Source organism: Topomyia yanbarensis, chromosome 3, assembly GCF_030247195.1.
Source record: "Topomyia yanbarensis strain Yona2022 chromosome 3, ASM3024719v1, whole genome shotgun sequence".
NCBI classification, from domain to species: domain Eukaryota; kingdom Metazoa; phylum Arthropoda; class Insecta; order Diptera; family Culicidae; genus Topomyia; species Topomyia yanbarensis.
Window position 1 is genome coordinate 318,214,871 of NC_080672.1, and position 144,179 is coordinate 318,359,049.

The following is a 144,179-nucleotide window of genomic DNA, read 5'->3' on the forward strand; positions in this document are numbered from 1 at the left end:
GAGGCTGCTGACCAACGCAGTTCCCAGTTCCGTCCACGCTGTAGTGCAACAAGTTGTACACATCGTCGCAGGCTATCAAGATATCGTTGAACCTGGCTAATCTTATCAGTTGTTTGTTGATTTCTGCCGACAAATAGAGATACAGAGACCGAAGTGAGATTGATATTTGATAATGGTACTGTTGAATAGCCTTTTGATAAAGAATATACCTTCTGTAAACAGTATTCCGGTGGGGTTGTGGAACGTAGGCATGGTATAGTAAACACCCCAGAATAGTTTTCCGCCAGACGGTTTAAATTTGTGTTGATTGATTAGCAACGACAAACTCTCCATATCAGGACCGTCAGCATTCAGAGGAACTGGAATCGCACAAGACAATTCAAATTAAAGATAGATAATTGACTATTTTCTTATCTCACACCTGGGACAATCTTCATCGTATCGAACTGGCTGAACGCCTCAAGAGCAATCATGTAGGTGACTTCATCCACGAAGATAACGCCAGACAAATCAATCAATGTTGATAGAATCAAGTGAAGCCCATGCGTGGCGCCTGACGTAAGGACTAAATCTGATCTGAAAGATATAAGAAGCACATTCAGGGTGGTTTGTTGATACAGAACCATACAAGTACCTACTTATTAACTTCACAAGCATATCCTTTTGAAAGGAATGTTGCTAATGTTTCGCGAAATTCAGTAGTTCCAATTGCCGGACCGTATTGGAAGAGATAAGAATTGTTCTCGCGCTCGAATTTCTGCAACACACAATTAAATGAAAATGAATATAATGCAGCGATTTGATAAATAAGTTATGCAAGTTGCATTTCGATTTCGTCTCATCAGAATCCGACACTAACTTAGTGACAGGACTAAGCTAGCGCCGGATTGATGCTAGCTACAAAAAAACGTAGACACAGTTCAGGTTCCTTAACAAGCCACTAATCTAGCGTGATGTCCCGCAAGAAAAGGAGCTCATTTTAAACTGATGAGAACTAATGATATCGAAAAAAAAGCAAACCACTGCAAGATTCACTACGCTATATTTCTCCTAAGTGGATAAAAATTTAAGCAAAAACAATTTTTTCTCCATTACGTTTAAAACCACCCTTGTGCGTGAAGAGCACAAAACCTATTACTAAATTAGTTCTGGAATTGGCATTTCAACTTCGTCTCAACAGAATTCGACACTAACTTAGTAACAGAACTAAGTTCAGGAACACAAATTGTGTCTTCATTTTTTGCAGCAAGTGTCCATCCGGCGCTAGTCCTGTCCCAAGATAGTGCCGGATTCCGATAAGATGAAATCGAAACGCAAATTCCAGTTTTTGTGCTGTTCGAGACAAGACAGTAAACGGCTGTTCAGTTCACTCGGAAGAATTTCAGCATCGGTTAAATGTTGTATCCACCCACGCTGTAACCCACGGAGGACAGCCCCTTGTAATTTGTCATTAAAATAGAGGAGAAATAATATTGGTACGAGATGACTTCCTTGCGGACTACCGAATGTAGATGAACAGTTCTTAATTTGGAGTTGCATTGCATCGAGATAGGAACGAAACCAATGAAGAAGTTATCCAAATTGGTACAAAAAGCGCGTTAATATAGTTTTTGAATGAAATTCGTAGAAATCCATTACTTGCCAGACACTTCCTCAAACCAGGCAACTTAAAGTCACCCAGATGTACATCGACCTGGTTTGAATTTCGAATTAGATTAGGTGGGAAATACACGACATACAGCAATAGAGTGCGATCGGCATCTTTCACTGATACCCACACTTACCCAAAACTCGTCCACCATCGTCATCGTTAATCACTCCCCAGGTAACCAACAAGCATTAGTGTATGCATTAAAGTAGCATAAAAGTTGCATTTCAGATGCTTCTTGCAGTGTATTAGCATTCGTTATGCATAACTGTTGTTAATCAGCATTCAAAAAACTTCTTGCCAGAAAGCAGCTTTCTCAATGCAAAACAGCCGTAAAAAGCATTTTCATGACACAGCAGTAATGTAGCCGTATATTTTTCCAAAAGCTCCTTTTTAAAGCATTTAAAACGACCTAAGTGCTTATCAACTAGCCATTAAGTCACATTCAGCTTGCTTATTGATTACCTGGGTCGTGCTTTTATACAATGATTAAGGTTGCACAGAGAATGCGCAAAATTCGCAAACGAAAAAAGCAGTTTTTTTTCCACACCGTATGTCAGATCTTCATAAAAATCAATCAGCAGTACTGTAACAACATTCTACATAAGCTGATTGATTTTTATGAAAATCTGACATACGGTGTGGAAAAAAACTGCTTTCTTCGTTTGCGAATTTTGCGCATTCTCTGTGCAACCACAGATAACAGACGTTTAGGCTAGAACAAAATTTCTTCAAAAACCTCTGTAAACTTTCAAATTGATATACGTTGAAAATCCGTGTTTCACTATTGCCATCTGCGCAACTGTTTGCTACACGTGTTTGACAGCTGCACTCTAACTGCATTGTAGTGATCACTGCGCCATCTGCAAACGTTTGCCAAACATGTTTCAAATGTCTGATTTATTCGGAATTTCAGCAGCGGGTATTTACACACGATTCAAATCGAGCCTAAACGTCTGTTATCTGTGGTGCAACCTTAATATCGATAAGCACACCACCATGTCATATGGCTGTTGAGGACGTTGCGGTCACATTATTTGGCTGTGAACCCGAATAGAAATGTACAGTAACAAAACCACAATTTTCACTGTGACAGTACAGTAATTTTACAATCATTTACAGTAAGTTCTGATGCTATGCTACAATACAAAAACAATAAACTTTAATGTTTCTACAGTAAGTTTCAATGTGAAATCAACTTTACAGTGAAAAAGGAGGGTGGTTATGTATCTTAACATTAAAAAAATCGATTTTTCTCCATCCATTTTTTTTTAGAAACAGTAATATTTAATGTAAATTTACTGTATCTGTTTTTTGCTGAACAGTAAAATTGATTGTTGCATAAAACTTTATTGTAAATCTACAGCGAGAACTCTGCTACGAACAATGTTGAAACAGTAATAACTAATAATAATAATATCTCGACAAACGTATGCTCAAGGCTCGGAAAATGGCAACCACAGGCGAAATATTTTTATCAAATTTTGCGTCAAACTGTTTGATTTCCGTATGTATATAACATCTAATATTAAAAAAATATAAATGGTGATCCCAGAAAAAAATTTCATGTCTGTCATTTATAAAAGTTTGTTCATGCTACTTGCATGACCTGAAAATGACTAAAAGACCGCAAGGAGATAAAAAGGTAAACAAAATCCATATTTTCAACTTTTTGCCTGGAGCCACATTTTTTCATCGTAGTCTAATTTAAACTATGAAGATATTGCTTGAAACATTGAGATGAATATGGATTATTGCTTATTTTCAGTTGTGAAGTAATGGAAACCAAATAACTTGTAACGTGACAGGTCAAAAATTCGAAAGTTTCGAGGAATGCACCAACAGCATGCATACAATGCTGTTCTAATCTGCATTTTTTTCTTACTATTTTGAGTGCACTTTTTGAAACTGTATTGTGAAAACCTTAAAGTTTTATTCATTTTTAAGAAAACACAGTTGATCTTTTGTAACGTGACAGATGTTTTCTGCTGTAAAGCAATTCAAATAATTTTGTTTCAATTACGCCAAGAATGGTGACCATCTTTGATTTTGATGAATCCTTTTGCGTTAGCGTATGAGATCTTGAATGAACTACTTTTAAAATATTTGTTCGAAAATCTCCACTTGTGCAGCAAAACTATATAGAAGCGAGTTCTAGGGAATTAATACTTCTGTGTGAATATTTGTTGGTGCAATTTTTCAAAAAAAAATCAAAAAAATGTTAAAAACTACTACAAAAATGTTAAAAACAAAAATACATTGTTAAAAAACAGAAAAATATATATACAATTACAGAAAAACGATGATTTTTTTTGTTAACGAAAGCCTGAAAATTGAAGAAACTGTAATTGCACTATTAGGAAGTTATTAGTAAGAAAGCATTTTTAACTTCAAGTATTCTTCTAAATTTCTTAGTATTTGCCAGTCATAAATATAATTTTCTTATACAAAATTGATAATAAATATCATTTCGAAGCAAAATGTTCTTAAGAAAAATTTACCGAAACATTTTGATTTTTTTTTTTTCAACAAAAATATCTAGTAGTGAAAATACACCCTTTTAATAAATTAATCCCAAATACCAAACGCAAAAACATAACACGTTTAAAATTTATTTGCATCGTAAAGGAAATAACAATAAAAAGTTTTAACATATTTCAAAAATTCTTTTAATTTTTATTTTTTATTTATTTTTTTCTTTACATAATTTAGTTTTAGAATGTAATTCAAAATGGTTTTTCAATTCAAAATGGTCGTGAAAAATTGTCCTTCAAAATGCAGATGTTTACAAGTTATTTTAGATTTTCTTTCGACACACTGTTACTTCGTTAAATTACGATTTTTTCAAAAGTTATTCACGTTTGTTCATCAAAACCAATATGTTTTTCAAAATAAACATGAAATTTCCCGTTAATACTCAGTTCTTAGATCAAGGATGATTTGTGTACGACTGTCTTAATATCCTTGCTTCAATAAAAATGCAGAACTGTAACGTGACAGATTCTGGTTGTAACGTGACAGATCATTGAGAATACTCCATAAAAACGAAAATAAAGTTTTTCTTCAGGAAAACTACCCAGGTAATCAACAAGCATTAGTGTATGCAGCAAAATAGCATATAATTTGCATTTTAGATGCTACTTGCAGTATTTTAGCATTATTTATGCATAACTGTTGTTAATCAGCATTCAAAAAACTGCTTAAAAACTTCTTGCCAGTAAGCAGCATTTAAACAGCATTTAAAATGACTTAAACAGCATTTAAAATTACTTAAATGCTTATCAGGTAGCCGGTTAGACGCATTCTGCATGCTTATTTGTTACCTGCGTATATTTCAAACTCTTCCTTGTTTTCCAAGCTTCAACTTAAAACTGTGTTCATTCAAGTTTGGGGGCCAACGGAACAGACTTTTTCAACTTAGTCGGGCAACCTCCAAACTAACTGCGAAAATTGTGTAACGTGACAGACGTATCAAAATGACAATAAAGTGAAAACGGTTCATGATAGAATTTTTTTTTGAGGAAAGAACGTGCGGTTTAGTGACCTTAATAATGTGCAGTTGTGATAGAATCTGGTTTTATCGTTTTTGCTGACTTATCATATGAAATATGCGTAAAAATGTAACGTGACAGACAGAAGCCTTGACCATATGGTTACGGCTTAAAAGCCAACTGTCAAAACTATTTGAAAGGAAATTCCAAACAAATCGTTACTCGCCAATCACAGATGTTGGAAGTTACCAAAAGAGAAAAGTTTTCTCTTTCGTTAACTTCTATGAACTGTGTTTAGCCAGTAACGGTTTGTCCGGCATTTCCTTTCAAAGAGAGTTTTGACAGTAGGCTTTTTAGTCGTAATCATATGTTTGTCGAGATATTTATTGTTTTATGATTGTTTATAGGGTAAATGCTATTGTAAAATTCTATTCGGGAATGTATCGAAGTAAGAAATGCACAACAGTATACTGACATAAAGATGGCGCAAACTTGATTTTTCCTGCTGAATTTTTGCAAGGTTATATTATATTGAATTTACAGTGTACTTCAAAACTGACAGCATTTCTGATTTTCACATTAGTCTACTGTCAAACTCTTGAGAAACGTATTCATTTGCAGCTTGTGATTGTTTACTGCTGAAGGTATTGCTAAATTAATTTAACTTTCAATAATTGTATCGTTTTCTTCATCTTTTACATTGTCTTGAACCTTTGTAGTAATGTGGGATGAACCGGAGCAAAGGACGACCGCCTTTGTGTGGCAGAAAAAACTCGAGAAGCAAGGGTTGAAGAACCTTTCCCGGAAAGAGCTGGAATTGCTGAATCGTAAAAAGCAGCAGGAAAATGTAATCGAACTGGAGAAACTGAAAAAGCGACGTCAGGAACGGGAGCACCAACAACAGCAGCGGGAGGATGATATGTACCTGATGCAGCGCTCAAAAGAAGCTGCTCAGTTTGATGAATGGCAGCGGCAGGAGGAAAATTTTCACCTGGAGCAAGCGAAGCTGAGAAGCAAGATACGCATTCAGGATGGGCGGGCGAAGCCGATTGATTTGCTAGCGCAGTACATATCTGAGCAAAATCTAGAAGAATCGATCGAGATGCAGATGCACGAACCATACACGTACCTGAACGGGTTAGGTTTGGACGATTTGGAGGACTTGCTGGCAGATATTAAAGTCTATAACGATTTAGAGAAGAGTCAGAATGCAGACTACTGGTGTGACTTGACGATTATTGTAGAAGATGAGCTGCAAAAGTTGCGTAAGGTTGAAGCCGAAAAGCACCGAATGGCTACAGGGCGACGTGAGGGTATTCACCAAAGCGTAGCTAAAGATGTGACGCAGATTTTTAAAGGTAAGAGTTCATCGCAGTTGGAGGAACTCAAGAAGAAAATTGAGGATAAAATAAATAGCCAACAGGATGGTTTAGATATTGGATACTGGGAAAGTTTACTTTCTCAATTGAAGGCTCACATGGCAAGAGCACGACTAAGAGATCGCCACCAGGAGAATTTGAGAAACAAGTTGGAAATGCTGAAACAAGAGCAAGAGTTGAATGTTAAAAAAGAAGAAGACATTGATCCAGAGGCTGGACCCAGTAGAGCAGGTCCAGCCGAATCTACAAAAATAGAACCGACAGACGAAGACTCCCAAGACAGTAGTAGTCAATCTGGTGCCGAGCAAGCGAAGGATGAGGAGAATGTCGAGAACGATCTTCTAAATGAGTGCTTTGAGCTTTATAAAAAAGGAGGCTACGAACCAAAGTACATTTCGGAAAAAGATCTAGAATCTGGAATTGTTATTATTTCGGAAGAGAAAGACGAAGAGGACGTGGATCTTTTGCGACAGAAAGTACTTGGAATTAATCAAGAAGATGAAACGTTTTCCAAAGACGAAATAATATTGCGAAAAGAGGCAAAACGAGGCATGAATGAGGACGAAGCTGAATTTTCCGTGGAATCTCGGGTAGACAATCAAATTTATCTCTGGTCGGATAAATATCGTCCAAGAAAACCACGCTATTTCAATCGGGTTCATACGGGCTTTGAGTGGAACAAATACAACCAGACTCACTACGATATGGACAATCCTCCGCCAAAAATAGTCCAAGGCTACAAGTTCAATATTTTCTATCCTGATTTGATCAACAAAAACACCACGCCGCAGTATTTCCTGACGCCTTGTTCGGACAATCCGGACTTTGCGACGCTGCGTTTCCACGCCGGTCCACCGTACGAAGACATCGCATTCAAAATCGTTAACCGCGAGTGGGAGTTTAGCTACAAACGAGGATTCCGCTGTCAGTTTCACAATAACATATTTCAGCTTTGGTTCCATTTCAAACGGTACCGCTACAGGCGGTAGAGTTATTTTTTACCATATTACGATAAGTCCACAATTGTGGAGTTTATATTCAGATTTAAAGTTACTAGAATGCGCTGATAAACGTAATGTACCACTTGATAGCTTTTTTTCGTCTGGTTGATGACACACTGAGGGTAATGAAAAAGTTGAGACAATAGTTCGCGATCTAAAAATTTTGAACTCATGTCTATTTAAAACGAGGTTTCGAAATGTACGATGGGCCCTATTCTCACAGTCACGTCATTTGGTGACTAGAAATTTCCGTCTAGTCACTAGGTGACGTGACTGAGAATAGGGTCCTGACTCCTGACTTCGTGCTTGCTTGGCAATTTATGATACTCTAAATAATGCACGTCCTGAACATGGAGCCGTTACACAGATCTAGTAGTTACAGAAAATTCACGCTACTAGGATATAAGCATAACAATAGATATAGAATTTCCTACGTTAGAACGTATCGCTAGAGCGAACTTCCAATAAGTAATACAATACAACGTATTGCAGGATGTTGTAGAATTTTTGAATGGGCTAAATCTAAAATTTATATAGTAATACAAATTACCTACTCCGCCGCAAACGGAGTGAACCTGATACCGAAACTGTTTAAATGGATTGGTAAATATTGGCTCTTAGTTTAAATTTGAAGCTCACCATTCTGTGCTCTGTTGCAATGCGGAATATCTCACAACATTCGATCAGCAGATCCGGCCCTGGTGCACCAGCTGACAAGTTTGCGATGTTCTGATCGTATACGTTGAGATCGCTACCATCGAAAAGGTGGCGCATCGGCACTTCCCGGCGTGTATTCATCCCTCTTAAGTAGCAGAAACTCACGTTTTAATTGTAATAAGTAGTACGGTTTGGTTTACTATACTTTATTTTGCACTAACCTTGAACAGATAGGAGATACTGAATCTACTTGCGACGACAGATAGCGACTAGTAATGTTGTTTACAATAGCGGTAAACGTCACAACACACACAACTACTAATCCAATGACTACACTTGATCGAGAGCGTTATACGAAGTTGAGAGTGCGTTGATAAGAAACAGCGCAAGAGTGTAGAGTGGGTTTGATACATGTGATCATTCAGAAAAGATGCGATGGAAATGGTTGGCGAATTCATTCGTTAGTCTTACTAATGTCAAAGAGAATAGTGAAAGAGACGAAGAGTGAAAATCAGTCAAAACGGCAACACTCCCTTTATGATGATTTCAACACTAGAATTTTGGCAACCGCTTCTACAGGCAGCACTTTAAATGACTCCTATTATATTTTGAAAACAAACCGTATGTCGATCGATGAATTTGTTTATCAAACGATGTGCATTTCGAAACAAAGAGATGAAATAATTCTAAAGCTTATTTTTACTCATACATATACTCTAGAATGCACCTTACAATCACGATTGAGCTAAATTCTAACGAAAATTCAAATTTCTTTTTTGATAGAAGTACAATACTTATCTCCTTCAACTCAGGCATGAGTAATGTTTATTTACATTGCACGATTGGTCTGCTCAATAAGGTATTTTTGGCTTCACACTATTCGTCTCTTTCCCTATTCTCTTTGACTAATGTGTGCTTAATGTTAGGGTGACTATATCACGCGACCCCTCTCCGTTACCTCTCACCAGAAGGTGCCTGGAATATCCCCAGATTCCCGGCAGTCGTTAAAAATTTGTGGGTCTGGCAGGCAGAGCTCTGCCAGAATGTTCTACATTTCTTATAAAAGAAATGTATAGAATTCGCTAAAGCTCTCAAGACTTTTTTCCGAGGATCGTAAGGCCGAGTATTATATACCAATCGTCTCAGCTCGACGATATGTGTCAATGTCTGCGTGTGTGTATGTAACGGACAAACTCTCATTCGTGTTTCTCAGCAACGGCTACACCGACCTTATTCAAACCAATTTCAAATGAAAGACTTAACACCAAGACAGAATGCAATGAATTTATTTTTGATTCTGATATTTAGTTTCCAAGATATGAATGCTTGAATGTGTGAAAAAAGTTTTTGCAGTTTTTTTTAATCAACTGTCCAAACTAACATAGAGAAACAATTTTGGGATTTACGATTGATGTTCACCGGTGTAGTGGAGTGCACTGGTTTTGCACTTTCTAGCAGAAGTGTTAATGGAACATACCCAGTTTTATTCACTTCTGCTAGAAAGTGCAAAAGTGTTGCAGTTCCAGTTCACTCCACTACACCGGTGTCATTAAATCGAAAATCCCATTTGTATATCTTCAGATAGCTTATACCCACCCTCTAAGAACGGTTGGTTACAAAATCGTCCAATGAAGGACGTTCGTTGGATCAATTTGGACAACGTCCAAATAACCGTTCAACCAACGTCCATCGTTAGACTCGTGTTGAACGATTTTGAAACAATTTTTTGGACGTCTCAGTGGGCAGTTAAACTCATTCCGGAACCGGTTCGGATTTCTGAAGGGAGCCATTATGGATTCCAAATCAAATGCATCAACCGATTCCGACTCAGAATCGGTTGTTGCATTTGATTTGGAATCCATACTGACTCCATTCAGAATTCCGAATCAAATTCCGAATGGTTTGACCGGGTACGAATACCTTTCGAACGAGCTATTGCGAATCTTTTCTAAAATCCACATTTCAGCCATGCGCCACCAAGCCGTGCGCCGAATTACGCGCATGTTCTCTTTGTATTAGTGCAAGCGAAAAAATTGTTTAGTTTATTTTTGTTTCATTCGCACTCATTTGTGTCACACATAGCAACAAATCGACGAAACGCTAGTTTATTTCGGGAAAGGCAATATAAGCTGTGTTCCAGTACATGGAAGTTACTCCCTGTTGCTCCGGAGCAAAAAATTCTTGCTCCTTTTCACTCCGGTTTGCCACCAGAAGAAGAAAAAAGAGAAGAAGATAGTACGGGAACGATTTTCTCCCTGTTTGCTCCGGAGTACTTCCAGTTTCTCCTGGTACTGGAACAAACCTATAGTTTGTCGAAAGTACATATACTATATCACAAACTTCCGGAGAGAAAAACAGTAAAACGTAAACAGTAAACCATGAATGTAAACTGGTATCACGGAAGCTTCCACCCAGTTAAATTCATTCCGGAACCGGTTCGGATTTCTGAAAGGACCCTCTAAGAACGGTTGGTTTCAAAATCGTCCAATGAAGGACGTTCGTTGGACCAATTTGGACAACGTCCAAATAACCGTTCAACAAACGTCCATCGTTGGACCCGTGCTGAACGGTTTTGCAACAATTTTTTGGACGTCTTAGTGGGGAGTCAGTATGGATTCCAAATCAAATGCAACAACCGATTCCGAATCAATCGGTTTAAGAATCGGTTGTTGCATTTGATTTGCAATCCATACTGACTCCATTCAGGATTCCGAATGGTTTGACCGGGCATAAGCTTTTCATGGGCTTCCTTTTATACTTCTTCTCTCAAAACCCTAACCCTAACGAAGCTTGTAAACACGTAGTAAAAATAAGTATGGCGTCCGGGATCGCAAAAGAGCAAATGTTTACATCACTAACCAATCAAAATGAAGTATGGGACCACGTGCTTCTGTTTTCTTCTTCATTTCTTCTTGTTTGTCCGAAAAAAGTGACAGTTGATGCACACATAGAAAAAAATGTGTACACCTGTATACACTTCGGAGTTATACGTTCACCGTCGAGTTGCTTTCGACTACAAACAATTGCACGTCCAATACTGCCATACGGATGCCTTGCGTGGTGGCAGAGGGCTAAACGATCTGCAAAGAATGGCACCCATGGCGTTGACTGGTGCTTTCACCACGACTCCGACTGCTGCTCTTGACGCACTTCTAAATATCAAACCACTACACATACACCTTAAACAAGAAACACTATCATGTGCATACAGACTGCAGGTTACTAGGCTTTGGAACAGTAAACATGTTGTCTTGCTACCAGTCATAAGCGATTGTGGTCACAGTTGGGGTGAAGATATTCTTGCTTCCAGCGATATTACGCTCACATGCAGTTTTCCTTACAGGACATTCCATGTGAAGATTCCCTCTCGCGAGGAGTGGTTGTCTGGTTATAATGGAAAGACAACAACAAACACAAGTAGTCTGTTACACTGACGGTTCTTTGATGGAGGGACGTGCTGGTGCTGGTGTCTACCGTCGTGAAATGAGATTGGAACTATCTCACTCACTAGGTAGATACTGTACTGTATTCCAAGCAGAAATCATTGCGATTATGTGCGAGGTACAATCGGCCCTTCAACTGAGTTTGTCCGGCAAACTTATGCTCTGGTAGTCAGTCTGCAATCAAGGCCCTTAGTTCAGACAAATCACGGTACAAGCTAGTGATCGCGTGCCGAACCCAAATCGAAGAACTAAGCATTGTCAACACTATCTACCTTGTCTGGGTTCCCGGATATTCTGGTATTACTGGAAATTAATGGGCTGACGAATTGACCAGGGCAGGTTCAGCGATTGACTTCGTTGGTCCTGAGCCCGCCCTGCCAATTTCGACAGGTTGGATGAGTGAAAAAATACGGTCCTGGGCTTCGTTCGAGCACCGTAATTATTGGAGAAATGTACAAACGCGTCGCCAAACAAAGGCGTTTCTAGAACAACCGTGCCCAGTGATTTAGAAAAATCTCCTACATTTTTCGAAGCTCCTCTGCGGCATGCCGACCAAAGCTTTAACCGGCCACTGCAAACTCAATTATCATATGGCAACTATTCAGCGCGCTGAGTCTTTTTCATGTGATCCTTGTGAATCTGCCTACTGATCCTCATATCATCTGATATGCTCAGCAGTAGCGCAATGGCGATTTCGAGTTTTCGGCCGTCCTTACATAGACGACACCATGTTTGGACGACTGAAACTCAGAAACATACTAAAGTTTCTTATCAAATATGGTACAGAGCTTTACGTTTACTCGCAGGCTAGTTGAACTACTTGTGAGATTAACTTACCTGCTGTTTGTTTTTGTGCTATTATTTGTCCCACCCTTCCAATTCTACTTCCCCACAACCTTCTTCTCCTTTCCTTCTGCTCAGGAAATGATGAAAACACACGGCAAGGCACAAATCCCCGACTACATCCGGGGAACGTGCCATTTGAGCCAATATATTGTGATTCCTGAAGCATAACGTCACGCAACATAGCATCCATCGTTGTTGCAGCCAGCCTCCTGGCAACCCTATACCATCATATGGAGTTTGACAGCGACCAACATATATGGGGCGTTATAGCTATAAAGCCCCAAACAAAGAATTATGTTCGGTACTATACACGATATTCAAGCGTTCCACACGACGTTTTGTATCTAGTGGGATGATTTAATACCATATTATTCAGAAAATCAACATTTAGTAACTAATTACAGCTTTTAATCATTCGATTCAAAATTAATGTTTTGATTTTCATGGCAGTGATGCTGGCTGTACAGAGACGCCATCCTTGACTGGAGGCTGGTTGCAGCCGTTGAAAGGGCTGCCAAGGTTTTCACAATGTCAGTTCGGATAAGGGACCATCCATAAATGACGTAGCATTTTTTGAACCATTTTTAACACCCCCTCCCCCATCGTAGCATTTCGTCACAAACTTCTAAATACCCCCTGTTAATTACGTAGCTTGACGGTAACTCTCCCTCCCCCTCTTGTCCCCGTAATTTAAAAAAAATATGAAAAACGATGTTAGTTATTCCCCTTTAAAAAATCACAAAATACAAAACTCCCCCCCCCATATAATGCTACGTCATTTATGGATGGTCCCTAATATCGCAGCTTTTTCCGTATCATCCGAGCAGAGTCAGGCTCAGCGACTGCCAAGAATGATCTTTCGGTTCCAATATCCGAGGAAGTCAGTAGTGCGCTCGATTTTTTCCTGTATATAATTGTAATTTTTTGTGAATGATGTATTGTACTAATAATGTTCTTGTACTAAAATAGAAGGTAAAAATTAATAAGATGATTAGTAAAATAGTGTTAACGTATTGTCCTAGTAGTTAAAATGAAATGTCTATTCTTAAAAGTGCCACCAACGAACTTGAAAAACACGAAACACCTGCCTGCAACATCATTCTACGAACAAGAGATATATGTCAAGCTACGCGGTATTAATAGTTCGAAAGGACCGGGTTCGAACAGACTTCAACCATCGCTTATCAAGGAATGCTTGCTCTGCCGGCCTCTATACTTTTCAATCGTTCCCTCGCTGAAAATAGTTTTCCCACTAAGTGGAAAGAGGCTGTGATTAGCCCTATCCACAAAACCGCTAATGTACACGATGTCACAAATTACAGAGGGATTTCAATTCTAAGCTGCCTCCCAAAAATCTTCGAGATCATGTTGTTAGATGTTGTCTATCCCGCAGTAAAACACGTCATCAGTTCTGATCAGCATGGTTTTGTGAGAAAACGCTCTACAACTACTAACCTCATGAGCTATGTGTCGTCGCTGATTGATAAGGTGGAAAAACGACAACAGTTCGACGCGGTGTATGTTGATTTTTCGAAAGCTTTCAATCGTGTTCCTCATCAACTTGCTGTAGAAATACTAAGGCGCAATGGATTTCCGGACTGGCTGATAAATTGGATCTCATCGTACCTTTCAAATCGCAGTGCTTCTGTGCGACTTGGAACTACACTCTCAGATCCATTCCATATGACAATGGGCGTTCCTCAAGGAAGTCATCTTGGACCTCTTCTTTTTGTACTCTTCGTGAACAACCTCTGCAGTGAATTGTCGTCATCTAAAGTCATGTTTGCAGATGATTTGAAAATGTATCGTGTTATATGGACCTCGAAAGGGTTATGGATTGGTGTGACAGAAACGGCATGAGTGAGAACATTCAGAAATACAGCATAACTACTTTCGCACGAGTTCGATCGCCCATTGTTTTCGAATACCTGATGTGTTCTGCTCCTGTACAACGAGTCGCATCAGTCAATGATCTAGGTATCACTCTCGACTGTAAACTACGGTTCACCGCACATGTTTCTTCTATCATAGCTATATCCTATGCTGCACTTGGACTCATCAAGCGCAACACTCGTGATTTCAATGATGTTTACTGTCTGAAATCTCTATACATCGCATGGCGATTTAACAACATCGCGATTTAGCTATATGGGTTTTCGAAAGGGCTCATGTCTAAGTCCCCTGCTCTACAATTTTTACGTGAATGACATTGACGATTGTCTTGCCAATTCATGCACGCTAAGGCAACTTGCAGACGACGGCGTGGTCTCTGTTACAGGGCCCAAAGCTGCCGACTTGCAAGGACCATTACAAAATACCTTGGACAATTTGTCTGCTTGGGCTCTTCAGCTGGGTATTGAGTTCTCCACGGAGAAAACTGAGTTGGTTGTTTTTTCTAGGAAGCGTGAGCCGGCGCAACTCCAGCTTTTATTAATGGGTGCAACGATCAACCAGGTTTTCACATTTAAATATCTCGGGATCTGGTTCGACTCTAAAGGTACCTGGGGATGTCACATTAGGTATCTGAAACAGAAATGCCAACAAAGGATCAATTTTCTCCGAACAATAACTGGAACATGGTGGAGTGCTCACCCAGGAGACCTGATCAGGTTGTACCAAACAACGATATTGTCGGTCATGGAGTACGGGTGTTTCTGTTTCCGCTCCGCTGCGAACATACACTTCATCAAACTGGAAAGAATCCAGTATCGTTGCTTGCGCATTGCCTTGGTTACTCCCAACCGTGTTCGTTTCCTAGATACTTCTGATTCTACTGTATTCTTCGACACATCCATGAAGGAAGAGATTCGTGGAATCCCGGACCATATACGCCCGCAAGTGATCCCCAATATATTTTATAATAAATTCCGAGAAGTCGACTGTGACGAAATGTTCTACATTGACGGATCAAATCTCGATGGGTCCACTGGTTTCGGTATCTTCAATGATAATGTCCCCGGTTCATTCAAGCTCAATGATCCTGCTTCAGTTTACGTCGCCGAATTAGCTGCTATTCAGTATACCCTTGGGATCATCGACACTTTGCCAACAGATCACTGCTTCATCATTTCGGACAATCTTAGCTCTATCGAGGCGCTTCGTGTGGTGAAGTCTAAAAAGCAATTCTCGTATTTTCTGGGAAGATACGGGAGTTTCTGCGCAAGTTATCTGAAAAATCTTACCAGATTACTTTTGTTTGGGTCCCCTCTCATTGTTCTATCCCGGGCAATGAAAAGTCCGACTCTTTAGCAATGGTGGGCGTATTGGATGGTGACATATACGAAAGACCAATCTGCTTCGACGAACTTTTAGTATATGTCATCAGAGGACACACGACAGCAAACCTCGTGGAGCAATGGCGAACTTGGACGATGGCTACATTCGATTATCCCAAAGGTATCAACGAAGCCTTGGTTCAGGGGGATGGATGTGGGTCGAGATTTCGTACATGTAATGTCCCGACTTATGTCCAACCACTACACATTGGATGCGCATTTGCAGCGTATTGGGCTTGCAGAGAGTAGACCGTCCAATGTCCCAGTTCGTAATATTTTGGCAAATTTTTATCGAAACGATAATATCCTAATTTAACCCATCTCCTTTATTCTCGTTTTTAGAAGTTCCCTGTCTTGCCTTGTGGAGCCGACCATCACCAGAATTCCACTAATGATACTGCCGTCGCCCTTACCATGCCAGCATAAAAAGAATTGAAAGCGAGAGCAGGTCGATGGTCTGGAAGCATTCCCCGCGGGTCCGACGAATTCCTCCCGTCAACCCGTTACTTGACATCTTAGTAACCTGAGGCTCAAACTCATGCCGCTGATCTCCCGTTAGCAAGTTTTGTTCCCCCTGCCATCGTATCCGCCTATTCTCCCCTGTCCCTGATACAACTGCTGCTGCTGTTACAATAAAACAAACTTGTATTATATTCCTAGTTTTAAGATAGCTTCAAACTTTTTCATAAAAAAACAATTCATCCCCATCTTGTAAGATAGCTGTTTCTCATAAAAACTTGTTCCTCTTCTTCTATATTAATATGTATTCCTAGTCTTAAGATAGTTGTAATTTTTTTCTTAAAAAAATTATTGTTAAATCTTGTGTATCGAATCGTATTTTATTATTAAGAAAGTAGTAAAAAAATGTTCCTTTTAATATTGAAAAAAATGTTCATTATAACCTCTTAGTTTTAAGATATTCAAAATGTTAAAAAGGAAATCGGCCCCGCCAAGCTAACGCATTTGTGCCTATTAAATAAACAAACTGAATAAAAAAGCCATGTATGTAGACCAGTGTAGTGAGCATAATGCCCCTCCAATTACCTACTGAGCTAGTCTAGAGGTTACAAAGGAGCGATAGGGATTCTGACATGTCCGACAGTTTCCTTTTGCCTCGGCCTGACGACACTTGCACCAACTGTCCTCGTTGGGTGAACACTTTGAGTGTTGGGGATTGTCGATCGATGACGAGCAGTGTTCGAGGGAAGCCCAGATTTCATTTCGCATATGTTCTACAAGATTTTGAGGTTCTCCGAATCGCCAGCCCATAAAATTTTGTTAGCTCGCCGATTAATTTGTCCGTCAACGTCCCTTTCCTTTCCCAGCGATACCTTTGTTTTCTTTCTTCAGTTTTCATAATCTCGTTCTCATAAGCTTCTAAACATATCCGACGCATCCTTTCTTCCGTACGATTTTATCGTCCAAAAACAAAACAAGAAACCATTCACAGACACACACATAAACCGGCAAGAATGGACCGGATTCTTTAAACAATTATTTTTCTATAGACAAGCGCCATCGTGCTGCTTCGCGCTTGTATCTCAGAAATGGTAGTAGATGAGTAGGGTAGACTGAGGAGACTTGATCCCCTTTTTCATTTTTCAGACCAACTCCGTGGAATGATAAAAAACTATGTATTTTCTTGTCGTTTTATATTGTTTCTAGGGATGACTAATAATCATAAAAAAATTACATGGAAATATTATACTGGACATGAGCTATGAGCATTTCTGGAAAACAACAAAAAAATGGAAAATTCTTAGATTAGTGGAGACTCGATCCCTAATTTGGGGACACTTGATTCCTTTATGAAAACGTGTTTAAAAGAGCATGTAGGGTAATAAGCCTATTTTTGCCCTGTTTCTACTATCATCCTACCCATCTGAAGCCTTTGGTTAGAGCAGCGTCTGCCATCTTTGCTCAACGCATTGACTCAAATGGTATTGCGATAATGGGGGTACTCGATTAGAGATTTTGCTGCGCTCAAACAGAAGATTTTCACCATTCTCAAGACAATTCTGTTATTATATTGGCTCTTAATAAGAGGCGAATGACCTTAACGTTAAAACCTCTATAATCGAAATAAAAAATGGACCTTAATAACAAATCAAAGAAGCTGAAATAATAAAATTATTGTAGTAATAATGTGGTACCCTTCTTAATAGGGCAAAAACTGGTACATTACCCCATTCAATTTTATAAATGGATTGTAGTATTGATTAAATTGTTATGATTAGAGATTGTTATTTTTGTTACTACATATTACGCATCTCTCACCTGATTTTTGTACTAATTCCCCAAATCTCCGTGCAATTATTTGAAAGCTGTCTTTATTATGGTTGAGGAACGTCAAATGTGGAATGAATGGTTGCAACGTACACTGTAGTAAACAATTACAGTTATGTTTCTTTACGATGAAGCGTTCATTTTTGACATTTTTTTATGACAACAATGACTTCAATTGTTCTGGTGTGAATTTGGTTATTTTCAGTGGTGTGTATGAAGTATGGCGAAGGGGATCAAATCTCCACGAATTTGAAGGGATCAAGTGAACCCATAGCATCTATTTCAGCAAACTTTAGTAAAAATATATTTGAACAAAAGAATCAGCTCAATCATAACGTATTCATAATATTGACATTCTTCTGTAATTCTGTATGCAAAAGTAGAGCATGTAGTGGGTGATTTTATCAATTTAATAAAAGTTTGAAAATTTGAAAAATAAATCTTCTTCAGTTCTTCTGAGACTTTTTTTTTAAATCGGTAAAAATTCGGTTACACGAAAGTCCAATTTCTTTTTTCTGTGTTAATGAAATTTATGTTTAGATAAAACTACGCAACTTTATAGTATATTCGATTAATGTATTCTGATCCGCCTTTGAGTTACAATGATGGGATCAAGTCTCCCCGGGGATCAAGTCTCCTCAGTCTCCCCTACCGTTCGGTTCCTAGAAACAGGCCAAGGAATATGATTTTTACCAAATCATTTCTGTAGTGTATTCGCAAATAGGGTGATGAGCCTATTTTCACCATACTAAGCAAGGTGCCTCCCTAATTCGGTAATTGCTTGCCTTACAATAAATGGAATGCGTAAAAATTGACATCAACCGCTTTGCTTCTTTGTTAAGAACCAATATAATAACACAAATGCGTTGAAAATAGTAAAATTCTCGTGTTTGAGCACAATGAAAACTCGAATCGAGTGGCCCCATTGTTGCGCTACCATTTGACTCAATGCGTTGAACAAAGATGGCAGACACTGCTTTAACCAACGGCTTCAAATGGGTAGGGTGATAATAGAAACATGGCGCAAATAGGCTCATCACCCTACATATAGATTGAAATTAAACAAAGAAAAAGAAATCGGTTTTTTGAAACCATGATAGTAGAAGACAATCTTAAGTAGTTTTTGAATGCCACACACCTAGAAAAAATAGTGTAAATTTACGTCTCCTGACCCTGACATACACGAGCATCAAAAATGCCTTAGTTTTACGTTTGATTTTAATTTTAAACGACGTTTAATTTCGTAAATCATGTAATTTTACTCCACATACAGCGTTTGTTCTGAATGGTAGGAAGTGTAATTTTATGTTATTGGGCATGTAAAGTAAATGTTTCATGTAAAGTTAAACGGAACACGGCAATGTTCCGTCATTTCGTAAATTACGGTTTGTTGAATTGTGTCATGTTTGCAATTACGTCAACGATAAAATTCAGATTTTTTTGGTGTGCAGTTAACACCGCAAATCGTGTTTTTTCCTGAGACGATCAGCAAAAAGGTTCGTCACCGGTTTGTCGATAATTTTGCATGGAAAAATTTACAGAATGTTATTTAAATGATACATTATAATATACAAAAGTTTTGATCAATTCGTTTTTTTCATGCGAAAACCCTTCCCTCTTTCCCCTCTTCTCTCCCACATAACATTGGAAATAAATTACCTTGTAACATTCTTGCAAATTTTATTTGCATTTATTTTCGTGGAAATTAAACTACACCTAATTTGTAATAGTAAACGAATCGATATCAACAAATTACTGGGCACATAAATACTTTTTTGATGATAGAGCTTTGTTATCTATTTTTAGACCTAATGAATAACTTAGTCAACCTGTTTTAAAAGATAAACGAAACTGATTTAGAAACTAATGCAAAATTGTAGACACACTTTGGTTCAACATCGGCACTGACCACTCCTCTCTGCATTTATATTTCGCTTTGCATACAATGAATAGCTGAATCCTCCGATAGTTCATCTAGCGACGATTCTGTAAGTACAATAGAGAAAATAACATAATAAATGAATGCACTATCAGAAATGATTCCAAATTTTTACTATCAAAGTTGAAAAGCCTTAACTTGATCCTAATCCGGGAATTTTAAAATTGGAAATTTCGAACTCGATCCGAACCTGAAAATTTAAGAAACCTGACTAATCCCGAAATTTTTAATATTGAAACCAACCAAACTTCTGTGGATTTTAGATTTTAGGAGAGCTCGACCTCAGGGTCATACTACGATAGCTTAAAACACCAATAATATATACATTTAGCGCAACATAAGAAGTTACTTTATGCTGATCTCTGTTCATATTGGACAGTTTGCACTCGCGCATTAGGGACCATTCTTAAATGACGTAGCCCTACATGGAGGAGGGGGGAGTTTTGTATTTTGTGATGATGTGTGACGACAGGGGGTAGGAGGTCATGCTACGTAGCTTTTTTAAAGAGGAATAGGGGTTGAACTGATGTGTTGACAATCTTAACCGTTTCATCTAACTAACATCGTTTTTTTATTTTTTGTGGGGTCAAGGGGGAGGAAGGGTTACCGTCAAGCCACGTATTTTCCAGAGGAGGTATTTAGAATGCTACGAAGGGGGAGGGGGGTGTTAAAAATCATTCAAAAAATGCTACGTCATTTATGGATGGTCCCTTTCGCGGATAACGGAAAAACTGATGTCGAAAGCGACAGCTAAAGTTGTCTGATGTGTTTTAAAAGTGTGAGCGTTCATTTCAAAAATAAAAGTATTAACTCTTGTTCAAGCAGTGTGCATTACCAACTAAATGCAATTTTAAAAGTCAATTCAGAAATACTATATAGAACAAGAAAATATGATAAATTCATGCGATTGAAAATAATAAAAAATTGTGATAAAAAATTATGTTACATGCAACATAATTTTTTATCACGAGCTGAAGTTGATTGCCTCCACTGTACAATAGGGAATGGATGTAAACAACAACTTTTTATATATTGTTTTAACAAGATATTTTACTGAAACTGCAAAACATGTTTTGCTAAATTTTATCAATTTTGAATTGGCGAGATTTCAGCGATATAGTAGCGTTGAAACTTTTGCTGTTATTCCAGCTCGGCAAAATTCAGCAAAATGTTGCTGATATTCGGCTAACAAAATTTAGAGTGCATAGACGTAAACACCGGCAAAAAGGTTCTTCAGGTAGATTTGTCTGAATAACACGGAGAACGTGCAATAGAGCGAAATTATTCTCATTCCTAGATCAGTTCGAAACCCAAGCCCAAATAATTATAATCTAAAAGCATCTAAACCCGAGAACTCAAAATTAGAAATCTGAACCCGGTCGGTAACCGAGAATTTTAAATTTGAACACAACCTCACAACCACTTACCATGTCTACTGTACGGCGACGATTTTGACGAGCTTATTAAGTTATTATTTACATTACTATAACATGGTCCCACATTACCGGTTACATTATTGTTTATACTACCGGCCGGACCAACTGGTGCCATATGCATTGGACTGTGCTGGAATGTGTACGACAGCTGAAGGTTGATATGTCTGGCGAATGGATTCAGGTCGCCATCCCTAGGAACTGGTGGTAATAAAAAAAACTTATCAAATAAATGCCTCAATGTTTAAAAACACGAAAACGGATACCTTGGACGTGCTTCTTCTGACGAGCACGTGAGTTTTGGAACCACACCTGGGTGACTCGCTTGCTGAGACCAGTTACCGACGCTATCCGTTCGAGATCTTGCCCGTCTGGGTTGCTGTCAATGTTGAAGTTTGCCTGCAGGATCTGCAGCTGCTCCTCCGTGAATGTGGTCCGAACTCGCTTAGTTTTGCTGCTTTTCTGGCTACCATCGGCTTCGCATCCATCTGCAAAATGTAAAAATGTAAATTAAAATTAGAGAAACAATTAGAGCTCCAAATACACCACTACCATCGCTGGAGGTTCCACAGTCAAATATCTCCGAGTAGTGCGTTTTGCAGAGCACTTTTTCGTCGACTAGGGCAAACTGTTCTCCGGTGGACAATTGGCGTCCACAGCTATCACAGGCAAAGCAGGCCAGATGAAAGATCAGCTCACGAGCGCGGCGGATCCAATCGGAGGCGGCGATGATTCTATTGCAGCGAGCACACTTGGCACCAAACGTTCTGAAAAATATTAGTAAGAAATGTAATCTTCAAATGTGACTTGTGAACTAGTTTCGGATGAGAAACTCCAGACTGTTCCAGAGCAAGATGATATATCAAGTGTGTTGAAACGGAAACCTCTGCTAATGGATATAGTCTCAGTCAGTCAGTCCTGCATGAATTCAATTGTCACCACAATGGTGGTCGAAAAAAGACTTGTTTGGATTACGACGGTTTTCGCTCCGCCACAAAGACGGCTGAGAGTTCATAACCGACGTTATGTTCTTCGGCTCGTCGCTAGTGAGAAACATGAACTGGAGAGCTAGTGAGGAGTAAAGACGCTGAATTCCTCTGGATAAAAACTCGCCAACTCTATCTTATTCTTATTTTGTATCAGTAAGTGTCATTCCAATCAAGCACGAGACCTGTCAAAAGCCCTCAATCCCAAAAAAATGGCTTCGAATCCTTCTGGAAGGAGGGCCATTGACAGGTCTCGTGCTCGATTGGAATGACACATGGTAAACAAACGATTGACGTGTCGAGTCTTTATCCAGAGGGATTCAGTGTCGTTAGTGAGGAATACACCATTGGATAACGGAACCCTACGGCAAGATTTCGACAAGGAACTTTTCGTCGAAACTATTTGAATAGACCGTGTTGCTCCGAACGAGGATGCAAACAAGCTGGACACGTTAACGAGGGCATGTGATACAACAAAGACTAGAAAGAATATGCCAAGGAACAGTTGACGTCCAGTATACTGGTAGAGACACGAAGTGCTCTCCACATGTCTTAGAACTAGAAGACATGCTCAGCGAGCTAGAACCGAAACAAATAAAGAGCCGCGCAGCATCCGTACGTCCAGAAACGTTTCCCAACGGGAAATAAGGGTAAACAACTAAAACTGTTACAAAGAGCAATTAATCCAGATACCCGCATACGGGCGCCAGTTCGTAGCTGAAGTCACCAGGACGGAGCAAACCAGAGAGATGTACAATGCTCTCAGGTAGTATGGGTCAGTAAATCTTTGACTACCTTAATTCGTCGACAACAAGCATTCAGCAGTACACCAAGGTCACTGACAACTGACACTCTTTCAAGAGATTTCCAAAGATAGTGTAACACCACGAAATTGGTTTTTTCTGCATGTGAAAGAAATTACTGTGAAAGAAATTACATTTGGATACACTAAGAGTCAGATGATTTCGTGATCACCAATTACAGAACTCCTCTAGTGACCGTGTAGTGCAATGCAGTCCAATCCTGATCGCGCCATTAGAAACAGTTCAAGATCATCTACATAAATAAGATTGCATCCTGGTAGAAGGACATTACAAACGTCATTGAAGAGCAAAGAGAACAACAAGGGTCAGTGATTGCTACCTTGCGATACACCCGATGAATTAATGAAGTTATGTGATTCGCTATTTCCCAGTTTGACAGATAGGATGCGGCCAACAAGGTATGACTTAAGCCACTTAGTGAGGCTGGCAATTTCTCTACGTTACCTTACATTATACCTCGGTAATTTGCTACGTTCTGCTTGTAGCGTTTTTTAAAGACGAGAAACATAACCAACTTTTTCCAATGTAGAGGGAACATCGCTTTCGATAACGATGGATTTAAGATCAGCGTTAGAGCAGTATATAGAGCGCTTGTGCATTTTTTTTAAGATTTCATTATGTTTTATTTTTTTTCATATCTTTATGTAAAAATTATTTTTTCTCCATTTAAAAGAAAATTGTTGAAAAAAGCATCTTTACGCGTGTAGAGCACAATCCTATAACTAAATTAATTATGGAAGTTGTGATTCGATTTCGTCTCATCAGAATCCAACACTAACTTAGTGACAGGACTAAGTTAGCGCCGAATCCCGTTTTTTCGCTTATAGGTAAGAATAGAAAGTTTTGCAGACTTGACAAGGCGTAACGGTCAAAACGAGCTTAGAATGACGTTCTTTGCAGAATTAACACACACAGAAATTTTAACCATTTTTCTCAATTTCGACATTTATTTAAAAAAAAATACGGAAACAATTTTTTCGAAAATATTTCAAAGGCGACGCAAATTTTCCAGCCTACTTCGGGTAAAGCTACCAATTAGGAGAAGCAATAGAACACTATAGTTTTGTTAAATTTTAAATATAAGTCAACTGCAGATTTTTTTGTAATATCATTCGAAGTCAGGTGTTTGAAGTTTAGGGACGAACCATTTTTTCGAGAGGTATTTGAAAGTGATGAATAATGGATTGTTCCGGAAGATCATGCCGAGCTAACGATTTATTGGAGAATTCCACCCTCCTCTATCACACAATAATAGAAAGAAAAATTACAAATCGGTGCTGAGATGTACTGATGTAGGGTGATGAGCCTATTTTGGCACCATTATGGAGAGGGTCGCACTATTTTTTGAATAACTTAATAAGAAGCCATATTACCTATAACCTTTTTCAGAATAAAGTATCAGTGTACTGTTTCTTAAACATCTGTATAATGCTTATTTGGCAGAATTGTCTCAATTTTCAGCATAAATGAAAATAAATGTTCTATTCTGTGCATCTATTCCCACCTGAACGTTCCAATTATCGCCTCATGGGTGTGCCGATTTCCACCTCATCGAAAAACAATCTAGTTGAAACGCAATGCCTCATATTTCATTTGCGTCGTTCTAACTAGGTATCCAGATCATGGACGCCAACGCGTGATTTGTAAAACGAATTATTCTGCTTTTTTCAGCCGATCAAAACAAACGTAAACATTACGCACACGAAAGAAACTCATCAGCTGTTAGTAGAAGAGCGCCCAGAACTGCGCATGCAGGAAATAACCATGCGAAAGTTAACAACTGGAATATAAAGTTCACATCACACATTACTTCCTCCCGATCCAAATTGTATGTGCAGATGAAAATAAAATATCTGCGATCAACAATTAGTTGAATAACTTGAAATAATTGATTACTTATACCTGAAATTGCATAACATTATGTTTTCAAGTTCATGTTTTGGTTTGGCCGCACTGGTGATTCTTTTCTGTATGATGGATGCAAAAAGTTGGTTTTGATTGTGGTAGTGTATCAGCAAAACATGCCAATAATAGGAACCCCCGTATTTAGTTTTATCCTATTATAACACTAGGCCTATTCTGGTGTTTGACGAGTGCTTTTAAAGCGAAATAATCGTAAAAAGGTTCTCCAGCTAAAATAAAGGTATGTATCAGTGCAATATTTAATATATTTGTGCCGGAATAACGAGATATGAGGCGGTAAATGCTGGCTCGAAAGTGTTTATTTTGCTAAGCGCCGTTGCGTCCTGTTTCGGTTCACTACGCGAGTGAGGCGGATCAGCAGATATTTCAATAAGGTGATTTTGTTTTAATTAAAAGCTGGATTTAGTGGATAGTTCTAAATACGTATGTGCACAAAAAATAAAGAATATAACTTGAGCTTTTTTTGCACACCTGTTTTAGCCAAATCGATATTGTCATTATCTCATATGCTTGGTTCGAAACCAAGGGGTACGAAATAGGGTCACAATAGGCTCTACTGCCATAATAGGCACATCACCCTAGTGTCGACAAGCAGAAAACGACGCTTCGTTGATGATTGATTCAAACACTTTAGATTCAACTCCTAGTGAAGTGATTCCGCGGCTATTCTCAATATTGCATTTTTCACCCTTTTTTGAATACCGGAAACATTACTGAGAATTTCCAATCGTCAGGAAACGTTTGTTGCTGATGCGGAGATTAAAAATATAGGGGAATTATGGGTAAAATGAATAGGGGGTTTATGAACAGGTAGCCAAATGAAGTCAATGGTGGTTAAATTTAGAACAAACTTCATAGAAACGTGACCTGCCAAGTATTCAAAGGATATTGAAATCATTTCTTTTGATAAAAAGCTGTCGAAAGTGAAATAAATATGATGAAAACCAAAATCGGCATTCATGTTTGTCGCTGATGTTAAACTCGGCATGTAGAATATAAGGTCTTTGGTGGTGAAATTTTGATTTTATCATGAAAATGGTGTTACATGACAGTAATTGAACCACTTGCAGATATTTCACGGTAATAAGTAGGGATCAGGACAAATTGGCTCAATCAGAACGGCTGTTTGAAAGTAAAATGTCTTGGGGGCGGGGGTGTAAAATGAACAGGTTTTAGTGGGGGTAATATGAACCATCATGCTGCTCGAGGTACCAAGCTGCAAAATTAATCGTTAAGTTCAAGTTGCTATATTTTCAATGTTCTTAAACAGATCCTTTAATTCTTAACACCTATGGATAACCCCAAGTTTGTAGATGTGTTTCGATGTCCCAGAATTGTAAATTGGCTATTATTACATGAAAATTTAATTTTTCCGTGACAAGATGTTTTTGTCTACAAAATGCCCTGTGTGTTTGCAATTGCTCGGAAAATGCTTTTCAACGCTAAGCATGTATGTATGCACATACAGAACATTTTGCAGTGCACTAGAAAGTGCTCATTTTACCACCAGCACATGTTCGTTTTACCCACACGCTATAAACATGTCTCTTTTTTGGAGATGTTTTGAAATCAAGAATAATGTTTGAAAACTTGTGTTTATGTCGAAGTATTTTCACCAAATATGTACAAAACATTTCTAACTAGAAACATATAAGGTGATTGTAGTATCTCAATCACTTATTAGTTAGAAAATAATGACTTTGCTTAACGTGTTCATTTTACGACCAGTTCCCCTATGCAAGTGGGGTTGCTAGGAGGTCCGAACATTGTTTTAAATATAGCTGAAGGTATAGCACTGAGGCCGGGTGCATAAGATGGCTTGTTTTTCCGGATTGCAGATATAACCATTTCTTTTATTCAGTTCATTTGGTCGATGTTAGGCCAGACCGGACTAAGTGACAGTGCATTGAATTCGAGAAAAACGCGTTTAAAGTTTGAATCGCAGCATCCTTTACATTATAATAGGAAAATAATTTTTACCATAATTCTTGTTTATTGTTTCATATTTCAAATCTGGTTAAAGTAGAATGTAAACGAAGCAGTGCTATTATTACTTCATTTTTTTATGTTTTGCGACTTGGTCCGGTCTGACTTAACACCGACCATTTATTTGATAGGCACAACAGGGTTAGCTTGGCGGTGCCAAATTAATTTTTTTTTACATTTTGGATATCTTAAAACTAGGAGGTTACAATTTTGAAATATTTGTTTACAACATCAAGGGGGATTTTTTACAGCTATCTTTAAACTAGAAAGGTAATGCTATATACAACAGTGGGATACAATAGTTTTTTTTAGAAAAAAATGTTGCAACTATCTTAAAATTAGGAATCGAGTTTGATGTACAAAAGGGAGAACATAAGTTTTTTCTTACGAAAAATTTTACAGCTATCTTAAAACTAGGAATGAAGTTCGATATACAAGATGGGAAAGAATTTTTTTATGACAAAAACACAGCTATCTTAAAACTAGGAATACAGAATGCAAATGTGGTTTATTTCCGTCATCGGTATTGTAGCAGTTATATCAGGGACAAAAGAGAGTTGGCGGATATGGGGACAGATATGAAGATCAAACTTTCCACTTTCAGGCAAACAGGAGATCAGGGGCATGACTTAGACTTTATGAAAATATAAACAAGGGACACATAGGGGAGGACGCGATTTGCCAGCATATCCAAGACTGGGACGTTGGGTGGTCTACCTCGGGCCCGAAGGGAATCTTTTAACGGTGACCTGGCGTCACAGACAATTGTTAACGTGCTCGATTTCGTGATAGCCTTCGTCACAAGCGCACAGACTACTCTCCGCAAACCCAATACGCAGCAAATGTGCATCCAAGGTGTAGTGGTTGGACATAAGCCGGGACATTACACGAATGAAATTCCGACCCACACCCATCCCCCTGAACCAAGGTTTCGTTGATACCTTTGGGATGATGGAATGTAGCCATCGTCCCAGTTCACCATTGCTCCACGAGGTTTGCCAACTGTTGAGTATCCTCTGACGACAAATACTAAAAAAATCGTCGAAGCAGATTGGTCTTTCGTATATTGCGGCTTCTAATGCGCCCACCTTAGCTAAAGAGTCGGCCTTTTTGTTGCCCGGGATAGAGCAATTAGAGGGGACCCAAACAAAGGTTATCAGGAAATATACGAACGTACACAAGAACTTCTGTATCTTTCCCATAAAATACGGGAATTGCTTTTTGCTCACTGCACGAAGAGCCTCGATAGAGCTAAGGCTGTCCGAACTCTGCGACGTAAGCTGAAGCGGGATCATTGAGCTTGAATGAATCGGTGATAGTATCATTGACGATACCGAAACCAGTGGACCCATCGAGATTTGATCCGTCAGTGTAGAAAATTTTGTCACAGTCGATTTCTCGGAATTTATTATAAAATATATTGGGGATCACTTGCGGGCGTATATGGTCCGGGATTCCACGAATTTCTTCCTTCATGGATGTGTCGAAGAATACAATAGAATCAGAAGTATCTAGGAGACGGACGCGTTTGGGATTATACGATGAAGGATTGATGCTCTGCGCCGTGTAGTCGAAATACAAGGACATAAATCGGGATTGAGAATTAAGCTCGACGAGCCTCTCGAAGTTTTCAATCACCAACGGGTTCAAGCTGTCGCATCGGATGAGCAATCGATATGACAGTTCCAAAAATCGATTTTTCAGCGGTAGAACGCCCGCCAGCACTACGAGACTCATCGTATGGGTCGAGTGCATGCAACCCAAGCCAACGCGCAAGCAACGATACTGGATTCTCTCCAGTTTGATGAAGTGTATGTTTGCAGCGGAGCGGAAACAGAAACACCCGTAGACATGAGCCCTGGGGAAGACCCATGTAGCTAAATCGCGATGTTGTTAAATCGCCATGCGAAAAGTGCATGGGCTTTTCAGACAACAGGTTTAGCAAAAAGTTATTTAAAATCGGTGAAAGACCATGCTTGTGCAGCTTCTCTGACAGAATGATTAGTAGAAACTGAATCAAAAGCCCCCTTAATATCCAAAAAGACTGACGTCATCTGCTCTTTGTCAGCATAGGCCAATTGGATTTCTGTAGAAAGCAAAGCAAGGCAATCGTTCGTCCCTTTGTCTTTGCGGAAGCCAAATTGTGTGTCTGACAGTAAGTCATTTGCTTCGTCCTCCTTGTCGAGGCGAAACAAGATCATTTTCTCGAACAACTTCCGAATACAGGGCTGGCATTCCGCATCTCGATTCGAGTGACTCGATTCGAAACGTTTTGAAATCGTTTCGACTAAATTGCGGCATCACGTATCGCATTCGACCAAGCGTTCGAGCTTGTTAGATTGCGGTACTAGATTTTGACAGTAGATACAGAACACTAGATTAGGATTGTCGCTGGCGTTCCCATTGTTTTCGTCTCGGTACATGTTTGTTTTGCTTTCGGTATATATCTGTCAAAGTATCGAAAGTCTCTCTAGTAAAAGTCTTTGGTCCGCACTTTTGGTACACGCAGAAAAATATGGCATGCTTATAACCACAAACCGTTTAGTTGAACTTCAAATTAGTAAAATGCAGAGTTTACCTTTTTCATTTCAGTCTCGTTGATTCTGCTGTGATTTTTATGCATTCAAATGTCCAATGTATCAACTTTACAGCAGAATAAACGATAGGCGAACAGAAAAATGATGTGATATCTACTATGAAACAAATTTCTATGCGGCATACTATTCTAATTTCATTAGTTTGCACCTGACATCTATGCGTAACAGATAATTTTTATGTGCTACTATAAATTGCAAAAAATTATATGTGAAATCGATATATTCAATATAACGAATTTTCTCGGTGTAAATTTTCGACTGTTATTGTTATGAAATGAAAGAGTTTGTATATATCGCACATGGAATTGAAAATTCATCCAAATTCAGTACAGATGTAGACAATTTGGGCATTCAAATTATTGAAAATGCATCAGCCAAGAATGGCCATTGTGTTGCTGGCTAAAAGAAACAAAAATGATGAGTCGCTATGAAACGACGATATAAGATTATTTTTTTGCTTTTTTTAATTTGGCCCATTTGACAGGTATATCCCGGAATCAAAACAATGATGTTTCACCACTGATGCCAGCGACAATCCTAATCTAGTGTTCTGTATCTACTATTTCGACTGCCTGTTTTGAGCGAAAACTGTCAAATAAGAGTATACACTGAGAAAAATATTTTTATTTCTGCTACGAATAAGTTTCCTAAAACCAACATTGGAAAAATATAGGAATTGTTTTAATTTATTTAGTTTTTAGTTGCTTGTTATCGAGATATATATGGATAAATTTGCAAATATAACATTTTTTCTAGCACACAATAGGGGTGAGCACTTTGAAATAAAATCGATGTTGTTAAACACCGATCCAAAAAGATCCGATGTAATATGGAAATACGATTTTTTTTTCCTTTTATGTTCGAAAAATAAATTTACTTTTTCCAAAAATATTTATACTATATAAAGCAATTGATAAAAGAACCAATCAATTTGTTTCATTCACGAAAAATATTTTAGACATCGATGATAACTTTTATGCACCGTACGGGCCATCAACCTCAGATTTACAAATAAAATTTTAGTTCATTCAGATTTTTTTGCTTTCTTTAGCTAAAAATATTTGACATGTATTTTTGTTATGGCTGTATAAAATATTTACTTCAAGTTATGTTACAACTTTTGAAGTTAGAAAAATTGCACATTTTTCAATCGCTGTTAGCTCGGAAAGTATTTGATGCATGGAAAATATATTTTATATTTATTTTATTTTATATTTAATATATTATAAGTTGCATTTTCGCCTGAGCTTGCCGAAAAATTGAGATTTTTTTTCAAGTTGGATAATGTTTTTTGCTTATTTTTTCTTCAAATAATATAAATCATGTTAAAAATATTGTGTAAAAATTTCGCAGCGAATCTCAAAATGTTTTGCGAGATATTACAATTATAACATTAAAAAGGGCAATTTTACATTAAACACCACCCTAATAAACATCTTATGATTCAAGAGCCTAACGACCTGTTCAGGGTATCATCCAAACAATATGCACTATATGGGTTAAAGTTCGTGTATAATATTTTTTTATTAGGGCATGTTATGGGCCAGCTTCAATTGAAATATCTCGTAAAGTAATAAGGTTCCCAATATAATTATAAATGTATTCATGGAATAAAAAACCTAGTCCAACCTTGTTTTTTCAATATGTTTCTAACATTTGCAGAATTCATTACATAAATAACATAAAAAAACTATATCAAATTTTTATTGGTGAGCTCATTCGAAAACGCCACTTTTATTATTAATAAATTTTTCCGTACAACTAAGAGTTTCCGAGTTATCAGTGGTTAAAAAATGGTCCAATTAGTAAAATTCAAAAGCTTATGGCTTGAAAAAAAACTATCGTATTCAGCCAAAACAAATAGTAGATGTTAATTATTTCGGGCTAAGAATGCAAGAAAAAATTTTGGCAGGAATTAAAATTGTGGTTGTAAATTTGACGTGGAATAACCCGTACGGGTAAAACTACTCAGCTTTTCGTTCATCAAGATGCCATTTTTTCAGTTCGTGAATTAGACGAAACGAACTATTTACAATGAAAAAAATGCTTCGTTGCAGAAAACAAATAATGATTTTGTTCATCGTATGATAATTTTAATTCCACCTAAAAAATTTTCAGTGTAAACAAAATTGCAGATTGTTTTGTTTTTTCCGATGAGCGTCAAATTCACAGAATAAAAATAATGATAGTGGTAAATAAATTGACCCAAACATGTTCATAATTTGTTCACGTCACTCACCCTCACAACCTTTTTCCAATGCTTGGGCATTATTTTAGTTTGATATAACTGTATTCTTGAACTTTTTACCACAAAATTTTAATATATCTCGCTGTTTAAGTTGAAGCACCGAAACATCGAAATGCCTAGTTGGTAGTGTCTCTTATGTGGACTTCAGTCGCATGAAGGAATGTATTATCTGCAGAATGAGTTATTCACAATTATTCTTAGATTAAATAACATATTTAATATCTAAATAATTGTTTAAAACAATACAATTTCGAAACCGCTTTTATCAAATCTTTTAGAAAATAATCATAGCGAGCAAACTGCCCTTTTCAATAAAAATAACTAATTTTGCATTAAAATTTTGGTTTTCAGGATTTTTTCAGGAAACTGATAGCTTTCAAAAGCAACAATTTTTTTCAGTAATTGATGACGCAAAAATTTAAAAACTAGTTCGTTAAAAAAGCCATTTTTAGCCACTTATTTATTATTGCTTGGTGTAGGATAATTTATTATCAATATTTAGTATTACTTTTACCAAAAAATGTATGTTCCTGATGGTGAAAATAGATATAACATAAAGTAGCTCAAAGTACGTGGGAGCTTTTTACACCTTTCGGTAATTTTATATCCTCTACGTATTCCGATTGTTAACCAATTTAAAGAATGACATGAAATAAAAACACAAATCATAATCTCGAACGACAGTCGACAGCATAAGGGATCATCAATAAATGACGTAGCATTTTTTGAGTGATTTTTAAACCCCCTTCCCCCATCGTAGCATTTCGCCACAAACCCCTAAATACCCTCCCCCCCTGGTAATTACGTAGCTTGACGGTAAACCTCCCCCTTGACCCCGTAAACAATTGAAAAAATAAAAATGATGTTAGTTAGATGAACCGGGTAAAGCTACGTAGCTACGTAGCAAATACGTTCGACTCGAGTCGTTTTCGAGTTCGATTGTTATGCTTTCATAATGCCAACACTTCTCGATAATCTACTACTTTTTCGAGCGAACTCGAACGAAAATTTACTTTCGAGCTCGGCTCGAAATACATAATGCGAAAGAAGGTCGAGTCGATAGAATTTTGATCGAATCGAGATGCGTAATGCCACCCCAGGACAGCATTACAATCGGTAGATACAAGTTGCGCTCGTAGGCTGGTTTTCCTGGTTTTTTGATGGCGATGACCTTCACTTGCCTGCAGTCGTGAGGGACAATGTTACCCTCAAAAAACTTGTTAAATAAGTTCAACAAGCGCATTTTTGCAGTGCCAGGCAGATTCTTCAGCAAGTTGAATTTGATTCTGTCTAACCCTGGGGCGCTATTTTTGCATGACAAAACAGCAAGTGAGAACTCCACCATCGAAAACGGTGTTTCGTTCGCGGCATCGTGAGGAGACGCGGCGCGGTACGTTTTTTGTATCGGGACAGCGTCCGGACAGATCTTCTTGGCGAAAGCGAATATCCAGCGGTTTGAATATTCCACGTTCTCGTTGGTACTGTTTCGGTTACGCATACCCCAATGATTTCTCATCGCTGTTTCTCTCGCTAGTCCGTCGACGAACCGCCGCCAATAAATGCGTTTCTTGGCTTTTAATAGACTCTTCATTCGTCTTTCTAACGATGCGTACTGTTGATAGCTAGTGAGTAACCCGTCGCACAGTGGCTGGAGGCTGGCCAAAACCTCAAAAATTTATTTTTGAAATATTGATATTCTATATTTTTCCCACATTTCTCATGTATTGAATGATGTATATTCAAAATCTTAGGGTCATTGGATAAGAACAAGATTTTTAACATGAGTTTAAACGTAGCAAAATCCGGATTTTTTAATGATTTTCATTTCCGAAACCACCATTGCTCTGTTCATTTCATATGCATGTTGCTCTTTTGATTTTGGTCCGATTTTAGCACAACTAGTCTCATTGTGTAGAGGAACGAAAGAAGTTGGCTAGTGAATAAAATACATTTGGTAAATTTGCTTGGAACTATGACTTTTTAGTTTAAATATGTTTGAGGTGGTCAGATCAAAAATATTTTTTCACTAATGTATTCTGTACAAATTTCGGAAACATTTCGGAACGGTCACATAGTATACATTCTATGGGAAATAATCTCTACTTTTCGAATATCATGGTCTCGTTCTGCGCCTAGGTACGCAAAAAGTTTTAAGGAGATTTTGAAGCCTTGTTGCTGATATGGAGGCGCATGGTGATTAGTGTAAAATAGTTTACAGTAAACCAACACGTTATACAATGGGTTTAAAGTAGTGTTCTTCATTTTTTATGATATTACTGACATTGGTGAACAGTAACGGAAAATCTATCATGAAAACGGAATCATAGTTATAAGAAAGGTTCAATGACACTGTATGGAAAAATGCATTTAATATTTTACGACTTTTGACATCAAAAATGAGCTCAGCACCTAAAAATTAGCTTAAATTGTGATTTTCAGCCAATTTAGGTAACATTTGAGGTTTTGTCCGATTTTTGTTTGAAGACCCGCCACTGTGCGTCGTCCCGGAAGGCCTTATATACAGTGGAGATATACCCATTTGTTCAGAGACAGTAAACACTATATCTCTATATTTACAGCCAGGGATGCGAGCGGTACCGGTAAACTACAAATTTTCCGGTACATTTGCATTTGCACAAGCCGTACAGCCCGCTACAGCGACGCATCACTACTGCTCCTGTCAGAACGGTAGCTAAACCGAGTACACTTTTCCACTTACAGTACTAAAATACATTTTTGTTTTGCTGCTGTATTCCGATTGCTCGGTGAGAGTGTGGCGCAGTAAAGTTTGCCCTCTCGCTTTGTATTCTCTTCTCTGCACATTCAAAGAGAGAGGACCGCATACGAAAGTTTTGATGTCGGTCGTGGCGTAAATGAACCGCATTCATTGTCGATGTTAGTGTTAAAATTTTTTAAATATATTAAAATTATTGAAAAGTGTAAAATAAGGAAAGAAAAGTTGTACCGTAAACCGGGGTGACATTGATCACTTTTCGAAGTAATCATTACATATTTTTAGACGCAACACATTTTTTTCAAGTTTAATATTTTTAAACCATGTACTGATTTATGGAGAACAAGATTGGATGGTTTTACCTAAAATTGTCCGTTTACAGCTATTTTTTCAAAAATGATTTCAAGTTGAAGTCCGTTTTCGTGTTCCGGGGTGACTTTGGTAACCTGCATGTTCACCCACATTAAGTTATTGATGTCAATGTTTTTCATTCCAGTGATTGTTTAAACTAATTCTGGAAGGATACTCATTGTTAAGTAGATGTTAATTAGTACTATACAAAGTATTTCAATGTACTGTAAAATTCGAGTAACCAAAATTCGTATAATTTTTTTCAACTTCTGAAAACCTTTAAAACTACTAAAATTTTTTTGTTTCAGTGTTTTATTAATGTACAAAAAGTGTCATCCATTTTAACACGTTGAAATATTGAACAATAAAAAATGTTGCGAATTTTAACTTAAAATAATTTGAAATAATTGTCAACTAGTTTCACAAAAAATGTATTAAAAATAAACAAACTCTTAAAACTAAATTTAACATATCCCAATCTAAAGGAAAATAAAAACTCGCTTGTAATTTATTACTCTTGCTCAAATCTGACATTTATTTGTTTTATAAAAATAGACACTTTACGAAGCTTCGTAAAAATCAGGTAAAGTCAAATTTAGGTTTTTTTTGTAGTTTTTGTACACAAAAACCGAACAATATACTCAAAATGTGTAACAAATCAGTATTTTATAAGTTTAGAGTAAAAATCATTTCAAATTAAAATGATTCGGTAGACTATTCTGGTTTAATAAGCGATCTACGAAAAAAGTGTCGAGTAATCAAAGTCACCCCGATGATCAAAGTCACCCCGGTTTACGGTACCGCTCGCGTCTGGTGGCTATACTAGGGTCAGATTTTTTTCTCATGTTACTGCTTTACACACAGGCTGGCGTACAGCGCTGGGCGTCTTGCTGTAGCGAACGACAGCAGCGTCCTATGAGAAAGAAGAATGTAGGCAAAAATATTGCAGCCGTAGACAAGATAGACATTTTGCATCCTTGTCCACAGTACAAGCAGGAACGTCACGAAAAGCATTTTCGAGCTCGATTGCGGTTTGCGAGACAGTTGAAAGAACACTCGAGAAGAATCTGGCAAACAGCGTACATTTCGTAGCTTCATCGCTGTCGTACATCATCCTTGATGGAAGCGGCGGATCATTACATAATCAGTTTTGCGAAAATTGAGACGGTCTACAGAAAGAGTTTCTACGTACTGAACTGAGCGAATACAGTGAAGATTCGTTTTTATCAGCCCCTTGGTGAATTTTAAGCTGATAAAACAGGAACATTGACAAAATCGGGACATATATCCTTCTTTCTTTTAAGAAACCGAAGCTTTTAAAATATTTTTTTGTCCCTAGATATAGCCTCTTTACCCTTTCTGATTATTTAGTTTAAATTTTCCCTAAGAGGGTCTGACAGGTCATAAAAAAATTGAAATATTTATTTTTGCACATTTCGGATCTCTAATATAAAAAATATGCTCAAGAAAGGATTTACTCGATTTCAACTTGGTGCATCTGCTAGAGCTCGTCAAACTACCAACTATCAATCTTCATATGAAGCTAACAAAATCGGGACAAGAAGCTGATAAAATCGGGTTAGACGAAATCGGAGGCTGATAAAATCGGGTCTTCACCGTAGTGGAAATTGAAACATTGAATTACTAACAAAGACGAGATCCAGAAAGTCTAACTGGTGGTGTTGCAACAATTATTTTGTTTGGAAGCTAACCGTTTAAAAACCGCGATGAGTATTCCGCCGTCTCTTTTTACCAGCAATGATTGGATCACGATCGTTACGATAGACCGTACATCTAGGTACAAATAGCTGCAGCGAGCATATTTTGTCGATCAGCCTTGTTTCTATCAGGGCAATGGCATCGTGTTCTGCATCAGCTGCGAACAACTCATCGATCTCTGTGCATAGTCCTCTTACGTTCTGGTTCGGAGCTGGAAACGGGCTTTTGTTTGCAGTATCAAGGACATATACCCAGGAGCTTTGGGAGGACATATACCCTCTTTGACTTTACCTGGGGGAAAAGTCGTCGGGCCATCTTAATTTAGATTGCGTGTTGCTTGATAAGTATTCATTTCAACATGTACTGGAAAAGTTGGGAGTAATGATCGACGAGCTGTTTGTCTTGAATAAACACGTCGGCTATGCCTTTGCAAAGATTACCAATGCGGTGACGCGAATCATGCCGATCATTGGTGGTCGACCCAGCAGGGAGAGGTATTTTATGGCTGGTGTAGCGTCTTCAATACTGAGAGACGGTATTCTAGACTGCCACACTGCGCTGAAAACCAAGCTAGTTCGGGATAATCTGAATAGCACGTTTCGAATCAGTACTATGCGAAGCGCGCGAGTATATAGAACCATGTCATAAGAGGCAGTATGCCTAATCGCCGGAATTTACTTAACTGAGGATAAGAAATGGTACCAACAGAAGTGGCTGAGAGGTTTGATGGTGATGGCGAGAGCTGACTCGATGACCAGATGATAGCAGGATTGGAATATCGCAGAGAACGGAAGCTGAATCTACCAGCTAAATTCGAAAGTGTCTTTGTGAACGAATAGAAAACATGGAGAGATAGACTTTCGCCTAAGGCAATTTCTATCAGGACAAAGCTGCTCCAAAAAGTATCTGCATCGGTTCGGGCACACACATTCACCTTACCACAGAGAACAGACGTCCATCTTCAGCATTCAACTTGTGTAAAATCTGTAACGGTTTCGAAGGTAGTTGGGATATCCAAACCAGGTGCGCTACTGTCGCCATGTTTTTTTTTTGTGGCTGAGTTTGACAGAATTGACAGCTGTTATTCCTATACCCAGTCAGTCCGGAACCGGTCCGGACTTCCAGCATGAATTCCAGCTCAAATGCATCAACCGATAGTGTTGGAATCGGTTGTTTTCTTTGAGCAAGATTCCATACTGAATCCATTCAGGATTTCGAACCGGTTCCGGAATGGATTTGACGTATAGTTGGGATAGGTTGGTGTGGCGGCGCTAGTGTTTATCGTATATTAATTCAAATGTTTACACACGTTTTTTAAATATTTTTGTTCGATCATGGATGTCTGTTCTCTGTGACCTTACTGTCTAAAGTGTGAGTGTGTGGAGGAAACGCCGGAGTACGTGGTTTTGGCGCTGATTAGAGAAATTGCGAAGGAAGTTGCCGGTTATACATAAAGAGAATGACTTGGAAGATATGTGTAACGACGTAAAGGACGTGAAATACCGTCAATAGAAAAGTCGCTCAGATACCCAGTCAAACCATTCGGAATCCTGAATGGAATACCAAATTTCAGAACAAATGCAACAACCGATTCCGATACCGATTGAGTCGGAATCGCATTTGAGTTGGAATCCATGCTGACTCCATTCAGAATTCCGAACCGGTTCCGGAATGAGATCAACGAATCAGTGACCAGAGCTGACAGTTCGAATAAGCGCATACTACCGGTCGCCCCGTGGATTAGAGTAGATCCATCGCAGGGGACTAGTAGTTCACGTCGATGGGCCACTAACGGGTCGTCGTTGCGTTAGTGTACCGGACGCCACGCTTCATCCGGAATCGCCTCCTTAGTAACAATTAACTTTATAGCCATTCATAAAACTTAGATGGCACTTGTAGCGTGCTATAACACTCAAATCGTAGGCCGTAGGCCGAATAATTAATGGCTTTGTGAGGTACCATGCACTTATATGCACTTCACCCTATTACAGGCCAGTCTCTTAAAGCTAAAGTTTAAAATTACTATAAAAACACACTTTTAGAATGGTCAACCTGTGAGTGGTATGAGGCTTGGGGTTCTATTCTCGAAGACGTAAAAAATTCGTCGAAAATTTTATTATTTCAAGCACAATTCGATTTTAATGTGAAATACATTACACACATACTTCTGACGAGCTTATCAATAAAACATAACTAATGTATGAAATTGCACTGACATGATTTTGACAGCGATTTTCACATGCGACAAGCGGACGTTGCTGGAATTTTAATTACTTCGCCTTTTCCAATGCACTTCTATAGAGCTCTGCTCATTTATTCTTCACCTTCGTTCTGTTGCTGTTTTGTTCCTGGCTACTCAATGAACGGGTGCGAGCTTGGAGTTGGAAAGAAAATAATAAATATCGACATATTTTTTCACGCGCCAGAAGAACGTTAACATGCAATAAGCATGTAACCATGCTTACAACACGAGAGCGAGCAACAAACTGCAACAGCGACAGGCGAATCTGGCACATAACTACATAAATTTCCGTTTGCTTTTCCACTGGTCTTTTTCTTTAGAACAGCGGTTCATACAGCATATTTCGAATATCTGCTATCGAGACGAAACTTTGCAGGTATGGTAGCTTGAGGTTTTATTTCTGGGTAATTTACGAGAGGATTTTATATATTGCGGTTTATTGCATTTTGGGTAGATGTTTAAAAAAATCCATGAAGAATTTCTAGAACATCAGATCAGTATCAGTATTAAATTAACAGTTGCTAGATTTATCTCACTTTTTCGTACTATTGATCTTTTAAATTTAGCGGTATATTTGCAACTTTAATCAAGCTGATAAAAATATGAATAAACCTATTTTCCTTTTGGCCGTTACTACCTCAATCTGGAACAGTCACCAAGATGCTAATACATGCCTTAATTTTCGAAGCAAACAAAAATTTCATGATCCACTACTTTACCCTACAGCAGCCAAGCGGTAAAATTTCGAATGCGACTACAAATGATTCCGAGCTGCGTTTCGATGTGAATTCAGTGATTTCAGCATCCCATTGATCACATCGCGTCCAACGGGAGCACCAGCTGGCTAATACCGGGGGAACCGCAAACCGGTAGCGCTCAGCAGCCAAATGGAAGAGCAATAAAATTCATTATCTCGGAAGACGCTTCGACATGATTTTTGTTCTCACAGTTTGCCTCTGCTGGTGCTAAATGGATCCGAATTGAAGTTTCGCATGAAGCAGGAAGCAGGGAGACGAAGGTGCGAAGCTTGTAAATTTAACTCTTCCGTGCCTGTGTAGCCTTGTAGCTGTCTCTGTCGTGGGGAGCAGTCACCATCGCCACACCGCATCGGGGGCATTCGCGTGTAACATGAGCAGACAAATTATGCACATAATCTGGAGAATATCTCGAAATTTATCATTCCTTCGTCACCACCATCACCGTCAGAGTGCAGTGGTTAGTGGTCCGCCGTCGCATAATTCCAGGGATGCATGCGATGGCTATCGTGCAATCCTGATGCAGCAGAGCAATTGCATAGCGACAACAAACAGCAATGAAGATGTGACGGGTAAGTTGAAGTGTAGATCTTGATAGCATGATCATTGTCAAGGAGAACTTCAACTGGGGAGGCGCAAAACTATTAGGTGAACTTGTCGTGATCCAGTGGCGGCGCTAGAGGAGATCGAAAGGGGCTTCCATCCCGAGCGGCTAATTTAGAGGGGGGTGCATTCTGCTTAACACATTCTAATTCGATTTTTTAGTAATTTAGTTTAAGTTTGGTCATACCCCGATGTAAACCAACTATCTGGGGCTAGGTGACATTCTAAAATTTAAAATATCTCCTGTGCAACAAAACTATGTATGGTATGCACGCTTTTAACTTTTTTATTACTAGATGGATTTTAACAGTTATGTGTCCAACAAAAAAACACCTTTAACAGGCCAACGAGGGTACCCGGGTACCCACAAATTGAAATGCTCATAACTATGGCTTCTTTTAACCGATTTGGACGTTTTTAGATATTTTGGATTCTGAAACTCGTCCACTTTTTGATTCTGTACAATAGAACTGCAATAATGGATCTGGTTTTTGGTAATCTGGATTTTCCGGAGTAATGTTCCAGTACTAGGATATGATTTGTAAATTTTAATAATGTACTAGCAATATGAGTATCAAAACTCTTCAAATTGTCTCGGATGTCTGTTTTTTATTGCTACGGGAACTACGGAACGGCAATTTGAAAAATGGAATTGGAATGGAATAGCCACTCACGAACCCACGGGAACCTGCTCCGGAATGTCCGTTCCGGGGTCAAATCACCAAATGGTTCCAAAACCACGAGATACAGCCTACTGATGCAATTCCAAGAATTTTGATACCCATATTGCTAGTATTCCATTGAAGTTCGCAAATAGTACCCCAGCACTGGAACCTGTTTCCGGAAACCCGGATTCCCGGAAACCGAATGAAGTAACCCGCTTCATTTTTAGCAAGTCCAAAGGTAGATGAGTTCCTGAATCCAAAACGGCCAAAAGTATCGAAATCGGTTGGATATTACCTTAGTTACGGGCATTTTAGTTTTGTGGGTACCCACGTCGGCCTGTTACGTAGTAAAAAAATTCAGGAACCCCTCCTCACCCCCCCCCCCCCCCCTTACTATATTAACAATATTATTATCCCAAAAGCTTGACTTAGTGAAGTTCTAAGATGTCACAAAGTTTCAATTTCCAGCTATGGATAAAATATAGGAATTTAATTAATTGAAACTTAAAAAGGTACCCGGGTACCGCGTCGGACACACAACGGTTAATCAGTTATACACCAGCAGATTCAGAAACGCCTAACTTAAATATTAGTAATAATTTAATATCGGTGCAATAAAAGTAGTCTCTTAAAAATGGTAAAATTGAAAAATTCACGAACAAAGGAAAAAAGATGGGTGGGTAATGTCAGAGACATAACCGGAGTGAAGTAGAATACACTTTAGGCTGTTAATACGAATGCTACCAATTTGACTATCTTTGATAGGTTGTATTTAAACCAGCTACTTCATTATTTCTAATGGAAATACCGAAATATCGGTACACGTGCATCGAAACCTAAAATATTCGAACATATTTATCCTCATATGGTAACCCTGAAAGGAGCATTTAATGAGAGTGAAACAATTCATTTGGCAACAGCAGAAAATCTGATACACTTGTACCGTTATTTCGCTATGTCCATTAGAAACGCCGAAATAACTTATTTTAATAAAACCTTTCAGAAATTAGTAAAAATTGTAGCATTCGTATTAACAACTTAAAATGTATGCTACATCATTTCGGTAATGTTCGGACCTACCCATCTTTCTAATCTAAACAGAAAAATTGTTTTGAAATCCCAATAATTTCATGACCTAAGGCGATTTAAAGCTACACTTTTGTGAAATCCCGGCAAAAAACACAATTACGTCTTTGTCCAACGAGCTTTCTGTTCCGTTGTTGTAGTGAATTATGCCCCCTTGATGTGGTGAAGTTTACCCCCGCAAAAGTGTGTTTTGTCTTGCCCGTTTTTCAAAGTGTAATTTATAGTGATTTTGAAACATTGAAAATTTTACATGTTTTTTAACATTTTGCAAAGCGTTATGATGGCGATTACAGGGGGAAATGTTGGTTGAATGATACTTATTAGATTCTTCCAATTAATGTTCTATAGCTAAACTATGATCATATTTCCTTAGAGGGCGCGTTTTACCCCATGGTTTTATGGATCGTTATTTAACTGTGTTTATAGCATGATGATACGTGAAACTTTTTTTCAGTTTGATCCGGAGACCGAATATTTTAAGTTTCCCCTGGTAGTGTAAAATGCTCTATAAACTTGTAAATAAACTTTCCGAAGTAACTTACTTGTATCAAATCATCAACAGAAAATCATAATATCAGCATCCAATAAGCCAATACCATCTTCTTTACACAATGAAACAACCAGTGCTTATCTAATAGTTAATCGCAATCGCACTACCGCTTGCCAGAGGAAAACACACCCCAAAACACAAAAAACAAAAACGCAAAACACAGGAAAACAAAGGGCCAGGGATGCCAGGTCATATATCTGTACGCAGCCTATTTAGCAGTATGTGTAAATCTGTGTTAAGGAAAACGTCCTAATTTTTCATTATTCGTTTTGTTCGAGGCAAAAATTGAGCGCTAGGTAAAAAATTAAGAAATCTATGCTAGTCTGTGCATTATAGCAGAAAACTGTGGAGATCTGTTCATTAAAGCTGAAAACTGCGGAAATCTGCGCAGATTTAAAAACCTGTGCAGAGCATTGAAAATCTGTGAAACACAATTAATCTGTGTATCTGGCATCCCTGTAAAGAGCACACGCTAGTTACAACTTCATTGTATACACCATAGCGCACTCTGAAACGCGCACCGTGGTGAATTTATCTGTACACGCACCTAACGCCACATATAATTTACAGAGCAAGAGAGCGCGGTTCTCTCACCAAACCAACCCATCGCCAATCCATTTATTCAGCTCCAAAAGATAGAGCTTTCTGCTTTTTCTGTGGTGTGTCATCATTGTACCTTCCGCGTATGCATGAAACTGGCACTCTCGTGCAGCATTATAATGGAATGCTATCCTGGCGGCAGCCATGAGATGTATCACCTACCACCGAAGAATGCGAGCTGACATGAAAGGCAGCAGCTGCTACGCTTACAACGTCAGAACACAAACTAACGATTTTTTCTTATGTTCCCTTTTTATACGTGTCGCCGCTCATTCGATGGAAAAGAGGCAGTCCTAGCATTGCTACTTGAGCGTACTGTACCGACCAATCATGGATCAGATAATTACTACTTTCATAAAATCCATTATTTCCGTTATTTTTAGTAATTCCTACAGAATTGGATACAATATTTGTTGTGTAATATGACCGGCTGCTGTCCGGCCTTACAGGTTCCTAGTGAACTCACTTCCCGGACGCGGAACAAGTAGCGAAATCAGCGCGAAAAGAACTGGGTTTCGGACGGTTCCAAAAACGCACTTTACTCGTCGAATTCTCAGTGATGTGAATAATTCTCGTTTTCGTTTCCTTTCCTACCTTCATTACATGTTGGATGTGACCGTGTGTGAGTATGTTTCATTTTCAGCTGTCATGTTTAAGCGGAGGCAAGGTAAGTATATTCTAGGTGAGCATATTTTACATAGGTTTTGTATATTTATATTTTAGGTTTTGTTTCAGGTAAGTTGAGTTGGTTTCATCAAGGTAAGTATGCAGTAGGTATCAAGTTTCGCAACAATATTGTTGTACATATTTCCAATCAGATAGCGCAATAATCTTCTTTTTCCATTCAGTACAATGACAGATATTCACGTTCAAAAATATTCCCCGGGTGGGAGATTTCTGTTCCCATCGTTCCTGCTTTCTAACACGGAGCTGCACAAATTAATCCACGGGGATAAATCCTAATAATCACCTTCTCTCCCGGTGTTGACATACAGTCTGCGGACATCTGACATGTGGACTTACTGAAACCGACTGAAATGTCAATTCTTTCTGATCAAGATTTGCAACTCGGTGCATGAAATTAGCGGGAATCATTCAGAAACGAGCTTCAGTCAGATGATTTGAAATCGGTTTTTTCGTGTGTGTGTGTGTGTGTGTGTGTGTGTGTGTGTGTGTGTGTGTGTGTGTGCTATTTTACATCCATCAGGAATGAAAATGATGGTCTCTGCTAGTAGCACATATCGACACAAATTGATTTATCCACCAGTCGTGTACAGAACACAACTATTTCTTGGTATTGTACAGCCAAGCAACCAAGCACGAAAAACAAATCTGCAGCGGACCTATATTTAAAACTTTTCATCATTTAAGTGTTCGGTTAGTGCACCATATTGACGGCTCTGACCGAGATGAGCTGAAAATTTTCACCATTTTCGGTAGTTTTTGAAAGATTTTTTAAAACACAGTATTTTCGGTATTAATGCATGTTATACATACTCCAAATTTTAATACTACATTGCGGAACATATTTTCGAAAAAAAATTGCCTTTAACCTCAAATCATTCTATTAAGTATGATGGAAGTTATTAACGTTCAAAATCTGACACGACTGCCACAGCCGATATTCTGAAACGGGACCCCCATATTGAAACGTTAGAAGTATTCTAGTTCAAAATTTCCATCAACTATTTCAGACAGAGCCGTTAATAGGAAGCACCAAAGTAGCTCAATCAAACAAGTGTGGAATGAGAGTGAGTTTACGATCCAATATTATCCTTACTATCCTTGGTTCTTTTTTAAATGAAACGACGGCGCCACCGATGCACAGTGGCTCAAAACAGCGTTTTGAGGTACTTAATTCATCGGAGTCAAAACTGTTCATATTAGCCATTTCACATATTCTACAATGTTTGTGTATGTAAAAAGCGCCATCTTTAGGTAATATTATTTTTTTTTTAATTGATCATAGTAGGCTACAGAAAATTTAACTTTTGAACCGAAAAAGCGCTTGGCTGTCTTCGACAAAGTTGTAGAGGAGAGTATTTCTATAAATTTTGCAGAAAACATGTTGCCTCTGTCACTCATAATAATAGAGTTATGAGAAGTTCTCTATAGCGAACTCCTTTTTCTATTTTTACTTACAACTTTTTTATTTCTGATTTTTCTCATTAACAATGTTCTAAGGTATTTTTTATCATCATAAAACACACAACTTTTCCAAAGAGACCAGATAGCTGTGAATGCAGTGTAAAGATCAATTATTCTAATTGGACTAGGTTTCACCTACCAAACGAAGCTAAAATTGAAGCACCCGTTCAAAAGTTATACACTTTTGAAAACTTTATGTCTGGCCCTCCTGAAGTTGCGTGAATGGCTCACTGGACGAGTAGGCGCTGGTGTTCAAAGACGCTTTCGCTTGATTTCCTGAGTGACGCGCACTCTGTGTAGTAACGCGTCTGTCGGAAGGTTAACACTGATATTGAATGATTTTCCAACGGGTGACATACAATTTCATCTCGGTCCAGATTATCATAGGCATGTTAGCTTCAGGGCAAAAAACATGATGTATAAAATTTCTGCCTTCACCACAGTCTGAAATATTTGAAAATATCCAGCCGGTTAATGCAGCAATTATATGGAAAATGTGTATCTTTTACTTCTTTATCCATAACCTGAAACTAAAATTCATACGGTATAAACCGGACCGAGATGAAATTGTATATCACCCATTGGAAAATCATTCAATATCAGTGTTGACCTTCCGGTAGACGCACTAGTGCGATGTAGATAGGTCTTTTCGATGCGTGTGTTGGACATGAAGGAGAGATTATGCTTTTGTTAGTTGAAATTCGGAAACCTACGGACCCAGCGCGCTTACGAACCGCATTTATGGTTGCCTGCAGTTTTATCCGTATTCTGCCAGTTATTTTACCGACTACCAATAGCACTATATCATCTGCATAAACAAACAGGAACACTGCTTTCGGGAGAACCGCGAAAAGAGGTTGCATGATCATCAAGAAGAGCGTGTCGGTCATGGGGAACTCCATTTTTCGCGATGAAAACATCTGGTGTACTACCCCCAATACCGACTCGGAAGTTGCGATTTTCGAAGAATCGTTGGATGTAGTATCCAATATTTCACTGTATTCCCCAGTTATGGAGCTGTCGATGAACTCCCTCACGCCACATAGTATTGTAAGCTTTGTCGATATCAAGTGCTGCGCTGTCGGTTTGGAGTCCACCCTTCATTGATTGCCCGAGAATTTCTCCAAGAGATCCAAGGTATGTCCCGGTTCCCATACCCTTTTGAAATGCGAACTGGCGCTGGTCCAGAAGGTTTCGTCGCTCTAGGATCGTGACTAGTCTGCGATTAAACATTCGCTCAAAAGTTTTTTCGACAAAAGTTTGAAGACTGGTGGGTCTGAAGTCTTTAGGAGATCTCTTCCCTTGCGTTCGTTTTGGAATCGGTAAGACGAGCGCAGTTTGCCACGACCCTGGAAGTGGTGCGCCTTCTCATACACGGTTGAAACCATCCAGCAACGCCCTCTTGCCCTCGGGTGGCAAGTGTTTGAGTAGTGGGTACCTCGGCCAGAGAACGGTCTGGTCCAATCCTAGCTAGAGTTGGGATCGAAAATACTCTGGTGACATTTCGATCAACCTCTTGCATTTGATGAATTCCTGTGGCAGGGAGTCCATTGCTGAAACCGAGGCGAAATAGCGGCTGAGTACGTTATTTCGCCTGGTTAGGTCATCACGGCACCGTTAATCTCAAGTGTTAAACCGTTGTGTTTTCGCTTGCCACCTACAGCATTCACTCTCCTCCAAATTTCCTCCGTTGATGAGTTCGGGTGAATTCCGTCGAGGAACTCGACCCAGCTGGATGCCGTACTGCGTACTTCGAAATTCAACCAGCCTTTTCTCCCAGAGGATGTGGTCGGTTGGTGTTTTACGCAGTGCTGGTAGCTTTAGTTACATCAGCTCCCCACCAGTACACTGCTGGGAGGCCTTTCACTAGTCGTAGGAGTACATAACTCTGCAGATTTACTTATTATTTCCGACAGCTCGTTGGGGGAGTATTTCTTGTTCCCGTCGAAATGATTGAGGAAGTTTTCCTCAAAAACATTCCAGTCAGCTTCTTTGTGTAGCCAGTTTCTACGTCGTGACGCCATTGGAGGTGCTACAAACAGAGAACAAACATCCATGATCGAACAAATATATTTAAAAAAACTTGTGTAAACATTTGAATTAATATACGTTAAAACACTAGCGCCGCCACATCAGCTATCCCAACTAACTGTCAAACCTATTCCGGAACCGGTTCGGAATCCTGAATGGATTCAATGTGAATTCCAGCACAATACAAACAACCGATTCCGACTCAATCGGTTGATGCATTTGAGCTGAAATCCATACTGAATCCACTCAGAATTCCGAACCGGTTCCAGAATGATTTGACTGGGTAGAGGTATAACCGCTGTCAATTCAGTCGAACTCAGCCACTAAAAAAACATGACCACAGTAGCTCACCTGGTGGAGATATCCCAACTACCTTAAAAACGTTAGGGAATTTACACAAGTTGAATGCTGAAGATGAACGTCTGTTCTCTGTGCTTGTAGTATATTTCTATTTCTATAGGAAAATGGTAGCAACCGCACAAAACTCCGAGTACTGACCGCAGGCATTCCCGGACCATACCACTGGAACATATGCTTAAACCAATCGACGATGCTGTTCGCCCTCTTATGAACTTTGGGCTGCCGTCGTTCAAAATAACGGCTTCGTTGTTTTCAACCACTTGGAGGATGCTATGACCTAGTTGGTTGGGGCGGTTGGAGCTCCAGGTATTGTGGTGTGCATTCATGTCTCATAATCAAGAAAGGGTGTTGTAGTTGACGAATAAGATGGTCCAATTGCAATTTGTAATTTTGTTTATTGAGGGCTTTAACAATGTGGTCATTCGCCCGAGATCGTCCAATTTCGAGCCTACTTGTTCAACTTCTTGTGGGATGTAAACAGATATAGTGCTCGGGGTAGGGAACGTGATTCTTTTAGCAACTACTATTAACTCGGTGTGCAGGAGAATCTTCTCGGCTCGTACGTCCTCAGCCCTAGCTGTGATAGCGATTGGTTCGGCTGGTAAGCGATATGTGTTCCTGTCAAGGGGTCATTTTTGGGCTTGACAACGAAGGGTAGCTGTAAATGATGAGCGAATACGTGAACTCTGATGTTAGTGATGAGTTGATCGTGGTGCGCCCTGGGAAAAGAATGGGGGCAGCAATAGGGACGTTGCACAGATTGACGCGAGATCGACTTACGCGGAGGGGAGCCGGGCTCCCCGTGCCAGCAGCCGTCCAAGGCCCAAGGCTCATCAGTGGGTACTGGTACATCCCAGGTCAGGACCAGCACGAGGGAATAGGCTTTTACTCCTAATGGGCTGATTTTCCGCTGAGTGACTGGAAGTCTCTACTTGCTGACTGTTAAATGTCATATTCTTCGAAGTTGGGGAAATATTGTCGGTGCTGCGTTAAATCTGGTGGTAATTCATGATGACTAGTGCTTTTCTGTTTTTTGGTTTTTTTTATTTTGATTATAGAGGTTTTAACCTTAGGGTCATTCGCCTCTTTCCGGGTTAGAGAAATCTCTTTTGGAAAAATCTCTAACCCTATGTGCGGGGTTGGGAATCGAACCCAGGTGAGCTGCGTACAAGGCAATCGATTTACCAACTACGCTATGCCCGTCCCCAATTTTTGGTTCTTTTATTACTGCTACGCTTGTCTTTGGGCTATGTCCGCTTGGTGGGTGCGGTGCAGTACTGGACGTAGTCTTTGAAGGCAACTGAATGATGGTTCTCGGCGAAAAATGGTCGCCGGTGACGAAGGACAGAGTAGCTGGTGTGTTCATCATTGTGTTAATGTTTCCCATTCGGATGCCTTCCTTGTCTGGTGCTTAAAGCAGCAGGGTAACGGGTGCCAGGAGCACCTGGCGATCCGGCTGGAACATCGACCAGGCGACTGTTGTATCGAGATCATCGGGGATGAAAGGTCGTTTTACTTGTTAATGGCAACCGTATGTTGTTTCTGATTTGGTGTACAGAGGACAGTCCATCCCGTGCGGCTTTTTCCTAAAGTCGCTTGACTGGTTATGGTGCTATGTTTGTTTATTGGATATTTCCGGCGCTTTCGTTGGCCGTCTTTTCTGTTGGTTTCAGGCTGTTGGTGAACGTCTTGTGTTTTTGTTCGGTGTAATCTTTCACTTTCCCTGTAATTAGTTTTGGAGCAGTAGTTTATTCAGGCAGTTTTGGTATACCACTTTTTGAGTGCAGACTCTTGATCCATGCCCAACCTTTCCATATCGGAAGCACTGCATTTACTTTTTTGTTATTCTTCTTATTTCGATCACGTTTTACTCCCTTAACTTACTCAGCATCATATCGGTACCTATAGTTATGGTATCTAGGTCGTGTATTACCCCTTGTGCGTTGTTCAAACTTGATTGGCAATCCATTAGTTTGTCGACTTTTAGCAGATTATGGTATACTTTCCTAGATGAGGTTTGGAGTACATATTGTGTACCTCTCGCCTCTTTAGCCGCCGAAATAATCTTCGTTTGTTCGATACCCAGCGCTTTTTTTAGCGTGTGATAGACAATCAATGGATCTGCTGGCAATTTTCCAATGTTGCCGTCGACGTCACGAACTACATGTAGCAGAAGGGTTTACTGGTCGATAACGTCGCCGGTATTCATGTAAAGCGATATTGCATGACTAGCTGGCGGCACACCCCGCTGGGAATCAACGGTCAGTATACCAATTAACATTTTAACAACGTCATTCGTCATTCGCCTTTTTTGGAAATAATATAAATTTTCAAATTAATGCAGTTCAAAAAACAAAAAAGCGAAGATTATTACGATCGTCTATCCTGGGCACACTGCTTACTGTTGCGCGAGATCTTTCTCGGTGGCGAATCGTTATTGCCATTATTCGCATTAGCGTATGTTCCTTGTTGGTTGTTCTGCCTGCCCTCTCCCTCGTTTTCATGTACTTAGTTATCGCTAGAGCAGCTTTGGTTTTCACTGTTGGTTGTTTGTTTATGCTTCTTGTGTTTCTGAGAACCTTTGTGTATCCGTCTTCTTTTTTTATTGCTCCTGCGCTAGGTGTACTGGACATTGGCTTAGAGGAAACGTAAACATCGTTTGACGGGCTGTCTGTTGTTTAGCATTGGAATGCTCTTTGGCAGTGTGTGTTGTATTAGATCAGTGGGTCGTATGCCGACAGGGAAGAAGAACGAATAACGCGCGCATATCCGTCATACAAATTAAAACTTTCGGTTCAGTTAATGCTTATTTCAGGCTGTTCAAAATTATTTTACATTATTTTCACAAATAAAATAGTTTACTGTTGTAGCCTCGGTTTGTTAATTACGCTCGAATTATTTTTTCGAGACTATTTTGTTGTTAATTCCTTTTGCTAGATTTCCTTCTGTCAAAATTATTTGTCAAAAATCCAATTGAGTTTTAAGACGCTATTTTCCGTGAAGTTCAAGTTCCAAGCTTAACAAAAATCAAAAATATGTTAATGGTCATTGAAGTATAATTAAGAAGCAACACTCCCGATGGCCGGCTGTCCGGAGCTCAAGTTGCACGATTAAAATTTTTGGTAATCGATCGCGAACGACTTTCGTGCATATAGCTAAGATCATATTGATCTTGATTCCCTTTCTTACTAACACAATTCCTTTCCCGTTATGCTCTTGGAGATGCAGAGGTAATCTAGGTCTCTATCTAGCGAGTGTCGAACTAACATTCCTTCCCTTACTCGGTAGAACAGCATTGGTCGTGATAGGCGTCGTTATTGACCATTTTTATGAAAGTTTTGAGTAAGTGTAAGTGAGAATGATTTGCTCCTCCCAAGCATTTTTTTTTTTTGGTTTATTCACTCATTCGGTCAATCACGAAGTGCAACTAGTTTACCTAAGCTAAGATAATCTGCCTATTTAATATTTTATAGACAATGAACTTATTCAAACTTAGCTTTCCATTCGAAAAATTGTCCCTATTTCACATTTTAGAACATCTCTCCAAAAAAGAGCTCGTAGTAATTCAGGCAATTGTTTTATTTGATACTAGCTAATATCCATCGCGCGTTGCTGTGATTTTCTACGAAATAGGAGGAAAACACAAATTGTTCCGAAGTGCCATCTAGTAGATAATCCCCAACCAATAGCACACAAACACGCTCCATAACAAATGCATACTATGTATAAATTTTGACGGTAATTGGTGAAACCGTTTGGGAGCCTATAAATCATATACATACAAACATTGACTTTTATATTATTTTATTTGATATTGATGTAATTTGACAACTATGGGACCTCGGCTTAGCGAAAAGTTACAAGATCCCTTTTCCACAATTTTCCAAAAGTCCTCATGATGGTTAAAACAATCTTCATGTACTGATCAGACAATATTCTTCCAAAAACATTTTGCACACTATTAAAGTAAATTAATCAGCAACAATATTTTTTCCAATCCAATTAATTGCGGTTGGGTGAAGGGTGGGGGTTTAACCTCCATACCCCCCGGCTAAGCCACTAAATAGAACGAGTAGACAGTTCTCTAACTAATGTATTCAAATGGGTAGGATGAATACAGGAGCTAAGATGAATTAGGGCACAGTAACCCTATTAGTTTCACTTCAGCTGCCACTTTCATACTACAAGATCATGAACAAATGGGTTTCAAAAATTCTGATAAATAGTTCGCAAAATCGAGCTATAGTCAGTTTTGACCTCCACTCTCGCCCTTTGTGCTCAGCAGTGCGTGATTGCCTTACACGCCAGGCACAGTTAATCCATACTGATTGTGCAATTAGTATTTAAATAACTTCGAGCTGTTCTCATAATACATAACACTAACAAAAATCCCGTATTAAATGTAAAACCCTCGTGTTTGATCGAAGTAAATTTAGAACGAACATGAAGAAATTGTGATCATCAACCCATGTAGCCAACATTTGCAGAATACACTACTCTGCACAAACGACTTCCAACAGAATAAAATGTATTGTTTTTTTGGCAAAAGAGATCTGTGGATTTAATAAATTTTAACCAAAAACAACAAGCTTCAAAAATCCCCATGTAAAATCAACAGACCCTGACAATGAGGTTGTGATTTACATCTAATTATCCCTCAAGTTCAACAATTTGTTCATTGCAAATGATATTATTAGCATACAATTTAGGAACAAGCAGACATCTTTCAACACGTTTGTTGTTGTCCATCAACAATTATGTATGCATCGGCATCCGGCTGTTTGTCCGTCCACCCCACAGGAATGCTTAATTGAACTTAATTGTGCATGTAAAGCGTGTTATTTATGTGTTTATTGTTTATGCATTTTTCGGGTGTCATTTTGATCTCCGAGGTGTTTTGCCTTCGTTAGTGTTGAATTTTCTTATTTTTACATAATTACTGAATATCATCGCACGGGCTTTCCCTCTGTGTTCCGACCTGCCCAAACCTTGCACTGCACCCAATTTCCGTTCAACAACTTCTCATTACTCCAACATCTAAATTAATTAGCTAAATTAGATTAGTCAATGTTTCGCATTTTTATGCGAGTCTGGACCGTTATTTATTTCCCTTGAAGCCTACCGTAGACACATGTACTCACTTTGTGTAGTCGGTTTTGCAGTAGATCTGCCGCTCCTTTAGAAAACAGGACGGCTGGCGATCGAGCGGGGTATGACAGATGCAGCAGCGAAGGCACGCAGAGTGCCACGAGCAGCCGCCGACGTCTAGCAGGTACTTGTCTGAGATGGGCTCACCGCATGCCGTGCAGGAGCGTAGTTCTTTCTGGAAAGGGATCGGATTTGGAAATTTATATTTTTTTGAGTTAAATGATGAATTCTGTAATGGACAAGGATTGACTTATTCTATTCGTTACCATCATCGGTCGGTGAATTGCTTTAATTTTTAACTTTCTTTTTCAATTTATCATAAACTTTGTGTTAAATATTCGATAATTTAAAACGGGTATGTTTTCAATTATCTTATCTTCATAAAGACGTTTTATCTAATCCTCTAACGTCAATGTAGTCTAGACCGCTAATGATCCTCGCTCCTCACCTGAATGTCACACTTCGAAAAGTATACAATAACCTCACGGAAACAGGCCAATCCCCTCCTCGAGAAAGCACTCAATTACATTATTCATACTTTTATATTTCCACTAACTTTGGCATGCCCACAACGACAATCACTTCAAAAAGTCATAAACTCGGAACAGGAACGTTGACGCACAATCGCCCTCCTGGGGTGCATCTTCAGCGGCGTAGACTGGCTGGAGTGCACCTTTTTGCAGCGCAATTCCAAGCATTTTCGGCCATCCGATGATAAATGGTAGGTAGGCTGGATGCTTCCACCGATCGAGAAGGGAGTGTGAGGGCATATAGGTACCTACCTAACCACAGATAAAAGTGTGGCTTTTCTGGTTATTCAAAACCGTTTAAACATTCGAACAGCAGAGGGTGATTTTCAACAATGTAATGGGTTTTTCGAGGTGTCTGTCAGAGCATTGTTAAACCGTGAACAAGGGGCTGAATTTGTCTGACAGTCGCACTTGGTACACATGATTGTTGTCGGTTCTGTTGAAGATTTACGAACATTATCGGTGTTAGGTTGTGTCAGTTCCAAAAGGTAAGCGAAAATTCGGGTAAATAAATTTAGCAAGGGAATGAGCAGCTGTAACCTGGCGCTAGAGTCAGTAGTTTCAATTGATTTATTGCTTATGGTCACATTGATGTGATGGTTTTTGAAGTATGCCCCTTTCAAATTAGCAGCTGATCATTTAATGCTATGTAAATAGTTCAAATAGCTTGTTTTTGCTTATTATTTTATTTGAGTATCTCCAAAATTCGAATACATTGATTACTTGTGCTAGTGGTTGTAGTATTATTCAGTAGACCATCGCAATGTATTCAATGCAAGTTCTCTAATATTTGGTCGCTCTCTTCAAGTTTAATGATACTGAGCATATTCAGGAAATCCAAAAAATCATATTGTGGGGAAGAAGCTTGAAGCAATTGTTGGGATTCGCTTAGGAACCCCAAAAAAGTAAAAGTAAGCGGTTGATTAGCTTTTAGTTATTATATTGACCAATTTATGTTACGCGAAGACCCGTTTTGTCAGCCCACTTGGCTAATTTTAGGTTGACAAAATAAGAACAATAACAAAACATATTTGTTTATTTCTTTTCAATAAACCGAAGTTATAATGATTTTATTCTTCAATCCCAAGAAATAACCTTATAGCCCTGTCTGGTTAACAAAATTAGGTAAAAAACTGATAAAATCGGGGGCTGATAAAAACGGGTCTTCTATGCATTAATTTTAAGGAAATCCTTCTTATTTTCGGAATTGTTTTTGAAAGAGACCCGTCAAGAATACTGATCATAATTTGGTTGAGGATTCGGACGAAATCCTTCTGAGCTTTGAAGTAATACTTGTTAGGAATTTGACGGGATCCTGCTATTTTGACGTTATCCTATTCCATCGGAATCCTGACAAAGCTGCCACCAGAACTCTGAGCAGGATTTCATTGGACTCGCGAGTTTTATAATGTCAACATTATGAGAAGGGGGTTCCATTAATATGTTAGAATAATGAGAAAGATTTTTGTTTTTGAAATACTGAACAGAAGTCTGATACAATTCTGAGTAGGACTTTCATCGGAATATTTCACCGGATTTCGTTAAAAACGTGAGCACGAAACCACCAAAATAATGAGAAAATCAATATCGTGTTATTGTACGATGCAGTGGCGTAGCTAGGTTGGGGGGGGGGGGTTAACTCTCCCCACCCAAACCAAAATTAATTGGATTGAAAAAAAATTAATTGATGCTGATTAATTTAATTTAATATTGTACAAAATGTTTTCAGAAGAAAATTGTTTGATCACTACATTGAGAACCTATTGTTTTAAGCATTAAGAGGATTTTTGGAAAATTGTGGGAAGGGGATCTTGTAACTTATCTCTTAGCCGAAATCTCATTAGTGTCAAATTACATCAATATATAAAATAAAACAATTGCCTGAATTTTCATGAGTTTTTTGGAGAAATGTTCCAAAACATGGATTAGGACCATTTTTTCGAATGGGAAACAAAGTTTGAATAGGTTGATTGTCTATAAAACAAAAACTTGCTCACCAAAAATGTGCATACATATCAACAGTTGTTGAAAATGTATTTTTTTGAGATTTCGTAGATTTGTTTACTCAATATGGCTAAGAACAAGAATAAAAAGTAGAAAAGTAGATGGAAGATGATGAAAACTGACGTTTACAGTTTGTCTTTAGCAGGTCAGGATCGGTTTTTATGAGCATTTGATTGTTGTTGTATCTTCTGTTAAAACAATTTTAGTGGTTAATCACCCTGGAAGTAATTATAGAGAATTTATTCTTCAAGAAAATTTATTTCGGAACTTCAATGTCTTCGGCAAAGTTTTCGAAAATGCTATTTCAAACAACTTTGTTGAAGACATGAATGTTTTATATGATCAGAGTCATTCTGATATTACTGTATTTGATAATATGACGGATCTTCTGCATGTAGTATATCTAGATCAGTTCTATGGATAAACTGTGGTACAAATAAATGATCGATCATCCCTCAGATAGGTAATTATGAACGATATAAAAGAGCGCCGGTAATTGTAATCATTCTCTTTTTTCGCCTGCTCTTGGAGCAATCAACATCTAGTGTTTCATTAGAAATCCGAACATTATAATATTGGCGACGAGGATGCGGACAAACGCAACAGAAGAGTGAAGTATACGTTGTTAACGGTGTGCGCGGTTGAGTAGCGACCGCAGTGATCGTTAGTCCGACGCAAGTGATTTGCCAACATTTCCTTCTTCATGATATTCCTAACGAGAGAAAAGTTCCATTCTTGTTAACGTATTTAGGAATAGATAGGTATGCTATTTTGCGGAAGTTGCTACAGCCAGTGGCACCCACTACGAAGACATACGATGAATTGGTTCTGGTTCTGAAGAGACATTTTAGGCCGGAAGTGAATAAAGTATCCGAATGTTATCGGTTCCATCAAGCAGATCAGAAAGCTGGTCAATCAGTTATGTGGATGAATTGAAAACTCTCACAGAAAAGTGTGAATATGGACCAGTTGGACAGGTTTGACGGTGACGTGGGCGTTAGCAGAAATAGACAGCAAAGTGCGCGAAAGATCGTTAAATACTCACATGGTGAAAACGAACAAGCAATTCAGGGGAAGAAGTAAATCTCGACATTATTCCGGTCAGAAAAACCAATCGGGCAGAACGAAGACTTGTGATAAGTGTGGACGCGATCACAATTATGGAAATTGTCCTGCAAAAAATGGAAGCGTTTCGCTTGTGGCAAGCAAGGCCATGCGGCGAACATGTGCTTTTCGAAGGCACAGAGTCGAAATTCGAACAGGGATCATCGGAAGAACCAAGCCGTAGGGACGGTTGGTGGTGAACATGGCGATGAATTAGCAGCGGAAATTGCTGGCTTGAGGATGCAGCTGAACACCGTGGGTGACAGATCCACTATTCTGGAGCAGAGTCAGGTGATGACGGAAAAGCTGCTCGTAGAAGGTAAAATGGTAGAATTAGAAATTGATAGTGGTGCTTGTGCGAGCCGTGATTAGTGATGACCTATATCGGAAGCAATTTTCTAAATTATTGTTGTTTAAAATTAAAAATGATTTTTCAACCGTAACGGGCCAGGGAATTAAGATTTTGGGTGGAATCAATGCGCAAGTGGCAAAGAATGAGAGTGATCCGGGCCAAAAATTGATGCTCGTAGTCTTAGAGAGTACAAAATCGTTCAGACCACTTCTTGGACGCACGTGGTTAGATGTACTGTGGCCAAGATGGAGGAATATGTTTATGGGAAGTAGTGTGAGTATGAATATTATTGATGACTCAACTATCGATTCAATAGGGAAAAAATACCACAATGTTGTCTCGGTTGGTGACACTCCGATTCCAGGTTTTGAAGCTGAGATCATTGTAGAAGACATTGTCAGTCCAGTATTCCATGCGGCGTATTCTCCTCCTTTCCAGCAGCGACCAGCTATCGAAGCTGAAATAAATAGATTATGCGACGAAAACATTTTAAAACAAGTGCCACACAGCAAGTGGGCCTCACATATTGTTGGTGTACCCAAAGTCAATGGAACTTTGAGGTTATGTATTGATTGTAAAGTTACGATCAGTCCATATTTGCGATCTGACCATTATCCGTTACCGAGAAATGATGATATTTTTGCGCAACTGGCAAATTGTGAAGTTTTTTGTGTGATTGACCTTCGAGGTGCGTATCAACAGCTTAAGGTTTCTGAAAAAACAAAACAATATTTGACTATCAATACTCATGTCGGATTGTTTCAATATCTACGGTTGCCGTTCGGAGTAGCGACAGCGCCATCAATTTTTCAAAGCATTATTGATCAAATTTTGCGAGATATTAAAGGAGTGGGATGCTATTTAGACGACGTTCTAATTGGTGCTTCAAGTTTAAAAAAATTCAAAGAAATATTAGATCAAGTACTGAGTCAGTTAAGGTTGCACAGAGAATGCGCAAAATTCGCAAACGAAAAAAGCAGTTTTTTTCCACACCGTATGTCAGATCTTCATAAAAATCAATCAGCAGTACTGTAACAACATTCTACACACGCTGATTGATTTTCATGAAGATCTGACATACGGTGTGGAAAAAAACTGCTTTTTTCGTTCGCGAATTTTGCGCATTCTCCGTGCAACCTTAAGTGAATACAACTTTAAAGTTAATAATGGAAAAAGTCGGTTTTTTGAATCATCGGTAGATTATCTTGGGCATACAATTTCCAAAAGTGGGATTCATCCAGATAGAAACAAAGTTGACGCGATCGTCACCATCCCTTCTCCCAAAAATATTACAGAAATACAATCATATTTAGGATTACTGAATTATTATGCAAAGTTCATTCCAAATGTTTCTATTGAGAGTACTATACAGGTTGCCAAGAAAAGATGTTAAGTTTGACTGGGTTCAGGACTGCGAAGATTGCTTTGCCCGAAGCAAAAAGTTAATCGTAAATAACCAGGGCCGGTGGAAAGCGTGAGTAGTATGGGTAGTACTACCCACTCGAAAATAACCGAGTGGGTAATTACCCACTCAAAATTTTGAACAAATTCAAAAAATTTAGATGCGCAACGCTTGTATCTCGCACTACACACATTTGAAAACATCGATGTACCACAATTCCATTTGCATAAACGAACATGGTTTAATGTGAATGTAATGTAAGCGTGTGCATTGCGAAAAGAGAAACAATCCTTACTAATGTACCCCTCATCCTATGCTTTCTACCCACTCGGGCGTAAAGTGTTTCGCCGCCCCTGTAAATAACAGTGTCTTACAGCTTTATGATCCCCAAAAACCCATCATCGTTGCTGCAGATGCGGGACCGTATGGCATAGGTGCTGTATTGTCGCTGTACTCTCAGATTCATCGCGAAGCTATAATTTTAGCAGTAAACCGTTTTCATAAATATATCTATGGGCCCAAGTTCAAGCTTGTGTCAGATTGCGAAGCATTGAAAGAAATTTATCATCCCCGAAAAAGTACATCAGTTATAGCAGCATCGAGACTTCACAGATGGGCAGTTATTTTGTCAATGTACACTTACGAATCTGAATTTAGACCAAATTAAAGTTTGGTAAATGCGGACGCATTGTCCAGATTGACAATCGCCAGAGGTACTGGTATTGAAGAGTTCTCAATTAATAATTTAGAAGGAGTGATTAAATTACCGCTGAAAACCTGCATTCACTGCATTAAAGCTATGAGTCTCTTAAGCTTAAAAAAAGTTATATGGAAGAGAACTAGCTTTAAAAAATCCTATATATTGCTTTATATCTCGATATGCTGCATTCACGTACCCTTCATATTTTCAACGAAATTGTTTAAAGTGATATTATCAACCAACAACTTTGCTGAAGGCATCAAGTCACTTACCATTTTTGACGAGTTAATTTTCCATAATTATTTCTAGGAGCATTAATCACTAGACTTTGTAGAGCAAAAGATTCTCTGTTTTATGATGGAAAACTCTTGCAAAGTTGGTAAACCTTCAAAGTTGATGATTTCTAAATTATGTGATCTTGACTGTTGAGAGTTTTCGATAATTTGCCTCACGCATGGTTATTTTAGGCATATTACATATAAAACTCAATTCTATTAGGGAAGACGCTCGCTTATTCGTCTCATTAGTAGCACGTTTACTGAAAAAAATGATTATTCTGCTATATATTTAAGAACTTTAGGCTAGCAGCTCGCTACATATAGACACTCGACCTACAAAGCTTAAAAACATCAATATTACTAAAAGTTTTTTAAAGTCGTGACTATCGCGCCCCTGACATCATTTCAATGCTCCTAAGAGTTCGCCCCACAGTTTCCAAATTCGAATCAATTAATAAAGATAAAAAATAATGAAAAACTCCCAGTAAAAGCCAACTGGAATTCGAATCGGAATTCCTAATGACTCTCGCCGGAATTCCGAGTAAAATGGAATAAGCGATTCCGAGTCGGGATCTGTTATATAATTTGAGCCGGATATCTGGCAGAAACCAACTTTTCATATTCCGACTTACTTCAAGGGGATGTATTGAACTACTAACACACATGTAAAAATCATCAGAATAATTTCCAAAAGGGCCTATTACAAACTTTAGTTCCACTGAGTGTAGAATTTACCGTAAAAAAATAAAATACCAAAGGGGCGCATAATGGGGGGTCCACCAAAGCACATAACGAGAAAACCGATTTTTAAAGTTTGAGATTGAATATCTTGAAATTTATAAATGGTATAAACAATCTAAGGAAGACAATTGATGCTGTCATCTATTCTGTATAATTCTCTTAAATATTACGAAGATCGGTTGACTATGTTGCGAGTTTTTACTGAAAATGTAAACAAAATTCGCACCCACACGTTTTATAGGGTTGTATTGATGACAAAAAATTTATCCAGACATCACACTGTACCGCATCAAATGAATAACGATAATAATATTAATAGTTTTTTTGTACCTACAGCTCGTACCTATTCTTGGTCGCTAGCAGTTGGATATTTCATGGAAAAGTGCACAAAACAAGAATGATTCCACGACTAATACTCCAAATTTTGTGAAATTAATTCACGTGAAAATTTTAATACCATGTTCCATGAAATTGAATACGATTAGGGATATCTTCACGCAAAACAGATCGTGAATCATGTGCTACAAATCATAAACCAGTTCACGAATACATGAATAATATGTACTGAACTTGGGCACCATTTCACGAGCACGGATATTGAATCGTGACTAATGTATTAGGAATCATGAACCTGTTTACTATTACATGAACCTGAATAATATAATATTTGATGGCTTTATGAACTATTCCACAAGCACGAATGGTAACTTGTGACTATTACACTAGGTAAAATGAACCAGTTCACAACATGAATAACATTGTATAATTTTGTGATTTATTTCACGGATACGCATGGTCAGTCGTGACTATTATACTAGGAATCATGAACGAGTTCACGAATACATGAATAATATTTCATGATTTTGTGAACTATTTCATGAGCACGAATGGTAAATCGTGTCTAATATATTAGGCATCCTGAATTAGTTCACGAGGATTGAATGGATTCATGAACAAAATTTCGAGTTTCGTGAAATAGAGCACGAGAAAATATTCACAATGTTTTGATTTTGCGATCTATCTATGAATAACATTATGAGTCTACTGAGATTAATAATCATAACGTTGTGAACTAGTTCAGGTACAGAAAATCACCAAATCGATTGACAAGGAAACTGTGACTGGATTTCACAAAACAAAAACAAACATATTTTTCTACTAATAGAAGCGTTATGAGGACGTTACTGAAGCGAAATTGAACATAATTATAAAGCACATGATTTTCGCTCATAGTCTAATAGTTTCCAGAATTCATGGTATTAGGAACTGGATAAGGATGACAAGATACCAGAGGTTTAAGTTTAGTCGGTAGAATTAACTACTTCAAACAAATCAGACACTACCACTAACCAATTCTATTCCTTCTCGATAATAGACATTTACCCAATTTGTTGAGCTGAGTCGATTGGCACACAATACTCGACCCTCCAGGTCTCATAAAAAATCTTCAAAGTTTAACCTTGCTTTTATGAGAAACGTAGAAAAATCAAAACCCTCCACATGAGCATTTTCTGCGCATGGGCCTGATTTCAAGTGATAGAGATGGTACTTTCATAGACAGACCAGTCGAACTAACCAGTCTTTGAGAAGAATTTAATAGAAGAATAGTAAGTGTGCAGTGCGGTTAGAATCCAGTTATTCGTGTCCCAAGCAATATTACAAAATTTATCGGACATTTTTTTAGTTTCATAGAAACTCAAGTGAACAGATATGTGACTATGGGCAATAAAGCACGTTACCTCCTTCATATTGTAGCGAAAATCGTGGAATATGTTAGATCGATATTATCGCGATTACAACCTCATGGGGTAAGGTGTGAATTAAAGTCTTCTCCAGACCGGGAGAAACTCCGCAATAAAACAAAGCTGCCGGTGCCCAATCTGACTCTGGTTGAAATATTACTTAAGTGTTCTTGGGAGCGCTGGAAACTCCTTGTTTGATCTCAAATTTATAAAACCGGGAGCTGTTTGTTTAAACCTTTCCAAGGAATCGGCTGTCAAAAGGTTTTAGCAGCAGTAAAGATATGCCAACATGAGGATCTTCAGAGTCACACTCTTCCTGAGCCGAGGGAGCATAATGCTTTGTGGTGGTGTGGCTCTTTTTAGTATTTCTACCGAAGAGTGCTTAGAGCGTATTTCAAAGGAATGTCACAGATTCCTCGGGCGCTGCTTGTACGTGGGGCATGGTTGAGCAGTCCAACCCTGACGAAAAAATCCGTACACCATACCGCAACGAAACGTAATCATTCACCACGCTCAGGCAAACCGTTCGCACAGTGTACGGATTTTTTGGTCACAGTTGGTCAGCTTAGGCATGCTAATAAATCATGTGGACTCTCCCCAGAATACACATAAACATTCCCAATGCAAGAGTCATTCGCATGATTTTCTGCGAACTTGTCATACAGAGGCTTATTGCAATAATGGTCCTTTTCATTTAATTTTATGCAATGTGACGCGCGGTACAAACAATCGAACAGGCAGACGATCATTGTCAAAGAAGATGTAATTAAACGCAAAGCAAAGGTCACCCGGTTGAAGGGTTTGAAGGGACACAAAATTACGCCCCACCCGGTGCGATTTCCATTCAAAATCTTCACTCACTGTAGCAGGGGGATCTTGAAACAGCCAACCCCAAAGGACAAACTCGAATCGGTGACTACACCGTCGATCTCAACTTTATGAGCGGGCATGTAAACATAAAAAACCCAGTAACAAATATCACAATTCTTAGCTTATCTGGCCGGACTTACGAGCTACCTATCACTAATCATCTTTGATCCAAAAAAAGATCAGAAAATGTTCAACAAAGTTCCATGCGTATTATTTTAATCGGGAAGTCGGAGTAAAGTAAAAATATGGATATCTATCTTCACTCGATGTATGCTTGAATGGTACCGATTTTCTGAGCAGCTGGCAAGAAAAATGTGTAAAAACCTTTATCAACACTTGTTCATGAAGCATCTTTGTTTCACTCGCATGTGTAAAATGATCGGTGGGTGAATTTTGCTGAACATAGTTTCATTTAAATTAATAATATCATAAAATTGAGTTTGGGCCAAATTCGTGTGATGCCACTGAACTAATAATAGTGACAAGACACGAGATCAAGAAAATAAGTTTGTCCGTTACTCTACATCCACAAATCACCTGCCAAATCATAAATTTTAGGGTGAATTTGGACATTGTCTTGTTTCGGCCATTCTCTGAGACGGTAAGCTTGGACTTAACGTTGAAATATTCTTAAGCACAGTTGAAAATTTGACTCAAATTTTAGTATCTGAAGTCATCAAAATTATTACATTTTTTCAAGCCTATCCCAAAGTAAAATCCTGGCTACGAACCTCACGAAAAAACGAAAAAGAGAAAAAGCTGTTTTACTATACTGTTGACTCAATAATTGTTTATAATTTATTCCTGTGTGAAATTTAAAAAAATAATATTTTGAACCTTGCCACGAGTTTGAAAATCCATGTAATAACTGAGGTTTTTTGTTAGCAGAATAAGCATGAAACCGGTTTTTTTCTAGATGGAAATGACATTTCAGAAAGAAAGTTTTTTCGGAATGGACTATAGAAGGATCCGTTTTTGTTAGAAATGACTGTAGAATAGTATAAATTTCTCAATATAAATAAAATTTATAATATGCGTATATTTTTTTTATAATCGTTTAAGAAATAGAGCGTGTGTTACCTGGGGCATATAATGAAACATTTTAAACATTATCTTTTATTAAATATGAATTATAGTCAATTTGAAATTTGTATGAATCTAAATTTTTGTTTTCGGTTTCTGTCATTAAATGGATTGTGATCCGCGATCAAGTGTATGCCTAGACTAATTTCTAATAAAAGAATAAAAAGTTTTATGGCACGATTAGTACGGTGTGTGCGATCTCGACCGCATAATTTCCATCAGGCTTGAAGTCCCCAGGCGCCTGCTCCGTAACTTCGCAAACCTAAAATACAATCTTTATATGAACATTCGTTCTTTTACCACCATCAGATCGTTGTTTCGTAAATTTTAAAACCGGATATACGGTTGTGAAGGTATGTTTTTAATGAGGCATTGCGAACGCAGTACAATATCTACCATAAACAGAGGGCAGACACAGTTGCTGATTTCCGTACACGTAACCTGAGTTTAACGACCATCCCTTGACTCATCAATGATCTTAAGCAAACAACTCTGTATGTAGAAAATTCAAATCGTGCAATATCAAAATTGTAAAATAATTGTCGATGAAAAACCTAATACTTGCCAGTTCCCTGATTTTTCATATTTCTTTGACACTCAGAGGAGTGGGCGTTTTAATTCATTGGCGATTTCGACAGGGGAAGTTCGCTTCTTTGTGGTGAATGTTACCGAAGCACTGATGAAAGCGAAGAAAGAAACGAGTTGCAACCAGTAGCCATGTTAACACTCCAATCTCATCGATTTCGATTGAAAGCCCCCCACGCTTAAAACCAAGCAGGTATGGAAGATTAGATTCAGTGCGAAGTTGGCTCACTCCGCATCACGAGGAACGCCTACCGTTTTGCAACGCATACGTTTTACATGGTCTACGTCGCGACGGCTAGAACGTGTGGTTGTTTTCGCGCACTCTTTCTATTTATAGATAATGTTCGTAGGTCGCAAAACAGTTGTGCGGCCAAAACACGACGACATTACGTTGGTAGTCAAATAATGTGCGCATCGCACCGTTGTTGTTTTTATTGTCAACTTTCTCAAACAACGAAGGCGAGTCTTTATTCGCCTGCTTTTATTTGATAGTAGAATTCGGTCGCTTTTATTGGCTAGTAAGATTCGTCGATTAAGAAGATGGGGGTATAGCTCAGTGGTAGAGCATTCGACTGCAGATCGAGAGGTCCCCGGTTCAAACCCGGGTGCCCCCTTCGTAGCTTTTTTTATGACTAGGGTGCGCGTAGTTTAGTCCAAATATTCGGCTTATGTAGGGTAATCAGCCTATTTTGTGTCATCTTTGTTCAGCGCATTGGCACAAATGGCAGGGCGATAGTTTGGGCACTCGATTCGAGTTTTTGTGGCATTCAAACACGGGCTTTTCACCGTTTTCAAGCCATTGTTGTTATCATATTGGATGTTAAAAAAATGAAACAAAGATGTTGATGCCAGATGGAACGCCTCTACCATCGAATGTAGGCCATGTAATTAATGAAATACCAAAAGGCACCAAAAGGGCTAAAATTGGTTATTTATACTAATTGAAATTTAAACGATAATTGTTTTATAATTGTTGCTAGCGATAAATTTATTGCCAAACTCGCAGTATATGCTGTATTTATTTTGTTCATCGTGGAATTGAGCTTCTTAACCACCGTTATTTGTAGGCATGAGGCAATGGTAAGAAATTTTTGTAACATTTAGCTCCCGTTATTTGCGAATAAATCTGGTCCCATTTAGTATGCATACGAACCATCGAACATAACCCTGTATAAATAATTACAATCATGAACAAACTCCATCATCGAACCTCAACTTCGTTTCGTTGAAGGGCTTGCGTGAAAAATTCGCCTTTTCACCAGAATTGAAGCATTGTAAATTGATAACCGCGCACGACTAATCACAATAACTCTATCGCGGAACAATTTTCTATGTGCGTTAATAAAATATAAAAATCAAATAATTACCGCATCGGTCGAGTCGCCGAACGCCGCCCGGTGAAGCCGCTTACAATAGCTTCATATAGTGGGGCAAGAAAGCGCCGCATGCAAGTAACATGGAAGCTCAACGGATAATAATCATCTGAAGCTACAAATAGCCGAGTCGGTTCTGCTGCGGAACTAATCAATTCTGCGAGGCAACCGCAGATTTTGTTTTTGTTTTATCAAGTGAAACCTCGGCAACGATCGAAGAAATCGCACTCTGCTGGTCATGGTCGCGAAGAGCAAATGATCCCAAGCCAAACTGAACAATTGACCCGATGATCCGTGAAATCATGTTTAGCGGTAGTGCCTTATTTTGGGCACGTTTGGCAGCACCGGCGATCGGAGCAAGCCCGGAATATTGCCTGAAGGTGCGACAAGTAGCATTGGTACGTGCGGTTTGCATTAAAAAGTAAATAGGAAAAAAATGTCCAAGGTGATACAGTTATGAACAATCCCAAAACAAGTAACAATCCAAATGCTAATTGATTTTATGATAGTTTTACCATGGCATTATAGAGTGAATCTGGTTTTAACATTGCCTATGGAAAGGGCATTTAGTTTTATATGCTTGACGGGATTTAAGAGTGCTTCAAGAACACTTGAAGAAATATCCATAAAACTACATTTTTCATAAAAGTAATAAAATTCCCTCTATCTGGTAGAATTAGAAGGAAAACATTTCTTATTTTTTATTTTTCAGCATTCCATCAAGACGCTCAAAGAAAAACTATTTTAATAAAATTATTGGAAACTGATAGTAGAACACAATGAATATATTTAATAATCATGGATCACTAGTGTCCATGGAGCTAAGGCTGCGTTTGAAAAGATTAAAACAGTTTCACAATCCAAGAAGCTGTTGTGACTCCACATGTCAGCTGAGTTTTACATTGCTTCGGAGTGTCAACACAGATTTGTCAAGGTACGATCTACCCCTTCTAACCTTATAGTTTACTCTTCAATACCTGTGTGGTTGACTAAATGGCTGCAGTCCTATGTCTCTCACCTCTCCGCATTCGTGCGAGTAAAACACGCACATTCAAAATGCCCACTAGCATACCGCAAGGCAGTCATTTTGGCCCGCGTATTTTTATTTTATTTATCAACGATATCTGTAGTCGTAGTAAGTCTGAAAAATTGATATATGCATATGATTTCAAAATATAACAAGTTATCGCTATGGGACTCGATGTTACAATGCCACAAGAAAACATCTGAACTCTTCAGGAGCAGATTTCAGGATGCTTTGATTATAGCCTAGGTAGGGGGTGATACTTCTGGGTATAAGAGTCAGGGGAGGGAGGGTGGACAAAGATGGTAGGGAAGAAAGTTATTAACTTTCAGTTTCAGGCATCGGGAGATCAACGGCATAGGTTGCAGACTCGGGTGGCCTTCACCGGGAAGAATTATGAACTGAGACGCCGGGTGTTCCTTCTCGAGTCGGTAGGCGTTCCTCCAGACGATTTAGTAGTACGGCTTAGATGGGTATCAGAAATAATTCGAGTTGGGCATGTGTTTTGTACGTAGGTCCCGTGTTTTCGACATATTCGGCTTATTCGACAGAGATGTTTGGTGTCGCCTTGGAGTCGCATCAAACCTTCGTGGGTGTATGCTACGGGCGGAAGAGGACACTTCTGAGAATGATAGAAAAAAGGGGCAGTTAAATTTGTGTATTTATGGTTTTTTAGGAAAGTGTATATGAGGGACATATAGAGGAGATCACGGCTCGCCAGAAGGTCTCGAACGGGAACGTTGGGTGGTCTTCCTCGGGCCCGGAGGGTGTCCATAAGCCGAGACCTGGCGGAACTGTACTTGGTGCACGCCCAGACAATGTGCACGATATAGTGATAGCCGTCGCCACAAGCGCAGATACCACTATCCACGAGCCCAATACGCTTGTCCACCCTCCCTCCCCGAGCATTCAACGTGTAACGGTTTGCCATAAATCGGGAAATCACACGAATAAAGTCACGACCTACATCCATCCCCTTGAACCAAGGTTTCGTCGATACCTTAGGGATTATCAAATGTAGCCACCTTCCTAGTTAACCATTGCTCCACGAGGTTTGCCAACTTTCGAGGGTTCTCTGATAAGTAATACTGAAAAATTCGTGGAAGCAAATTGGTCTTTCGTAAACACCCACCTTAGCTAAGGAGTCCGCCTTCTCATTGCCCGGAATGGAGCAATGAGAAGGGACCCACACCAAGGTAATCTAGAAAGATTTGTCGGATAAAGCACTGAGTAGCTCCCGTATTTTCCCCAAAAAATACGAGGAGTGCTTTCCATGTTTCATCGAACGAATAGCGTCAATAGAACTCAAGCTATCCGAGACAATGAAGTAATGGTCTGCGGGTAATGTATCAATGACTCCAATACTGAATAGCAGCTAGTTCTGCGGCGTAAACTGAAGCGGGGTCACTGAGTTCGTAAGAGGCGGTGAACTTTTGATTGAAAATACCGAAGCCAGTGGACCCTTCGAGGTTTGATCCGTTAGTATAAAACATCCTAGAACAGTAGATTCAGAGGTATTTATGAAATGCACACGGTTGGGATTGTAAGAAGAAGGATTAATATTCTGCGCTATGTAGTCAAAGTACAGAGACATAAAACGGATCTGAGAATTGAGCTCAACAAACCTTTCGAAATTTTCAATCACCACCGGGTTCAAGATATCGCATCGAATGAGCAATCGATATGAGAGTTCCCAAAAGCGATTTTTCAGCGGGATAACTCCCGACAGGACTTCGAGACTCATCGTATGGGTCGACTGCATGCACTCTAAGGCGATACGCAAACAACGATACTGAATTCTTTCGAGTTTGATGAAATTAATAACTTCTTTCAAAAAAGCCCGATTGACTGGCAGTCTTGGAAAAAGTTGTAGACAATTAAATTATCTTTCTTATTTTCACTTACAGTGATAATACGATGTATATAGTGCCATCTAGCGGCGCAAATGCGAGCTAGTGGGATTTCTCCATGTAAATTGTCGAAAAATCCCATACAAACTTCAAACACGTTGGTCCGGTAGTTAGACTTGCTTCAAATTTGGAGCAAATACTCCTGGCGGGACTAGCAATCAACTCAGGGGTGGGCCGCTTGATTTTTAAAAAAAATCATTATTTTTCTGGGCGGTCTACTATACACATTCAGCATTCCAGTATCAGTTAATGCAGGTGAGGATGAAACTGATCAAATAATAGTGCTCTAATGCGGACTGTACCATGACATTCTAAGTGCGCACCAAATTTTCAATCGAGCTAATAACAGCGACAGAAACGGCGCCGAGGACTTCTGAGAACGAGAAAAAAGAGGCTAAATTTGGTTTTAAATCGCTCTTAAGAAGAAGTAAATAAGGTAAGGGATTGTAGTCTAGGTTGGGATTTGGTTAGAAGCTGATATCTTGTTTCCATAACAATATTTTTTAGCTTGTGGTACACCATTTTGTAGATATATTATGTCACTTAATGTCCGCGAATAGAAGATGTTGACTTGCAATTTTAAATAAGACTCAGGATCAATTTTCTGCATGACGGCAAAATGGCAAAAAATAGGTTGGGACAATTTAAATAATTAAAGACAACTTAAACTGTAATGCATTATATTTATTCATTGGTTAATATTTGGTATTTTAGAATAAGAATAAGTAACTGAAAGACTTATTTACTTCCATTTGACAATGTTAATCTAACACACAGTTTTTATATGTAAAACTTGTACGCAATCTTGTACGCATGCGTAAGTGCATGGTGTCCCAACCTATTTTTTGGGGAAAAAAAACCAATGAAGCAAACGCAAAACCCTGATCGGTAATAACATTTCAGTTACTTCTAAACACTTTAAAATTCGTTATGTTGCAATTTCGATCAAAATGATTCAATTTAAGATGGCCCAAAAATCGGCATAAAATTATTTTTCGCTCGTTTTTTGACACTGTTCAGTGCAGCTGTGACAAAAATCACCTATAATTTCAACTTGGCATAAAAAGTGAGCTACGATCGAGTCTAGTATGTGCTAAAAATAACAGATGGAAACACTGCATAGGAGCAAAATTATCGAACTGTCGAACAAAGCGTAGATAGCAGCTTACCAGTGAATCTGGAACCAGATCATTGGGTGATTCAAATTCAATAACTTAGATCCAATGCCACATCACCGGGTTCACGTCCAGACAACATGTTGGATGTCGTGATGACCATCCCCAAAAGCACTCTCTACTAGTCCAATGCACTGGAGATGTGTGTCGAACGAGTAATGATTGTACATGAACTGGGACACCAGACAAATGATAACCCCGAGTTATATCCATCCATTTCAGGAGGTTTTGTCATTACCTTCGGGATAATAGAATATAATCGACGACTTAGGCTCCCCCTGGTTTATGAGGTCTGCCATTTATTGAACTGCTTCCGGAAAAATACATAATAAATCACTGAAGCAGAGTGTCTGCCTCTTTAAAATATGAGCACCAGGAAATGAATGGAAAGCTTTACCCCCGATCGAAGAACCTCCATTAAATCGAGTGTGGCTCAAGTATTTTTCCACCGACGGATGGTTTCTTTCACACATTATTAACAGAATTCAGAAATAGAAATATCATTCCACCCAGATTATTGAAACAAAATGAAGTATGTGAACCAAGCAAAAAAATCCGTTATGTCCTCTATCTTACTTGGTTGATTCTTATTATCGTATTGGATTCTGATTTCAGTTCTTATTCCGACAACTCAGTACAATTTGAAGACATTTACAACCAAGAAACGAGAAATGTACGTAAACAGTCTAATATCTTCCATTCCAAAAGCCATCAACCAAATTACCCAAAACCTGGAGGCATGTTCCGATGGTTCTGCCGATCGACATGGCCTGTCTCAACTTGCAATATTCTACCGTTACCGCGGTCGTTCGATACCTACATAATATCGAACGATTTTTTATGCTAATTTTATTCGTCCTTTGCAGGTCTTCTCGGTTCTGAATCCAAATCTCGTGCGTCTGTCGTACTGTCCACTGAACAGCGAGAGCTTTCAACGCTTCAGCTGGTTTAGCACGTAACACAGTGGTTCACGGCGGTGCCAGCGAGATCAAGAATGCAAAAATGCAAATCCGCGCCGTCCTTCGGTGAAAGAGTGGAGTTTCTTTCTACATAAACATTGTGTCACTTAATGGGACTTTAATGCTCGAGTTCGAGAAAATGACCTCAATATTTTCGGCCGTATTCGCGCGGTAGGTTTGCTTGATTTTTTTTTAATTAACCATCCAAAATAACCGCAGAGTTCGATGATCCGTTGCTGTTCTCCGGGGGTGTATGTGTGATACCCGTTTGCGCCAAGTTGTGAACGATAGTTAATTACTTCGCGTATGTCTTTCCATCGAGCAGGATCATAATATACGAACCATATGTAATCCTGCGGCAAATGTGCTCGTATAGCTGTCAGGTGTTGATGTAGCCGTGAGTGAAATATCGTCCAGATTGTCTTAGGCGAGCGGCGCAAGCGGTGATTCTCCCCGGGACGTACCGCGGACCGAGAGACATAAAACAACAGGAGGGCATGCGGCGTGAAAGAATTCCACCCGGAGGAACCCGCAAAGGATCCGGCGTCCGCCGGTGTGCGGTTGTTCTGTGACGAAGATGCGTGATATCTCTGCTCGTGGGTCTGCCCGCTTAAGAACCCATTGAAATATTAATTATTTAGTTAAGGGTCATAATTTAATAATTTTATGGCTAGCCAGGCCGTAGAACACGATTATATAGAGTCGTTTCCGTGCTTTGATGTTGTTCGCTCTGAAAGGAAATCGATTGCAGTATAGTAGAAAACTGGAAACGATCAAACTGTTGCTACTTCTTTTATGATACGATGAACACAATTGGGCAAAAACAAACTAACAATCTTTATGCATATTGATATTATTTAATGTGAATGCGATTTTTATATTTTCATGCATAGCTATATCAATGCGTTGTCGTTAATAGGCTTTGCTATCTCACTGGCACCTAGTTTTTTAGTTTAGTACTGAGCACAATGTTGATCTTTATTTGGCATGCATACTTTCAACTGACAGTGATTTCTCTCAATGTTGATATATGTCTATTATAGGACAACTGTACCTGCACAAACTGAATCGTAATGTAATGATTCTTCAATTACATGAATTAACGAAAAACTTTGTTTTTCTTATATCTATAAATAATTTACCTATGAATTTTTTAACAATGAATACGAAAATTATAGTAAAACATTTTTATTGAAGCGTTTCTGTATCTTGGATTTCACACAAAAAAAAACTTTGGTTTTCTACTACAAAACCGATTCAATTTAGTTAATAATGAGATAGGACATATTTATTTCATTATTTGTTCATTCATTATTTTGCAGAATTTATGGGAAGTTTTAACTTAACTAGAGACAGGAGAAACCAATAAAAATGATAAAAAAAAACCTTGTTGATATCGATATACAGAATTTGCGATTGTACCGGTTTTATGGGAAATTCCTATGCATAGAGGTACGAGCTCGGACTTAAGTCCATGTATGAAGGTTATGCGATATTATCACTAGTATTTTTCTCATATCAGCTGAGCCATCAGAGACATTTTCGCGAGATTTTAGGTGATTTGAATGTAAAATGAATTTTTGACAGCTTTTTGAAGGGCATAACTCAAGTGTTTTTTTGCAATATTTGACCATAGGAACTACATACGGTTATTTCCGTTTTTCAAAGAAACGGTTGATTTTATGCATTGCATTACTTCACCAAATTTATCCGTGTGATAAAATTACATCGTAAAAGCGCCAAAAATAAGTCACTAGTTTGTTTAGTTAGTGTTTAGATAACTGTTTGTCATGATTTTTTATTGAATTCGAACTTCTAATGCGATATCAACAACGACGCCCGCGAAAGCCCGCAATCACACATCATTCGAAAGCATTTAATTTTCTCTTTAAAATGAGCCTATGCTAGTTTTTCGAAAAATTGCGATAAGCAGTCAAAATTTTAAAAATCTGTGAATGGAGACGCATTGTTATTACTGATATGGAATTTGAATAATCACTTTTAGCTAGAATAATGACACGTATACATGCACAACTTTCAAATAGCATTGAGAGCATGATCTACAAGGGTTTTACTAGTGATCAAAAGTAAGGAGCGGAGTGGAGGTATGGTTTTTAGATGGTAAAGGTATTCGGATTTTATAAAAATCAGTAAATATTTTCAATCATCTGAAAAATGTCAAAATGTGTTTGGAACTATTTCTAAGCCGGCGCTAATCTATTCCGACAATAAGTTAGTGTCGGTTTCTGATGAGGCGAAGCCGAAACGCAACAGAGTATGAACTATTTCTTGCTAACTTACGCAATAACTGTCAAATTGAGTGTACACAGTTCTAGTCATTTGGTGAGACTGTTTTGATCCGAATTTGCATAGCACTGATATAGCTTAAGGTTATGCAACATTATTTAAATAAAATTAGACCATTTTAAATGTACCATGTACGCGAAAAAGGGTTTTGGATTTATTTTTATTTAAGATAAGAAATAAGCAACCTAAGTAACTTAAAACACACTTGCGAAAAAAAATTGTTAACCATCTTGTTGATTAGTGAATATAATTAAACATTCCACTAAGACGCTCAAAATGTTTGTTTTGAAAATAAAAGAAAATTTAGTTTCCATATCAAGTAACCCACTAATGAATTAAACGTTTCAATATTAGTCAAACACATCTTATTTGATCTGTACAAACGAAATGTTAATTTCTGAAGCCACATAATGCGATGTCAATCAATTCGTTTCAATATGGAAAATAAATTCCAAAATTACTATTGATAAAATCATTATAAAAGACAAAATACTTTTGAGCCACTCTAATAAGTTGTGAAGTTAATTTCTATTTTTATAACCAAAGAAGGAATTCAGCGCACAAAAATTTCTTTACACGTTTTTTTGAACTTTCACAACAAAATAATTATTTTTGAGCCACCCTAATGCATGATTGCCTTTTTTTACATGTGTTAATATCAAAACCGATTTAGCACACGAAAATTAATATACACAAATTTTAAGAACGATTTCGAAAAAAAAAAGATGGGTGGGTAATGTCTAGGACATAACCGGAGTGTCGTGACTACTCGTTTGACTTGTAATTCAAATCGAATGATACTCAATGAAATATGTGGGATTGTTTCAAGTTATTCTTTATAATAATTATGGTGGTTTTGAAAAGAACCTTTATTGTTGGCGTCTGCGTTGATAGGGGATGCGCTGGATTCTAAGCTGGTTGAGACATTCATTCATGAAATGAACAATTTTCTTCCTTTGAAATATCAATGTTAAAATCTCTCGAAACAACCATCGGAATCTTTTTCGTACAGAAATGAACACACTTAGCAAAAACCTAGGAGCGGGTAATGTCCGGGACATAACCGCGATGATCATATTCTTAAAATTCTGCTTGTATCTCTTTCAAATGGCTAAATTTTACGCATTAAGTTCGATTCACCGGGCTCAGCGAAATTTTCCTGGGGATCCCGTTCGTTAGTATATTCAGCAAAACAATTTTATTAACGAGTTCTCCGCATTGAATACAGGTCAATAATTTCATATAATGATTTCAACAAGCAGACAATGTGCATGTATGACAGGTGGGAGTGTTCTGAAGTGTTTTTAGTGGAGGTAACAACATAAAATCATGTATTGGACATTTTACAATGATTCTCCTTAACCCTGCAAAACCACGGGGTTGGCAGCAGAGGGTTAAGTTGTTTGGAAGAGATGACAGTTAATATATGATAACTAAAAATATAAAATTGTTCTATAAATTGCAAAGTTATTGCCGCGTTGACCTGAAAATTTGTCATTTCATTCATAAAGGAACAATCATTGAAATTATGTCAATTTATGCTTTGCAAGATTTGAAATAACTTCGAAGTGTGGTCACGACACCCCTGTTATGTCATATACATCACCAACCCATCTTTTCATCATTCGTTTTGGTGTAGCTTTCGCTTAGTGTCAGAGTTGCGACATTCACTGATTTTCTTGGAAGGATTTGCAAAAACCTTCGAGTTTGTAGATTAGAAAAACATTTTCTCATGATTCACTGGTAAAAGTACAGAATTACCAAGCGCAAACTTAATACTAGTTAATAAAAGAAACTTTCTAATTAAATTCTTTTTCCATTTTACATTCGTCCTAATAAGGACGGTTTGTAGATAGCTATGTTGATACAAGACGGGAATCTTTTAAAACAATTAAAACCTTACCGACGATTGTTTTTACTGCGTACATACATCTTTCCCCTTTCGCAGCTCACTCCGAATGAGTACGCTTCGCATCAAGGTGTTCCTATTTATAGACTTTACAATGCAGATGGAAGGCCGTCCTTTTGTTCGATAAATGAAAATATTTTCATCATTCGTTTTGGTGTAGCTTTCGCTTAGTAGCAGAGTTGCCACATTCACTGATTTTCTTGGAAGGATTTGCAAAAACCTTCGAGTTTGTAGATTAGAAAAACATTTTCTCATGATTCACTGGTAAAAGTACAGAATTACCAAGCGCAAACTTAATACTAGTTAATAAAAGAAACTTTCTAATTAAATTCTATGTTTGTCTATGTTGATACAAGACGGGAATCTTTTAAAACAATTCAAACCTTGCCGACGATTGTTTTTACTGCGTACATACATCTTTCCCCTTTCGCAGCTCACACCGAATGAGCACAGTTTTCATCATGGTGTTCCTATTTATAAACTTTACAATGCAGATGGAAGGCCGTCCTTTTGTTCGATAAATGAAAATATTTTCATCATTCGTTTTGGTGTAGCTTTCGCTTAGTGGCAGAGTTGCCACATTCACTGATTTTCTTGGAAGGATTTGCAAAAACCTTCGGGTTTGTAGATTAGAAAAACATTTTCTTACGATTCACAGGTAAAAGTACAGAATTACCAAGTGCAAACTTAATACTAGTTAATAAAAGAAACTTTCTAATTAAATTCTTTTTCCATTTTGCCTTCGTCCTGATAAGGACGGTTTGTCTATGTTGATACAAGACGGGAATCTTTTAAAACAATTCAAACCTTGCCGAAGATTGTTTTTACTGCGTACATACATCTTTCCCCTTTCGCAGCTCACACCGAATGAGCACAGTTTTCATCATGGTGTTCCTATTTATAGACTTTACAATGCAGATGGAAGGCCGTCCTTTTGTTCGATAAATGAAAATATTTTCATCATTCGTTTTGGTGTAGCTTTCGCTTAGTAGCAGAGTTGCCACATTCACTGATTTTCTTGGAAGGATTTGCAAAAACCTTCGAGTTTGTAGATTAGAAAAACATTTTCTCATGATTCACTGGTAAAAGTACAGAATTACCAAGCGCAAACTTAATACTGGTTAATAAAAGAAACTTTCTAATTAAATTCTTTTTCCATTTTGCATTCGTCCTAATAAGGACGGTTTGTAGATAACTATGTTGATACAAGACGGGAATCTTTTGAAACAATTCAAACCTTGCCGACGATTGTTTTTACTGCGTACATCCATACAATCTTTCCCCTTTCGTAGCTCACACCGAATGAGTACGCTTTGCAGCCTTCGATGTTTTGGTAGCATTTTTAGTGGCAGTTACTACCGCCTTTTCAGTGACTGCGTTTCTTAGCCTTTGGCTTTTTGGCCTTCTCACCGCCACCACCGTTTTTCCTCTCTCCGGTGGTAGCCAATTTGATTGGTCGTCCGATGCAGCTTCTCACGACCACGCACGTCTGTTATGCACTGCGTCTTACACACGTCTGGCTTTGAGAAAAGCTGCGACACCCCTATTTATAGGTTTTATCATTAATGTTGATTCTCATTTAAAGTAGTTTTTGAACTATTTAAACAAATTTTATATAGCAAACAACGTATCGGTAGCAAGCGTTGAACGTTTTCCTTCCGATTTATGAAACAAGATTGGCAATCCGTTTAGTAGAAGAAAAGTTATTAAGGTTCAAATTGTACGTAACGCTTTCGCTAATATTCACTACTATCGCTTTCTCGCTCGTTCTCGTGGCGTGCATGAGCCTTTCCTTTCCGCCCGGGTTCTAATGACATAACCGAAACTAATATGCCGGCTTTCCCCCACCAACTGCTCTCGTCAAGCAACCCAATACGAATAATCAAAGGAACAAACATGTAGTGAACCTATATATAAACTTTTCATTATTTTATTGTTCATTTGCTGCACCATTTTGACGGCTCTGTGCGGGATGGGCTGAAAATTTTCACTTTTCCGAGTCGTTTTCGAAAGATTTTTCAAAACACTATTTTTCCGTTGATAATGAATGTCCTACATATTCCAAAATTTAATACAACATTGGTACAAATATTTTCGACAAAATGCCGAAGAAATTGATTAAATCCATTCAGTACAACAAAAGATATAAGCGTTCAAAATCTTACATCATTTTTCTGCCGAAATTTTGAAAAGGGGCCCCTATATTGAAAGGTAAGTCGTTAGTCACGACAAAATATTTTTGAGACACCCTAACGAATAGTAAATGTTTATTTTTTAAATGTTTTAATATCAAAAACGAATTCAGCGTACCAAAATTACATAAAACCGTCTTGTTTGAACCGATACGGCAAGGGATGGACTTTAGTCCACCTCTTGTTCTAAGTCGTGCCATGTGGTCGCAATAAACAACCTGACACTCTGGAACCAAAAGTCAGTACTGAATGCAATTCAACAGCATTCAATGGAAGTATTATATCTTTCATGTCAAATCCTAAACCTTATGTTTTAGAGCTATGACGTCTTCAGGACAAATAATCAGTATCGAATAGGCCATCTCCAGATGTACATGGTATTAGGGTGGCTCTTATTGTTAAGGTGCTTCAAAAATTATTTTCTGAATGTGAGGAGATAGAAGATTGCAATCTTCAGCAACATTGGAGAAGAACTTACACCAAGCAACTTTGCCGAAGACGTCGTAGTTGTATCTCCACAGGTTTTAGCTATTTTAATTGAGCAACTTAGGGTGTTTCTAACAAAAACAGTTTTTTTGTTGTAACTTTTTTATTTCTTAAAAACGGTGTCTTCAGACAACTGGCAAGGCTCATCGAGACTAATTTTTTCATAATAAAAGAATTCAGATATCGATTTTAAAACCGAAGTTGTGAGTAATATTGAATAAAAAATAAGTCCTTTTAAAATATTTATATCTAAAATTGCGACAATTAAAAATAATTTCTTCTTCTTGCATTTCAAAGAGAATACTTTCAGGCATGTTTAGAAAAAAAATGCAAAGGTGATATTTCTGAAAAAAATTTAAATGAAGTTTGAAAATTGTTATTTTACTACTAGAAAATGCCTCATATTGAGTCAAAATTTCTCAAATGGGCCACCCAAATTAGGTGATATCGCAATTTCGATGGAACATCCAATTTTTTGGTAGTATGTGGCATTGCAAAACCAAATCTACATGGGTTCAACGAAAAAATACTTTTTTAATTTTTTTTAAGCTGCGTACAAGGTAATCAATTTATAATTTATCATCTACGGAACCGGAGGTGGGATCAACTAAAAATTCAATAGCAGCTCATGGGAGCATTGTACCGTTCATTTGTTTGTGCGAATCGGTTCAGCCATCTCTAAGAAAATTGAGTGAAATTATTTGACACACAAATACACACACACATACATTCACACACATGTATAGATACACGCAGACATTTTGCGATCTCGACGAGCTGAATCCGCTGCTTATATTGGAACTTCTTATGTGACCGGACGATTCATTCTATATTTCCGGAACCATATAACCAATCAGTACGAAATTTCATAGCAGTCTATAGGAATAATATAGCTTTTGTTTGAGACTAAGTCGGCCCAACCATCTCCAAGAAACTGACGTGTTTTTTTTTTAAATTTTGAAGAGATGGCTGAACCACTGTGAAACACCCCTAGTAGCAATAAAGGTTTTATGGTACTTTTGAAGCCATCCTTAAAACTTAGATTGCACTTGCGGTGTGCTATAAAAATATAAATGCAACTTGGGACTGCCACTGGCATTGCAATATAGGGAGACATGTGGTCAAAAATCGAAAATGTTTGTATATACTCTAGCTAAGAAAATTTCCTGAATATCTCGGAAATATATTTGACTTAACTGTGTAATATGGATGTCTTAAGATAAAAATTATGAAAAAGAGACATACTACGTGCGTTTTCTCAACTGTACGTATCTTTGCTGAATGTTGAATGAAATATATGTTGCAATATACCATTTTAAAGTTAAGAATGCCAGCTTTGGCATTATATTATTTGAAATACATATATACAGGGCCGCAGAGAGAAAATACGGGCCCGGGGGTCCAACGTACGGGCCCCCACCACTGTCTATATCCTCAGTACAAAAAAGTCAATGTTTGAAATCCATTGGAGTTCACTGATATTATGTATAGTATACTGAAATTTTATGTTTATGTACCAGTTTTTTGCTCCAGTTGTTTGTAGTGCCATGAAGAAAAAAAACGTAAGAATAAATACTTTGGGAGTTTTTACCTCTTCGACAGTTTTGGTGACTTTGAAAAGCGCCGTTTTTGTCAATAGTATTTATAAAAGTAAGGAAATGGCACGATTAAAAATGTAGTAATTACATAAATTAAAAATATATAAACGGCGATCAACGGCAAAAGATAAAAAACAATAGGCAAACTAAATATTAAAAGAATGCACAAAAGTGCTAAAAACAACAAAATCAACCAAATAAACAAATTAATGTCAATTGTCAAAAAATGTTTAATCGAGAAAAACCAAAACAAAACCTATACAAAATTGATAAAGGAAAACAGGAAACTAGAAAAACATATTGCGAAAATTAAAAAAGTCGAACATTATTGAACAAATGGTGAAAATAATGAAAAATCGATAAGAAAACAGGAAAAATTTTAAAAATAAATGAAAATGAAAAAAAAACTACTAAAAAGAATACAAACATTAATATAAAAAAAATCATAAAACTGAAAAACTTGATGAATCAAGAATAATAATATTTATTTAACATTAAAAACAAGACATATTTAAAGCGATAGAAAAAATAAATAAAACGTTAAGAATACATAAAACTAGAGGAGTATATACAAAAGACAAGAATAAAATAACCATAAAGAAATTAAAAAAATGAACGAACCAGAAAATTTCGAAAAACTGGAAAATTAAAATGGTGAAAAGACGAAAAAGTAAAGAAAATTGGAAGTATTGAACAAAAACGGAACAAACAAACAAAATGGAAAACAAAAAATACTAGAAAAAGCCAACAAAAATGGAGAAATTAACACGAACACTAGAAATGAAATTTGAAATAAATTCAAAAAACGAACTAAATGTAGAGTTAAGAAAAGTGCGTATAGTGTCAAGAAAAGATAAATCAATTTTTTTTAGGAAAATAAAAAAACGTACAGGAAGATGGTCAACAGAAAAAGTATTTTCAAAATAGGTTAAATGGAAATGGAAAAAATAACAATAACGAAAATAAATATCAAGAAAAAAGTATAAAAAATAAATAAAACTGTATTAAATGAACAATGGCAATAAATAGTTTTATTAGAAAACGGAAAGTTAAAAACTACAAAATGAGGAAGAAAATAGGAGAAAGGAAAAATTAAACAATAAGACAAATTTGAATGAATTTGAATAAGTAAAATTGCATTTGGAAAAGCAAAAATATGAAAACAAGGAAATAGAAAAAGCTATGACAAGAATAAATGTAGTAAATAGAAAAATTCTAAAAATTAGATGGAATGACAAAAGGAAACAAATAAAAAAGCAGGGTATTAAAATATGAAACAATAAGAAAAATACTTTATTTTATTTTATTTTTTTTAATTTTCTCGAAAAATTGCGAATAAAATTAAATAACAGAGAAAAAACTATAAATTAAAGTGATAGTGATAGCAATAGAAAAAAATCAAAGGTAAGGACCGTAAAAAGATGGTTAAAATAAAAGTATGCAAATAGATAAAAAGGCAGAATCGTACAATTGTAGAAATACAAAAACAATCTACAACTTGAAAAAAAGATCAATAAAATTTTAACAAAATAAAAAAAACCCATGTGGGAATAAAAAAAATGGAAAAGATGAGAAACATGGATCAAATTTCAAACAAGGGTTTTGGTTGGATTTTACGCTATGCTGGGTTCGAAAACATTCATAATCCTATAAAAACATGAATTATTCACTATGCTATATTTCACCCTTAGGAGAAAAATTGGGTAAACACCAAAATTTCTCACCAGGACGAAAATTTTTGGTAAAAACCAGTCTTTGCGTCGGAATATATTTGCGCCGGCATGACGCAAACCCCTAAAACTAAAACACACTTTGTGTTTCAATCGAACGACTGGTCAAACGTGATGTCCCGTCCGAGCAGAAGTTCTGTTTATGCCGATAAGACACAGTGAAGTCGAAACTTGTCTTGGCTAGCAGGCCTATGCGAAAGCACTATGCTGTATTTCACCCTAAGGAGAAAAATTTGGTAAACACCAAAATTTCTCACTGGGACAACATTTTTTGGTAAAATCCAGTCTTTGCACTTGAAGGGCACAAATGCTTTCTTATTACTTGGGTGCGTTTCGACTTCGTCTCTTCTTCTCTGTGCCCTTATTAACCAATATTAAGAAACATGTTAAAAAGATTGTATAAAAATTTGGGAGTGGATATCAAAATACTTTGCGAGATATTGCAATGGTAAACTTAAAACAAGGTAATTTTACACTAAACGCCCAGTGATAGGTCTGTTATAATTGAAATATCTCGTAAAATACTTCGAGTTCCATTCTTAAATTTTCACACACAATTCTCGATATAATTATAAATTATTTGAACAGCCCAAAAAAAAAAAATTCTTCGGCGCGACCCAAAAAATTTTTCAGCCAAAGCCTAAAATTCGTGTCAATAACTTTTAGCTAAAGAATGCAAAACACTGCGAGGGAACTAAAATTGTAGTTGAAAATCTGACGTGGAATGATCCGCATTCTACAAATTCAAGACTTTTTTGGTGGTATCCAAGCGTTAAAAGCAAAAAAAAAATTTTTGAGCCGCCCTGAAAACAATTTTTTGATAACATAAGTATATAAGGTAAATAATCTTATTTGAAAATTTCAGAATGGAACTTAAAGTATTTTACGAGATATTTCAATTATAATAAATTTATCACTGGGCGTTTAGTGTAAAATTGCCTTGTTTTAAATTTATAATTGTAATTTCTCGCAAAGTATTTTCATATCCACTCCCAAATTTTTATATAATCTTTTTAACATGATTCTTAATATTTTAAGAAAAAAATATGTAAAAAAAATTTGGTCCAACTTCAAAAAATTCAATTTGTTTCAAGTAATTGCAAATTTCATAAATTATATAACAAAAAATATTTTTGGGAATTTTTTTGGTAAGCTCATTTAAAAATGCAACTTTTTTCATTTAATATTTTTTTTCCATGTATCGAATCGTTTCCGAGTTATCAGTGATTGAAAAATGTTCAATTTATTAAACTTCAAAAGTTCAAAAACTAATAACTTCAATATCATCAATATCATATTCAGCAAAAACAAAAAATACATGTCATATATTTCTAGCTAAAGAATGCAAGAAATTTTTTTGGAAAGAATCAAAATTTTGTTTGTAAATCTGACGTGGAATGACCCACATGCACAATTTCTGGCAGGCAGGTGGTCAATGCTGTGACTTATTTGGCAGTCGGTATCTTCAACCAAGAATTTTCATCGATCTTACAAGCTATGGAGGTGATGGGAATTACCTTGGGAACTGAAGCTGAAAGATGTGCTACTCGATTCGACAGTGAACGTATAACTCTTTCTGAACGCAAAGTGGGTGTTGCGGCAAAATAGGCCCGATTTCAACAGAGAGAGCAAAATGTGCAAAGCCAAGAACATTTTCGTAATGAGGAAGATGAGCTCTGTGGATCCGGTATAGTAGATTATCTAATAAGTTACTACTATCGAGTTATACACCGTACTTCATCTTTAAACGCGTTTTCCCGAAAGTACTGTTTTTAAGCGGTCAAGTTTCGTAGAAATACTGGTCCGATTTCAATAATTTTTTCTCCAATTGTTCAGAAAATATACCGCTATGTTTGGTCGAGAGGGATTTGCAAAATGTCAACTTGTTCCATTTTTATGGTTCCTAATAGGCCAAAAAATAACGTAAAAACTGGAAATTTTCACAAATCGTTACATAACTTTTACAAATTATAAAATAAAAGAAATCCCTCTGGTCTAAACATAGCCAACGTGGCTATGATCATAAAAATTTTCTGATTACAGATAACCCAATTTGCCAAAACTTTACTTAAGCGGGACCTATTCAGTTTCAAAATCGAAGTCATCAATGAAGAAAAGTCAAAACATGTATTTTCAAAATAAAAAAGAAGTTTCTGAATTCATTGAGTAGATGCTTTACAATTTATTCCCAAAATTGCTCAATTTTAGACTTCGCGAGTAGAAGACACTATACTCGTCACGAAAGGGGCTTGTTGTGTACGCAATTTGTTGTTATAATGAAAATGTTGATATTTGAAAGAATTGTAAAACGTATTTATTTTTTTCATCCCTGGCCTCTTTGCAAGGGGGAATTGGTAGTCGAAAATCGCCGAAAAAGGCTACGTCGTCTGAGTATGACACCTTTACAAAAATGATTTTTTATAGATTTTGTAACAATGAACGGCAAACCAAATATATTAAATTTTAAATTTAAATTTTGGGATTAATTTCGAATTCTTTTGGTATATCAAGTTTTTGATGACTCATTTGACCAATTGAGCTCTCAAATAGAGGTAGATTTACCGCCTCTAGTGGTACTTTTACCAGCAGAGTTTTACTGAGCAGGGGATAGACTTCAAGAGGCACATGGGTATGCGTTGAAATCAGAATAGAATATAGAAATAGAATTTCGAATTAAAGTGATCACTCGACTGAATTTTGGAGCGCTTCCATTGCTTTTTATTATATACGCTTAAAACAAATAAATATGCACTGTTTTATTTCTTATGTAGCTCGTAGCACTAGGAGGAAAAATATCTTATTTTCTTCACATTCACCAATCAATGGAATGGAATGCGAAAAAATTGACATCAACAGCTTTGCTACGTTGTTATGAACCAATTAAATAACACAAATGCGCTGAAAGCAGTGAAATTCTCGTGTTTGAGCGCAACGAAAACTCGAATCAAGTGTCCCTATTGTTGCGCTACCATTTGACTCAATGCGTTGAACAAAGACGGCAGACACTGCTCTAAGCAACGGCTTCAAATGGGAAGGGTGATAATAGAAACATGGCGAAAATGAGCTCAACACCCTATGTTTTTGCATTTGTTAACAGTTTTGTTGATTTAGTTGGCTGTAGTACTTCGCTTGCTCGGATATTCACAAAGAATCCAAAAGCACCAACCACTCTCGCTGTGAAGGATAACCACCCGAGCGAGCTTTGCACTGCTTCTCAGTAAACAAACACGGGGTGTGAAATCACACTTCAGTTTCTTTCGAGAATCTTTGTGAGGAACATTAATCCATTGAAGCGAAGGTTCAATGGGGTAAAGTAAACCCAAATGGCACTTTTAAAATAATATTTGTCAACGCCAAGAGGGGCCCTGCTTAACAATTAGGGCCTGCAACCCGAGGATGATGAGGACAGAGTGCTGGACGATTCCTGGTCAGAAAAGGGCAACGCAAAATTGCAAAATAATCCAATGGATTCTTCCGGGCGAATTCGGATTTACCTGAACGAAGACACGGAATTCGCCTCCAAAAACCGATGTGGCAACCCTAAGCAGGGTTTTTTTTTCTTTCAATAATTACTTTCGATACTAATCCAGCGCTTTCGAAGATTGGAAATTCAATAAATCAAAAAAATCGATTTCAAATTGGCGAAATTTGAAGACAACCTCATGACCTCTAATCAAACCATTTAATTGTTTAACCCTTACAAGTCTGATCATATTTTTGTTTCGATTATAGAGAATTTAACCTTAAGGTCATTCGCTTCTTCATTCAGGTTAGGAATTTTCCTATAACAAATCTCTATTCCTGTGTGCGGGGTTGGGATTCGAACCCAGGTGAGCTGCGTACATGACATTCAATGTACAAATTCCGCTATGCCCCCTCGAATCTGATCTTGTTTCGATGCGAAAATTAGGTTGGTATAAACATAGTTGATATCAAATATGCAGTAGTTTAGAACTTTCGCTATTCCAGTTACCTCATACACAAGATATTGAATTTTTAATTGTCTTCTCAAATAAATTTTTATCGAAAAAGAATTTGTCAAAAATTTAGTTTCTGTTAAAAATCCGGGCCCCCTTCAAAACTCTGGGCCCGGGGGGAAACACCCCGGTCCCCCCCCCCCCCCTCTCGGCGGCCCTGCATATATATCATGGAGTTATATGATAAATAATCATTCAAAGTTCTAAAATATTCACGTATTAGATCCGGGAAAAAATACGCCCAAATATCCCCTTGAACTCTCGATGGGGGATGCAAAGATAATGTATCTTCCAGTTGCCCGAATCAGCCCTAAGTCGAGAACGCATCACTTGAAGATTTGATGGCGGTCTCAACTAGTAGATTAGAGAAGGATAATGCAGTACATGTTTCGTTTGAGTGTTGCATATTCCACAACTTAATTGACAAGGATTATAATTAGAGTCGATGCATTGAAAAGATAGTTTATCGGACTACATTTTTGCCATACAACATAACTGTGTAACTATAAATAGTACTGAGTTGTACTGGAACCTCCAAGCCAACGTTAACACGATCAATATGACCAAATACTTGAAATTATTATTACACTAATAAGAATGATTTCTAATTTCAAGAATTTTCATGCCTAAATTAATGAACTCCGGAATCGCCAAAAGCAGTTAATGGCCACTCGCGTTCCAACAATGTATATTAATATACTTATTATCCAGTAGATTTTTGTTATGATGTACACAGTATTTTTCGAGGTGCATTCGGAGTTCACTGTCACTCTCCCAATACAAATTTAAGAAAATATTGTTCAAATGTTGCATCATTATATGGAAAGTGATTGAATAGACTAAAAATCTCTGTATCGCTAGTTTCTTCATTGAAAAAAATTAAAGGGTTGTGTGCAGGACACGACCATGGCGGTAAAACATGATGATGAGTTATGTTCTATCAGCGACCATGTGATAGACTTGGGTGGAAAGCCCAACTCCTACCAGCAGAAGGCAATGGATTCTTCACATTTCCTTTCGATCATGGCCATATGAGCCTGCCTAATCCTAGTTTTCTGTGTTATGTTTATACTAATTCGCTCTAGAATACCTATCCTTCAATTTTATTGCTTTCGTGTCTCTTAGTCTTGCCTAAAACAGCCCGCAATATCGTTTCAATAATCGAAATATCGCACGTTTGCTCTCTTCACGGATATGGTCGGACAAAGAATTCACTGTCGAGTGTCGAGTAGTCGTTGACAACGGGGTTGTCAAACATCAATTGAGTTATTTGATGCCAACGAAACGTGCACATATTTTATATGTTTAGATATATACAATCATACGTGGATGAAATCAAAAAAACAGCGTTATATTTTATGAATACTTCAAACATTTTGCATCGTTTGTCATCATATTAATTATGTACAGTTTTTCGGCACGTAATTGAAAGCTAAATAGAACTACTTAGATAGTGCTAAACCATGCATATGATATGCATTCATTTAAAAAATTTATTTAATGCGTATTTAAACAATTGCTTTGAAACCTACTTTTGTTGAGTCAATAGGGTTCAACTTCGAGTTCAATTACAATATATTTCTTTCGCTTTATTTAAATGACTTAAAATTAGCGAATATTTTATGTGGTTTTTGTTTGAGGCGAAACTGAGTCAGTTCCTAACCCCAACTGCTGTCAAATTGTATGAACTGACAGCGGTTGGGGTTAGAACCTGACTCAGTTTCAGGTTCAAGCGAAATCGCCATTAGTCAAGCTTCGATTTTCGCTTTACCATTTCCATCAATGCATACCGTTTTAAACAAGAGCCAGTACGGTGCCAGGGGCCATGTATAAATGACGTAGCACTTTAGGGGGTAGAGGGGTGTAGCAAATTTGTGACTATGTGTGACGAGGGGGAATATTGTTGACAAAATGCTACGAGGGGTAGGGAGGGGTCGAAATTCGCCGAAAGAAAGCTACATCATTTGTGTACGGCCCCAATGGGTATGGTTACGATATGGGTCGAGCAAGCTAGGGCTCAACATTTTCGATATGCACAAATTTTAATTTTTTATGCGGAACGATTACCTAAATTAATCAAAATGAGCGAGAGTGTGCCGGTGTAAATACACCAAGCTTCAAGGTGTTCCACGAAGCGTTTTTTTCTGTTAATAATTCGGTCACGGTTTGCATAATATGCTAGTTAAAACCACCGTCTTTCGATCTGTACTGTAAAATATGTGAAAAGTGACGCCGTAAAAATCGAACGAGAAAGTAAACAAAGAGAGTAACTCATTGCAGATATGTCTTTTTGAAAAAACGCTCAAGATTTGAGAGCCGTCGATTTGTTTTTTGTCAGTTTATAAACTCTAGTGTCGCAAAAAGCAACGCATTACTAGATTCATCGCAACGGCATGCTCTCAACTAGCTATGAGTGCCGTAACTCTCAAGGTGTGGTGTACAAAGTAGTACACAACGCACTGCATAATTTAAATATATCTGTCGTCTACTGCTATCGTCTCCGCTCCGACGGTCGAGCAGAGAATGAGCTCGCCCGAGAAATGCTGAAAGTTATATATCCGAGGATGATGTCATCGGCAAAACCAATCAGAGCCATGGAAAGGAGACATCACGAGCGCTTGGCCGCTGTATGCATAGAGTCTAGGCCCTAGACCTGTCGTCGTCCCCACCCCCAGCGGTAGCAGTGATCAAATGCAGCACTATTCGCAGCGCATTGTCAACATGCCAGACTGTTCTTAACGGCCCGACGTTCGACGGGAGAATGAACCCGCTCGAGGAATGATTTTCTTTAAGTAGTCGAGAATGACGTCATTCATAGAAGCGTAGTGTGCTGGGTGCTCAAATCTGTCGTATGAGACGCTATAGGCACGATGTTACTTGTCTGGCAAAAGAGCAACAACTGATTAAAACAGGCACGCGGCACATTTATTTATAACTTTTCGTGTCCGTTGGAGTCACTAAGGTACTCCCTATAGACGGCTCTGCCGGGGATAGATTGACTGATGTATGGAAGTTTTCACGTTTTTCATTTTTGCTTGTTTTTCAGTAGTTCACAATATCACCAAAGAGAAAGTTACAGGAAATGTTATGGGCCTTTTGAAAAACTTATTATTGTTGATGGAGAAATGCGAATAACTTCTGAAAAGGTCGTAAGAAAGCAAAAGAATTGTGTTGTTAAAACGAAATTTGAAATATCTCGAGAACTAGTACATTTCAGAAAATTTTTGTTATTAGTATTTTGATGTAAAATAGTGTTTAAAATTATATTCTAAAAGAAAATTGCATTTTTTAATGCCGATGGTATGAATTATAAAAATATGTCAAAAGTTGTTGTTAGGAATTTTTTTATTGAAAGCTTCTCCATGATCCAAATACACTGAAAAAGTTTCTATTACGTCTTCAAAACAATAAACATTAGATTTTTGACATTTTATGATGGGGTAACGCGAATAACTTTTATAAAGGGTATAATCACACGAATAAACTGTTTTGTTGGAACAAAATTCCAAATATCTCGAAAACTGTGGCATTTTGGAAGATTTTTGTTAAATACATTTTTATTTAAAATGAGACTAAGAATTATAGTAATTGTAATAAAATTACAATTTTGTATGTCAATTAGCATGAAATTTAAAAACATGCATAAAGTTATTGTTAGAAAAAAATTTACCGATAAGCTCTCCATCATACAATCACATTCAAAATATTTATTTTCTCTTTAAGTTTTTGTTTCTAAAATATAAAAAATTAGAAAAATGGGTTTTTTGCAATTTATATTTTTAACACATATTTTTGTTTTTTTGAAAAATGACATAACATTTTTTTCAGTGTATATTTTTTTCGCACATGAATATTCATTTCCTGAAACTCGTTCTCAGAAAGTTTCGCTGTATAAAATACAGTATCCAAACAAAAAAAAAATTAAATTAATGCGCATACAAATGTTTACGCACTTTTGAAAAATTGCTATTGTATCAAAATATTGCAAATGTCAGAGAAAATCTTGGAGATTCATAACCGAACACAACTTCAAAGTTACGTTCGAATCGACGATGGTCATATTTTGTGGTCAGCCGGTTTCTCATGGAATCCCTCTTAGTTCTTAGGAACAAAACAAAGATATTGATATCAATTCATTACACTATTCGTGTAGAAAAGATCTAGTGCACGTTGAAATTCTAGACGAAGCGTAAGGAATAATATTGGTGTTTGAACGCCAATTACATATTTGAATAATTGTTAAAGTTATTTATAGCGAAGTAGTTATCCCTTCAAATATGCGATTCGCACACAGCGGGCACCTAGAAAAAAAACTCAAGTTTCGAAGTCCAAGAAACATAAGAAAAATACCTCTTGAATCACCTGCTCATTAAATAGCCCGTAAACAAATTGTACTGTTTTGCTATTTCACACACGTCTAACAAACAGCTTCCAACTGTTCAACACTCAAAACAAACGATAAGAGAAACAGTTTGAATTCTATTAGCTTTTCCCACCAGCAAGCAGCGATGTTATGAAACAGATTTTCGTACATGAAAAGCACATCCATCGATGTTCATACTGGCAAATCGGTTCCGTACCTACAGCTGTTTGCTATTTCTCCAAGTCATGCAGCGAAGTCATGGGTACGGTAACGAAACCAATAAAAGGGGTGATTCGAATGTTGTGATTGGAAATGATATCGCAAATCAAAATATCCGTACGGATCATGTGTACGGACCTACTTCAAAGAAAACTTTAAACAAACGCCAATCCGATGCTGCATGAGTATCTAAAAAAATACAACTCATTCATGACTCGGGTTTATTTGGCTATATGTACCTATATATTTTCTTCCACTCACCGTAGGAAACGGAATCTTCGCCATGTGTTGTCGTGCAGCAAACTGTGGCGTTTGTTATCAGCAATCTTCTCATTCTTGAACCGCTGTAGGTCTGGTGGGAAATTCTTCTTGTGTGCAATGATGAGACCCTGGCCTATATACCAGGAGGGAGTTCCAGTAATACTTATTGGGGTGTGGATAAGCAAGAAGAAACAGAAACAAATCCAATAAAATATTTTACAGAACGATCTATTGTCTTAACAAACGGCGCTCCCAAATTTGTCTGGGGATAACATAAATTAGAGGGTTAGTAGCACAAAAGCGCACCGCTGATAGTCTAAACGAAGAAATCAACCGGCAATGCATGTCGAAAGCTCATAAACACAAACGAATGTTAGATTAAGAGAGCACATGGACAATTGCTCACCGGAAATTGATCGTTCATCATTTCAGAATGGTTAGTCCTTGGATCTGATGTACGAGAATAATGGGTATAAACAACGATCTAAGTAATATTATTCACATTTTTTCATTCATTTGCATGTTTATGGATCCTTTAGTCACAATTTTTGCTTGTGATAAAAAGCTCAAATTCTTTAAATTCATGGTAAATATAAAATAAAATGAAAAAATTTACAAAATTACAGATCTCTACAGTTCTGACTGTCAGGTTCAGTTTTTGAACCCGTAACTACACACCAAAATAAAAATTTTACATGACACAATTTAGTAAGCCGTAATTCCCGAAATGATGAGATATAACCGTTTTCTATTTAATTTATATGAAAGAAGTGCTTTCCATGCGCTATGCCATAAAATTACACTAATCAACAATGAAATCAAACACCACATGTGGAGTAACTTTATGTGATTTACAAAATTCAACGTCATGTACAATAAAAGTCAAACGTAATATTGTATCATTTTTATGCTCGTACATGTCAATGTTTTTAGGTGTTTAGGGTGGTAGTACCGATACCGAAAATCCCGGGAACACCGGACCATTTTTGATACGAAATACCGTTACTGAATCAAAATAAGTACTTTTTCCGAAATATATGCAATGGTAAAGAATAATGCATCGTTATATTTATAATCAAACAATTTTTAATCTGTAAGTACTACGCCGGACTGCACAGAAAGAACCGCATTTCCATAAAAGAAATTTCTATGTTAAAAAGCTACTTAGCGCCCTCACCGCAGCTTTCAACAAAAAGGGCAAGACAAATTCACGTGAAATGCCTCGTGCATATATACTAATGAATAGGGCCATTGACGCATGTCTTCTATCCGACCTCACAACTCGCGATATTTGTTCTGTCACAGTCAATATGACTGTTGATAACACGTCAATTGTCCAGAATATCTGCAACATAAAGAATCTCCTTCTGATGATTTCAAAAGAGTTTTATCATTCTGTGGCAGAAATGGGTTTCCGCTCATAATCGGCAGTAATGCAAATGTCTACCACATAATTTGAGGTAGCCTCTCAAATCATCCTTCAGCACAATCGAAAAGTGACATTTCTCCAACAAAGTGTGCTTTTTTTCTTTGAATGTTTTGAAATTTTTTATCCATTTTTAATGGATTAGAAGGAGCTTGCTTCTCGCAACTGTCAGCTTTTACATCTGATGTGGGAAGTAACTCAATTTTAGATTTGCCGAAAATCTGAAAACGGACTGGAGATGATCTGCACGAATCAACGATTTGATCAAAAAGAGTAGGGCATTTACATGCTAGCAACCTTCAAACAATTAGATCCAATTTTGTACTACCACTTATTCAAAATTGAATTATTACACAGTAGAACTGCAAGAGGGTGTTACATCTAGACGTTCGCCAACTCATGCTTAATACCGTCAGAGCAGAGAGTTTCATCTAACGACACTTCTCTCCCACATTATGCAAATGTTTGGCGATTTTCTACATTAAGTAAATGCAGATTAGTGCTACGTAAGTATTGCGTGCCTTGCCTGAAGATCAAAGGAAACTGCTACTATACTTCTTGCCGTAGAAATCTATCTAAGATGAGTGAGTCGCAGAAGCAAGAAGTGGTGCTCCGGCCGAATACCGTGATTATTGATGACTCGCATGAGCATTCATGATAAGGAACCTTTTCTGAAGGTAAAAATGAAGGTTACACTTACGGAAGTCATCTTTATCGAGCTCTACCATGGCAGGTACTCAGCGCTCGTCGCGTGTAACGAATTGTTGTAGTCGGAATCATTCATTTTGAATTATTTAATACATGTGGTAGACAATGCTATAATTTAGAAATTCATACATATGGACAGTGGGAAAATTACCCGCACGACATTCTACTTAATGTGCAACAACTTTACTTAAAATTGTTTCCCAAATTTTGATAAAACAAACCTGTAAACACTAGAGCTACATAAAAACGAACCAATTACGGAGCAGATTGGTGTTAATATGATTGAATTGGTGTAGCTGCAAGCATCATAGCAATTCAAACTCACAGAAGGAACAAGACAGTAGGCCATATACCCTGCCGCTGTCAAAAGTTTTGCAAATGTTTCGCAAGAATCGGATAAATTACAGTATATTAAAAAAAGATAAATCGCAAAGAAAGTCTTTTCGGCGAAGTGGAAGTAAGTGCGATGTATTCTCTTTGATATATCGGAAGCGAGTGAAGCTTAAATTACTTAGCTCACCCATATTTATAGTTTAATTTGGTGGTGTCATCAATGTTACATTTAACAATTTGTACCGTAAATTAGAAGATATATAGAAGATACTGATATCAGTATCTATACTATTTGACTTCCTTTCGATTTGTGAACAGTTTCTGGGTGGTTACCGGTAGTAGATTGGATTCTGGGTAGTTTATATCAGTAAATTAATTCATGTGAATATATGTTTTGTATAACCCGAAATTCCATGAAATCCGAAATAAAACCTATTGGCTTTGTGTGCTGATCACGAAAATAGCTGTTGAAACGTTTCTTCGCATCTACAAATCGCCTGCCTGATCAGAAAATTCATAGCAAATTTACACATTCTCTTCGTTCGAACATTCTCTGCAACGGTAAACTTGAATTTCATGCTGATGTATTCTTATCCATTGAGAGAACCTTGAGAAATGCGTGTAAAGTTTAGTGAGATGGGTTCTACTCATTCAAATTTAGTATCGCATGCATTTTCTTACACCTTCAGGGATTGTATGATCGTTTAGCTCTTACATGCTTTGAACTCTTGAATATTCATTTTTATACCTAGAGAAGATTATAACTTGTAAATTCAAAATCAATAATTCGTCGTTGTGCTATAGTCTGTCTTGTAACAGATAACTTTTGTTTGGTATTTTTAGTGTCTATTATCTTAGTTTTGGAATTGTTTTCATTAAGAACTTTTCAAAATTATATTCTATTTCCATCTCAAGTCTTAATCCTTATGACACATGTATACAATAATCTTTGAGCGCCTCCCGAAACAAAATCCTGGCTACCTGCCTGATTAGTATCAAATACAACCTCACCATCGGCTGCTATTGAATTTTACGTTATTCGGACTTCCGGTTCTGAAGTTACGGGTGGCAGAGAGTGGTCAAACAGCAATTTCCCATGAGTTTATGGTCAAATGATGCAATACATATTAAAATATATGGATCATTACTTGGATTTGCGGGTCTAGATCACTAATGACCAATCGAAGAAGCTTGACCGCATTGGCTGCCTATGACGGTTCTTTATGCCTCCGCGTAACTTGTCAAATTCCTGAGTTAATATCCCAGTGAATTCTTTACTGATTTTTACTAAAATTAATTCAAATAAATGATATAACACTCACATTAACTATTACTGATTTTTTTTTCAAATCTGACTTTTGGTTTCGGAGCTATAGGTTGATTAATACGGTCACACCGGAATTTCGCAAATAAACAGTTACAATCGTAATACGAGGTTAAAAATCTACTAAAATGGACATCAAATTACTTCGGTTTGCAGATCCAGAACACTGACGACCAATCAATGATTCTTTGAAGTTATTGTCCACTATCAACAATTCCCGAAGTCCCTGGCTTTGCGTATATGCCAGAATTGAAATCACACCGGTTATTTGGTGATGACTGAATCGATTTTCGCAAGCCAGGTATCAAATGGATGGTGTAAAAGGCGGTTGGTTGGTTGCACCATTCATACCATTTCCATACCATACTCTTGCTTTGGAAAAAAATAGCAAAAAATATCTCACTTCCAGGGGACCAAAATGAATTTATTGTATCATAGTCAGGGTCCGGACCACCAGGATTCAACCCGGGATCCGCCACATCCCTGAAGACATCATTGCTATACGCTTTACCGTTCACGTCTGAATAATTTTTCGCACACTTCTGGCACAAAAAAAAAACACTGGGCGTTTAAAATTTTGAGACTCATTGCAACCAATCGGGTTTGATTCAATTCTGGTCATGCTGCCTAAAATGCGTATAAATAGCAGGCGTTCTTTACTCGTTTGACTTGCTTTGGGAAGAAGAAAACCAGCAGCACACACAAACTCATTAAACCTCGAAAGGAAAGTCGAGGTTCGATATTATTCAATGTCTGAATCTTTTCTTTATGAAAGATAGAACGGAAGCCTATATTACTTAATTTTATCTATTCTCTTTAAATATTCTGATAAGATACGATAGCGAAGCATCTGCAAGAGAAAGGAAATATTTTCACTAAAACAACAAAAAAACAGCTACAAAACGGAAAAGCAATATATTGCATCCAGCATATTTAAGATAACTTATGTGACAACCAATTTCAATAACTTTGTATAGCAGATTGCTCCGGGCCGATCCGATCCTTTGCCATACTCCAACCAAATCGAAACCATAGCATTTCAACAGTTTTATTGATACTAACTTATTAAATATGTTGTTTATTGAGCGAGTTTATCGTTAAGCTGCTTGTATTCAGGCTAAGATAACAGAGAATGCCTCTCGGCCCCACCAGTCCCACAAGCTTTGTTAAATCACACGAACTTCTCCAAAACGGTTGTTCCCATAATGTTTCATGTTCGAAGCGGCCGTGGCCTCGACCCAAAACAGATCACCCGTCATCAATCATTCTTATTACCTCTCAAATTTTACGCTGTTGAAGGATTTATCGATCCGACGTTTGTGGGGCCAAAAAGTGAGCGTGCATCTTAATTTCCATCAGACGTGGTATATCAGTCAAACGACAAGATAAGGGATCGATAACTGTGACTGAAGAAATCAATCAAATTGATTTCTTCGATACTTTTTGTTAGTGGCAATATAGCACTGAAATTGAACTGTTAGAAATGGTCGAACTTTCACTGAATAAAACTGCTTCACTGGTGTGATTACACTATGAACTTGATCAAGTGATTAATGCCGGATAAGCGGCACCTTTTCGTTGCCATACATTCCGAAGAAAGGACTGTCAAACAAACCGCACAACTTCCGAAAACACCGTTCGCGAAGAGATAAGTCTCTTCGTGCAGCCGCCATTAATCATGCTTTGGGCCAGATTTATCACATCATTAATCCAGACAGATGATGCGCAAAAGATCGGTAGTTGGCTTAATAGCTTCTTAATTATTTTTCTCTCCACAATCTTAAAAAATAATAACAATAATAACAGCCACGCCGAAAAGGGTGCTCGTGGGCCGAACCATTTCGTAGCACGTTTCATACTTGCATAACTGGCGGCATTGGTCGCCATCGCTTGCCCTCCGCTTAGATGTGCATTTATATATGTATAGGGATAAAGGTACACAAAGCAGAATAACACCTATCATCCTTCTGGGCGATACCTACAGCTCCGCCGGAGATTCTTTCACGGGTCATATTTCATATTTTGCTGCATAATGGTGGGATATGAAATATGGCGTGCATGAATATGCTCTGACTGGACTCGTGTACGTTTGAAAGGGGAAAATATGTACGGTGTACTTCGAGTTCTAGTTAACCGATTTGGCCAATCGAGTAATTTTTCAAGAATTTATAAATAAAATTAAAAAATCGTTCCCGGAGATGAAGTGTTATTTTTTGTATTTTGGAACTAAAACATCTCTTTGATTTGAACAAATAACCTCCTAACAAGACACTCTCTGAATTGCCACAAAAAATTAAAAAAGTGTCTTTGTTGTCGAATCAACCTTACCCCCCACCCCTTAATTCCTGTTACCGAAAAATCTGTTTGCAGAAGTGACGTGGGTACAAAATTCGAACCGATTAGTGAAGTTGTTATTACTAATCAAATTACGTCAAAAATGAATCCGACTTTCCAAGGTTATTCAAAAACATTTCACTTAAATCTTTAAGACATAACATAATCATATTGAAGCACCCTAATGAGATGGAAATCAAATTCATTTCAATATCAAAAATAAATGCGTTGTACTAAACTTAACAAAAAGAATTTGAACCTTAAAGACAAAATAGTTATTTATGAGCCTCCCTAATCAATAGTATTTTTTCCTAATATATTTTTATATCAAAAACGAATACAGTGCACAAACATTGCATTTAAAGTCATTTATTAACCATTTCGACAAAAAAAAATATTTTGGAGCCACCCTAATGAATAGAAAGTGTTTTTAATTGATTTTAATATCAAAATTCAGCCATCTTCTTGGAACCGACACGAAAAAGTTTTGAATTTGGTTCTCCTTTTGTTCAAAGCCACTATGTAGAGTAGGCTGGGGCAAAATGATCGTTTTTTCAACACAGCACTTTTTTGATTCCATTTGAGGTCTTAAATAACTGTGCAAAATTTGAGGTCGATTGGTTTTGACCCGGCGAAGCGCATTGCGATTGAAATTTGTATGAAGATTAGTATGGGAAAACCTACTTTTTTGTATTTTGAATTTTACAGATTACAATTCTTCCTGCAGTATGCCAACAATTAATTAGAAGTGTAGTTCAGGATATGCTGAACAACTTTGCCGAAGGATGCATGATGTTGGAATGTCTCTAAAACAAGTTATAGCTGTTCAAAGTTCGATAAATTGAATTAAATGCCAAAAACTATTCGTTTTGCCAGCACTGCGGGTTTACCAATGATATTTCATATAGCATACCAAAATAACATCATATATTTTTACCATTTACCACATTGGTATGTTTGGATGAATTACTCAAAAGCCTTAGCGCAATTTCATGGACTTAAGTAGTAACCGTTGACATTTGCTGAAATTACAAAAAATATCATTTATCAATGCTATGATTTAGGAGCTGGTTACAATAATTAGCTTAATCAGCATGTGTTCAATGTTGTCTTCGTGTTAACATGTTTTGAAATGCGGGGTGTTAGGGGAGAGTAGGGGGATAATTAGTGGGTAGGGGAGGATGCGTTGTGAACAACCTAACATATTTTGGTATACGGGTGGGTGAAGGAAATGCGGGTGTGAGGTTGGTCTGAGATAAGGGGAGCGGTAGAGAGAGTTTGGGAGGGGTTTGGGAGGAAGGAGGGTAAAGGTGTATGATAGGGTGCAACGTGCAACACCCAAATGCATAATATACCTTCCATTTGAGACTAGTTTAGTGAAAATTGATTCAATCATCACCGATGTGGCTTTAATTCTGGAATATGTCCGGAACCCGGGACTTCCAGAATTATCGACAGTGGAAATTTATTCTAAGAATCTTTGATTCACTATCAGTGATCCAGGCCAGCGAATAGAAGTAATTTAATGTGAATTTCAATAGATTTTTAACCTATGAGGTATTATGATATATCGTCGCTGTTGTGCTATCTTATAACAAGCGCCATTTTGCACATTTCGAGAAAAACGATTTTTAAAGTTTGAGATTGAATATCTTGAAACTTATAAATGGTATAAATAATTCAAAGAAGACAAATGATGCTTCTATCTATTCTGCATTAATCTCTCAAATATTACGAGAATCGGTTAACTACATTGCGAGTTTTCTTCAAAAATGTAAACAAAAGTCGGTCTCACACGTGTCATAGGTGTGTATTGATGACAAAATTTGTATGGCGTGTCATAATCGTGCATGGAAAATTTCCCATAGAAAAAAATCATCAATTATTAACTTTTATTCATATCTTTGGCTTCATTTGGTCTACAAACAATCGGTCAGATGCATTTTGAAAGAAATGAGTCAGGGAATCTAGAAAAAATAGTTATATCTGGTTATAGTGTTGCCAAATATGCTATATTTCCAATTTAAAAATTAAATTGCATTTTACTCACAGTTCGTGCATTTTTGTTTCGAAAATGATTATGTCATTGTGTTTATCAGATAGTTTTACATATAAAAATATCACATACATAAAGATAATTTGAGCCAACCCCCAGACACAGTCATTTGAAGCAAAAAATTAGAAATTTCTCAGCACGTTTCTCGCTATATCTCAGTAACCAAGCAGAATGTCAAAATTCTGTAAACGCCACTTTGTAGAGATTTCTTAGAGAAGTAATGTGGCATATCTAACTCAGTTTACCCCAAAATGGCGTTTGTCATAAGATAGCACAACAGCGACGATATGAGAAATTCCTATGTGACCGCAATAACCCAGCTATAACTCCGGAACCAAAAGTCAGTATTGAATGAAATTTCATTTGAAATCAAGTTTGTAAAAATGGGTTAGAAGCTCGCTGGAAAAAAGGGGTATAACTTTCGCTTAGGAACAAACAATTTTAATTAGTCATTAGTAATTTAGACCCGCAAATCCAAATAATGTTGAACCTATTTGAATATGTATTACATCACACGGACACCATGGTGTTACCACTCAGTCTGTCAAGTGTCAAACTTGGATATCGCGCAAGTTTTTAGTTGGCTTTTTTACGGTTTTGATATTGTTATTCTCATTCAACCGATTCCGTTCTGAAATCCAATTGATTTCGGCGACCTCTCTGTCGCCTTCATCACACCGGTCGCGCCCCCGCCAAGATTTTGGCTTTATTTGTCCGGCTTCCAACCATTGATCAGCAATACCGATGTACAGAAGATTGTCGCCCGCTGTTTAGATTTGGATACTCTGTTTGAAGTTATTCGTCTTGTACCAAAAGGAAAAAGGACGTGAGCAATATGAACTACACCTCATTTAAAATTGGCCTTGATCCAGCACATAAGGAACAAGCCCTCAACGCAGCATGTTGGCCCGCCGGTCTGATGTTTCCAGCGACAATTGTTTGAATGCAGTGCGATTTTCTGAATGTTTCCTCTTCTCCTTTACCTGCATTCAATGATTGTCCATTGCAGCATCTACCGGATCGCGATAGCAGTATTCTGTCGTATTATCAGAACGCGAGAGGATTAAGAACGAAGATTGAAGCCTTGTTCCTGAACTCTGCAGATTGCGACTTTGACGTGATCATTTTGACCGAAACTGGACTGGACGATTGCATCACCTTACTTCAACTGTTTGGATTGACTTACAACCAGGGGCGGCGAAACACTTTACGCGTGAGTGGGTAGAAAGCATAGGGTGAGGGGTCCATTAGTAATGATTTGCTTCCCTTTTCGCAATGCACACGCTTACATTACATTCACATTAAGTCACGTTCGTTTATGCAAATGGAATTGTGGTACATCGATGTTTTCAAATGTGTGTAGTGCGAGATACAGGCGTTGCACATCTAAATATTTTGAAATGGTTCAAAATTTTTAGTAGGTAATTACCCACTCTGTTATTTTCGAGTGGGTAGTACTACCGATACTACCCACGCTTTCCGCCGGCCCTGCTTACAACGTGTTTCGCTGCGATCGTTGTCGGCGCAATAATGACAAATCTCGATTTGGGAGTGTTTTGATAGCGGTAGCACACCAGTATGCCAGTAAGTTAGTGAGAACGATGAATGGACAGAATTTAGAGCAAGTTTCTGTGTCTGCGCTGATAAAAGGGAGAAAATATTGATTTGCGCTACTTATATTCCACCAGATCGTAGTCATGATCTAACTGTGATCAATGAACAGCCTCCGTAAATGAATTGTGTGATAAAAGTTCGCCAAGCGACGCAGTGCTCGTGTGTGGTGATTACAATCAGCCACGTATGCATTGGGCTCAGAGTGATTTTGGTATTGTATGCAATAGTTCGAATTTGCCACTTACTAGCCACACACTGCTAGATGCCACGGAGTTTATGGGTCTTGCACAGAAAAATCTTGTATGTAATTTGCTCGGACGTACACTCGATCTTGTTTTCTGCCCTTTCGATTGTGATCTAGAGTTGATAGTTGCGTTGCCCCGCTACTACCCGTAGATATCCATCATCCACTGCTTGTCATTTCAATCCATACAAATAGTGAAAGCATGCAATCGTCGACAATTAACGACATTAGCAATAGACGCCGATTGAATTATCGGTTGATAGATTTTACTGTTCTTTCTGATTATTTGAGCAATATTGATTGGGATTCGATGTCTGCAAATGGAGATGTTGATGATATGGCAGAAAGTTTTTGTGGTGAAATTAACCGGTGGCTTGAATTTAATGTTCCTCGTGTCAAACCGCCCGTTTCCCCTGCTTGGAGCACTTTGCAGCTACGTCAGTTAAAGCGTGAGCGGAACGCTTATCAACGTAAACTTCGCCGCCAACGGACCCTTACCAATGCTTGCAACTTTCGTCGATCTGTCAATGCATATCGTTCTCTAAACGTTAGTTTGTATAAATCCTATGTGCTTCGCATGCAGACTAACCTACGACGAAATCCACGATGTTTTTGGCGATTTGTAAATTCCAAAAGGAAAAACTCATCAAATTTCTTTCTTGGTAGTGCGGTCGTTACTTCAGCTTCCGAATCATGTGAACTATTTGCGAGGCATTTCGCTGAAGTCTTCTCGAGCAGCTTTACTTCAAGACAAGAGGCGGAAAATGCTGCTACCGATTTTCCCATCGGTGTAATTGATTTGGGCACTTTTGTTGTTACGCCTGAATTGGTTGAACACGCTGCAAAGAAACTAAAAAGCTCTTATTCACCCGGACCAGATGGCTTGCCCGCTGTTGTTCTACGCCGCTGCATCACTGCTTTGGCAGGTCCATTGAGTAGGATTTTCAATCGATCGTTTGAGCAAGCTAAATTCCCTCGCATATGGAAGCAGTCATATATGTGTCCTATTTTTAAGGATGGCGATCGGCGGAACGCTGCAAATTATCGTGTAATAACCAGTTTTTCTGCATCCTCGAAACTTTTTGAGATAATTGTGAGTGCTGCCATGTTAGATTGTGCAAAGAATTACATCTCGTTCGATCAGCATGGATTTATGCCAGGAAGATCAGTCGCAACAAACTTGCTGAGTTTCACGTCCAAGTGCCTCACGGACATGGAGGCCAAAGCACAGATGGATGTCATATATACAGATCTAAAAGCAGCGTTCGACAAAATTGATCACAGGATACTTCTTTGCAAGTTATCTCGACCGGGAATGTCTTCTCAACTCGTGGCCTGGTTGGAATCGTATCTTTCTGGAAGAGTTTTAGTAAAATTGAATGACAGCATATCATCGCAGTTCACAAATAAATCAGGTGTTCCGCAAGGCAGTAACTTAGGACCCTTGCTATTCGCAATATTTTTTAACGATATCGCATTGCTTTTGGAAGCTGGTTGTAAATTAGTTTATACAGATGATTTGAAACTGTACCTCCTAGTTCCCACGGTAGAGGATTGTTGGCGCTTACAAGGTCTGCTGCAACTGTTTGTTGATTGGTGCTGCAAGAATAAGCTTATCATTAACGTGGCCAAATGCCAAGTGATAACATTTCATCGAATTCCACGGCCCGTTATGTTCGATTACAGCATTAGTGGCATCGTTTTGACGAGAGTCGATCAGGTGTGCAATTTGGGAGTGCAGTTGGATGCAAAGCTGATGTTCGATTCACAACGCTTGTTGATCATCTCAAAAGCTTCGCGTCAACTGGGTTTTATCTTCAAAATTGCTAAAGAATTCAAATATCCGCTTTGCATGAAAGCTCTGTACTGTTCACTCGTTCGCCCGATTCTTGAAAACGCCTCAGTGATTTGGTTTCCACATCAAGTTTCGTGGTGCATTAGAATCAAACGAGTGCAGAAACGCTTCGTTCGCATGGCACTAAGAAGCCTGCCATGGCGAGACACAGTTAATCCGCCGCCATATCCGGATAGGTGTCAATTGCTGGGACTTGAAACATTACAAAGTCGCCAAAAAATTCAATAGGCGGTAATCAGCAGTCTCAAAAAGTCAAAAGTTTCTCAAAATATTTTTTTTTTCGGTTTAACATAAAATCTCGTCGTTTCATACATTTGAAGGATATTTGGCATCAAAAATACGAATTTGATTTTTGAAATTTCCTGGGCCCCCTTTGAAAATAAAATTTTAGTTCCTGCTTGGAAATTTCTTATGTGACTGGAAGATTCATATTATATTTCCGTAACCATAAAACTGATCTGTATAAAATTTCATAGCAGTCCATGAGAATAATATACCTTTCGTTTGAGACAAAGTTTGTGAAAATCGGCCCAACCATCTGTTGTGAAACTGATGTGTTTTTTTTTTTAATTTTGAAAGATGTTGATTTTTTCGGGCACTTCCAGAACCGTCTGTGCTCAATGTGGCCAACAAGATTTCGCTGGGTGGTCAATAACCACACTCCTCAACTCGTAACTCCGCAACAGGAGGTCAGATCGAAATAAAATTTAATAACAGTTTTCTGGGGACGCAACACCGTTCATTTGAAATTAAATTTGTCAATTCGATCCAGTCATCACTGAGAAATCGATGTAACTGTTATTTTGAATTGGTACTTCCGCCGGGGCTTTCGGAACCATCAATGGTGGCCAAGGTGGCCAAAGAGACTTTGAATGGCTGTTAGTGACCTAGAAGTACAAATCCAAGCAGTTGTGGACACATTTTGAAAAAAATTTCACCTTTTTACATTCATCGCCATATACGTTGAAATCGGGATTTGCTGCGTGTTCGAACTCATCACCTTGTAATTCCGGAACCGGAAACCGGACCAATAAGATTAGCAGTCAGTGGGAACGCTGTACCTTTCGTTTGAGACCAAGTTTGTAAAAATCGGTGAATTATTCGCTGAGAAATAGGTGTGACATTAACTGAGGGACTTGGCAAGTTTCCTGGTGGCATCAAGAGCCGTCATAGGTGGACAATGTGATCAAAGCGACTTCGATGCGTAATTTATGATCTAAACACACAAATCCAAGTACTATTGCACACATTTCAATATGTGTTGCATCATTTGGACATCATGGTGGTATCAGTTTATATGGAAATTTGCTGTGTGATCGTACTCTTCAACCAGTAACTTCGGAACGGGAAGTCGGATCACTAAATAAATCAATTTCGACCGATGGGAAGGTTGTACCTTTCATTTGAAACTAAGTTTGTGCAAATCGGCCATCTCTGAGAAAATCGATGAGATCATTTGACACATACACACATACATACATGCACACACAATACAGACTTTTTTCGATCTCAATGAACTGAGTCGAATGGTATAAGAAATTCGGCCCTGTGGGTTAAAAAGTCGAAATTCTGACCGATTGCATAACCTTTCTAGATGAGAAAGTCAAAAACAAGATTTTCGAGTTTTAATTGTTTATAACTAAAAAGTAATTAACAAATTCACATAGTTTTTGTGCTAGTTGTACTCCTTACATCCCTAAGAGTTGATTAAAAGAAAGAATTTGTATTTATATGTCAACGCTAACTAGAAATTCAGTAAAAACTTAGGAGAAATAGGTGGAACGTTTACGTCCCACTGTGTCGCAAAGGGAAACTCCTTATTTTCGTACAATAGACAAAACTTTTATTTCTCATTGACTATTGTAATTTCTGTTCATCGTATAGCGATTCTGGAATTTCTTATCAAAGAGAATTATGAATTTTGAAGCCAAAGTGTGATTGGAGTACAAGAAAAACATTGTAGCTATATCGTTTGATGAACAGAAGTCCTCCATATTGTCCAAAAAGTTAACAAATTTGAACCTAAATCTCATAGAATTATATTTTTATTCATCAGTTTTAAACCAACTTTGAAGCGGTCAACCAGAATTCTCAAATGACTAAATATCTAATCGAGTTTGTTGAAATATAAAGGTTCCAATTTCTGCCAAACGTATCTTACAAGATATTCATGGAAAAGGAGATTTATTCAAAATTATATCAGTCATCCTCCAGAACGAGGGAAGAAAAAAAAGGAACCACTATACCTTTGACAGAAAAAACTTTTCGTTTTTTGCTATCTTTCCCAGCATCTTTGAAAAGAGTACCAATTTCCTACATACAAATTGTATCTATTCTTCTCTATATCTCCTTGGTCATAAGATACCATTGGTGCGCAAGAGCCAATGGAATCTGGAATTATGTTTTCTCAGCTTTAAGGTGGGGTTTTGCCAGCACTCTGAATACACTGTTCAATTAAAGCAAACCATTTTTCACATATGAAAATATTTTTTGAAATCGGCTCATTAACCAGTAGGCCTCGTGAAAATCTACAACTTTGGTAAAATTTTCATAACTTTCCCGGGAAATTTAAGACCGATTTATAGTTTTCTACATAGTTGTAAACAATGAAATTGGCCAACAGATTGTCACTTTTAGAAATAATTGAATGCCTATAGCAATACCTAGTGGCAAAAATATCAAATAGTTTCACTGCAAAACCAAAGTTTTCAAACAAAATAAAAAAGTTGTTCTGGAGCCCCCGACCGATTATTTTGCTTTAAATTGCAAATGAAAGAGAAAAGTCTGTTCTACTACACACTGAAGTTTTAGAGATGCCAATTTTTTTTCGAATAAACATGTTCCACCAAACACACCGTGCACTATTTAAAAAAAACGAATTTTTCGCTGCTTCACTTCTAAAAGTTTTCTTAATTCCATTAAGTAAAATTAAATTTAAAATTGAAACTAAAAGAATAGCAATTCAAGGTAATCTTTTTGAGTTTACCAGGAGTTTACCATGACCATCACTGATTCGAACAAAACTTCGCAGTTGTGTTTGGTTTATGAATCTCATAATTTCTTCCGGCAATTAGAACATTTTGACACAAGAGCAGTTTTTTGAAAGGGCGTAGAAGTTTTAGCATGCAGCATTTTCAAAAAAATGTTTGTCATTCCATATCAGAATGTATTTAACTAAAATCTTCCAAAATTTGATCATTTTAATCTGTTTGAAATTTTCGACTTTGCAAAATTATGCTCATTTTAGAAGTTATTAGCGTTTATCCACCATAAACTATCAACAATCAAATGTTTATCGTATTACACACGAAATTTTTTTTTTAGTAGATTTGGATCGTGTGAAAACTTAATAAGAATGTTTTCTTAACAACATCTTTAATCATATTTTTTAAATTCATACTACAGTAAGATTCCGTTTTTGGCATTCTCCCTTCATGGCACACTCCGATTTTGGCAACAAATGGGTTTAAAAAATGTGCAATAGATATTTTTTGTATCAATTGATATCACATTTGACTTTGTTTCTGAACATGGGAGTTCTTAAAAGCGCAAATCAGTTTTTTTTTCAATTTCGTTAAAATTGTATCATAGTTTCAATACATTACTGTGATAATTTTCAGATCTTTTTCTTTTCTTTTTTCTTTTAAAACAGCGTTATGCATTTAAGGGTTAACTATATTTTACAATATACGCGTTGCGTTTAATGATTACAATAAGCATAGAAATGTATTATTTATGTACAATATAACTATTAACAGTCTAACTACTGTCTGACGGTATAAATTTTTATAGTAAGACCTAGAATTATGCACTTTAAGAGTCAAGTACAGAGGAATGCACTACACTGCATAATAAGACAAAATTTTCAATAAAACATTAGTAAGATTGCGAGCATTTTTCTGTTCACTTTCTCTTTCGATTATTATGACATCACCACAAAACTTGGCACTAAATTTCCAATACATATCGAAGGCTGACCATAGTGCGTCCCAAAGCCGTATTTAGGAATACAAAACTGATGGCCTCCAAATAGTTTGTTTTAGCTTTATGATGTCTTTGGCAAATTTGTTAGTATTTTGTTGGCGATTTTTTCAAATGAATGGAATTAGGGTGGTTCTTATGGTTAGGATGTTCAAAGTATCGACTGTTTGGATGTGTAAAGTTTACCTGCGCAATTCTCTACAATATTATAAAACAAATTAATTAAATCAAGCTTGCTAAATAAACAAGGCTATCTATAATGGTTAATTTGCTATGATTTCTTTAAAAATTTGAGGTAGAGCGGCTTTTGAAATCAGGTTGCTTAAATTATCTTTTGATGTGTTAATTCCTCGCAAATGCATAGTTTTAGAGATTTTTGAAACATTTTACATTTCTTATAAAAGATATGTATAGAATTCGCTCAAACTTTCAAGATTTTTTCCGAGGCCCGGAGGACCGAGTCTTATATACCAGTTGACTCAGCTCGACGATTTGGGACAATGTCTGTGTGTGTGTGTGTGTCTGTGTGTGTGTGTGTGTGTCTGTGTGTGTGTGTAACGGACAAATTCTCATTCGTGTTTCTCAGCAATGGCTGAACCGATCTTATCCAAACCAATTTTAAATGAAAGAACCAAAAACAGTATGAACGCTATTAATTTGTTTTTGATTCTGATGTTTAGATTCCAAGATATGAATGCTTGAATGCGTAAAAATGGCGTTTTTTGCAGTTTTTTTTAAATTATCTGCCGAAATTGACAATATAGATTAACAATTTATATGTTTTTAGACAGCTTTAACGAATACCTTTCGAACAAGCTATAGATTGTTGAAATCGGACTATTATCAAAAGAGATATTTAACATTAAATGCGGACGAAAGATTTTTATCATTTCCCATTGCCAGAAATATGACCAAAAACATGTAATCTATTATTAACTCCAAAACGGCTTATTTTAGTTTAATAGTATCTTCGGAGGATTTAATGGAGGTAATATAGCCTTTATTTTGGTATTGTGCTTTAGCTGATTAATCCCCCTATGAGTGAGATATTTTCACAAATTTTCTTGGAAGTGATTATATCGAAATGATGTCTTCAGCAAATTTGTAGCTCTTACTTTTGCAAATAACTTTACTAAAGACTTTAAATATCTACTTTGAATACTTTAAAAGTTATGGCTTGTTGTTTGTTGATTACTCTTTGTCGCCTATTTATTGTTCAATATGGTAATAATCCATTGAAATAAGCCAAACAGTATTTCGATAAAACGAATTTTGTATTTCATTTCTGTATCTACAACCGCTAGAAATAATCAGCGAACACTTCCAAGTTGTCTGGAAGGAACTTGATAGCTTATCAGTGCAAAAATGTTCATTTGTGCGAGCCTTCTGACTGCAATTTTTCTAACTCATGACCATCTGATCGATCTGAAACATATCGGAAAATGAAAAGCGAAATAAATAACTCCAAGCAACGGCGTTGCCAAGAGAAGGTTTTGGGGTTTAACACCATACAACCCCCCCCCCTCCTCCCCACCAAACCCAAAAAAAAATTATTGGATTGAAGTTGAAAATTTATTGATGCAGACTGATTTAATTCAATATTACAATAACAATTATCTGATCCGTAGATTGATAACCTGTTGTTGTAAACATCAATGGGGTCCTGATATGTAACTGATCTATTGGTCTTGATTTCACAGTTGTCTAATAGCATCAATATCAAATTCCTACCTGAAAACATTCCAATAGAAAATTCCAGAGTTCTGTAATCAATCATAATCCTCAGATTTCTTTTCAAATTGAGCTCGCTTTTGTAGAAATGTACTGTAATAAGGGTCTTTATTTAATAGGAAGCGAAGTTAAAATTGATTTAATGTCTATGAAACATAGAACTGCTCACCAAAAAATGCATAACTTTCAACATTTGCTAAAAATGTTTTTGCCTTTCTCATTCACTCTAAAATTCGTCAATCGAATCCCGACCCGGAGAGCCCAGTGTCATATGCCAATCGACTGAGTTCGTCGAGATCGAAAAATGTCTGTGTGTGTATGTATGTGTGTATGTAGAAAAAAAAATGTGACCTCTGTTTCTCAGAGATGGCTGGACCGATTTTTATCGATTGGACTTCCGGTGCCGGAGTTACGGGTTGAAGAGTGCAATTACACAGCAAATTCACATATAAACTGAAATGAAAAAATTTCAAAATCAAATTTGTATTTTTGATGCCAAATGACATTAAAATGCATGAAACATTGAGATGTTTGACAAAAATTGACTTCTTTGGACTTTGGTACACTTTTGCCTTTCTCATATAGAAAGGTTATGCAATCACTCCAAAAATCGTCAATCATACCGGCCCGGAGAGAGTATGCAGTGAGGGGTTGCTACTTTAAAATTAAAACTAGTTTAAAATTTCTTAACAAGTTGAAAATGTTCGGCAGGACCTGGACCTCCCGGATCTTTCTCCATGATCCGCCGCTGGTTTCAAGCGATGTTTCAGTATCACATAGTATTTCAAGATCGTGGCTGTCGATCCATTGTATGTATGTGCAAATCGTACTGAACATGTAATATTCATTTCCACCATTGTATTGAACATAACCAGCCATAGAATCGTAGTCTGGACAAATGAGACAAGCACAATTGCACCACTAGGTGCATTAAAACAGGTTTTTATTTTGGGAATGCGTCGAGTTGAGACGAAAACGTAATATGATTAATAACGAGGATAACACTTTCCGAATGTAGAGAGAAATTTATGAAAAATGACGATTTCCATTCGATTCTAGCAGGTTCTGATCGATTTTGATGAGCATTTGATATTTGTTGTATGACCAATTATATGTATAGGTCAAATGTTTAGAAACAGTAATTTACGGTCAAGATAGCATCATTTTGAAACCGCCAATTTCGGAGGTTTAGTATCTTCGATGAGTTTTACAAACGTTAAACAGCGCATCATTTGAAACAATAATTTTGACGGTATATCAACCAAGAAGTATTTATGGTGAATTTTCTCAGGTTAATATTCTTGACTACAATAAAGTCTCAACAAATTCGCTAAAGACACGAACTCTGTTACTGTTTTCTGAAAAATTAATTCTGCATAATTTTAAAACTTCAAAAATTACGGTTTTGGAATTACGCCGTTTGGACAGTATGATCGATTTTCACCAAACCGAATTTCTGGCTACGCCGCTGATTTCAAGTACGTAGAAACAAAGTCGTTCTACACTCGTTTAAAAGAAACTTCTTCGAATGCTGAATATCTATTACAACACATTGAAACCCCGATTTTATCAGCCAAATATGAACATATGTTTGACGGGCTCTAGCAGACGAACAAGACTGAATTCGAGTAAATCCTTTCTTGAGAATGTTTCCTTATCATGAAGATATGCGAAATATGCGAAAATAAAAAGTTCATCATAATCAGAAATAGTTATCAGACTACATCAAGGGACGAGAAGAATATTTTAACAGCTTCAGTTTATTATAAAGAAAAAAATTGCCCGATTTAGTCAATGTCTCCATTTTGTCAGCCTAAAATACACCATGAGACTGATAAAAATGGGTCTTTATTGTATGTATAATTCGCTGTGTTTCACATTAATAGGTACATTTCTTTTTTGGAGATTTTTTATTGCATCGAACTACAACAATTTTTAGGTAGTTTTCAAGGAGTTATTTTATAGACTTATTCCAAAATCTGGCGAACCTATTCCAATTCGTATACCAATTAATTGGTATACTTAAGGGTTTATATGTTGCAGATAGAGAAAATACTGAAATTTTCAGCTTTTTTCCTACACAATATTACGAAAGCTTATCAAACAATTTTTCCTAATAAGTTTGTGGAAATTATAAACTATTTGAAATTTTTTAATAGTTTTATTTTTTATTTTACCGTGATTTTTTAATAAATAGTGACCATCGCTTCACAACGTAGTCTATTTTTCATGGCTTGCGGTGAGCACGATCTCTCGAATTGCTGAACTGAAAATTATGGAATAGAAATTAATTTTTAGTATTCTTTACAGACCCGCTGGTGCCCTAAGACGATTTCGCTAGATTTTCAGAGCACTGTGCACCCAGTGCATTAACGCAAGTGACGGAAGGTTATCGAAAAGTTTCGTGAAAATGAAAATTCCAGTAATGATGATGATTTTCCAAAACGGTTCGTTTTCGAGAGGTTTTTATTTGTTCTTTGGCATTAGGATTAGCGATAATAATTCAAATCAAGGATACTACTGGGAAGTCACCTTTAGAAAAAGTCGATGTCGAAGTAAAATTTGGAACTATGCACGCATGCACTTCAGAGATAGTGTGATATCAGGAGCTGCAATTTCATTTCAACGCTTTTTTGTGAATAGGGCGATACTTACAAATGTAAATATAGGGCTTTTTCATAAATGCGAATGAGGGCTTTGAAACGCAACAAATTTACCTAAAAATTTTGATTCTACGATATTGCTTTTTTAAACTACAGCAAAAAATACAACGGGCGAAACTGTATTTTTGTTTGTTTATTTAAAGTTTCGCCCTCCACGCTCTATGCAAACAAACAGGGCGATACTTTTTTGCTAGCAGTTTAGAGGCGAAACTGTTATTTTCGTATTTTTTTAGGATTATCAAGCTGATACCAGCTGTAAATAGTAACAATGATCTCTATTGAAAAAACACGGATGAAATCGGTGCACAGTGGGACGAGCCCGGACTTAAGTCCATATATGAAGGTTATGCGATATTCTCACTAGTATTTTTCTCGTATCAGCTGAGCCATCAGCCATCATTTTCGCGAGATTTTAGGTGATTTGAATGCAAAATGAATTTTTGACAGCTGTTTGAAGGGCATAACTCAAGTGTTTTTGCATTATTTGACCATAGGAACTATATACGGTTATTCTCATTTTTCAAAGAAACGGTTGATTTTATAAATTGCATTACTTCACCAAAATTATCCGTGTGATAAAATCACATCGTAAAATCGCCAAAAATAAGTCACTAGTTGGTTTAGTTAGTGGTTAGATAACTGTTTGTCATGATTTTTTGTTATTGAATTCGAACTTCTAAAACGATAACAACGCCCGTGAATGCCCGCGATCACACTATGCTCATTCGAAAGCTTTTCATTTTCTCTTTAAAATGAGCCTATGCTAGTTTTGCGATAAGCAGTCAAAATTTGAAAAAAACTGTGAATGGAGACGCATGGTTATTACTGATATTTAATTTGAATATTCACTTTATGACTAGAATAATGACACTAATTTATGCACAACTTTCAAATAACATTTAGAGCATGATCTACAAGGGTTTTACTAGTGATCAAGAGTAAGGAAGTGGAAAGTATGGTTTTTAAATGGTAAAGGAATTAAGAATGTTTAAAATTCAGTAAATATTTTCAACCATCTCAAATGTGTCATAAAATGTTTCATGAACTCTTTTTGCTAACTTACGCAATAACTGTCAATCTTAGTGAACACAGTTGAGTTCTAGTGATTTGGTGGGACTATTTTTTCCGAGTTTGCATAGCACTGATATAGCTTAAGGGTATGCGATATTATCCAAATAAAATAAGACCATTTTTAAATGAACCACATACATGAAAAAAAGATTTTGGATTTATTTTAATTTAAGGTATGAAATAATCAATCTAAGCAACTTAAAACACACCTGCGAAAACAAAATCGTTAACCATCTTGTTGATTAGTGAATGTAAATAAATATTCCACTAAGACGCTCAACATGTTTGTTTTGAAAATGAAAAAAATTTAGTTTTCATACCAATACTAATAAATTAAACGTTCCAAAATTAGACAATCACATCTTATTTGTTCCTTAAAAATAATATAGTCATTTCTAAAGCCCCATAATGAGATGTCAATCAATTCGTTTTAATACGGAAGACAAATTTCAAAATTACAATTGAAAGAAATCTTTATAAAAGACAAAATATTCACTTTTGAACCACTCTAATGAGTAGTAAAGTTAATTTCTATTTTCTATAACCAACATAGGAATTCAACGCACAAAAATGTCTTTAAAAAAAACTTGAACCTTCACAACAAAATAATTATTTTTGAGCCACCCTAATGTATAATGAAATTTTTTCTGCAAATGTTTATATCAGAAACGATTTAGCACACGAAAATTAATATACACAAATTTTAAGAACGATTTAAAAAAAATATTTTTGAGGCACCCTAATGAATAGTAAATGTTCATTTTTGAAATGTTTTAATATCGAAAACGAATTCAGCGTACCAAAATTACATAAAAACGTCCTATATTAACCGATACGGAAAAGTTTGGACTTTAGTCCACCTTTTGTTCTAAGTCGTGCCAGGCAAGACAAACGTAAGTGCGATACTTCAATGCTGATAGGTGGGACCGAAAAAGTAAACAATCGCCAAATGGGTGATACTATCATTTTGTCAATTTCAATAGCAAAAACAAATTTTAATTTAATAATTTCAAATACTTTATGAAGTTTTGGGTTTCGATCACTGAATCATGCAATCTAGGATGTAAAAAAACACAATAGTTCTTAAATAGGAAATAAAACCAAGTCTGGAAATATTCACTGTTGATTTTTTTTGAATGGTATCACTCATCGTATCGCACTTTTCAAGAAAAAGCGTTGATTTCTTAGTTCCCAGTCGCGTTGGAAATTTGAGTAAAGTATAAACTTCAAATCGATTCAAAAAAAAATTTCGATTTTTTTGGCTCAGTACAATATATAACCCCTTTAGGAAGATTCAGTTTTCCCACCACAATATAGATATTTTATTGACAGAGCATTAACAATAATTCGTTGGTATGTCTATTTTATGGGCCATTTTTTCGCTTTCCCATTGATTTGGTTCGAGGTTTCTAGCACTGATGTTGTCCTATGCTGATTTGAGCGATTCTCTGAGTCTTGCTACTATCCCATGTAGTATGTGTTATCAAAAACATCACGAAGCATCAAGTTCTAAATGTTCTCAAACGATATAATATCCGAAGAGTGATAAGAGTTATAAGAAGTGTCTCATCACACTGTTAGGTGGATTAAAAACGTTTTTACCGTAGCAATGATGTATCAATTATTTTTGTTTGGACAGTTGCAAGTGATTTTTACAACAAAAATGGTTTTCTTCAAACCTTAATATCTTCAAGCGTTGCAATTCGATTTTCAATCTATCAATTCCATCTGGAATATCGACGATTGTCTAGTTATGGAGAACAATTAAATTTATTTATTTTTTAAAAGAACTATGTTTTTAAGCAATATTGCTCATTAATATTCAGAAAGAAAAAATATCAATCCCAAGAGTGAAATCAACAATACCATGCAGTGATTTTTTTGCGTTCTGACGTCTATTAAATCGATGAAAAGCGATTCGAATTAAGTGATATTTTACACCTCCGTAATGAGAGCATTGCACTCTAGAAGTGCGCGAAAATTGTGAGAATTCTACTGGACTACGACTAAATTTGATAAAAACAAGAAAAAAAATCAATTTGCTTATTATTTCTTTTATCTCATTCCTTTTCGCTTATTATTATATGATTAAAGATCCTTGTAAAATTTTTGAAGTCGTAAATTGAAAATACAAATTCAAAAATAAGGTTCCATTTTTGGTACGGTTCCTGTTTTGGAGACTGAAAAAAAATAAAATTGTTGCCAAAAACGGAATCCTACGGTATTAACATTAAAAATGTAATTTTCTTATTAAATATGATCCTAAATGGCATTTCAAATCAAAATACATATAACAATTTTTTTCGGTAATTAATCATCTTAGTGTAATTCAAGTTCATAGCAGGAAAAAATGACATTTAATGTGTACAACAATTCTTGCCGCGTATGTGACCGTCTATCACCCCTCGAGATTCTAAACTGGGTCCCATGTATTGCTCTATGCTTGAGATCAGTTACAACAACATGAGCTCGATTTCTTGGATTGTTAGTAAAAAAATATTATAATATTGTAAACTATGCATAAAATTCCATTTTGTTTTGAACCCTCGTATTTCCCAAAAATAATTAATTTAATGCACTATTCTCCGAGATCCAATTTCTGAACAACTTCTTCGAAATAACTGCATCATAACTATCGCTGTCTCCTTGAAATATAACCAATCTACTGCTCTATTCTCACCACGTTCAAATATTGAACTATCGCTTACATACAAATATAAGTACCGAAACGATGAATCGAAAAACGTACCAAAATGCCGTCGGTACTTCGAAAGAAATCTTACCTTCATATTCTCCTTCACAGCATCCAACCCATGTGCCGGTATTCATTAGTTTTCTTCTCGTCAGCCTACTGTGAGCTTTCGATATGTCCGAAGGTATGTCTGCTTTCGAGCGATAATTTTTTCATTGCACAACTTTCCCACTGCCACTTCATTCCGCAACAATTCACATTCCAAGATAAACTACGATATTTTCCATAAGTTAATTAAAATCACGTCAAGCGCCAACTAGTTTCAGCGCTTCCCATTTTCACCACAATAATACTGTGAAGGTAAGCGATTTTCCAGCAGCATTCTTCGTTCGCAATTTTCCCATCCCGCACCGGGTGGGGACCCGAGCATCATCCAGCGGCGATGACCGGCTAGGCGTCCTAATCGATTATCTATTACGTGTGCCTGTTCTCTCACCAGGTCGATAAAGTAGATCAATTGATAGAACGTGACAGTCGTTCGAACACGCACGTGACTACAATGAAACAAAAACGCGAAAAAGCTCAGTTGGAACACCGGCGTGAGAAAAAAAATATATGCGCGGGCACGTCTAAACACGACCGTTATTCGCTCGGAACTGGCTGGATGTCTGCGCTCTCGTTTGGCTGTATCGATCCCTCCAGATCCGAAAGCTCATAATCAAGTAAACATATGAACACACGATCTTGCAAGGTGATAATATATTGGAGGGAACAGCAAGATGCAACAAATGGAAGATCAGCTGGCTGAAAAGAGGGTGATTGTTTTTGTTGGGTTTGTTTTGTTTGAATTTTCTACGTTCGTTTGCTATGCTATGTCTTTAGATTTTCTCTCAACTCATGCTGAGGAGCTTTTACTCATGCTCTTTCTACCATCTTCCATGCCAGAGAGTATGTTTTCATGTACATGGGAGAGGGCATCTGGGTTCACGAACAAGGCGTCATGGAAACATAAAAGCTCCGCCCATTTTATTTTTCATCTCTTTCCTTCCCCATCTGCTTTTTGTTTTATATTTCATCGAATTTATTTAAGCATTTATTCAATCTTCGAGAGAGTGCTGGTAGTTTTGGTATGAAGAATTTTCTTTATTTTGAAACGGATTCAGGCTCATGTAGAAAAATGTGTTAAAATTTTTGTTTTATGCCAAGTATTAGCAGGTTGAAACTGGTTGAAGCGCATAGAAATGGAAAATTTAAAAAGGCACCCTTTTCAAAGTGGTTTTGAGGATCATTATTAACCCTTGTGCCGCCTAATAAATCATCCTAAGAAGCCTCGTAGACACCAGCCGGATCTGCCATGAAAGTTAATGAATTTTTATGATTCAACATAAAACCAGTGAAACAAAACAAACGCACTATCCAAATTGTTCATATATGTAAAATGTTGCTGAAGTCTTGTTTCAATTAGGTACGAAAATCGTAAAAACGAACGTTTCTTCGCCTTTTCTAATTGGGTTTTACTGTTTGCCTCCTCGTGAATGTCTAATTACGCCTTTAACAGATGATAGATTTCCGATCGGGATAATGTGCGCAATGTGCATTGCGGTATTTTCAGAGCTACTAAAACTGCCGCTAGATATGCATCTTTGATTTATTATGCCACCAGCCATTTATAGGTAAAGTTCGTTCACAGATATTTGATGCATTCCACCTCTTTTGTTATTCTCCGCAATTAAGCAGTACAGTGGTTGGTTTGGTTTACGATTTACGTCCTACTCTAATTAGGATTACAATATAAAATTCACAAAAAATTCTGAAACAATAGAAATATATAATATTGCAACACGCACGATCCGCAACTATTATTTGGATGAATCAATTTGCGCATAAGGACACAATACCTAATATAGAAAAGTTAAATTTTGATGTTTCCTTTTCCACTCGTCAGTAACTGACACCAACTTGCCGGCAGTTAGACAATATATCCAGACTGGCAGCAAGTTGGTGTCAGTTACTGACGAGTGGAAAAGGAAACATCAAATTCAATTTTTCTATATTAGGTGTTGTGCCCTTATGCGTAATTTGGTTCATCCATTTATATTAGGAATAAATAAAGGAACGTGATTTTCTTTAAACCACTGTTTTTGAACTGGTCGGAAATGTAGCTAGAACAAATGATTTTGAATCATTCTGAAATTTTTACAATATATTCATAATCACTTTCTTTATTTTTTCATCGTGTAATTTATTGTACATAACAAGTAGTATTGTAAATTCTACGTGATCTACACTGGTGTAACCCCTTACGAAATTTTTAGAACCTGAACGAGATCGCCGATTTCGGTGCAGATTCCGCACTCGAGGAATATGCGGCTGAACACCGAGCTTTAGAAATACACCAGGCCACAAAGGTGATGATCCTTAGAAGATACAATTGATTATTTTGCGTCAGAATTATTTTGAAGTAAGAAGAAGATAGTCTAGTAATGTTATCCATTTCCAAGATGTTTTCTAAAAACTGTTGTTGCAATACCCTAGCGGAACGGAGCGAATCTAGCAAGTTAAAAATTTGAAAGAAAAGTTTTCGGGCAGTCATTTAACAAACAAAATTGCACATTGATTTTTGTCTAATTAAAGACTTACTAAAATATTTTGCTATCGGAATCTTTAGATTATTCGCCCGAAAATGAGAAAAAGTCTCAAAATTTATATAAACAGAAATCACACCGATTATGTTAATTAAGATTTCTGTAACGTGTTGGACTGCCAAATTAAGCTTCTTTTATTTTTTTTAATGTAACTAATATGGCGGTTTATTCTGATAACCCTTACCCAAGGTTAATGGGTTTGACGTAATTGCAAACATCATCAAGCAAATTTCGTACATCAGTTATAAAAAACATCTTGACAGACACTTGCTTAAAGATGCTTTTTGCATTACACCTCGATAGTGGTGCATCGAAGAGGCGGAGAGGGATTATGGGCCTTTTCATGTGTTTTTTTAAACTCTGCACTTGATTATACTAACGATCAAGCCCTAGCCTGTGGTCGTGACAGCTGGGTTAAGAATGGACTCAGAGCTCACGAATATGATAGTGGACAATCCTTCCTACGATTCATTGGTCACTTTTTTCCGGTGTTTTTTATATTATTATTATTTAATATCAAGCAGTACAATACAATTCATTTTTAGACAAACAATATACAAACGACCAGTCTACGTAGCACTATCAACAAATGTCTACTGTTGTTTATCAACAAATGTCCAAAAAATTTCCGTAATCGACAATAAACTCTCTCGCTTGTTCCATCTTATCTCTCTTATTTCTTTTTTAAAAACAAGCAGAGAAAGTTCGTGTACTCTCAAATTAAACGACGTGGCTCTTACAGTCAGCTTTTAATTGCATCGAAGAAAGTGGGATTTTTAGTTGGAGAATATCCTCTATGTCCGCTACGTTAACCTTCATTCGTTTGATAATGATTTGGCTGCACCAACCCCATATTATCTTAGCTTTCGTACAATACTTGATTCGATGTTCATTGGTATCAGACAAACCACATTTCTCAGGGTGTTTGAATTTGTGCGTTTGATTTGATTCATTGGGGTTGAACCGATCGGATAAATTAAGGTACGATTAGTTTACCGACGTGCATTAATCATCCATTCCCAGTCAGCAGAGCATGATAAAATTCGAACGGAATGCAATTGTCGTTATAGTAAATCATTATCATTTGTTGGCTTTTAGCTGAGTACTTTTCTTCTACTTCATTTGTCTGTTTTTCTGTTCTTCTAGTAGTTTACTCCTCCACTACTCATGTATACCAAAAGTAATATCGGCTAATTTATACGCTTTTACTTAATCTCTTTACATCTTTTTTCTTTTTTTCGAATGTAATTTTACTATACCTTAAATTAGATTCATACTAACACTAACTAACACAATCAATTGCATATTCTCTCACATTCACTCGCAATCTCTCATTTGAAACGTACAATCGCTCGTGGCCTTCGTGATAACACAAACCTTCGTGATAACACAAACGCTAACATGTAACTGCGATCAACCGCGCCGACGTGCGCCCGCAATCTCGCCAACATTAAAACACCCCGGCAATTATGTGAACGTTTTAGCACCTATAAATTTACAAACGCGGTCTCACGTATTAACCCACCGCTCGCGCGATCAAGGATCGATCACGTCCGGAAGTCTCTACCCTCGGTCCTAGTAGCCTAACCTCATGCCTTCAGTTGGACTAATCAAAAAAATAACGCCAAACAACATCCATGGCGACCCGAGCAAACGAAAAGCTTATAATGCCCCCATGCTCATGATCCAAATTCACCCCCACTGCATGGTGTTTTGATAGTGTTTGGAATGGGTTCAACCCATGGTCCGGAAGATCCTATTTAAAAACCATATTCTGGTGTATTTATGGGTTTTTTAGACCATTTCATGGTATTTCGATGGTTGTAAAATTCGGTGCGTACCATATTCATAGTATTTTTATGTGTATGTATGCTGTTTGAACCCATGATAATTTGCTCGGGGACATGACCGGGAACTCTAGTGGTATGGGAAAACTCTCATCTAGTATCTGAACCGTATACTGAAAATTAAGTTCTGAGTCACAGAGCGACAAACATCTTAACATACAAACGCTTGAGCTTCGTCCACGCACAGCTACGTCCGTGATCTTGCAAACATGAAAACACCCTGATGATCAAGTGAATGTTTAAGCACTTATAAACTCACAAACGCGGTCTCAAGCGCGAACCTACAAACCCCCATGTTTGCGCGAAAATGCATTGGCCACGTCCGGAAATCTCTACTTTCGGTCTTAACTGCCTGGGTCCATGCCTTTAGTTGGACCAAAAAAATCTCATAGCTCATATTGACTAGAAAACTCGTTCCATACCGACATGACCGGGAATTCTAGTGCTATGGTGAAACTTACTCTCTTTTAACATCTGAACCATACACTAAAAAATAAATATCAGATTCACGGTCTACTCGCCATCATTCAAGAATATACGCGAATGGGCACACGATTATAAAATCGAATATATGCACGCAAAGTTACATACACCCTAGCACACGTGACAAAGACATCCAAACGCTCGATTCTTCGAGTACATCCACGCTCACCTACGTCTGGGATCTCACAAACAGGATAACGCCCTGATGATTAGATGTACGTGCGAATAGACGCACGGCTATAAAATTGAATTTATACACGCGAAGTTCTATATACGCACATGTGGAATAAGAACACCCACGGGTGCGAACACGGTAGCGTACAAGCGCTCGAGACCTTCACGATTATGCTCGCGTTCAATGAATAGCACATTCAGAATCACGGCCCGCTGTATTGGCCTTAAGGGGGCATCAGAACAATCTTTGACTTAATGCAACAAGCATTAAGGGCTGTCGGACAGTGGTGCCGACAAGTTAAATTATCAGTTAACCCAAGCAAAACTTCAATGGTTCTTTTCGCGAAGAAGCGAATAACAACCGGGGTTCGTCCCTTGCAGTTCTTTGATTCTGAGCTACTGTGTGCAGATCAAGTCAAATACGTTGGAGTTATATTGGATTCTAAACTGAATTGGTCTGCTCACATTGAGTTCCGAGTCAAGAAAGCGTACATGGCCTTCGGGCAGTGCAGACGAACTTTTGGAAAGACCTGGGATCTCAAACCTAAATACATCTATTGGATTTACACGACAATTGCACGCCCAATAGTGTCACACGGATGCCTTGTGTGGTGGCAGAGAGGAGAGGTAATGACAGTCCAGTCAGAGCTAAACCATCTGCAAAGAATGGCATTCATAGCGTTTACTGGTGCTTTCACCACAACTCCGACTGCTGCTTTTGAGGCACTTTTAAATATCAAACCATTACACATGCACCTCAAACAAGAAGCATTATCATGTGCATACAGACTGTAGGTTGCTGGGCTTTGGAACAGTAACCATGTTGATCTTGCTACCAGTCATACACGATTGTGGTCACAAATGGTTGCATGGGGCGAAGATATTCTTGCTCCCAGCGATGTAATATCGCTCACATGTAGTTTTCCTTACAGGACATTCCATGTGAAGATTTCCTCTCGAGAGGAGTGGTTGTCTGGCTATATAGAAAAACAACAACAAACGCAAGTGGTCTGTTACACTGACGGTTCTCTGATGGAGGGACGTGCTGGTGTCTACTGTCGTGAAATGAGATTGGAACAATCTCACTCACTAGGTAGATACTTTACTGTATTCGAAGCAGAAATCTTTGCGATTATGTGCGGGGTACAATCGGCCCTTCAACTGAGTTTGTCCGGCAAAGTTATAAACTTCTGCTCTGATAGTCAGGCTGCAATCAAGGCCCTTAAGTCAGCATTGTCAATACTATCTACCTTGTCTGGGTGCCCGGACATTCCGGTATTACTGGAACTGAATGGGCTGAAGAATTGGGCAGGGCAAGTTCAGCGATTGACTTTGTTGGTCCTGAGCCCGCCCTGCCAACTTCGACAAGATGGATATAGGAAAAAATACGGTTCTGGGCTTCGTCCGAGCATCGTTATTAATGGAGAAATTTACAAACGTGTCCCCAAAAAGTGCTCAGCGATTTCGAAATATCTCTTACTTTTTTCGAAGCTAGACTGCTGCATGCTGACCAGAGCTTTAACCGACCAATGCAAACTCAATTATTACATGGCGACTATTCAGCGCGCTGAGTCTTTTTCATGTGATCTTTGTGAATCCGACTACGGAACCGCATATCATCTGATATGCAACTATCCAGCAGTTACATAGACGACACCATGTTTGGACGACTGAAACTCAGAGACATACTAAAGTTGCTTATCCTATGTGGTAAAGAGCTTTAGGATTACTCGCAGGCGAGTTGAACTACTTGTGAGATTAACTTACCTGCTGTTTGTTTTTGTTTCTGTGCTGTTATTTTTCCCACCCTTCCAATTCAACTTCCTCACACCTCCTTCTTCTTTCCTTCCGATCAGGAAATAACGAAAACACACGGCAAGGCACAAATCCCCGACTACATACGGGGAACGTGCAATTTAAGCCAACATATTCTGATTCGTGATTCCCTTTTTCGGCCGAAAAGGACTTTTTTGACATTTTATTTTGGGAAAATGAATATAGTACGCACCAATTTGGTATAATATAAATTTAGAACAATGTTTGAGGATGAAAAAAGACTTTACTACAATATGTGAAATTGAAAATTATTAATGTAGGCAAAGCGATCCTGGCTTCAATTCTCATTTGAAATCATAATGCCACGCATTTTTTACTTGAGAGGGTTGTATGCCATCGATGAACCGAAATTTTTTTTATTAATTTTGAACATTTACCACAAACATTAGTTCTTAAAAAACATTGCTTTAATGAAAAAATGTCGTTGAGTCAAAAAAGGTAAAAAAATATATTTCTGCGGTTCTCATAGAACAATTCCCTTCAAAACAAATGCTATACGAAGATATTTGTTTCACTAGTTTTCTCGTAATCCATTACACCAATTTAAAAAAAACACAGTTTTGAGAAAACACAGTTTAAAGTTTTCGGTAAAAAAATAAACTTACTGCAGTTAGAATTCCGAGAACAGGCTTTTGAAACTTTGGAAAAATATTCTCAAGGCTTATATCTATCCATTAAAACCAAAACAAAAAAATCGATTTTTTTAACGTGAGCAATTTTTTTTGGGTGACATTTTCCGTCTCGTTTACAATTGTAATTATGGGGATCTCTTCCCAGACCGTATGTCTACAGCTCCAGTAGGACAACTTTAAAAAATCTCATATAGCAAATTATCGGATAACATTTACGTGTATGGGGTTGAAGTTATATTATCATTCTCAGCTCCTAAATTTTCTTGAGTTCACATTTTTTCATTGCTGCATTATAGATTTTTTCTAATTTCTTTGATAGCGTCATAATGATCGATTAATTTTAATATAAACTGAGGTATTAGATTCTAAATTCTAAGTCAATTTCACTGTAGTAATTTTCAGAAGTAAATAAATTATGGAAGTTTGTGGTGCGGAATACTTTTGATATCTCAGATTTCAGTTCTTACCTGCCTTGTATTTCTTTTAAGCCAAATTATTGCTTTTGAATCTCAGGAAAATGACATGCATTACCCATGGCATTACACAGATAAAAAAAATCATGTAAAATGATGTGTTAATTTTACATTGTCCACAAATCGTGCTATTAATAACATGCGTATGTGTTGGTAACCATACCATACTACATCAAAAGAAAAAAATCCCGTAATATAATATACCAAGACTTGAACCGACAACCATTGCCTTACCAAAGACACCCCCTTACTGACTGAGCTAAAGCGACACATAATAATGGAACTGCAAAGTGGCTTACATAAGTTTCGCTTGAGCGTTAACGATCCTAGGCTGCCCTTGTATGCAAAAGTGACGTAAGCGCCATTTTGGTCACATTTCATTTTTTCATATTTCTGAATTCTCCACAAAAATCCACGTCTCTCAGTGTAATTGTCTTTAAAAAATTATGCAAAATGGCCTTTTGAAACGAGAAAAACAAAGTGACGTAGACGCCATTTTTTTGCCAAAGTGACGTACCGGTGCAATATAGTATTGAAGGTATATTTAACAAGGCAAAACAATTTATTCTTAAGCTGTTGTATCATAAGTAATGTTGGGAGCTAGATAAGCACCATTTTGTGATGTAAATGGCTTGGGTGGTGTTATATTTATGCTAGGGTGGTATTCAAATTAGTTCTTTTAGCACGATAAAAAATTTAACTAATTATATTTTATAAAGAAGTCTCCTGTGCAAGTTCGAATGCTTCTTTAAAGCAGCAAGCTTAGCCTTTTTCAACATGTATTTTTCATACCACAATAATGTACGAATGTATCTTGGTGAAAACTTTCGTACCCAACCAATTAATTTCAAAACCAATTCCAACCAAAACATCTGCAAATGAAATGGAATTTATTCAAGTCTCATAAACCGTGAGTTGAACTGTTCACATATCCGGCTCCAAATTTATACGAAAATTTCATGGGGTCAGTCCGAGGCAATGTTAAGCCAGTTTCATTAATTTTTCAAAGTATAGCATGAAAACTGGTATTAATATAACATGAACATTAATAAATTGTTTATATAAACCCTCTAAACTAATTTTGAAACCATCTGAGAGACTTTGTGGATTCAAAATGAGTAACCCATACCTGTGAAACGTTTGTACCTGAATACACCTGTTATTCGACACGCCTGATCCACTAAAAATGCAATCAACTCCAGAATAACCGTGTACTAGGAAGACTTCAAATATGCTTGAATAGTTTATAGACAACCTATAGGATGTATTTTGATGTGCCGTGTAACAGGAATATTCACTAAAAATTACCAAAGAAGCGGGAAACCGGAATTACCGGGATCAGTCGTTAAGTGGAACACTGTATCCAAATGTCTTCAAATATGATTGTATTTTTCACAGATTACAGAATTTGATGTGCCGCATGACATAAATAATTACTAGAATTGTTTGGTCCGAACTTCCATATTCCAGAATTGTTAATAAAGTGTCCCTATTTGGCATTGAATTTGCATTGTCCATAAATTATAGAGTTGATATTATTTGATATGTCGCATGACAGAAATGTTTAACAAAAACGTTTCATCCCGGATGACTTTACATGTGACAGCATTGTTCGTAGAAAACCAAGCTGGTGCACCTTGATGTGCCGCGTGATAGGAATATTCACTTAAAAATGTGTCCGTTGAAAAGGAATCCGGAATCACCGAATGGGTTGTAAAGTTTCTCCGTGTTTCCGAATGACTTTACATCATCGTTAATTTGACGGATGGCAGGTATCTTCAAGTATAAATGTTTCATAAACATGGGTAGCGCATTCCATATTCACTAGGGCTTCCAGCCCAGAACTGCTTCCACGTTGCCTGAAAGAGGCCTACATGATACCAAAATGAAGTTATAGTGTTCAAATGTAGGATAAAATATACAATACATTTTATAATAATGCCTGACTTGCAGCTAAACTTTGAAAAATTAATGAAAATGTACTGAATGGCCCTCGGACATAACCCACGGAACATCCGTATAGATCCAAAACCGACCATCTGACCAGACCACCACATATAGCCTCGGAAACTTGAAGGAAGTAATAATCATTTGCAGATAATTCAGTTGAAACGGTTGATAATATACGACACGTTTTACCCGGTACTTTTGGTTTGTATACGTACGTCAGAATTGCATAAAAACAGTGAAATGAAATCGCTATTTTTTGCAAAAGTGACGATAGCTAAAATTTACAAGGTTTTTGCCAAAAATTGAAAATTTAAGCATTTGGCTATTATCTACGATGGATTGTACACATTTTGAACAGAACAGATAGTTGAAACATTATTCGTGCTTTTGAAAACATCACGAAACACAAAAATTGGTTTCCTGAAAAATATTCCTATTGGCGCTAACGTCAGAATTGCATAAAAGGGCAGTAGCGTACTAAGTTGCGGCTTGTGCATATATGGGTACAAAGCAATTAGTTTCTCTGCTTAACACCGCTTCGTAAAAAATCTTGTAAAATAAAATATTTTGGCTGAACGTTGAATGAATAGCGCACAAAACTCGAGCAGAATAATGTTAATTTCCATAGGCACATACAGATTTGCATGATTTTCAGGATTCATTTTATGTGCATGGTATGTAGCGCAAATTTATTCGTGAAATAAGTTTATTTTCATTATTTTTATGATTATAACGGAGATAAAGTGGTTCCAAAAGATTCAATATAGTTTTTAACGTGGTGGGATATAGAGGGCACTGATGTTCAAGCGGAATATGACCGTTCTGAAGCTGCTCAATTTTTACCTTTTAGTGCTCAATACAATTCTCCTAGAATATTCACAATAGTCCAATTGCGTGAAAAACATAGCCAAAGACAGCCCAAATTGATAAGCTTTATCAGTTTTCAGTAATATTGCACCATACCGAAGATATATGAAAAATTCATTTTCCATCATCAACGTAAACTGTCCCTGGCAGCACTGCTCCATCGGAATCCAATCAGACTATTTGCAATAACTTCGGTTCTAGAGCTGATCCTGGTAATTGTTAATGCTCAAATGAACGGCAATAGTCACATTTATTAGTCTTACTTGTTTTTGTGAGTAAATCTTACCCCAATGAAAAGTTATAGCTGTTGAAAAACGTTGTTGTCCACAAACAACATGGGCATGAATGGGTTAAACGGTACGAAATTAAAATACAATGAACGACCTTCCAAGGAAAGTATATCGGAGTTTCGTTTTTATGCAAACAATTGTGTGCGATGTATCGCCAGGGAACTACTACATAATTGATTCATCTTTCTTAGGTTTACTAATGTAATGCAAAAATAATGCTTTCGGTCCAGACGAGTCAAACTCAACTTATTGAATAATCTACCTTATTACTCATTGAATTTATTAAATAGTTTTCTTATTAAATAGAACATTGTTCCTCTTGACTGGAGACAAGTAACAATGATTGCTGTTCAAAAATCGAGAATACCACATTTCACATCGCTTGGTTGTAATGCTTTTTTTTGTATCCGGAAATTGTTGGAGAAAATTAGCCGCTAGATATCAATTGGACTTTCTCAATGAAATGTCCAGCAATCCAACGTTCAACGATTATATTTTTAGTATTAGGCTTGCTAAGAGATTTTTTTTTGCGTTTGTGGCATGGCTTACGATTTTGAGCACGTTGTTTGGTCATATGCTTTTGGTGCTAGGGTTTTTTGGATGATTCTATATGGAACCATTAGTACCGTCCGAAAGATCCGTCAGTAGCTTTCCAACGTGCACTACTACCTCTACCTCATCATAGCTCAACAACCATAAAAAACGATCATATATAGACGTTATTGCCCTGGGATAAAATCTACAACCTTCGAGAAACCGAACAGTTACAAATAGCCAATACGCACCGTGTCACAACGGGAGGTGGCGCTACGAGAGCTAGAGCTAGTCAGCTAGCTGAACTACTCCAAACTATAATCGTGAGAGATATCATTCCCATTGCCCACTTTCGTATTGACCGCCAGGGTACCGATAAACGAGCGCCCCGTTCACTATCGCGATGCCCGTTGATGGCTTATAGACAGCGATTGAACCTACCTGAGATCCCCAGCTGGGCGCAACAGTGAGCAACCCACTGCGCGTGTAAATAAATCTGTAATCGATTCGTTGGTGAAATTGCCCAATGTTAATTCTCTTCTTGTTCGAGCCGCTGCTGGCTGTTTGTGTGAAACTGGGAGGAAATTAATTGACCGGAGATGGAGCCACGAGCAACAATCAGAGTTGGAAAAGTGTGGCTCACAATCAGCACAATTATGATCGAGTACGAGGAAAATAGCATTCGTAACGATTTCACTTGAGAAACTTATGGTTTACGCAAAGAGCGTTCAAGTTCTATTACAACTGGTGATTGAGAAAGTATCTATCGATTCGTTTGGCAAAGGTAAGCCTTGTAGTACTATGTACATAAGTATGGAAAAATAACCAGCTGTGGTTGGTTTCAAACGTGTTTAAATTTATTTTATTTTTAACACAAACTCGGTGGGACGCCGTTGCATGCACAACCGAGATGCTCCCCGGAGATGCATAAAATGCAACCGTCAACAGTGCAACAGTACATCAAAACCAAGTACATCAATGGTAATATCTGCGGGAGTGAAAATGATGTCAGTGATGCTTTCGTTATATTGGAAAGAATCGGAAATCATCTTAATGAGATAGCTCACATCGACGATATCCAGTATTCTCTCAGCTTCCTCTATGTAAGGACGGCTGAAACTCGTAATCGCAATTGCGTTGCTGCTGGACTGTTGCATCCCAGATGTTGTATAACAGATCGTAGTCGGATTCACAAAGATCACATGAAAATGACTCAGCCCACTGAATAGTAGCCATGTGACAATTGAACCCTGATCAGAATGCCACAGTTTTGTTTCGAAAAGTGTAAGACATGGACACGGTTTTTCCAAGACCAAGACCTGATCTTTTCCTTAATCCAACTTGTTGAAATTGGCTAAGCAGGCTCAGGACCAACAAAGTCAATATCTGTGCCTGCTCTGGCCAATTTGTCGGCCCATTTATTACTAGCACAGGTTAATAATATTGTCAATGCTTAGTTCCTCTATTTGAATTCGACATGCAAGCACTAGCTTAGACTGGGATTTGTGGCGATTGTTGGTACCGTCATATGGGGGAACATTGATCATTTTTTCAACAGTTTTTCGAAATACTATCTTCAATTCAGATAGACTAATTGAATTTTTAAAATGGTTCTCGAAGATTGAAAGTATTTGAATTGTTGCGTATTTTGTTTCGTTTTACTATAAAAATAAATTAGGGTGGATGTACCAATAGTCGCATACTAAAGGAAAACTTTTGATAAAAAATCGACGTCGGCGGTAAAACATGATGATGAGTTATGTTCTACCATATACCATGCGGTAGACTTGGGTGCAACGCCCAACTCCTACTTAGCAGAAGGCAAAGGATTCTTCACATTTCCTTTCGATCATGTCCATATGAGCCTGCCTAGTCCTAGTTTTCCGTTCTAAATTTATAACTGATTCGCTCTAGAATATCTATTCGTCTTTCAATTTCATTGCTTTCGTTTCTCTTAGTCTAAAATTTGTCTAAAATTTGTCGAAAATAATCAACAAAATCGATATAGTGAAACAGTAAATAACAACCCGGTGGAGCGGAAGAATCAATAGAAGGACAAAATAACAGATGGAGCTCAGTATTTACCGTGCAGAATATGTCGGGAGTTGATCGATGCAATTTGTTTCTGTACCTTTCACATTTCAGGATATCCTTGTTAGTAAATTTATTCCAAATACACGAATGAACGAATTTTCAATCACTTTCATTTCTTCACTAAAACATTTAAGTCTGCGAAATGATATTTTGTTTATTTATTCCTGTAAACTATGTCCCTCAATAAGCTGTATAGACAACGCAATGATATTTATCTCTCGTGGGTCTTATAAATAACAAATTTTGGTTTCCCTTACAAAAAAATAAATGCAAAATATTTTACTCACACATTGAGAAAAGTTGCCACCTGTGTTGCAATGTATTGTAATGTAATAGGAACTGTCATTATATACAGCATAATTTACAGTGTACTAGTAACCTTTTGTGCCACGGCGCACAGTGGGACCAATCCAAAAAAGGTGGGACAAAACCTATTTGAGGCCTTAGATGTCATTTTAGAGCCAGCATTTCTTCGTAGGATATGTTCACAATATTATTCTGCAACTTTTTAAATAGAATATTTTGTTGTTGGACTAAAGTAGAGCACCCGAGCAAAAAAAATTTTTTCAAAAAATTGTTTTAGAGGGTCGATGTCTTCGACAAAGTTGTAGAAAATTATGTTTTGAATAACTTCTTCTAAGATACCACAGACATCAGACCTCAAATTTGAGCCAAATTGTTGTTTTTTGAAAATATGACCAAAAATCAGTTTTTCGATATTTCCATGCTAAAAACCTTAATTGATTAATTTAATATGTTCTACAAACTTGCAGGTAACACCAAAATACAACTTTTTGTTGAAGGAACTAATAACCTAAAAACAATATTTTGGCTTCTAAAACTATTTTTCATATCAATTTACTCTATTTTCATCAAAGATTTCTGTTTTTAGGTGCACTTTTGTGCAGCCAAATTTTGGCTATTGCGATACTCTATTATTCGTAGGATAAAACTAATACTACATAGAAACGGGATATAGTTGGACGCATTGTTTAGGTGACCATTCATGTACGACGGTTTATAACATAAAATGTGTCTATATAATTTTTAATTTATATACATTATAAGCTATATTTTATATTTTGCACACACTTACAAGCACGTAGAATATATTGAGTTGATCAATTAACGTTACAATATGGAAAAGTGAAAAAATAATATAAATTTTGAAATTAAACTACCAAAGAACAACGATTTCGGCTCAAAAAATAAGTAAATGGTATTTTCAACAGAATTGTTCCAAATACAATATTTGACAATTTTGATGAAGACCTCAACCATTTAAACAAAATTTGATTTATTTAGTTCGGGATTTCTACATTAGTTTAACCAATAAGATTAGTTCTACAAATTCATAAAAGTAGAATAATATCTATTTGAGGCCTTAGATATTATAGAACCTAAATGTGTGGAAAAATATTCACAATATAATTGAATCATTTCTATCTTTTTAGATGGTTGAGGACTTCGGCAAAGTTGTATAACATTCAATTTCGAACATTTTTATTAAAAATACCTTATACATACTGTAGATTTATTTTTTAATCCGAAATCGTTGTTCTTTGGCAGTTTAAATTCAAAATTTATATTATTTTTTCACTTTTCCATATTGTAACCTTAATTGATCAATTCAATATGTTCTACGTGCTTGTAAGTGTGTGCAAAATATAAGATTTTGTTAATGGCTAATAATGTATATAAATTATAAATAATATAAGCACATTTTATGTTATAAACCGTCGTACATGAATGGTCACCCAAACAACGCGTCCAACTATATCCTGTTTCTATGTAGTATTAATTTTATTCTACGAATAATAGAGTATCAGAATAGCCAAAGTTTGGCTGCACAAAAGTGCACCTAAAAACAGAAATCTTTGATGAAAATAGAGTAAATTGATATGAAAAATAGTTTTAGACGCCAAAATATTGATTTTAGGTTATTAGTTCCTTCAACAAAAAGTTGTATTTTGGTATTACCTGCAAGTTTGTAGAACATATTAAATTAATCAATTAAGGTTTTTAGTATGGAAATATCGAAAAACTGATTTTTGATCATATTTTCAAAAAAAAACAACAATTTTGCCTGAAATTTGAGGTCTGATGTCTGTGGTATCTTGAAAACAGTTATTCAAAACATAATATTCTACAACTTTGTCGAATCGACCCTCTAAAACAATTTTTTGAAAAAAATTTTTTTGCTCGGGTACTCTACTTTAGTCCAACAACAAAATATTCTATTTAAAAAGTTGCAAAATAATATTGTGAACATATCATACGAAGAAATGCTGGTTCTAAACTGACATCTAAGGCCTCAAATAGGTTTTGTCCCTCCTTTTTTAGATTGGTCCCACTGTGCGGCGGCGCTAGTTTAGTATCTTTTATTTACTATTTTATAATATTTGCTGAAACTCTGTTTGAAGAAAATGGAAACGAAATGACGGTCATTTGTGGTGTGATACAGTCATGTTATATTTACCGTTACATTTGAAAGACCATCCTGCACAGAGATTGCACAGCACTGCTTGTAAGACAGCCCAAGTAATAATCCAAATTCTAATTGGTTTTATTTAAGTTTTATGGTAGTTTTGTGAAAGCATTCCATAGTGAATCTGGTTTTAACATTGTTTATGAAAGGGGCATTTAGTTTTATATACTTGACAAGGTTTAAGAGTGCTTCAAGAACTCTTGAAGAAATATCCCAAAAACTAAATATTTCGTAAGAGTAATTAGTCTTATGAGCAATTTTAACCCTAGAACGTTACACTTGCGTTTTCCACCCTAGAACGTTGCACTGTGGTACAAATATACCGGACGCGCTTAATTGCAATTTTCGCAGGTAAAAATGCAAGCAAAAGAAATGTATCATTTTCTTTGTTTTTTAATTGCAAAACCAGCAGTGTAAGTGAAAGTACGGAATTTATTGAACTAATGATACATAAATGGGTTTGACCAAAAAAGTGAAAAAGCACGGTTTTGACTTTTTTCACAAAAATTACTATAGCTTCTCGAATTTTTAACAGTTTTGAAAAAAATCTAATGATTCTAAAAGTTGAAAGAATGGTCCATAAACGTAATAAAATGGAATTTCGATATTTAAGAAAAAGCGCAATTATTTGGAAGAGCGAAAGTTTAAAAATCGGCTTTTGGAAAATACCACGAAATGGGATGGAAATTGAAATGTAAAAAATATTTTTGACCAGTAGTACATTGGTAACACGCAACGTTACTGTTACAGCAGTTACTGTGCGCAAATTATACTTGCGAGCAATTATTTTGAAAAACTATAAAGAGCGAACAATAAAATAATGAAAATCAGCAAAAATAAAAACGATTTTTTTTTCTACTTCAAAATTAAATTAAATTAATTTAATTGAATAAATGATTAAAAACGATTATATAACACTAATTGTTGCTTATGTAGTAAACAACCAGTATTTAAACTGGTATTGTCACGAGTCACATTTGCACTGACAGGACGAAACCCGACGAAACACTAACGGCAACCGTACACTGGGGTACAAATGTACCCCACGCCAACTTTGACACCTGCTTCTACGAAAGCTATAAGCAAACTGGGTATATCACTTTTTCCTACTCTTACTAGGAACTCTAAATTGAATTATGGTTAGCGTCCCAGGTCGATGAATGCCGAACTCTCGTCTTCACACGGCTCCAAAGAAGGCGTGGGGGTACATTTCTACCTTTAAATATGTAGGTGCTGTACATATTGCGAGATGTCGTTAGTTGTTCGTATAGCTCTATTTAACGTGTGTTATTGAAATAAATCATCAACTTTTAGATGGAATTGTGATTATCATAATAATTAATCATACGCATTTTCATTTCATCATTGTCATTTTCGATATTAAATAGACTGGATTTGTGGCGATGTTCCATCGAACCTTTCTGTCTTGAAAAATTTCTATTAGTTTTATTCAAGTCCAACAGCTCTTCTTCAAGTGTGTCATAAATAAAAATGAATTTATTACGATCTTGAAAAGCTTCTATTACTCTTGAGCAAGAATAATTAGTTTTAATAAGATCTTATGGCGGTTTTTTGTTAAATCCAATGACAAGTAATGGCGTCGTGGATATTTTTGATCACTTCGAAATGGTAGCCACTAGCATAAGAATTAAAAAAAAATACCTATTTCAATATAGTGAACTGATTCTCACTGATTGAAATACATTTCAGAACTAGAAAAATGTTAATGCGCGCGTTTTTTCGAAAATATGACAATTAAGAACATTTACATATACATATTATTGAATTTTCGAAACGATTCAATATTTCCTATAAATATCAACGTTTTAGAAATTGTTTCACGGCGCGTTGAATTTTTCGCAGTTTTAATATTGCATATTATCGGAAAACTGACAATCGCATGCAAATTTTCTCAATTATGAGCTTAACCCTTTCATGCCCAACTTTTTTCTAGTGCATGTAGGATTTCAAAACTATTTTTCCTTAAAAACGGTGGGGTCAAGAAACACGAAAAGTCATTTTCATAAAGATGCTTGCTTGCTTCGCAGTGCTGGAAGCTGCTCAATTTTTACCTTCCAATGCTAAATACAATTCTCCTAGAATATTTACAATAGTCCACTTGCGTGGAAGACGTAGCCAACCCAAGTAACAATTGAGGTTTTATGGCACTCTTGAAGTCTCTCTTGAAACTTAGGTTGCACTTGTAGTGTGGCATAAAACTTAAATTGTTACTTGGGAAAGGTACTCTAAATTGATAAGTTTTATCGGTTTTCAATAATATTGCAACATAACGAAGATATATGAAAAATTCATTTTACGTCGTCAACGTAAACTGTCCCTGGCAGCATTGCTCCATTGGAATGCAATCAGACTAACTGTAATAACTTTAGTTCTAGTGCTGAACCTTGTAACTGTTAGTACTCAAATGAAAGGCAATAGTCACATTTATAAGCCTTACTTGTTTTTGTGAGTAAATCTTGCCTCCATCAAATGTTATAGCTGTATAAAAACGTTGTTGTCCACAAACAACATGGGCATGAATGGATTAAAAAGCTGGCCACTTATATTATCGATTTTCATTCGCATTCATTTTGGCAAAGGAATATCATATGATGAATAGATTTTTTCTCAAGCAAATTCTTATAGACTATACACCAAGCCCTCTATCTAACAAAGCAGTTTCATAGCGTACTAGAAGTGTTCTTGAAGAAAATCATAAAACTATCAAGACTTATGGAAGTCTTATATTAATTTTAAGCAGTGTAAATATACTTTATATTATTTTCTTCATATTTTTGCATTATATTTTCTATTCTTGCATGTTTCTTGTTCATACGCACAACATTTCAAAAGTGTATTCCAGTTCACATAGCACCGTTACAAATGAAACGAACTTCCAAAAAAAAAACCCAATGAACCCCTTCATGGGAAATGAACACTAAACGCACGCATACAAATAATCCCGTTCATGAACTGACAAATTTCACCCGCTTCTTCTATTGCGCGAATGTGTAGACCTTAGCGGGAGGTTTGGGGTAAGCGCCCAATTGCTTTCCCATGCGTTCTCTACAGCCTGGCAAGAATTAACCGGCGGGGGGATTCTTTATAATTATACACAGATGCGCGTCGAAACTAAATGGGTTGATCTGGGCAGCTTGAGAGTGAGGGAGATGTAGGATTGAATCAGCGCAGAACTGAACTCTGGGAGATTTCGGGTATTGGTAAAGGTCGTTGTCCTGTTTCGGCTAGATAACGTACTTCCGGTTAGAAAACCCGTAAATTAACACTCGCGTATATCTGAGGACCTATCGCAATTTCCTATCCAATTTGTCCTGGATCGTGGAAGAAGACAGAAGTGCGAGTGATTAGTTTGTTTCGCGATGTAATGTCGAGGTAAAACGGTGTTAGAATTCTTTGGCCCGAGTTAATTGTTTGAAAAATCTTTCCCTTTCCGTTAGGTGTTGTAAAAGTCCAAGCTAGATTTTGTGCGGTAAACGTGTGCGAGTGTTTCTAAAACCAAAGGTAAATATAAAAGAATGTGTGCTTATACCGGCATAGGCTTAAACCGCGTCGAACAGCCGTTCGACGGCTTTTTATTTGACAGTTTTCGTCACCGGCGAATTTCCCGCCGACTAGCGTTTTTCCGGACAGTTGAGAACCAACCGAACGGTTCTAGCGACGCGTAAGCCGAGGATCGGCTCACTGCGAATCACTCTCGCACGCTTCCACGTTTCCTGGTCGAACAACCCGACGCATCAGTCGGAAGTGGCCGACCGTTGCACCGCCGGCCTAGAGCGCAGACCAGCCGTTGACTACTTGCGCCGCCGCCCTGTCGTAGAACTGGGAAAAACTCACCACGCGGCGAATATCATCAGACCGCCGTTTCGTCACGTCGGAGCACCTGTAATACCGACATCATCACCGTAGAAGCGCTGCAGCGAACGTAAGCCCAACAAATGAGTGAGTAAAGACCTTTGACATGCGCATGATCAAATAGCCATATTATAGCACACGAAGCTTTTAGTAGAGTAGGTGGTTCTTGGCCGATAAATGTCGCTAGAGCTTAAACCGCACACGATAGATAGAAAGATTTGAGGGGGAAAAGAAAAGTGAAGGAAGAGAATGAGGAGGTGAAATGAATGCCGTCCGCAAATAAAAATCTGTTGTAATTAATGTAAAATGTGTATAATGAGTGTATTTTTGTAGATAGTTTTCCCCGCAATGGTTGGCTCGGTTTAAAAGGAGTTTCACGTCGTTCGTTCAGTAGTTTCTAGTTTCTTCTTTTCTGTTTTTTTACTCCAAGTCTTGGGTTGCTTGGGAACCTCAACCCCCTCCACTTCCACTTCTGAAGCGTTACGGGTCAGTTTGAATTTAGGAATTGTGCCTGTGATGAGACACGTGAATGGTGGTATTTCTTGACTGGCTGAACGACGGGATTCTCCTAGTTTTCTTTTCAGCGCTGTTTGGTCCGATTCAAAGTCACTGGAAGGTTATCCAGGTCTGCCAAATCGTTCATTTATATTTCCGGGTTCTTTTACGAGAATCCGCCCTGAGGTTCAGACTCTTGCCGGGCAAATAAAACGTGACAAGCGGTCCTCTTCGGAGGTGGCGCATAAATCGCTTGTTTGAGTTCCCTGGGGAGCAATTTCGCAGACCAGAACCGCTAGTGCGTCTTGCACGCGCTACAGCAGATCTTGAACACCACAATAAGAATGCATTGGTAAGACGAAAAAGTTTTAAACAAACCTTCGCAAATATTCTTGAGAACCTTCTTAAGAATGGGCCTTTTTCGTCTTAAGAGGGTTTTCGGTTGTCTTTAAGCAGTGTTGCAGAGTAATTGGTTTTATGTTCGGTTTTACGAAGCTAATTTTGAAAATATCTTCAAGCGTAGTATAAAACTAAATTTGTTACTTGGGAGGGATCGGCGTGCAAGGATATCACGAATGGACACGTTGGGCTGTCTACCTGACACTGTAGGTTTAGCGACATTCCGAACAGAGTGCTCTGGGTCTACCTCAAAATCGTCTGCCAATCCAAAGCTATAGTACGACGTTTGCTTTTTCCGGTACACACTCTTGCGATCACGAAAGCGTTTAAGGGGGGTATGGTTTACAGCATGAGAAAAAAAAACAGTTTTTATGCGATTTTTTTAGAACTTTGCCTGAAGCGAATTAATCAAATAGTTTGATCAATTTCAAAATTGATGGTTTTTGAATGGCAGATAACACCGCAAATCATGTTTTTTCGGGAGACGTTCCACAAAAAGCTTCGTCACCGAGTCGTTTGTAGATATTTTTGCATAAAAAAATTACAGAATATTATTGAAATGATACACTAAAATGTACGAAAGTTTTGATCGATTCGGTTCATGCAAAGTTCTAACAAAAAATCGCAAAAAGTGCTGTTTCTGTCACGCAGAAACCCTTACACCGCCCCCCCCCCCACCCCTTAAAGGGGTTACATAGCTTTTTGTGCCAAAAGTGTCAAAAAAGTTTGATTTTACGTAAAGGCATAAAGCAATGATTTCATTATATCAAACTTATTGTATTTTGATAGTACATTTTTCAGTGAAATAAACAAGAATAAGAGTATAAAAACGTATTGATAAGTTATGGCTTATTCACCGAAACCCTTTTTTATTTAAGAGGTTTATGGTGATCACGATTGAAGACCAATAGATCAACTAAAATCGCAAAGCTCAAAAAATCCATTGGTAAATGAATATTCCTCGTACCTTAACAATTATTTGAAAAAAGAATATTTTTTTCCTGCATTCGGGAATGTTTTTCCTAAAAAGTCGCTGTTCTAAGCTCTAATTTTTTGGTATATAACTAGTGTTAGTTTGGGTACTAGTTTAGATACATCGTCTAACTTGACACTCAGATGGTGATAGTTACTGACGAGATGAATTCGAAACAGAAAAAATCAACACATAACTCTAAAAATTGCAATTTTAAAACTCTCATCCACAAATCAAAAATTTGTGTACAAAAAAAACGTTAAGGTATGCAAAAAAAAAATAATTGCAATCAATTGAAAAAAAAAATTGAAGAAAATTGGTTGAGTGGTTTTTCGACAATCGTGAACATGGAAAAACCATTTTTGGAAAAACGATATTTCGAGAAAATCGAGTTTAAAATTTCAAGTCACCACTGCACAGTGGTGTTTTTATTTTACGATTACATCGTTCTGGATGTATATTTTATAGTTTCATATTTAATTTTGTCAATAATGAACTGGTTTTCTTAATATTTAGAAGAATGCATAAGGTGGTTCGTTATTTGCCGATAATGTAAACAACATCAATAATCTATTGCTCGCCAGAAAAATGTTTTTGTCGATCTGTAATTTTTAATATTCTTATTTTTTCAGACAACATTACTATTAGCTGTGTATTGAATGATAAATTTCGGTTTTTGGAGTGTAAGGAGAGCAGAAAATGGGTTTATTTGTAGATGTAGTAGAAAAATTTACCTAACATGTTTCAATATGACGAACTAACTTTGTCCCTCGTTAAGCTGTCCAGTTCCACTTAAACTAGGATTCAGCCCCAGACTGCCTAGAGAATTTAAGATGTTATATATGTTTAAAGGGATAATACAAGATGAAAAACTGTATATCACATTGTCAAATTATATCATGTTAATAATTACTACTGATCTCGAAACTATATAGCTTAATTATTATTTTCCAAAAATTTCTTATCGATCGAATTATTAGAACTTGAGTTATATTAATTTATTTGACGCTTCTCGTTGAAACACATGTCACTACGTAATATTCGATGTACGAGGCAAATGTCTCGCTCCACTTCGTACTACAACTACGTTCTCAAGTACGTTAAAAAAGCCCAATGTGATTAAAAGGCGAACACGAAATTATTGCGACACCGAAAATGTCATGCCAATTTTCTTATAATGTTTAAAATCAAACCAAATTTTTAGGGTAGTTTTATACATATATTTACTTCAAAAATCAAAAGAAAAGTTAATCGATGGAGCCTTGAGTGTAAAATTGAACGCATTTTTGCTTGATGCCCTCCATCAAAGTCTTTACAGTGTCATCCGGTACCAGTTTCTCAGTTTTTTTTCCATTTTCTTAACATGTCCTTCTCGTTTTTGACTGTCTTCTTGCTCTTCCGTAGTTCCCGCTTCATCATTGCCCAGTTGGCGGATTCATGTCCTTTGGAACAAAATGGACAGAATTGGCCTCATACCACTCCAGGACACTTTTAGAATAGTGGCATGTTGCCAAATCTGGCCAAAATAGCGGAGCTTCTTCGTGCTGCTGCAAGAACGGCAAAAAGCGCTTCTCGAGGCACTCAGATTTGTAGATCTCGCCATTTACTGTGCCCTTTGTCACGAAAGGCTCACTCCTCAGTCCGCAAGAGCAGATGGCCTACCAAATGAGATATTTGGAGGCGAACTTCGACATTTTCTTCTTCTTAAATTTGTCGTCCACATAGAACTTGCTCTTGCCGGTGAAAAACTCCAACCCCGGAATTTGCTTAAAATCGGCTTTTATATACGTTTCGTCGTCCATCACACAGCAGCCATATTTTGTCAGCATCTTCTCGTAGAGCTTCCGTGCCCAAGTTTTAGCCGTCGATTGTTGCCGCTCATCGCGGTTTGGGAAGTTCTGTACCTTGTATGTATGTAGTCCAGCTCTCTTCTTTGCATTCTGGACGTAGCTCTGCGACATGCCGATCTTTTTAGCCAAATCACGGCTTGAGACGTTGGGATTTGCATTAATCATCCGCTTCACCTTTCCCTCCGTCTTTGTGTTCTCCGGTCACGGTTTTCTTCCAGCTCCTTTGCCTTGGTCCAACATCAACCGCTCCTGGAACCGCTTCAACACTCTGGAGACGGTTGAATGGTGAATGTTCAATATTTTTCCCAACTGCCGGTGCGACAGGTCAGGAAATTCCAGGTGTTTGGAAAGGGGTAAAATAATGAAAATCAGCAAAAATAAAAACGATTTTTTTTTCTACTTCAAAATTAAATTAAATTAATTTAATTGAATAAATGATTAAAAACGATTATATAACACTAATTGTTGCTTATGTAGTAAACAACCAGTATTTAAACTGGTATTGTCACGAGTCACATTTGCACTGACAGGACGAAACCCGACGAAACACTAACGGCAACCGTACACTGGGGTACAAATGTACCCCACGCCAACTTTGACACCTGCTTCTACGAAAGCTATAAGCAAACTGGGTATATCACTTTTTCCTACTCTTACTAGGAACTCTAAATTGAATTATGGTTAGCGTCCCAGGTCGATGAATGCCGAACTCTCGTCTTCACACGGCTCCAAAGAAGGCGTGGGGGTACATTTCTACCTTTAAATATGTAGGTGCTGTACATATTGCGAGATGTCGTTAGTTGTTCGTATAGCTCTATTTAACGTGTGTTATTGAAATAAATCATCAACTTTTAGATGGAATTGTGATTATCATAATAATTAATCATACGCATTTTCATTTCAACATTGTCATTTTCGATATTAAATAGACTGGATTTGTGGCGATGTTCCATCGAACCTTTCTGTCTTGAAAAATTTCTATTAGTTTTATTCAAGTCCAACAGCTCTTCTTCAAGTGTGTCATAAATAAAAATGAATTTATTACGATCTTGAAAAGCTTCTATTACTCTTGAGCAAGAATAATTAGTTTTAATAAGATCTTATGGCGGTTTTTTGTTAAATCCAATGACAAGTAATGGCGTCGTGGATATTTTTGATCACTTCGAAATGGTAGCCACTAGCATAAGAATTAAAAAAAAATACCTATTTCAATATAGTGAACTGATTCTCACTGATTGAAATACATTTCAGAACTAGAAAAATGTCAATGCGCGCGTTTTTTCGAAAATATGACAATTAAGAACATTTACATATACATATTATTGAATTTTCGAAACGATTCAATATTTCCTATAAATATCAACGTTTTAGAAATTGTTTCACGGCGCGTTGAATTTTTCGCAGTTTTAATATTGCATATTATCGGAAAACTGACAATCGCATGCAAATTTTCTCAATTATGAGATTAACCCTTTCATGCCCAACTTTTTTCTAGTGCATGTAGGATTTCAAAACTATTTTTCCTTAAAAACGGTGGGGTCAAGAAACACGAAAAGTCATTTTCATAAAGATGCTTGCTTGCTTCGCAGTGCTGGAAGCTGCTCAATTTTTACCTTCCAATGCTAAATACAATTCTCCTAGAATATTTACAATAGTCCACTTGCGTGGAAGACGTAGCCAACCCAAGTAACAATTGAGGTTTTATGGCACTCTTGAAGTCTCTCTTGAAACTTAGGTTGCACTTGTAGTGTGGCATAAAACTTAAATTGTTACTTGGGAAAGGTACTCTAAATTGATAAGTTTTATCGGTTTTCAATAATATTGCAACATAACGAAGATATATGAAAAATTCATTTTACGTCGTCAACGTAAACTGTCCCTGGCAGCATTGCTCCATTGGAATGCAATCAGACTAACTGTAATAACTTTAGTTCTAGTGCTGAACCTTGTAACTGTTAGTACTCAAATGAAAGGCAATAGTCACATTTATAAGCCTTACTTGTTTTTGTGAGTAAATCTTGCCTCCATCAAATGTTATAGCTGTATAAAAACGTTGTTGTCCACAAACAACATGGGCATGAATGGATTAAAAAGCTGGCCACTTATATTATCGATTTTCATTCGCATTCATTTTGGCAAAGGAATATCATATGATGAATAGATTTTTTCTCAAGCAAATTCTTATAGACTATACACCAAGCCCTCTATCTAACAAAGCAGTTTCATAGCGTACTAGAAGTGTTCTTGAAGAAAATCATAAAACTATCAAGACTTATGGAAGTCTTATATTAATTTTAAGCAGCTCTTGAACACCACAATAAGAATGCATTGGTAAGACGAAAAAGTTTTAAACAAACCTTCGCAAATATTCTTAAGAACCTTCTTAAGAATGGGACTTTTTCGTCTTAAGAGGGTTTTCGGTTGTCTTTAAGCAGTGTTGCAGAGTAATTGGTTTTATGTTCGGTTTTACGAAGCTAATTTTGAAAATATCTTCAAGCGTAGTATAAAACTAAATTTGTTGCTTGGGAGGGATCGGCGTGCAAGGATATCACGAATGGACACGTTGGGCTGTCTACCTGACACTGTAGGTTTAGCGACATTCCGAACAGAGTGCTCTGGGTCTACCTCAAAATCGTCTGCCAATCCAAAGCTATAGTACGACGTTTGCTTTTTCCGGTACACACTCTTGCGATCACGAAAGCGTTTAAGGGGGGTATGGTTTGCAGCATGAGAAAAAAAACAGTTTTCATGCGATTTTTTTAGAACTTTGCCTGAAGCGAATTAATCAAATAGTTTGATCAATTTCAAAATTGATAGTTTTTGAATGGCAGATAACACCGCAAATCATGTTTTTCGGGAGACTTCGTCACCGAGTCGTTTGTAGATATTTTTGCATAAAAAAATTACAGAATATTATTGAAATGATACACTAAAATGTACGAAAGTTTTGATCGATTCGGTTCATGCAAAGTTCTAACAAAAAATCGCAAAAAGTGCTGTTTATGTCACGCAGAAACCCTTACACCGCCCCCCCCCCTTAAAGGGGTTACATAGCTTTTTGTGCCAAAAGTGTCAAAAAAGTTTGATTTTACGTAAAGGCATAAAGCAATGATTTCATTATATCAAACTTATTGTATTTTGATAGTACATTTTTCAGTGAAATAAACAAGAATAAGAGTATAAAAATGTATTGATAAGTTATGGCTTATTCACCGAAACCCTTTTTTATTTAAGAGGTTTATGGTAATCACGATTGAAGACCAATAGATCAACTAAAATCGCAAAGCTCAAAAAATCCATTGGTAAATGAATATTCCTCGTACCTTAACAATTATTTGAAAAAAGAATATTTTTTTCCTGCATTCGGGAATGTTTTTCCTAAAAAGTCGCTGTTCTAAGCTCTAATTTTTTGGTATATAACTAGTGTTAGTTTGGGTACTAGTTTAGATACATCGTCTAACTTGACACTCAGATGGTGATAGTTACTGACGAGATGAATTCGAAACAGAAAAAATCAACACATCCCGACCAGGAGGAAATAACACAATTATAACTCATGCTGATATTTTGTTACGAAAAATTTCCTATCAAATTTTGTTATAAAGCAGAAACCGTTAGGTGTTAAAATAACAAAAATTCTAACAAAAAATTCTCTACGAATATCACATTTATAACAAACTTTGATAGCAATATAACACGATCATAACAACATGAGATAGCATAATTGACCCCAACATAGCTTGTATTACTTATTGTATAATATTAACGATTTTAGCGTGCACGTCTAAAAATAGAATACGAGAAAAATAAAGCATACATTAAGGCGCTTTTTGCTTTGAGAGCAAAAAGCTTCATGCATCAAAAGCTTTTATAGCATTGCCAAATGATTGTATACCTGCTGGCTGATGGTTATTGTGAATATATATGACATGCAGATTATTATTTGTCGATATTGCCGCTTTGAACCTGGGTATTCTGAGTTTGATGGGGAAGTTTCCTGCATGAACCAACGACGTTGTTTTCGACTAATGTTTAAAGTTAGCATAATGTTCCACGCTTCCGTCAAGGGCAAAACGATTATAGATGCAGAAGACGTTTCCAGAACGCACACATTGTTTTCCTGGTGCCATACGCTTTGTTTTTATTAATTTTTACTCCCCAATACAGCTGTCTATATGACGATAGACTGAATAGCTTTATAATATCTTTTCAGATTAGGAAAGAGGGGCTATTTTTAGATTCTAAATAGTGCGCTTTGGCGCTTCTCTTCTACGTTAACGTGTTTTACGTGGTTTTTAGAAATAATGTCGATGCGACATGGTAACATTGAGCGGATATTTTACGTACATTATTTTACGGAGAATACGAGAAATCTTATTTAGAATTTCGCCTAGATTCAAAGCAACAAATGTGTTTTCAGGTTTCAAAATAAGTCTCATTTGGGGATTTGTTATTGGCATTTTTGATATGGGGAAGACTAAACAAACCAGTACAATTATCTCGCACCCAATAAATTGCTAGAAATGCAAATCTTTCACAGAAGTTATATCTATCAACTGCGAATATAACAGATTTATGAGAAAATTCGAGAAATTGTTGATGTTTGTTCGATGGGACGGATTCTTGAATATTTCATGTTAATTCTGTTACACATTTTTTCCAAATTTGATTAAATTTTAAGGAGGAAATTAACAATATTTTTGCATTAAAGTTTTTAGATATTTCAAGGATTATCTAAAACGCATTCAAATCCCTTGTCAGTTCAACCATTAAATATACTCAAGTATACTCAAACACTTTTTATGCGGAGGATAAAATAAAAAAGTCGCGATAGTTTAGAAATTTAAAAAACGCACAAACTATAATATATCAGATAGTTTTTTGTGACACGAAAATTCGTTTTCGCAATATGCAGCATAGATTAGAGGAAAATTAATTATATACTCATTAGACTAAGCCATGAAAACTAGTTTTAAAATGCTTTTTGATTTCAATTCGCGTATCTTTATTTCATCTGGACTGCTTGATACTTCCTGCATATTCTTCGAAATAAGTTTTATAGGAAAATTATAATCTTTAGAAAAGTTCTTTGATAACTTCACGATTCCATAGCTTGTTATGATAATGGCTTTAACATTTAAATCGTCCGCCTCCTACTCGAAGTTATGTGTCAGACGAGTGTCTCAGAAAATAGGCAATGTCATCTCTTATTCCAACTGTAACCAAGTAAGTCAATCAAACACCTCACTGACAAGTTCTCCGACCAGGAGCGGATCCACAAAAAAATTTTGGAGGGGGTCCAAAATTCCGACTTTAAAATGTTCATTGTACAATACGTAATATGTAATATCCTCATTTAATTAAAATCAGTTTTGGTAATCGAATCTGGTTTGCAAAGATTTTGAACTTACAATGAATTTAAAAAAGAAACTTTTTTGAAAATTATCAAGATGTTAAAAATTTTCGGATGGGGGTCCGGACCCTCAAGACCCTCCCCCTAGATCTGCCACTGTCTCCGACCAATTGCATCTAAAACTTGTCCATACTCAAAACGCGAAATTTTGAAAATCCAAATCAAAAAAATCAAAAACTTAGAAAATTCGCTTTAAAAAGTTGAATTACGACGCATAAAAAGAGACCTCAGTGTATAAGCAAATATACTGCCATTTGTGTAACCGTTAGCGTTCAAAGATAATTGTGAAAGAATATATAACTTACTGTAACATCATCGTTGTATGCGTACATTAATATCATATTATTAATCCAATGATAGCACCAGAAAATATAATCTTGATATAAGCTTTCTTGCATTCCTGATCGGTATATCATAAAGATAACATAGAGAGTAATTTATATCAACATGAGATATGAATTTGATAGCTTTCTGTTATGATGTTCTGATCGGGATAACTCTAAAAATTGCAATTTTAAAACTCTCATCCACAAATCAAAAATTTGTGTACAAAAAAAACGTTAAGGTATGAAAAAAAAATTAATTGCAATCAATTGAAAAAAAAATTGAAGAAAATTGGTTGAGTGGTTTTTCGACAATCGTGAACATGGAAAAACCATTTTTGGAAAAACGATATTTCGAGAAAATCGAGTTTAAAATTTCAAGTCACCACTGCACAGTGGTGTTTTTATTTTACGATTACATCGTTCTGGATGTATATTTTATAGTTTCATATTTAATTTTGTCAATAATGAACTGGTTTTCTTAATATTTAGAAGAATGCATAAGGTGGTTCGTTATTTGCCGATAATGTAAACAACATCAATAATCTATTGCTCGCCAGAAAAATGTTTTTGTCGATCTGTAATTTTTAATATTCTTATTTTTTCAGACAACATTACTATTAGCTGTGTATTGAATGATAAATTTCGGTTTTTGGAGTGTAAGGAGAGCAGAAAATGGG

The 144,179-nt window shown here is 37.1% G+C and overlaps 3 protein-coding genes and 1 non-coding gene across 4 annotated transcripts in view; 2 read left to right on the forward strand and 2 right to left on the reverse strand.

Moving 5' to 3' along the window:
- Positions 1-8,524, reverse strand: part of LOC131693403 (uncharacterized) — a 10,573-nt gene extending 2,049 nt beyond the window's left edge. Inside the window, exons 1-6 of the mRNA XM_058981180.1 lie at positions 8,398-8,524; positions 8,159-8,321; positions 639-757; positions 422-576; positions 210-359; positions 1-123 (exon numbers count right to left, since the gene is read on the reverse strand). The exon at positions 1-123 is cut by the window's left edge and continues 157 nt beyond it. Coding sequence (XP_058837163.1) covers positions 1-123; positions 210-359; positions 422-576; positions 639-757; positions 8,159-8,317 — 706 coding nt within the window. The 5' untranslated portion in view covers positions 8,318-8,321; positions 8,398-8,524. The remainder of the gene's footprint in view (positions 124-209; positions 360-421; positions 577-638; positions 758-8,158; positions 8,322-8,397) is intronic.
- LOC131693402 (splicing factor Cactin) lies at positions 5,718-7,596 on the forward strand. Its single transcript, XM_058981179.1, has 2 exons — positions 5,718-5,783; positions 5,859-7,596. Exon 2 carries the CDS (start codon positions 5,861-5,863, stop codon positions 7,505-7,507), a length of 1,647 nt encoding a protein of 548 aa, XP_058837162.1. The 5' UTR covers positions 5,718-5,783; positions 5,859-5,860; the 3' UTR covers positions 7,508-7,596.
- Positions 8,525-19,734: 11,210 nt separating the features above from the next.
- LOC131693404 (LIM/homeobox protein Awh-like) lies at positions 19,735-114,501 on the reverse strand. The gene is made up of 6 exons (XM_058981181.1): positions 113,952-114,501; positions 52,948-53,129; positions 21,951-22,165; positions 21,665-21,886; positions 21,393-21,599; positions 19,735-20,012 (listed from the first exon to the last, which is right to left on the reverse strand). The coding sequence occupies exons 1-6, from the start codon at positions 113,955-113,957 to the stop codon at positions 19,951-19,953; spliced, it is 894 nt and encodes a 297-aa protein (XP_058837164.1). The 5' UTR covers positions 113,958-114,501; the 3' UTR covers positions 19,735-19,950.
- On the forward strand, positions 64,888-64,959 carry Trnac-gca (transfer RNA cysteine (anticodon GCA)). The gene has a single exon. It is a non-coding gene; the product is annotated as a tRNA-Cys (tRNA).
- Positions 114,502-144,179: the final 29,678 nt, after the last annotated feature.

Excerpts from the sequence above, each read along its gene's own strand:
- LOC131693402 (XM_058981179.1), top strand. The coding sequence starts at position 5,861 with ATGTGGGATGAACCGGAGCAAAGGACGACCGCCTTTGTGTGGCAGAAA.
- LOC131693404 (XM_058981181.1), bottom strand. Across the intron at positions 22,166-52,947 it reads TGCAAAACCGACTACACAAA|AACGTTTGGTGCCAAGTGTG; the intron begins GTGAGTACATGT and ends AATATTTTTCAG. Across the intron at positions 21,887-21,950 it reads CTGTGGAACCTCCAGCGATG|ATGGATGCGAAGCCGATGGT; the intron begins GTAGTGGTGTAT and ends TACATTTTGCAG.